Source organism: Cupressus sempervirens, chromosome 5 (assembly GCF_028749045.1).
Source record: "Cupressus sempervirens isolate cs-2001-9-10 chromosome 5, ASM2874904v1, whole genome shotgun sequence".
Taxonomy (NCBI): domain Eukaryota; kingdom Viridiplantae; phylum Streptophyta; class Pinopsida; order Cupressales; family Cupressaceae; genus Cupressus; species Cupressus sempervirens.
The window spans coordinates 225,512,749-225,656,927 of NC_143122.1; the positions used below are offsets into that span (position 1 = coordinate 225,512,749).

General features: G+C 34.2%; 1 protein-coding gene across 1 annotated transcript; it reads left to right on the forward strand.

Moving 5' to 3' along the window:
- Positions 1-73,359: 73,359 nt before the first annotated feature.
- LOC149555252 (uncharacterized) lies at positions 73,360-77,458 on the forward strand. Its single transcript, XM_089829359.1, has 2 exons — positions 73,360-73,823; positions 76,448-77,458. Exons 1-2 carry the CDS (start codon positions 73,813-73,815, stop codon positions 77,001-77,003), a joined length of 567 nt encoding a protein of 188 aa, XP_089685485.1. The 5' UTR covers positions 73,360-73,812; the 3' UTR covers positions 77,004-77,458.
- Positions 77,459-144,179: the final 66,721 nt, after the last annotated feature.

The window sequence follows — 144,179 nt, forward strand, 5'->3', positions numbered from 1 at the left end:
TCATCATCATCATCATCATCTTTTACTTCAACAAAAAATAAACTTGATTTATGAAGAAGATATATATTTTTCCATGTGTTTGTTGCATTCCTTACAACATGATCAATTTCTTTAATGAGAACTAGACAAGTGTTCAATTTGAGAGTTAATTTTTCCTCATTTTTCTTTAGAGATTCCACAATCTCTTTGTCTATTAAGCTTGGTAAAAACTACCTCACAGTTTTCCCATAGATGTCTTTCATAGTTTATATGGAAAACTCCCATCTTGGCTTGATCTTATCCAATAAAATGTTAGGGAGCTAAGAAGTAAGCTGGTCTAGTGAGTATTTCCACTTACCCATTTTTTCCATCACCAAGTCTTCAATCTACTTTTCTTCCTTAATCCTAGCTTCATACTTTAATACCTTAAAATGTGCTATACCTGCTTCTTCTTACAATTATTTCACTCTATCTTGGAAGGTGGGTGGAGGTTTCTTAAATATTATATCTCCTCCTTCCTTATCAACTTTCTTCCTTGATCTCTTGGTAAGCACAATAGTGGATGGCTTGGATGGCTTAGTAATAATTACCTTGCCCTTTTTCTTCAATCATTCCTCTTCCTCTAATTCTTCTTTATCCTCTACCTCTTCATCCTCACCTTTTCCCTCGGTCAACAAAAGGGTAGAACTTGTTTTTAGTTAAGCAATTATTTTCTTTCCTTTGTTAACAACGTAAGGGAGCTTGATCTCTAGTTCTATCCTAGCTTTAGCTTCATCATAGGTGCCAAAATATGCAGCCTTAGGATCAACTGGTTCATTAACAAGTGCCTCAATGATGTCTTTAGTTTCATCAATATTTACCTCATATCTAAGAGGTTTCACCCATGTTATTCTAGGCCTGACTACCTGAATGTATACTCTATCACTATCTACCATGAAACATACACCATCCTTATAATCTTCAACAAGTTTCTTGGGAATTCAGTATCTATTATTCATTTTCTCCTTAAATGTATCAAAATAGTTGTTCTTTTCTCCACACAATAGAGCCTTTCGAAGGGAAAATTTTTTGAACATAAAAGAATAAGAATTTTAATAGGGAGCTAAACTTACACGGGTTGTTCTTTGATATCCTGATGCTTTCCATGTTCTTGTTGAACTGTTTCAACAGTAGCTCAACAAGGTCAAAAGGTAGATTGTTCTTCACTACCTTGTATGCAAGGTCAACTTCTTCACATGAAATGTTGTTTAACCTACTCGAGCTATAAATCTTGTGTGCAATGATATGGATGCCAAACTTCAATTTCACATTAGTGACACTACTTATTTTCATTCCTCTATCATCCCATTCTACTAGGGTTTTCTTTTTTAAGTTTAGCCCGACCTACGGTTTTGATCATCTTAGGTTTGGGCAACATTGGAAGACTAGTAATTTGATGAATCATCTTCTTTGTGATCAATACTGTTTGCTCCAACCACAACTACCCATTATGCACCCAATTAAGGATAAACCTAATCCATGTTACTTGAAATTCACTGGGCATGTAAGAGATGTGAGTTAACCCTTTAGTTTCCAGGTGTTGGTGCTCGAGTTTCAAAACTCCATTTACACATAGTTTTTCTAGAGCATCATCCATTTCTAAAGTGTCAATCTCTTGAATAACACATTTAAAGTGAGTTCAGATATCATTGATCAATAGCACCTTTGGAGGGATTTGTGACTGTGCTCCACTCGGATCTAGGTTTTCCACAATTGCAGGAGTGAGCTTGAAGTTTAGTGTCTTCCATTCAGCACAAACTAGCATGTCTAAACCTCACTTTGCCTTGCTATTTCTAGATGCCATCTTCACTCAGTAGGGTTTGAAAGAATTTGAAAACTTTTGCTGAAAATTTGCTTGGATGCTCTGAAGATTGCACTTTGCAATACCTCTTAAAAATTTTGCAGTAGAAAAAAATGACTTCGATTCCATTCCTTTTATCAAATTTTTCCATGAATGCTCAATACAAAATGTAGATTGATTGACATCACATTGAAAGACTGTCATCCACTTCTTTTTATTGAACACTCAGCAAAGTCTTCATGACTCGGTAACTATATGCATCTTCATTACTCCCAACCTCACTCGATAAAGTCTATGACCTAACCTGACTTGGTAAGGAAAGTAACTCGATAGTATCTAGTACACCTTTTTACTCGGTGATCCCTTTGTATCTTGAATATAGATATGGATCCTTTTGACTTTTCAACTAGAATTGATTTGGATGTCTTCTTTGATAGCCTAGTTCTAGTTCTCCCTTGAGAACTTAAGTAGAAATGGTAGAGTCACTAAATTCTTGAGTGACTTGATCATCATTGCTTGGACTTGTATTCTCAGTAGACTTTGGAACCCATTGTTGTCTCATCTATTTTCAGCCTTTGCCTTCTTTTCATCTTCTATTCTACCAATATTCATACAGTTCTTAATATTCCAATGTGTCCAAATTCTCCACAATAATGACATCTACACCAGGTGTTGTAGTCCCAACCAAATATTGCTTTCACAATTTGCTCTACCATATTCAATATCTTGGTTTTGCATTTTGATGACTTGCGTCCACGTTTCTTACATTTTTGACATGTGCCTCCAAATCTTGGTTTCTCTTTGCATTCATTAGCCTTATGACCATGCTGATTGAAATTATAGCATTTTTCATTGAGTTTTTCTTTTCCATTTCTCCAACATTTTTTTGATATATGACCTATCTTACCACAATGATTGCAAGTAGGTCTTTGATTCTTTTGAGCTCCTTGCTTGGATGATTATCCTTCTCCTATATATCCAATTCCTGATTTTCCTTTTTGTCTATAGAGATTTTGCTTGTTCAATTGATTCATGTATGCTTGGGATTCCATTATTCTTTTATTGATTTTCCTTTCAGAGTTTAGATCATTTTGCAATCTTTCATTTTCAGATCTTAGGCTCATGATTTCATCATTTGCATTGGAGAGCTAATCAATAAGGTCTATTTGATGAAGGGATTGGTGCTGGATTTCATTGTTCTTTCCTTCTATCTCTTCTTTTATCTTTTTCTTTTGCTCAATGACTTTTCATAGCCTTACTGACTGAATTTCTTTTTCTCTTCTTAGTTTTCTTACTTCTTCTTATAGGGAACTATTCTTTTCTAGGAGTTCTTTGATTGCTTCATTGGCTTCATCTTGATTACTTGAATGAAGATCTTCAACCTTTTCTTCAATATAGAGATGATCATTCATTTGAATTGCAAGTTCTTTTCTTCTTTTCAAGGATTGAGAGAGTTGCTCCTTTTCTTTTTTGAGTTGGGCAATAGCTATTTCCAAATCTAGCTTTTCATTGTCTTTGTCAAGTTTGAATATCTCCATGGCTTTGATCTTTGCTCAAGCTATTAAGCTTTCTTCTAAGAACCACAATGCTCTGATACCAATTGTTGGAAATATTCTTAACTAGGCTAAGTTACTAAGAGGGGAGAGGTGAATCAATAACTTCTAAAACTTTTACAATTTTAACGCTTAATCCAACAGTCCAATTAGCATTTAATCCTTTACATATAATCTAATCTAATTGTATGCATAATAAAATAAAAACATTCATAACACTTTGACACGAAGATTTGGTGACCCAAAAACCTTCCAAATAGAAAGTAAAACTAGGGTGGGGATGATGCCCACAAGTCTTTAGTACTGTAGTATAAAGTTGGCTTGTTAAGGCTTACATTGATCAGTTATGATGATCTACCCTATTAGGAGCAATAAGGACTATTAGGTCCACCTTGTGAAAGGATTTATAAACATACAATAAAGTATGCACTTGGTAAAGAAATTTACAAAAGACTATTAGGTCTACCTTGTTAAAGGATTTGACTGATTCACTTGTTAGGGTGTAACAGTAGCTAATCTCTTATCTGCAACATGGTTTGCTCAATGAGATTCCTTTAAGTGTACAAATTGCCTTATTGTCATAGATGAATCTTTTGTTGCTCCTTATACTATTGTAGCCTTTGTAATTCACACTTTTTTCTCTTCTCTTAAGATTACATATGCATTATTACACACATATTGGATGTGATACAATACACTATAAATATACCAATCCAATAATACAAGTTACAAAGTCAGCCACTACACAAGTTTCAAAGATATTACAAAGTAGGAGCAAATGAAGACACTCAGGTTCTGAAGACTGACTTAGTGAGGTTTTGATACTTGACATCCACTATCAATGCTCGACATTGTCATGCACTTTGTAGATGTAGAAGCTCGATCCATACTGATCACTTCCAAATAGTCTTAAACTTGGTCTGCACTGGTGACTTGGTGAATACTGCAAAACTCATCATATAAAATTAGTCTCTTGGTTTACATTGTATGACTTGGTAAACACTATTACCTCAAGCTCGGTATAAACTGAGTCACTTGGTTAACATTGAGTAGCTCGGTTAACACTGGACTTGCATCACATAAACTGCAAACTTGGTAAGTACTGCACAACTCGGTTTGCACTGGTAAACTTGGCATACACTAAGATGCACGGTTTACACTACTGATCATCATAGTAACTATAACTATTTGGTAAATACTGTAATTTGTCCAAAGGACTCAGTAGCAACTATAAAATTTGGCAACAACTAAAATGCTTGGCAAACACTGTTATCTATACAATAAACTTGGTAGCTATTTACAATCTAAATAAGTGTATGTCACTAATAACAAACTTGACTGATATGTCAATAGTGAGAACATACAAGAAATCCCACAAAAGAGACATGCCTATGATATGTGTAAGAGATAAGGTGACTTGGGAACACTACAACATTGGTGTCAAATTGTGATGGTTGTGTAATTTGTGGTCATTTTCATGTTTTTTTTGCAATTGTCTCTAAAGTCGTTGGTGTAGTAATTGTGAGGACCTCACAAGCATGAAACAAAAAAAAGAAAAAATATAATTATTTTCCATTTTTTTTTATTTTGGATGGATCTACACGCGAAAGAGGTGGAGAGCTATGAACGTTATCGTGGCACCCTTGTGATCAGTGCATTTGGTTGTTGTGCCCTCGTGATCTCTACATTTCATTGTCATGTCGTTGCTCTGAGATTTCATAGTCATGTCATGCCCTTGCTTTACAATTTCATTGTTGTGGCATGCCCTTGCTTTATGATTTCATTGTCATGTCGTGCCCTTACTCTACAATTTTATTATCATGGCATGCCCTTGTGATCTATGTGCCCTAGCTTTGCAATTTTCTTCAAGGATGAAAAGGGGTATATATGTACATGTTTTTTCTTTTCCTTGTAAACATGTAAGTCTCTATATTTCCTTCTAAATATGTAACTCTTTATATATTCAAAGAGAGATCTTTTTCAAGGTTCTTATTACATATATGATCCAACTACATACATATTCCAGAATCCAAATAATAAAACAATAAAACTCACTCAACCTGCGCTAAGTGACTTACCTCAAGATTATGCACAAAAATAATGCGGATCGTGAAAAATGGGTCAAGTTCGCAAGAAATTTTACAAAAATGTATCATAGTATATATTTTTAGAAAGAAACAAGCCATAACCAGTTAAATGGGTCTAGTTGCTGATTAGCTGGGTTGATAAATATGTATATTTAACTGGGTTATGGCATCTGCAAGGGAATGAGCCTCGTGATTATGCATATGTGTTTGGTGCATTTCTTTCTTATGATATATCTCTGCATTTCGTTGTTGTGCCCTTGCTTTTCTTTTTGGTTATCATGCCCTTATTATCTATGTGTTTTTTTGTTGTGCCCTTGCTCTATGATTTCAGTGTCATTCCTTTGCTCTATAATTTTGTTGCCATGTTGTGCCCTTGCTCTACAATTTTGTTGTCATGTTGTACCCTTGCTCTATAATTTTTTTGTCATACCCTAGCTTTGCAATTTTCTTCAAAGTTATGTAAATGTTGGTTTCTTTTCCTTCTAAACAAATATCTCTTTATATCTCCTTTTGAACATGTATATTTAGAGATCTTTTTTAAGGTGCTTATTATATATTAACTACACAATAGGAAAATTGATCCAGCTACAAGTGCATACATATTCCAAAATCCAAATAATAAAAAATTAAAACTCACTCAACCTATGCTAAGTGACTTACCTCAAGATCCTCCACAAAAATAATGTAGACTAGGAAAAATGGGCAGAGTTTGCAAGAAATTTTACAAAAACATATCATAACAGATTTTTTAGAAAGAAACTAGCCATAACCAGTTAAATGGATCTAGTTGTTGATTAGTTGGGTTGATTACAAATTCCTTTAGAACTGTCATTAGATTAGGTACAATAAAATGAACAATCATTTTTTCCCACGTAGCAAGATCAAATATAGTTTTCCAAGGTGATAAAGTTGTATATCCAAGGAATTGAAGAATAACTTCAGCGAAGAGTTGAGTGTGAGGAGTTGAAGAAGCTAATTTTTCTTTTGTGCAAATGCCATAATCACAAGACTCATTCCCTTTTAGAAGCCTCTATCATAATGAATTAACTCTAAACCTTGCAATGGATGTTGAAGTGGTTCCCAACCTTGAAACACTCTTATAAGCATTTGATAGTTGGGATCATTGCAGGGAGACTGTGCCAATACTTGAAACACTCTTATAAGCATTTGATATTGTGACTGTAAATTCTCAAAGACACTTGCAAGTGATTCCAATGTCATAGTACCTACCGCAACACTTCCCTAGATTCTATCTAGTGGCTCCCATAATATCCTCTATCTTGTCTAGTTGTTGTTTCTATTGTGTAGTCTCTTTCTAAAGACTCTCCTTCTCATTCTCTTTCGAAAGTTGCTCCTTCTCCTTTTCTCTCTTGGCTTAAATTTTGATTATCAAACTTCTAAATATTTGCCTCTGCCTTATCTAAATCAACTTCACAGTGTGTTGTAACTCTGGCATAGGTGTTTGATCATCGATAGCTTTTATTTCAACATTCAAGTTTTCAAGATTGGTCAGCACCCTCACTTGCTAACCTCTCATGTCAAGCACTTTTTGTATTGTTTCAACACCATGCTCTTGCTTCTTAGCTAATAGTTCTTCATATTCATTTTCTTGTAAAACATTAATTTTGTTGAACAATTGTAAACTCTTAGAAAGTGCATTGTTGTTTTCATGTATGTATGTGTGTGTGTGTGTGTGTGTGTGTGTGTGTGTGTGTAGAGAGAGATCTTGTAGATTGTGGATTATGGATTATAAACAAAAAAAAGAAAAGAAAACATGACATTAATCATTCCCCATTTGTTTTGATTGATTATGGAGAGCTAGACACAAAAGAGGGTGGAAAGCTCTAAATGAGGGTGAAGAGCTCTTAACATTGGTGGAGATTAGTGGAGATCTAGGATTTTTTTGTCATTCCCTTGTGATCTCTATGTGCTTGCTTTGCAATTTTCTTCAAGGGTAGAAGAGGTACCTATGTAAATGTTCTTTTATTTTTTTTCTAAACATGTATCTCTTGTTCATATATAATAACTTTGGTCAAATTCAAGGATAACTTATTACAATGATTGTATGCATATGTGCATGTATGTATGTAAATCAATTCACTATGTGAACTACTTTACATGCATACATACACAATTGTATAGTACTTGTGCTAAATTAAATTAATCATTCATGCATTGGATTCACACAAGCAATTATCCTTGCATTCAATCAAATTTATTCATACCAAACTAAGTACGTAGAAGTCTATACTTATAGATTATATTATCTCTTGGTGATTGAGTAAAATTCTCATGCATAATATCATCTTGGTAATGATCAAATGCATTCACATTAAGTCATAATAGGATTGAGTAGATGATCCATTTATGTTACTTCATACTTGTTTTATTGAACATTTTGTTTAACATAATCAATAATACTAGAATTATACAACTACAACTAGTACTCTTATTTATTTTATTTAGCCATATACATTTAAGACTATTATTTTTCTTAAAATTAGACTGTATATTTTTTATCACTAAAACACAAATATAGATCTTTGATAGTTATCTTTTTTAATTTCAAGATCTTCATATTTAACGTGAAGAATTTCCACTACTGGACAATGGAATAGCCACATAGCTGATGAATTTTTCCACCAAATTATATTTTTATTATATTTTTGTCCTTCAAAAATATTATAGGTGAATTTTCTTCTAATTTTCCATATTTATAATAATTTATCGCTTGTCATTTGAGGTAATTTTCTATTATGAGATAGAGACATTTATCATAAGGATGGACATTCCAATTTTGATCATCTCGCTTCCAAACCTTATTCCCTTATCTAATTAATGAAACTAATTACATTTGAGACCCTGAATTTCTACAACTTGCCCGATCAGCCATTCACACAGAAAAATCATCCCATATCCATAAACATCTAATCTTCTGCAAGTCTCTCTCCTCTAAAGACCCAATACATGGAGCCATTATCATCATGAGTAGACTCACTCTCCTTAGCTGATTCAATTGAAACTATTCATACCAAACTAATTATGAAAAAATTTGTAATTACAAATTATATTATCTCTTGGTGATTGAGTAAAGATCAAATATAGTTTTCCAAGGTGATAAAATTGCATATGTATATGTATGTATGTATGTATGTATCTATGCATCTCGTTGTCGTGCCTTTGTGATCTCTATATATGTATGTTTGTGTGTGTGTGTGTGTATACATATGTATATGTATATGTATATGTATGTATGTATGTATATATGCACATACATATACATAAAAAGAAGCTTCTCTACTCACCTGCTGGGGGAAATATAAAGAGATACATGTTTAGAAGGAAAAGAAAAGAACATTTACATAGTTACCTCTTCTCCCCTTGAAGAAAATCACAGAGAAAGCACTACTAGATTTGGGCCCAAACACCACAAATTACACCATCATTACAAATTGCCATTGCAATTTGACCCCAAATGTTGTATTGCTAAAAAGGGCACAACATGGCAACAAAATCACAGAGCAAGTGCACATAGATCACAAGGGCACGACAATGAAATGTAGAGATCACAAGGACACGGCAACAAAATCCTAGATCTCCATTTATCTCCACCAAGGGCATGGAAATGAAATAAAAAGATCATAAGGTCAGGGAAATGAAATGAAATGACCACAAGTGCACAACAATGAAATCTCCACCAACGTTCAGAGCTCTCCACCCTTGTTCGGAGCTCTCCATCCTCTTTCACACACAACTCTCCACAATCAAAACAAATGGGGAATGATTTATGTCATGTTTTTTTTTTTTTTTAAATATCTAAAATCAACTTCACATTGTGTTGTAACTCTTCCATAGGTGTTTGATCCTCAATACCTTTCATTTCAGCATTTCAACATTCAAGTTTTCAAGTTTCCTCTTCATTATATAGTCCTTTCCACACTAAAAACCTCTATGTTACTTCATTAAAACCAGGACTTGAACAAAGCTGATGATAAAACAAAGCCTATATTCCAAAATCCAAATAATAAACGAATAAAACTCACCCGACCCATGCTAAATAACTTAGATCAAGATCTTACACAAAAATAATGCAGACTAGGACAAATAGGCAAGAAATTTTACTAAAACATATCATAGAAGATATTTTTAGAAAGAACCAAGCCATAACTTAGTTAAATTGGTCTAATTGCTAATTAGTTGGGTTCATTACAAATTCCTGTGGAACTATCATCATATTAGGTACAATAAAATGAACAATCAGTTGCTCCCAGCGAGTAGGATCAAATACAGTTTTCCAGGCTGATAAAATTGCATATGCAGATGTATGTATGTATGTATGTATGTCTATGTATATGTATGTATGTATGTATATTTAGAGAGAGATCTTGTGGATTGTGGAGATCAGTCGAGATCTAGAATTTCATTGTCATGCCCTTGTGATCTTTGCATATGTATGTATGTATATAAACAAAGAGATCTTGGCACAATAGAAAAATAATAAAATTGACTCAATAGGTAGCATGGCCACGGGTATTATCACAAGCTTTCAAACATAACTATATAAGGAGTGAGTTAGAACATATATAGGTTAACCTTACATTAACGATAAACTACAACCCAAAGGTTGCACCAGGGTATTACATTATTTTAATTATAGAAAAATGCCTAATTTTCCTGAGTGGGTGTATGATGGAAAAGAGTTGTATTAGGTGAATAAAGTTTACCAGTGGTTATAGGAATACAGTACATCAAAACAATTAGAAACCAGAACTACATATTTGTTAGAGTGAGTAGTTCAAGGATCTCGATCCTGTGGATATAGGTATGTAGGTAGCCTAGTAGGCAGATTATGCCTCTAGTGTGCAGATGCCTTGGACATAGTTAGGTAGCCTTGGACATAGTTAGGTAGCACTTAACTATGTATGTATGTATGTATGTATTTAACTATTCTCTAGTTAACAATGCCATCCACATGTAGGGGGTGCAATTGAGCTTTCACCTTCAATAATACTTCATCTCCATTATTTGCGCTCTCTGAATCAAATGTATATAACTTTATCACTTGTAACTATAATTTTCAAATAGTACAAACCACAATAGTTTCTTATAATTCTATGGTTCTCTTTGTAAGTTTATAAAATTGAAGTTTAAAAATTAATTGCATTTGTATACATCTTTTTCAAGTTTGATATTTCTCTTATTCCTCACTCACAGTCCAAGAATAATTTTTCAAAACACATACTGACTAGTTGGAGATTGAGCCAAAAAATTGCAAGAATGATTGTGCCAAAAGAGCTAAAAAAATGATTGTGCATGATAATCATCTTTTTATGTTCTCTTTGCATAGTTGTTCTTGCATTTTATGATTTTTGGCGAGAACAAAATTCCAAACTAATTAGGTAGGTGATAAGACCCATGTCTTGTGATAAGACTTACTTCTTTATTCAATAGAAATACTAGAATATATATAATTGAGTTTATTTTTATTACGGTTTTGGCTAATGCAAACTTTTATTTCAAATCTATATTTTTTTTCCAAATGCCATGATTTCTAATGAGAAAATCTAGCTGAAATATCGTATAGAAATCCTAGAATATATCTAATTTTGTTAAGGGAAAATTTGTTCATCTTTTTAAAGAGTATCTTTATTTAATGATTGATTTCTTTTGCAATGGGGTTTGAAATGTGTTTACTTGTCTATGCCTCTTAATTATAACTATGTTTTCTATGTGCTTAAAAAATACGAGTTATTGAAATCCCAATTTGACTTCAATTAGATTTAGAAAAATTAGCTAAGACAGGGTATTAACAATGTAGGAACATGTTGGGAAACTTAGAGGACTATATTATTATTTGTTCTATGTTTGTGAATAAATTTAACTAGAATGTCGAGATCTAGAAGACTTGGTATTTTATATCTATTTTATTAAAGGTTTAAAATAATTGCAAATAAATAACTTGATTTAAATTCTGTGGGTTTTGAATTGTATTTGCATGCTCTCCCTGCAAGGATCCCAACTATCTACTACTTCTATCAATTTGGTCTAGTTGTTGATTGGCTGGGTTGATTAAATTTTTTGTCGAACTATCATCACATTAGGTACAATAAAATGAACAATTAGCTATTCCTAGCTAGTAGGATCAAATACAATTTTCCAAGGTGATAAAATTGCATAAGCAGATGCATCACTTGAATGTCAGGCATGAAGCACATTCCCCAATTTATAATGAATGGTTGGATATAAAGGTTCCATACACTGGCCCAACAATGGAAGCCAAGGATGTAACCATGCATGTATTGGCACACTCTCTCTATGAGGATCCAAAGTATCTAATGTCATTGTTAATTTGGGCATTGTTGTATGATCCAGAATGTAATGAAGTACTAAAGCCAAATGTAACTTCTCTCATATCTACAAAAATTGTAGCATAGGTTCAAGGTTCGTTGGCTCCCAGGAATTTGTAGTAGCTATTCTCACTACTAGAAGAATAACTTCAGTTAAGAGTTGAGTGTAAGGAGTTGAAGAAGCAAGTTCTACTTCTGTGTAAATGTCATAATCACAAGTCTCATTCCCTTGTAGAAACCATAACCCAGTTAAATATATGTATATATACAAGCCATAAACTAGTTAAATGGGTCTAGTTGTTGATTACCTAAGTTGATTACAAATTCTTATAGAAATGTCATCAAATTAGTTACAATAAAAGGAACAATTAACATTATTTTTGTGTAGGATCTCAAGCTAAGTCACTTAGCATGGGTTGAGTGAGTTTTATTGTTCAATTGTTTTGATTTTGGAATATGTATGCAGCTGGATTAATTTTTTTGTTGTGCTCAAATGTAATAAGTACTTTAAAAAAGATCTCTTTGTATACATACATACATACATACATACATGTATATGTATGTATGTATGTATGTATATGTATGCATGTGTATGTATATACATACATACATATAATGCATACATGTATATGTATGCATTATATGTATGTATGTATATACATACACATGCATACATATACATACATACATACATACGTATGTATGCATTTATGTATATATCATGTGGAGATCTATGATTTCATTGGCATGCCCTTGTGATCACTGCATTTAATTGTTGTGCCCTTGTGATCTATGTATCTTGTTGTTGTGCCCTTTTGATCTCTGCATCTCATTCATTTTATTATACCTAATATGATGATAGTTTTATAGGAATTATTTGTTGTGCCCTTGTGATCTTTACATCCCAAGTATCTACTGTTGTTGTTAATTTGGGCATCACTATATGATCCAGAATGTTATGAAGTACTAAAGTCGCTAGTAACTTCTCCCATGTCTCTAGAAAATGTAGCAGAGGTTTAGGGTCCCTTGGCTTCTAGGAATTTGTAGCAGCTATTCTCACTGTTGGAAGAATAACTTTAGTGAAGAGTTGAGCGCAAGGACTTGAAGAAGCAAGTTCTACTTTTATGTAAATGCCATAATCATGAGGCTCATTCCCTTGCGGAAGCCATAACCCAGTTAAATATATGTATATATCAACCCAGCTAATCAGCAACTAGACCCATTTAACTGGGCTACAACTTGTTTCTTTCTAAAAATATTTGCTATGATATATTTTTCTAAAATTTATTGTGAACTCTACTGGATTTTCCTAGTTTGCATTATTTTTGTGGAGGATCTTGAGGTAAGTCACTTAGCAGCTTAAAAAGGATCTCTCTGTATATATATATATATATATATATATATATATATATATATATATATATATATATATATATATATATATATATATATATATATATATATATATGATTCTAAGCTCATAGTTTCCCATCTTTATTGATCAATCCAACCTCTGTGTTATACCAAATCCTTGTCTATCATTAACATAAACACACACACACACACGCACACACATATGTTGACATCAATGACAAACATGTCATCAATACAACACCAATAGCATATCCAAGTGCAACCATCACTACAATCCTAACAATACCCCCCTTTGAAATAGATGGAAACATATGATGAAAACCATCAATCCAAAAAGATTTCCTGAACATATACTTCTTCCCTAATATTCTCCTTAAGAGTTAATAAACTAAATATAATTTTCTCAATATCTTAAACATATAAAAAAAATATCCATGCTCTAATATATCTATTAATTTCCCTTCTTGCATACTCTCCCCCATAGGAATTACTTTCCCCCATTCATATATTCTAACTTTTTCATGTGTAACTCTCCCACGTTGACATTAATGAAAAATGTATCAATATGCCAATCTAAGAATCTAAAGCATTCTCATTATCTTATCAATCTTCAAATGTCAAGTACCAATAGACACTATTATATTAAAATCATTACACAAGAGATCTTAAGTTAACTATGTCCAAAAAAACCACTCCCCCATAGGAGTAGCATCAAGCATCCAGTTTAGATATATGAATAGTGCTCTAATTGTACTAGACTATTGTAATTTTACATCAATTACTCTAAATTAGGTGAGGAAATTACCCCAAACATACCTTTAAGTTACTCAAACGTATCCTAAGCTAATGATTTAGTAAAGATATGTGTTATTTCTTCCTTTATACTAACATATTTCAATCTAATTTCCTATTCAATAACCTTTTCCCTCAAAAAGTGATACTTTATAGCAATGTGTTTCTTTGACATCCTTGGCGTACTTGTGTTATCATTGCGTATGATAATGGGCTCTAAAAACTCAATACCTACATCCTTCAATATTTGTTTTATTATATGATCTGATTATAATTATTTTCCATTGCTACATATCTACTTCTGCTATAGATTGTGAAATATAATATTATTTCTTACTTAGCCAAGAAACCAATCTTCCTCTTAGAAAGAATGCCCCACCACTTGTCCTCTTCCTAGAATCATCATTATCAGCCCAATCAATATCAATGTATGCATATGAAGTGAAATCATTAGACCTATCGTACTATAACCCAAAATATGATGTTCCTCCCAAATATATGAATATCTTTTTAAGCAATATTGCTAAATATGTCTCTTTAGGGTCTGCCTGAAATCTTGCAATATTTCCAACTATATTTTTTACATTTGTCCTTGTATGATTTAGATATTACAATCCTCCTATTTTTATTCTATAACTTGTTTGCATAGCACTGGAAAACTCATCTTTGCTTAAAATTTTGCATCCTATAATAAGTGTTCCCACTACCTTACAGTTCTCCAATCGAAGTCTTGTCAAAAGGTCTTTTAGATACATGGCTTGTGATATGAAAATTACATCCTATTCCATCATTACTTCAATTTATTTGTAATCTCAAAAAGTATTTCATTTCACCAGTCATAGAAACTTGAACTTCATTCTTCATTTCATCAAAAAAATTCTCACTAGCCTTGTCATTGCCTCCAAAGTAATACCATCAACAAATACAATAATAATTAGTAATCCATCTAAATTTTTCATTAAGTACACGTTACTGACTACATTACCTTTCTTCAATCCCAAACTCAATAAATGTTCATCTAACCTCACATACCATGCTCTAGGTGTTGGTTTTGGTCCATATATGCCCTCTTTAGTCTACAAACCATGTCTTTGTATCCAATGAGCAAAAAACCATCAAATTGTTCAATTAGAAATCTTCTCTAAGATCACCATTCAAAAATGATGACTTAACATCCATTTGATATACTTTACAGTTTTTGTTAGATGCATATGCTAAGAACATTCAAATTGCTTCCAATATTGCAACATGAGCAATTATTTCTTCAAAATCAATTCCTTCTTATTGTGAGTATTATTTGCATACCAATATTTCCTTGTTTCTTAAAACCTTACCAAGTTCTCATTTATCTTGTTCCCAAAAATCCATTTAGTACCAAAAATATTCTTATTTCCAGGTCTAAGGACTAATTTCCAAGTCTTGTTCTTTTCTATTTGATCAAGCTCTTCTCTCATAGCCTTTATCTAGTGTTCATATTTGCATGCTTCATCTGCAGTCTTTTTTCAGCCTATGATATTAAACATATTTCCCTTCTTACCTTATTTCTTGTTAATTTTTTTTATTTAAACCTCCAATTATCTGTTCTTCAAGGTGATTTCTTACAACATATTTTGATGTCCTTTGTTCTTCTCCGTGCTCTTGTGTAGGTTCCTCAATTTTTACCTATATATCTTCATCTATCTCAAATAATTGTTAATATTCCACATTCTAATCATTTGGTCTCTAACTTGTTCTTGCTTCATTTTATAAATCATAATCAAGTATTATTTCTTGTATTTTGAACTTCTCATAAACTTTCACATTTTCACTTTCAACTATTGTTCTCAATCTTTGATTATAACATCTATATGTTTTCATCTTTAAGTAAAAACCAATAAATATACCCTCATCACTTCTAATCAAATTTCCCTATGTCATCTTCTCTCTAGACATAACATTTACTTCCAAATATTCTAAAGTATTTCATAGTAGGTCTATGTCCAAACCATAGTTCTTAAGGTGTCTTACAAGTTCTTTATTTGATTTCAACTCTATTCATAATGTATACTACAACAATCACAACTTCTCTCCAATAGATATGCACTATATTTCCTTGTAGCATCATTTCTCTAGATCCTTCACTTACTGATATGTTCCTTCTTTCTAGTTTTCCATTATGTTGTGTTGTTTTAGGAGCTAAAAGATATCTTTTGATTCCATTACCCTCAAAAAAATTATTAAACCGACTTGATGTAAATTCTCCTCCTCTATCAAATCTTAAAGATTTGATTCTTAATCCAAATCCATTTTCAACCTTATCCTTAAATATCATAATTTTTTCAGAAGCTTTTGATTTTTCTCTTAGAAATGTTATCCACGTCATTCTTATAAAGTAATCAATGAAAATAATGAATAACCTTTCACCATAGATTACTCTTGTCTTTTTTGGTCCACACAAATCTATATGAACAATCTCCAACTTTTATGATTTAGTGAAACTTTCTTGAAAATGAGTTCTTCTATTTTTCCATAACACATTCCTTGCATACTTTGTAGGAAGGTTTCATAATCTTTGGTAGATCTCTTAGTACATTACTATTACATATCTTTACAATGTTATCAACCCCTATATAATCAAATATTTCATGCCATAACCAATTTTAGTGGCAGACTTCTCCATTTGCTACACTTAAGAACAATATGGCTAGTGAGTTTGAGGCCTTGAAGAAGAAAATGTCTCATTTATCCAACGAACTAATCAAAATGAAATTGAATTCCTCCCCTGATCAAGGAAACAATTTGATATGACTTGTTGCCCAAAATAATTATCCTCAAAATCAGAACAATAATCATGAATCCTATAGTAACATCAGCAATGAGAATAATGGTATTGTTTGTATAAGACCAAATGAAAACGGATACAAGAACAATGATGTTTCAAATGAACCTCCCCAAATCATGGAGGAACAACCTGTGTAGTTTAGTGCAATGTTTTTTCAATCATATGATAAATATGCAAGAGAACAAAGTGATGAAGATGATCAAGAAGAGTTTTTGTTCCCATTCAATGAAGATAAAGAGCATGGGCACCCTGTAATACATGTATATTGCAGCAATTATAGGAAAACACAAAGTTTGAAAACCATAGAAGAGCCTCTAATGGATAATGTCTCTCTATGGTTACATCCTAATCCTCCAGACATGCAAGTATGTAACACTCCAATGTGTTATGAGGCTCCAACAAAAATTACCCCAATATTTAAAAAGGAATTATATGTAAAAGATGAGGTCTTGAAAGGTTTTATGGATAAGATAACAAGAAATATGGGTATCTTGGAGGTTAGAATCTAAATATCATTTTTATTTCTAGCTACTACCACCTCCATCAAAGGATTTATTCATAGTTGGAATGTTCTAGTTGCCAAGATGCAGTATCTAATGTGTTAGCATAGAAAGATCAACTTGCTAAAATTGTTGGAAATAGTGAAATTTTTCCAAGTCTTGATGTTTCAATGAGTGTGGATATCCCAAGAAAATTTGAGAAGGCAAAAATTTTTGAGGTTCCAAAAATCTATGGAGTTGCAAAAAATCTCAAAGTTGGAAAAAATGATGGAAATGTAGAAGATCCTAAGGTTGCTAAAAATTTTGAATTAGGAAGTCATCAAGAAGAAGATACCAATGCTTCCTACTATGATATAAATCCCCCATTGGATAATGATGAGGTATCTCCCTCTAAACAAGATATGTCATCAAATGAGATCAATAGAGCACTTAATTTGGTCTCAAGTTTGACTAAGGAAATGTCATTTTGTGGGAATTCTACACATATATCAAACTACACAACAAAAAAAATTGTGAAAAATTCACCCATTTGGGTTCCATTCAGAAGTAAGTTGTCCTAATTTCTTTTATCTTAGGAGATTGTGATGGAAGGTAGGTATAATCATGAACATGTCTACTCAAGACTTGAGGAAGAAGATGCTTTGATCAATGATATTGATAAATTTTGCAATTCAAAAGACATGTGTGTAATTGAGGTTGTTAGTCTGAATGATCTTAGGGGTGATTATTTGTTATTTGGGGCTAATGATGATAATAACAAGGAGAATTAATGCATATATTTTCAAGTGTGCATGTAGTGTGCACCATAAGATAAGACCACAACATGGAGAAATCAAGTTGTGTGAGTATACCCCAATGGTGGGGAACTTGCTAAATTAGTGATATTTTTCCATTCTCCCTCTCACTTTGATAATTTTTAGTTTTAATATGATGCTAAAGGTAATAGAACTTATTTGTGGATTAATCATGACCATGGCGAGTTACCCCAACTTCTAATTTTATGTGAGTTATGCTTGGAATTTGAACCAAGATTGCCTAAAATTTATTTATTTTGAGGACAAAGATAAGTCAACCTTTTTTAGAACTATATGTAGTGGGTTATTGCTACTACACACAATGATAAATCTACTAACAACCAACCCAGTTTCTTGTCGTTCATAGTTTATGTATATAATTTTTATTCCTTTTCTTTTGAGTTTACTTAGGTAGGTATTATTTTTCTTTATTTTGAGTTACTTTTGTTTAGGCTTTTTTATCTTTTTCCTTCCTTTGATTTTGAGTCTTTGAGTCTTTGACTCAGGGAGTCATTGTATTTTGTTAAGGTTGTTCATAGCACATGATTCATCCCAATTGGTTCTAATTTCTAGAAGAGGTATTTATTAGTCATAGAACTCAAGGGCTTTATCCTAAAAGAAACTTTACACATGTCTCATGAACGAAGAATGGGGCTTTGGTTATCAAGATCACATCCAACTTGATTGTTCTCATCACTTCACATAATTAAGAGTTACATATAGGTTGTTGTTAATATAGGTGAGAAGTGAATGGTTTCATACAAGTTGATTGGTATGTGTATTGGTGGTTTCACAAGCCTCTTAATGTTGCTTCTTGGCATGTGATTTTCCAAAAATTAAAAAAAGAGGAACACAAACAATAAGAGTTAAAGAAAGTAAAGAGATCAAGATAGTACAAATACATTGGAAATACAGTCTAAGTACTACTCAACCACTTTGAAAACAAAGAATAAGAAGAAGAAGAAGAAAAATAAAATAAAATAAAAGATCATGTATGGTAGCATAGTCTAATCACTACCCTGTATACACAAAAGAGTTCAAGGAATAATGAAATAGAAATGTGAAGGTCTCTCAAATTACAAATATTATTGAAAAGGAAAGCCAAAAGATTACTCATTAAAAGAGCCCTATGAATGGATTCTCATATATGTCCAAGAGCGACAGAAATAGGTTTCTTGAAGATTATCAAAGATCTTGCTGATTGGTGAAGATTGGTGTCGGTTATTTCTCACTTGTGGTTGCCTAAGCCAGAGAATTGAAGGAATTAAGATATTATGCACACACTAAATGTAAAAACTGAAGTTTTAGATTGATGGCTGAAATACTTTATAACCTCTTATGGAATTAGTGTTAAGTTTATTCCTTGATTGAGCATGAGGATGCTTGTTGTTAAAGTAATCTCTTTGTCATTTCTTCCTTATGTTGGGGCTATTTGTGTATATGAGAAATGTTAGTATGCTAATAGAAACCAAATTTAAATAAAGCTTCTACAAACTAAACAAAATTCATAAACTTCAAGATAGACTAAGATGAGCTCTCTTGTTGAGTAGCTTTGTCTAAATAGATAGGTGTAGAACAAGAGTTAGTATGCAAAGAAAATTTACAAATAAAGTAAACATTCACAAACCAAAAACTAAATTCACATATATGCTTAGACAAAGAAAGCAAACAAGAAGTGCAAACCTCACAAGAGAAAACACTCCATGCTTTCTTGATTCTGTAGATGTGTCCTTTTGCTGTGGATGTATGCTCAAGATGCTCAAAAGCTGCTTCAATGGAGATGGGTAATGGAAAATTGGTAGCTTTGTGAGCTCTCAATTTGGCATTATAAGGGTATGGTTGATGGCTTTGGTTCTCAAAATAGCATGGTAACTTTAGCTCAAAGATTGTTGATGAAATGGCTTGGGATGGGATTCAATTTATAGGCTAAGGGGTAGAGGGATGGAGGGCTTAGATGCAAGGATGGATGAAGGCTTAAGGAGGGCTAGGATGCACTCAAAGGAGAGCACATGGATTGTACTTGTTTAGAACCAATGGGAAGGTGACACTTGTCACAAGGAGGATGAGTGTGAGAGGGTAGGGTAAAGGGTTGGTTAAAGGCATGATGAGTGGGGTTGAGTATGTAAGAGGGATGTAAGAGGAATGAGTGTGGAAGAGGGAAGAGTGAGGAAGATGGATGTAAGAGTCATGAGTGGGTTTGTAAGAGTCTTTTATGTTTTGTAAGAGCACTCATGACTTAGTGGTTGGGTTTTTTGAGGGGAGACTTTGGTTTGGATTAGGAAAGTCTTAAACTTGTTTAAGGAATGTGACAACATTAGGTGGTGGATTAGGCTTGGGTTTAGGATTAGATTAGGGATGTTAGAGATGTGCAAGTGGATGGCATTAATGAGGGTGGGTGAGTTAGTCGCTAAGCTTGGTTAGTATGGGTGGATGGGGTGGATTAGGCTAAATGGAGGATTAGAGATAGGTTAGGGGTTTTTGAATTTGAGGATTTCATTTATCAAATAGATCTATTTAATAAATGGGGATTTTTGAAATTAGATAGAAGAATAGGATTTAATTGATAAATAATAGATTATTTGATTTATCAATTAGGACTATAGATGATTAATTAAATTAATCAACTAGGGGATGACAAAGGATTAATTAAATAGAAATTTAATTAATAATGCCTTTTTAGATAACTAAATAGTATTACTAAAATAGTGTAATCAAATTTAGGTGTCTACATTTTGCCCCTCTTTGACATAGTGTTGAGACAACACTGTTTCAAAGAAGTTCGAATGAAGACGACACGAAGAAGATGTTTTAGCAACAAGGTTGCCCCAGTCTCGAATAAGAAGAGGAGAGACTAGACTTAGATGATGCCCCCTCAAGAGGGTGGCGGGAAGAGAAATGAGGCTCGATGACTTCTTGAAAAGTACAAGAAATTGAGATGAGTTAAGACACACATTGGCAAAGAGAAGGGGCTGAATGAGCTCAAACTCTCACTATGGGAGAATGATGAAGGGAAATCAAGGGCACAACAGTAAAGCAAGCTTAAGACTTTCCAGGATTAGGGGGGGGGAGGAGGAGCGGAGCGCTATAAAAGGAATCCATGGTAGGGAGATGGATGATAGAATGATAAAGCTGATGCAACAAGATTTCAAAGAGTCAGATTGGCAGAAGATGGGTTTCGGAGATCCCTAGGACTAGGATTGTGGATCTCGAAAGATGAGGCTTGGTGGATTGATTTAGATTGGTGGATCCCTAAGACTATGATTATGGATCCCTAAAGCTAAAGGTGAGGAGTGATTCAAAGAGATACTGATGCATAAGTTGGGGTAGGAGTGATAGATGTAGGATATGGATGGGGGATAATGGAGATGAAGGGAATCCATTGAAGCTTTTTGAGCGGGGGGATACTTCAAAGAGAAGTACCACCATGTAGTTGAGCACTAGATTTGCTATAGGACTGTTGGTTAATTGCCAAGGTTACCAAGAACATCAAGGCCTTTTCACCAACCGTCCAGAGGACTGACGAACTGACTCGAAACAAACACGCAAGGATTGCCCCAGTATCACACATGAATCCTAGAGGAAGTAGCGTGGAAACGACACTAGGTAACCCACAAGCAGAAAAAGAAAACAAGCAAAAGACCTGATCAAGACCTTACGCTCTAATTGCCCCATTTGCAGCATACCATGATATGGAAGATCGTGGCAACCTTGAGGAGGGAACAAGGAGATTGCTTGGAAAAGATATTTCAAGACCCAAAAGGGAAGATCCCAAATCAAAAGAAAGAAAAAATCCAAAAGAGAACTATTTGCCAACGAGATGGGTAGGACGAGGTACTAACGGACCAAGATCAGACATGAGGAAAGCTATATCCTGCAAGGATCTATCAGAGAGCACCTAAGCTGATGGATCTGGATGAGTGATGCGTCTAGCAAACTGAACTAAGAAGGATAACACTTTGGTGACAGGAGATCTAGCTAAAGGATGCATTGGAATATCTAACCAAGGTCTGCGATGTGTGCAAGATGTTGACCAAGGATGAACTAACACGAAAGCCGGATAGATACAATGATACTAAGCTAAAGAGGATGTACAAGCTGACAGACCAAGATATGTTACAAATGTACAAGTTTGTTCATGTTTTGGTTTTTTGTGAGATGGAAATGTTTGTGAAGGATGGGATGTCTATAATAGTTGATAGGTGGATAGGTAGATGGTTTGTGAAAAGCTTAAGGAAAATGGGATTCTGTGTGTGCATGTGATAGGATACAGGCTAGGATACAAGATTATTTACAAGCTAAAATATGGTACAAGCTTTGGTACAAGATTTACAAGCTGTACAGGAGGTATTGACAAGCTCCATCAGATTTTGGATATTTGATTGGAACACCAAGGGAACAAGCAGGTGTTTTATGGGATGGTGGGTGGATGGATGAGGGATAGGATAGTGATAGATAATGGATTAGTCTTTAGCACACAAGGCACTTGAATTACCAGGTTTTCACCAAGGTACCTATCCATGGTGCTTGAATTGCCAAGTTTTCACCATTGGACGCTTATTTCTCTTTACTATTTTTTTGTATTTTTCAAAAGCTGGGTATACCAAAGATCTTCAAGCATAGAACTTCTTGAGATGAATGATGTTAGTGGGATCATTCAAGAGTTCTCCTTCTGGTGTAGATAATTGATAGGCTCCGAAGCCAAAGGAGGCAGTAACCACATAGGGACCAAGCCATGTAGGTTCAAACTTGCCTTTCTTTTCTCGATCTGCTTGGACTTTCATATTTTCTTTAAGGACCATATCACCTGGCTGAAAGTGTCGTGGGAGCACCTTGTTGTTGAAATTCCTTTTGAGATGAGTTTGGTAGACTGTGAGATAGTCATAGGCTTGTTGTCTCTTCTCGTCTAAGAGATCTAGCTGGGTGAGTCGAGCTACTCTGTATTCTTCATCTGAAATTTGCCCTCGCAAAGATATGCGTAGTGAGGGAAGTTCAACTTCTATAGGTAATACCACTTCGGCACCATAGACTAGGGAGTATAGTTGTGCCTGTGGATGTACAGAAGGAAGTTCGATAGGCCCATAGAGCCAGATTTATTTGAAGGTGCCAATCACGGCCGGAATCATTGACAACTTTCTTTAGGATTTTGAGGAGGGTTTTATTAGTTGCCTCTACCTGGCTGTTACCTTGTGGGAAATATGGGCTAGAAAAGCGATGATGGATGCGGAGGGAAGTGTATAATTCTTCCATGTTGAGATTTTCAAAGTTACCTCTGTGGTCAGTGAAGATGGTGGATGGGATGCCGAAGCGGCAAACAATGTGGTACAAGATGAACTTGGAGACTTGAACTCCTGTAGCTGAGACTAGGGGGACTACTTCCACCCACTTAGTGAAATAGTCTGTAGTTGTTATTATCCATTTATGTCCATCAGATGAGAGAGGTGTGATAGTTCCAACTAGATCAAGGCCCCAACAAGCAAAAGGCCAAGGTGGTGCAATAGGTTGTAGATCCTGTGCTGGAGCGTGCACAAGATTTGCATGCTGCTGACATGGGAGACACTTTCTGACAAAGTCACAAGAGTCTTCTTCAATGGTAGGCCAATAGTAGCCTGCTCAAAGGATTTGTCATGCTAGGACAATACCACTCGTGTGGGCACCAAAAAGTCCAGAATGTACTTCTTTTAATGCCATCGCGGCCTCATTTTCATCTAAACATCGAGAGAGAGTATCGTGATAACCACGACGATATAGGGTATTGGCTATGAGAACATAGCGGGATGATTTTCAGATGAGGTTCTGGTGTTGGGTACGTGTGAGGTGAGGGGATATGATACCATCGTTAAGGTAAGCATGAATTTTATGGTACCAAGGGGATTGGGGACCAACCAAGATACAAACACGGTTTGAATCCTCATTTGCATAGGCAGGTGTGAGGAGCTACTCAACTAAAAACTCATACTGTGTAGCTTCTTAGGGAATTTCCAAGAGTGAGCCGATAGTGGCCATGGCATCTGTTGCCTTGTTCTGCATTCGAGGCACTTGTGTAAACTGAAGCTTTGTAAAATGCTAGGTCAGCTGATCAACTAGCTCTTTGTAGGGTAATAGCTTTTCATCTTTGGTTTGATATTCATTTAAGACTTGTTTGATGATGAGCTGGGAATCACCAAAGACTTGTAACTCAGTGATATTCCATTCTACAGCTATCCTTAATCCTGCTACAAGAGCTTCATATTCTACTATATTGTTGGTGCTAGGGAATTGTAGCTTGAAGGCTTTTGGAATGTAATCTCCTTGAGGTGTAACTAATAATATTCCTGCCCCTGATCCATGAGAGGTGTATGAGCCATCAAAATAAAGCTTCCATGGGGGCTGTTCTTCAATTAGGCAGATATGCTCATTTGGAAATTCTGTGAGCAAAGGATATGCATCTACTAGAGGTGCATCGGCTAGGTGATCTGCTATAGCTTGCCCTTTGATTGCCTTTCTGTCCACATACTGGATGTCAAACTCACTTAGTAGCATAACCCATTTGGCCAAACGGCCTGTAAGTGCTGTTCTGGAGAGCATATACTTGAGAGGGTCAATCTTGGAGACTAGTTGGATGGTATGACTTAGCATGTAGTGGCGAAGCTTTTGAGTTGAGAAAACAACTGCCAAACAAGCTTTTTCCATAGGAGTGTAATTGAGTTCATAACCAACTAGGGTTCTACTGATATAGTAGATGGCTCTCTCTCTGCTATAATCATCATGTTGTGCTAGAAGTGCCCCTAGAGCAGTAGGTGTTGCTGATATATACAAGATCAAGGGACGACCAAGAACTGGTGGAACCAAGATAGGGGGATTGGTGAGATACTGCTTGAGCTGATCGAAGCTGCGCTGACATAAAAGATCCCACTTGAAGTTCTCATTCTTCTTTAGCAAGTGTGAAAATGGTGTACACTTATCTGCAAGTTGGGAGATGAAGCGCCAGACAGATTGAAGTTTTCCCTGAAGAGAGCGAAGCTGTCGCAGTGTCTGGGGAGGAAGCATGTCTAAGATAGCCTTGACCTTTTTGGGGTCAATCTCTATACCTCGTTTAAAAACTATGAAGCCTAGAAGCTTGCCAGATGTGACCCCAAAGACACACTTCTTGGGATTTAGCATGAGATGATATTGGGCCAACCTATCAAAGACTTTTTCTAGGTTAGCAAGATGACCCATGAAGGTGTGATATTTGACCAGGATATCGTCCACATAATCTTCCAAAATGCTATGGATAAGATCATGGAAAATGGTTGTCATAGCTCTTTGATAGGTAGCCCCAGCATTCTTTAGGCCAAAAGGCATCATGGTGTAGCAAAAGGTTCCCCAGGGGGTAGTGAATGTTGTCTTATGCTGATCCTCTTCTACAATCTTGATCTGATTATACCCAGAAAATCCATCCATAAGGGACAGGATTTCATGTCCAGCTGTAAGATCTACAATCATATCTATGTTGGGCAAGGGAAAATCATCCTTTGGACAAGCTTTGTTAAGATCTCTAAAATCAGTATAGATTCTGATGTCACTGGAAGGCTTAGTGACAGGGACCATGTTGGAGATCCATTTTGAGTAGTCGATAGGTCAGATAACCTTAGCAGCTAACATTCTTTCTAGTTCAGCTTTGACTAGTAATGCCACCTTAGGGTGCATTTTTCTAAGCTTTTCTCTAACGGGCTTGATCTTTGGATCGACTGCAAGATGATGAACTACAAGCTTTGGATCAAGTCCTGGCATGTCCTGATATGACCATGCAAATCGGCCAATGTTCTCTCGTAAAACCTCAAAGAGGAGGTTAGCTTGGTCTTGTGATAGGGATGCAGCAATGTGAACAATTCTAGGGATCTCTGAAGAACCAATGTTGACTTCTCTAGTATCCTCTATTAGAATAAAAGACACCTCTGGTTGATTATCTTGAGGAGGCAATACTAAATCCTCATGTTCTTCTTGTGGCTCTAGATTTTCTTGCTAAGGGGTTCTCTTCGCTGCCTTAGCTAGTCCCAGATTTACCTTAGTTCCAGTTTTGGGTGTATCGAAACTAGGTTGGGGATTTTCTCCAAAATACCCCTTGGGATCTAGCTTGTAGATGCAGGCAGAATCTGGCTTTGTCTTCTTATGAGGAGTTTCAACTCCCATGAATCTTAGAAGCGCTTCCTCTGATGTGAACTCATCAATATGTATGACACTTGGTTGGTCCCAATCTATGAGTTGTGGATGAGCAAGTGGTAGGTCAATGAGATGGATGGATAGTTCTCGGAGAATAGAGTCTCCTAAAAAGATTTGGTTTGGGATATTGTCGTAGGCTCTCTTTTCAACTTCCTCAGGAATGTCTTCGATTTCGACAAGGTCGCGGTGGATGTTCAAAAAAGCGTGACCGTTCTCGTTGGTGCCCCTAGTTGTGGGTATGCCAAAGCCAAGACCTGACTTTATTTCCCAATTATGTGCTTCGATGGGACATTGCATGCCCCTTTCTTCTGGTCCTAGTCCACCTCCTTGATAGTTCTATTTTTCAGTGATGAGCTTATGTTGTTGGGGATACTTCTGGCTGAAGTGATCAAGGCGTGCTTGATTTCTTGGAGGTGCATCCTTATGTAGCCAATTGTTGATATCTGGAGTGAGCTCCTCATGAAGAGGGGTTTTTGAGGACACAAAGGTGGTTGGGCCAAACTGTTTGTATCGAGGAGGTGGAATCTCCTTAGCTTTGTGATATGTTGGCCATCTATGGGTATGTGGATCAAGTGGGATTGCTCCGACAGCAAATGCATCTGATAGACTATATTCTCCACAACCTTTGTTGTTGATCTTTACAGTAGATAGGGTGGAGGCAAGGATGGTTTCTGTGTCATTACAAGTGTGGGATGAGCTAGCGATGACTATGCCGATGTCTATTCCAGGGCAATGGTTTGTATATGAAGCTTTAACCGCATTGCAGTAAGCAAAGGGTTCTGGATCGGCATGGATGGTTACCTCAGTGCCCTGATGCTGAAATTTGATGCACTGATGGTAGGTGGATGGAACGGCCTTCATAGCATGAATCCATGGGCGATCGAGGAGGATGTTAAATGGTAGGTTTAGATCAACAACATGGCAAATTTTCTCTTGAATCACTGGCCCAACCTTGATTGGTAGCAAAATAGTCCCTTCTGTGGTCCTTTCCAAGTTGTCATAAGCTTTGATGGTGATAACCTCACTGATCATATCTGCCTCAGTATACCCAGCTTGTTTTATGAATTTTAGGGTGCAAATGTTCAAGGCTGATCCATTATCTATCATTACTCTTTTCATGGCAAAATTGGATACCATGATGGCTATGCAAAGCGGAAGGATGTGATTTGGCTCAACCGTGGGTATGTCGGTGGGTTTGAAAGATAGGGCACATAAGGATGAAAGGTGTCCAACAAGATTACGAAAATCAGTAGCATTTATATCAGAAGGGACACGAGATTCTATGAGAGCACTGTCAAGGATGTCTTTGTACACAGGACTAGTGCGGAGAAGGTCTAAAATGGATATTTGGGCTGGCATGTTCCCAAGGTGTTCCAAGATATTGTACCAGCTTTTTGATGGAGCTGATGGTGTTGATGAAACTGGTGGGCCTGTGATGTTAAATTGCGCTCTTCGAGTGGTGACTGCACACTCATTGTCTGGTCCTCGAATATTGATAACATTGACAGAAGGCTCTTTCTCAGATATACAACCTATAAGGCTACCATAGTCTATATAGGATGAAGTGTGGTCATTGTTCTTCCCATGCTGTTGGTTTGGCTGGTGGTTGTTGGTGTTGTTTTGGATAGGTGATTTTCCAGGATTTTGGTTGTTGTGTGGAGGAAAAGCATTTTGATAAATCTGTAAGCCTGCATTGGGAGAGGTTTGGGCACCAACAATGATTTCCTTTCGATCAATGAGGTCTTGCACATAGTCTTTCAGTTTCATGCATCTGAGGGTGGTGTGACCGTTTACCCTATGGAACTTGCAATACTCATTGTCCTTGTACCATGCAGCTTTGGATTGGCTTGGATCAATTTGCTGGGTAGGAGGAAACTTGATGAGGTTTTCCTTAGCCAATTTCTCAAAAATAATATCCAATGGCTCACCAAGGGGTGTATAGTTTCTAGGTGCAGGTTGGAATCTAGGCTTTTGCCCTGCAGCTACGTTGATGGCATTAGCTTGATTGTTAGACCCTTGAAAGTTGGGTCTTGTATTGTGGTTTTGATAGCTTTGGTTATTTCGTTTTTGGTAATTGATAGCTTGTTGGTTGTTTGTTTGATATGGTGGGTTAGACTGGTTTTGAGAAGGACCAACGATATTCACATGTCTGGTGTTAGTAACCCCATCTGTTGCAACATGCTTGTTTTTGTTCCAATACCTAGACTTGTCATTGGAATGTGATTGATTTTGGTTGGCCTCTTTGTAAATATTTACCACACCATCTTTGATGAGTCCTTGTTCAAGAATCATTCCTTTCTCTTTGATATCCTTATAGGTCTGCAAACAGTTCATGGTCATGTGGTGAGCCAAGCTGGGATGTGCATTATCAATAAACATTTTCACCACATGGCGTTCTGGCAAGGTGCAGGATATGCGGGTGGTAAGGGTTTGCCATCTTTGCAGGTATTCGGCAAGGCTTTCTCCACCTTTTTGCTTGGTGTGGACAAGATCAACTATTGATAGCTCTATTTCAACAAGATGGGCATATTGGGCTACAAATGCCTCAGATAATTCAGCAAAGTTTTTAATTGTGCCATAGGCGATTCTATAAAACCATTCAAGAGCTGGTCCAGCCAAGCTTTTGGGAAAAAGGTGCAAGAGGAAGACATCATTGTATGCCACGTCCTGGCAATGCATGTAAAATTCTTTGATATGTGTGACAGGGTCTCCTTTTCCTCTGAATTTGTCAAATTTAGGTACCTCAAAGTGTTTGGGAAATGGTGTCGTGGTAATGGCTCTGTCAAATGGGTAAGGACACACATTCTCAAACTTGAATGTCTTTGGATCATTCCCTTCTTGGATGGCTTTCAGAGCTGTCTTCATTTGCTCCCACTCTGAATTGATAGGTGATGGTTGGGGTGCCCCCAATGTAGGAGTGCCTTGAGGTAGGTATGTGCTGGATGGGCCCACTGAATATGGATGGTTGTGAGGGATTTGCTGATAGGGATTGTACAATGTTTGGGCAGCTGCATGGTGGATGATGAGTTGTTGAGGGGGAGGTGGCGCATATTGCTGCATGTGCTACGAGGCTTGCTGTTGATATGGGATTTGAGGTTGGGATTGAGGAACATAAGCTAGCTGTGGGATAAATGGATTGCTTTGTGGAGGTAAGGTATAAGATGGTTGTGAGGCTTGGGGAAAGGATCAGAGGGCTTGTGGGGTTTGACCAATATATGTGGGTTGTGCCCCCATTTGGGATGGTATCTGCAAATAATTGGTGGTTGGCTGGGGTGGTGGATTACCTCCTAGAAGTGGCATTGAAAAGTAGTTGGTAATTGGAGGTAATGGATTAGTTGGTGGTGGAGGTGGTGGGAATTGAAAGCTTGGGAATGGAACTGATGGGGTTTGATAGCTTTGTGGCTGGATTTGGAAGCTTGGTAGAGTGGTGGTGGGAGCTGGGGTCACTTGGGAGCTTGGTAGAAGATTGGCAGTAGCTTGTGGTATTGAGCTCCCAAGACTTAATGGAAATGATGGGATTGTACTTTGGGCTGTGATGAACAAGCTGGGGGTGATGAAAGGTTGATTACTTGGCCCCATGGGTGGCATCCCTGTTGTATATTGCTTAGGTTGGCCAAAGATGCTAGCACTAATTTGGGAGATGGGTGGATTTGGAAGGCTAGGTGTGGGAGCAGTAGCAATAGTGAAGGGGGTGAACGGTGAAGTGTTTTGAGTAAAGGGGGTTTGGAGCGGAGAGGTATGAACCAAGGATGGAGTGGTGGTGGCTGGGTTGGCTTGCGGCATGGAGATTTCAACTTGGGTGGATGATGGTATGTTTGGGTCTGTTGGGTCATATGGATTGGCTGGAGGCTCTTCTTTTGGAATATATTGAGGATAATTTGAATCATAAGAGCCTATGGGTGGTGGCAGCTGCCCAAACAACGGGTGAGATGGATCTGATAATGGAGGGGGTCTTCCAAAGTCAAAGGTTCCTACATTGTCCCTTCGAAAATTAGCCATGATTGTCTCTTTGTTTTTGTCTATAATGGCGTTTACCAATACTGCATTTCTTGGTTCGTTCATGAAAGCTTCAATGTCAGTAGGTGATGGCATAGCTTGCTCTGGGCTGAAGGATGGTTGAGTGCTCAAGGGGGGTGAGGCTGTTCGATCCAAATGATAGGGCTCCATTGTTTCTTTCTTCTTGGCTAAGCGAGTGACAAGTGGCATGAAAAATGCTCCTAGGGATGAGATGCAATAATGCTGATGGATGCAAAAGGGGGAAGGCTTTTCTATGAAAATTATTTCCTAGGTTGAGGCAAAGCTATATGACAAAACCTAAGGAGGATTGGGTTGGGGATTCTAACTTCAAAGATATGTTGTCAAAGCACAAAAGGTCTGCTTTCCTATGTGCAAGCTTGGTGGTGATTGTGTCAACTTAAGGATAGACTAATGATCCTTTAGGAAGAACACGAGATTGACCACTTGTGGATCCCAACCTTTAGCTCAAGGTGATGAGGGATAACAAGTGACAAAGCTAGATTATCCTAGACATAGCTCTGTCAAAGGGATAACCTTGGTGAGATTGGTGGATTTGGAAGATTTTAGGAATGGCAAACTTTTAGCAAGGTGACAACAATTTTGAAAGCTTAGATGTGCAGATTTTCGATTACTGGCTAGATGGTATGATTCTAAATGAGATGGATGAGCTAATAATGCTTAAGTGGATAACCTAAGATGGCTGGCTTTTCTACAAAGATGACTCTAGAGTGAAGCTTATCCAAGAAGATGTGGAGAAACAAAGGTGTCTAATCATAGAAATCATGCCTAGTTGGTAAGGCATAAGGAAGATTAACTCCTGGATGTTGGCTAAATTTGATGGTGCGCTCTAACCAGGCCTCTTGAAGTGCTTCGTCGGTAGCTTTGTCCTCTGCTTTGTGGAGTTTGGCAATTCGTGGGCTTGGTGTTATTTCTTTTCTCTTGGCTGAAAGTTCTTGGTATGCTAGAGATGGCTTGAGTTTGACCTTGTGAAACTTCTGTTTGGGTTTGGGTTGTTCCGACATAAATTCCTGAATTTGCTTGGCTTTGGGAAAAATCTTAGTTGTTTTGCTTCAACTTGTTCAATCTTCTAAAATAGGCAGTGACTATGCTAAGTGTGCCCTAAGCTAGGATTGACCAAGTTTGGCAAACATTCATTCAACAAGTAAAATAAAAACAAGCAATAGATAGGAACACCCAGATAGAAGTTTGTGGTTCTTAGAATGTGATACTTGCGCCAAGGAGTGTGTATGTTCTACAAATGTTTTAATCAGTCACTCCAAACACATTAACATCCCTGATGGTTTTCTGTAAGGCAGACAATTGGTTTAGCTAGGGAGTCCTCGATATACGCAAGGTACGTGAGGCCCAAATCCGTAGATGAGACCAAAAGGATGTCACACAGCCGAGAGGAGCGGTAACCCACTTCTCCTCTTTCACTTCTCAAGGGTATAAAGTTCCTTGAGGCTTAGCCCGAATGACAAAATCTTGATCCCAAGAGAGGTGTCTTTCGATTCACCTCTCGATTCTTATACTCCACCGGAGCGCTGGAGTTGAGGTCGTCCAAGGGGTGATGAAATCTCCAAGCAAGCCTCCTAAAAAGAAACAAGGTTTTGGATCCTAATCTTATGCACCCAAGATGGCCTCAAAAGACGACAAGGGGAGAGAAGACTCGGATGACCTTGGGCTAAAAAACACGCTTGTTCTTTTACCAACTGACTCTTATGTGTGCTAATCTAGACTTTGCAAGCACTCATGTTTAAGAGACAATGTTTAATTCCAACTTGAAGCGCCAACAAAAGTAAATCGATCGAAGAATGCAAACAATAAGAAGAGTTAGGGTCAACAAAAGCAAACTCGCGCGCCCGGAGGCCCTCCACGTCAAGTATCGATTAATTTTCTTTAAGGCATTCAAGATTGAGTGTGAGTTTGTTTTAAGCCCAAAACAAAAGTGTGTGAGATTCGATTTCAAGCGCGCGCCCGGAGGCTCTCCACGTTAGTTGTTGTTCAATTTTAGTGCCCAAACTTGAAGTGTGATCGATTTAATCTAGAGTTTTGGCCATTTAATAATTTTGATAAAGTTAAAGCAAACGTTCAAAGACCAAGTGAGTGAGTTAGATTGTGAAACATTTAACACCTTTTTCAAGTAGACCCATCCCCATAAATGGCGCTGAGATTGCAACCAATGGTTAATATTTGATGGGTGATTAGAAAAGAGGTGAGTCCAAGGAACTACTCAAATTGATTTTTGTAAATTTGTATTTTAACTTAACAAATTTTCTTAAATGTCCAAAAATCAAACTTTACCTAGATTGCATGTGAAAAAAGAGATTTGTTTTGTTCAATTTTAGAAGCTCCAAATGAAGTGTTTGATATTGTAATTGTTAATTGATCCTTGGCATTCAAGATTGGATTTTTTGTTTTAAGCATGCATTCCAAGGAAAGTTGATTTTAATCCATGACATTCAAGAGTGTGTTTTGAGCAACATTCATTCAATGGAAAATGTGTTTAACCATTCAAGTTCATTTTTTTAGCAACATGCATTCAAAGACAAATGGTTAAACATTCAAGTTCATTTTTTTAGCAACATGAAAACCTGCAAGAAACATGGTTAGTGGTTCCATATGTGCTCCAACCTGCAATGAGACAAAAAAAAAGCAATTTAGTTAGTTAGCCAAAATCTTCAAAAATGAGAGCTTAACTATGGGAAATTTTTTTTAAACTTTTTTTGTTGTTTTTTCTAAGCGTAAAAATGCTTAAAATGGTCTAAATCCTACGATAGAAATGCAACATAAGCAGGCAGAGACGATAGTCTATCAAGCGGAGATGCCACAATACGAAGACACTAAAATATAGAGACGCTAGTATTCGAAGACGACAGAACAGATTTGCGGCACAGAAAATAGGTGACAAGCAGAGACGCCGATTTGCGCAGATGTGGATTTTCGCAGACGCAGATTTTTGTAGATGTCGATTTGCACAGACGCGGATTTTTACAGACGTCGATTTTTGCAGACGCGGATTTTCGCAAATGTTGATTTGCGTAGATGCGGATTTTCGCAAACGTCAATTTTCGCAGACAGAACAGGTTGCAGACGCCAAAACTGCACCAAAAAAGCTAAAAAACGCGAAATTTTTTTTTTAGATGGTATTTCTTCTTCCTAAGTGCGTTCTTTAACCTGCAAAAACAAGAAAAACACCCTCACAACACACTCAAACAACAATGAACATTAGATGGTTAGAAAAATGACATATAGATGAAAATAGATGATTAAATGACCCATAGTGGGGTCCCACCGGGCGTGCCAAAATGTAGAACAAGAATTAGTATGCAAAGAACATTTACAAATAAAGTAAACATTCACAAATCAAAAACTAAATTCACATATATGCTTAGACAAAGAAAGCAAACAAGAAGTGCAAACCTCACAAGAGAAAACACTCCATGCTTTCTTGATTCTGTAGATGTGTCCTTTTTCTATGGATGTATGCTCAAGATGCTCAAAAGCTACTTCAATGGAGATGGGTAATGGCAAATTGGTAGCTTTGTGAGCTCTCAATTTGGCATTATAAGGGTATGGTTGATGGCTTTGGTTCTCAAAATAGCATGGTAACTTTAGCTCAAAGATTGTTGATGAAATGGCTTGGGATGGGATTCAATTTATAGGCTAAGGGGTAGAGGGATGGAGGGCTTAGATGCAAGGATGGATGAAGGCTTAAGGAGGGCTAGGATGCACTCAAAGGAGAGCACATGGATTGTGCTTGTTTAGCACCAATGAGAAGGTGACACTTGTCACAAGGAGGATGAGTGTGAGAGGGTAGGGTAAAGGGTTGGTTAAAGGCATGATGAGTGGGGTTGAGTATGTAAGAGGGATGTAAGAGGAATGAGTGTGGAAGAGGGAAGAGTGTGGAAGATGGATGTAAGAGTCATGAGTGGGTTTGTAAGAGTCTTTTATGTTTTGTAAGAGCACTCATGACTTAGTGGTTGGGTTTTTTGAGGGGAGACTTTGGTTTGGATTAGAAAAGTCTTAAACTTGTTTAAGGAATGTGACAACATTAGGGGGTGGATTAGGCTTGGGTTTAGGATTAGATTAGGGATGTTAGAGATGTGCAAGTGGATGGCATTAATGAGGGTGGGTGAGTTAGTCGCTAAGCTTGGTTACTATGGGTGGATGGGGTGGATTAGGCTAAATGGAGGATTAGAGATAGGTTAGGGGTTTTTGAATTTGAGGATTTCATTTATCAAATAGATATATTTAATAAATGGGGATTTTTGGAATTAGATAGAAGAATAGGATTTAACTGATAAATAATAGATTATTTGATTTATCAATTAGGACTATAGATGATTAATTAAATTAATCAACTAGGGGATGACAAAGGATTAATTAAATAGAAATTTAATTAATAATGCCTTTTTAGATAACTAAATAGGATTACTAAAATAGTGTAATCAAATTTAGGTGTCTACAATAGGATGTATGCTCAAGCTTTATGCTTCAAAAAGGGCTTCAAATGGAGTTGGAATTTGGGTGTGAGTGTATGGTTTTGATGTAAAATGGCTTCTTAAAATGGCATTATGACTTTACTTCATGTATTGTGTTAAAATGGCTTGGGAGAGGATTCCTTAAATAGGCAAAGGGCTTGAGGGATCAAGGGCTAGGATGCAAGGATGGGAAAAAGCTTATGGAAGGCTCAAATTTTATGAGAGAAGAGCACATGGATTGTGCTTCCTTGCAGCCAATCAGGGAGTGACACATGTCATAAGGTGAGAGGATGGAGGAAAGGGTAAGGATGAGTCAAAAAAGGCGGCTCAAGGGATAAAATCTTCATAAAGACCTTCATAATGGCTTGTAAGAGCAATAAAAGGGCTTAGAAGAGTCATTTATGGCCTAGTGGGCTTCATAAAGTTTTATGGTTGGGATATTTTGAAGGAGATGAGAAGAATTTCGACTTGGGCTTGATTAGGAAGGTTTTAAGCTTTCTTAGGATTGTGCAAATTATTAGAGGATGGATTAGGATGGTTTAGGATTAGCTTAGGGATAGGCAAGTGGATGGCATTTAATGAGGGTGGGTGAAGGAGGAGATATTTGTTAACTTTGGCTTGGGTTAGTAAGTCTTAACCCATGTTTAGAGAATGTGACAAGGTTAGGAGGGGATTAGGATTAGGTTTAAAGACATCTTCTAGAAGAGTCTAGACTTTGGATGAGGATAAAGACTTTCTAGAATAGTCTAGAATTTCCTAGGATGAGGATGAAGACTTTCTAGAAGAGTCTAGAACTTCTTAGGATGAGGATAAATTAGATTTTTAGGAAATAAATAAAGTTTTATTTATTTCAAGGGTTTTGGTTGAGGAGATATTTATTAAAACTTTTTTAATAAACATGAGGATTAATATTTAATCTTAATTAAATATTTTGAGTTGGGATTAGGGTACGAAATGATGGGATTAGCCTTTAATCAAAATTAAAGAAGGATTAGAAGATTTTGGAAGAGGTTAGTGGTCTTAAGGAAATTGGCCAAGTTTTGGGCAAAAAATAAATTTTTTATTTATTTTGGATTTTTTGGTCAATTTATTAATTAAATAATGTTTAAATAAGGAAATAATGTTTAAATAAGATTTAAACATTTTTGGGAGGGATTCCTTAATTAAATATTTTTAATTAAGATAAAGGGATTTAATGGCATAAAAATAAATAAATAAATTAATTAATTAATTAATTAATTAATGATGATGTCATCAGGAATTTTTCAGAAAATAAAAATACTTTATTTTCTAAAGGTTTTTAGGTGTCTACAATTTGTTGTCATTCAACAATATACACCCCATTTATGATCTCACAAATGGGGACCCCTTTCTATTTTGTTTTACTTGCATCATTTATCTCCTTGATCTGTTAGATCATAGTCTCTTTAAAGAGACCTTGTCAGTCAAGAGGCTCTAGGTCATGTTGGATAGGTCTTTTTGTCAATGTTGTTAATTTCATTTTGTGTTGAGTTCCTAGTTTTTGTCTAAGTGTTTTATTTTTCATTTTACATCTCATTCCTAGATCATGATGACCCTTGGGATTCACTAGATCTAACATGGATTCATGATTTAGATTATAACTAGGTTAATTTTCTTTGATTACTTTATTGTTTTCAATAGAACACTGTTGATAATTGTATTACATGTGCTAATTCAACATACCCATCTTCATAAATTGAGGTTAAAGAAGTAGTGGGGTTCAAGCCCATTACTGTTTGACTATAAGGAGGGCATAAATCATCAAAAAGATAAGAAATAAATATGTAGAAGTGTTCTTAGACCTTGTCTAAGCAAACCCAATAAACTATTTCCAAATCTAGAAACTTTAATTTTTTGGGACTTGCGCACCTTGCCAAGATCCCCAAGGTGCACAAGGTGCACAAGTGCACAAATGGGCCTAAATCACCAAAAATATTAGAAATAAATACACAAGAGTTGTCTAAGACCCTATTTGACCAGAACCCATAAATCATTTTCAAATCTGGGAACTTTGATTTTTTGGGACTTAAGCACCTTGCGCAAGTGCATAGATGTGTAATTTTACAAGTTTTGAAGATTCATAAGTGCAAGATTTCGAAGGTACGCATGTGCACAAGTTTGAAATTTTCAAGTTTTGGAGATGCACACACCCAAAGTTGATGTAGGAGCATCCAAGGGTAGTTAAAAATCCTACATGTTGGAGGAATTTTGGCTTGGAGTTAGGGACTCAGTCACCAAAGGAGTGGTGCTCAGTCGTTATTGGGTGTAGTGTTGCCTGAGACACTCATTCACTAAAGGGGCTCAGTCACTAAAGGTGCTTGACATATACTATTTCTTGACAAAGCTTGTCAAAGCTTGACGATGCTTGTGGTTTTGCTAATACTCAGTAGTGTGGCTTGCAGGATGGAGTTCTCATGGATTTGTTCAAATGATTTGGTGCATTTATTAGATAAGGATTGAGACCGTGATTTGGATCAAATTTTGGATTTTTTGTGGACCTATTTTGGTCTTGGTTAATTGTTCTTGATGTATTTAATAAGTGTTGTAAGCCTTTTAAGGTATTTGGTATTTAATATCTGTTGGAGGTTGACTTGTGGCTCAACATGTATTTTTAATGAAAGAGTTTATTTACTTTATAGCTTACTAGGTTGACTTGTGGTTTAGTTGGGTATAAGTAGGGGATCTTGTGGAGTCTTTAGTCATAGTCATCCATCTTGGAGAAGAGAATGTGGCAGAGAAGCAAACTTTGAAGAGCTAGTGGCTACGACTTGGGAAACAAGGAGATTGCTTAGTGGGCTTGCGAGCACATGTTGAGATCTTCCTTGGAGGTTTCTACCAAAGTGTCAATCTAGACTAGCTAGGGTTTGAATTGGATCTTGAGAGAACTTGCAGAACTATTACTTGCTTTGTATTTGGTCATAACCGGGAAGGCCTTATAGCTTGGCACATTGTATGTAATAAGTTATTTTATGAATAAAGAGTTGTGATTTAGTGTCAGATCTTGCATTCTTGTTGTTTTTTATTATGTGGTTATTTTTTGTAGGATAGGACATCTCCTCTAGGGATTCTCCTACCTTTAAATGCATCATATGGTATTAGAATGAAGGTTTTCCTGAGCATGTAGATAGATCGTCGAAGCTAAGGCAGTTTGCACCAGGACTTGGGGTGAGGATTATCTAATTGAAGGTTGGATTAGGTTGATTTTTTGTGGAGTTTTGCAAAAATCTTGGAAGATGCCTTTGAGAAAATTGGACCCTAGGGTGATTGAAGATCTTTGTGATGTTGTGGAAGCGAGGATCTCAGAGAACATTAGAGTAGAATTCAAACTTGAGATGGTGCTAATGAAGAGTGATATGATTGCTAAGATCATAAGTGCTATAGGTGGTGCACCTCGGCATGTAGGTACTAAAGATGGTTATGAGGAAGTTGCTAAAGACTTTGAGGTTGTTGGATTGAGTGGTGAGGACATAACTAATTATGTGGAGAGACCTATGAGAAATAGGGCTAGTCAGTGTGATAAACCTAGATCTCAATTAAAATGAAAGCATAAGATGGAGGTTTTTAATTTCTCAGGTACTTTGAATCCTGAAGACCTGATTGATTGGATTGGTGAATTGGAAGACTACTTTGAGTTAGAGGATATTGTAGATCCGCTCAAAGTGAGGTTGGCATAGACTAAGCTAAAGGGACATATTTCTCTTTGGTGGAAGGAATTGCAAAGAGATAGAGAAGAGGAAGGTGAAATGAAGATCACCAGATCGAGATTGATGGTGACTAAACCAAAGGCTAAGTTCATTGCTACAGATTATGAACTTGAGCTATTTAAAAAGTTGCAAAATATGAAGCAAAAAGATATGACTGTGAAAGATTATACAAAGGAGTTCTACAAGTTGACTATTTAGTCTAGACATAGAGAATTGTCTAAGGAAAAGGTAGCTAGATATATTAATGGTTTGAGATTCACTACTCAAGATAAGGTTGGTATGCTAAATATTTATTTGATTGATGATGCTTATCAGTATGCTTTAAGAGAAGAAGAAAAGTTGAAGAGGAAGTATCAAGGTAGTTCCCGAGGGAAGGAGAAGTAGGACTACTTGGTAAAGGCTAAGTTGGGTGCAGAAGATGAACCAAAACCTTTTGATCATAAGAGGACAGGTAGAGGTAAGTTTAAGGGTACTTGTTTGAGATGTAAGGACATAGAGCTTATGAATGTCCTAAGACTGGTGATAGAAGAGCTATTATTGTGAGTGAGGTTGAAAACCATATTAATGGACTTGAGAAAGGAGATAATTTACTGACTTGATGAGTACTAGTTGGTTAAAGGACACTAGAATCTTGTTAGAGGAGTAATTTGTTCAGGACTCATTGTAAGTCTAGTGGTAAAGTTTGCAATGTGATTGTGGATAGTGGTAGTACTAATAACCTTGTTGTTGAGGAGATGGTTCAAAAACTTGGTTTGAAGAGAGTAAAACATTCTTTTCCTTATAGGACTGATTGGTTGCAAGATGGACATGCTTTGGAAGTGAGGGAGCAGTATCTTGTTGATTTCCAGATTGGGCAGTATAAGGATCAAGTGTTGTGTGATATTGTGGACATGAGTAGTTGTCACATATTATTTGATAGACCTTAGCAGTATGATTGCACGGCTATGCATGATTATATCAAGAATGTGATTACTATTGAGAAAGGTGGTAGGAAGCATTCCCTAATTCCTTTGTAGAATGAAGAACTCAGTAGGAGGAATCTGAGTATTGGTAGCCAAGTTGGGCTAAAAGATTTTGAAAGGCTTAGAGATCAATGTGGACAACAAACCTGTAGCACATCAAGGATGGATGTGAAGAAGCAAAAGTGGAACAAGGGAAAGAGTGTGCAAGTTGAAGACTTGGAGTACATGTATGTGAAGAACCAGTTTGGGATTTATGTGTTGAATCTCAGAAGATTTTCTTCTAGCTACTAAGAAAATATTTTTGCACCTAGGGTGTATGATGTAGGAGCATCCTAGGGTAGTTGGCAATCTTGCATGTTGGATGGATTTTGGCTTGGAGTTGTGGACTCGATCACCAAAGGAGTGGTGCTTGGTTGTTATTGGGTGTAGTGTTGGCTAAGGTGCTTGGTCACTAAAGGGGCTCTGTCACTAAAGGTGCTAGCATATATTGTTTCTCAAAAATGCTTGTCAAAGCTTGGCAATGTTTGTGGTTCTACTGACACTCAGTAGTATGGCTTGCAGGATGGAGTTCTTATGGATTTGTTCGAATGATTTAGTGCATTTATTACATGGGGATTGGGATTGTGATGTAGATCGATCATTGGAGTTTGCGTGGACCTATTTTGGTATTGGTTAATTGTTCTTGATGTATTTAATAAGTGTTGTAAGCCTTTTAAGGCATTTGGTATAATTTAATATCTGTTGCATGCCAACTTATGGCTCAACATGTATTTAATGAAAGGGTTTATTTAATTTGTAGCTTACTAGGTCGACTTGTGGCTTAGTTGGGTATAAGCAGGGGGTATTGTAGAGTCCTTAGTCACAATCACTAATCTTGGAGAAGAGGATGTGGTAGAGGAGCAAACTTTGAAGAGCTAGTAGTTGCAGCTTAGGAAATAAGGAGATTGCTTGTTGGGCTTGAAAACACAAGTTGAGATCTTCCATGGAGGTTTATACTAGATTGTGGATCTAGATTAGCAAGGGTTTGAATTGGATCTTGAGGGATCTTGTAGAACTATTCTTTTCTTTGTATTTGGTCGTAATCGAGAAGGGCTTATAGCCTGACACATTGCATGTAATCAATTATTTTATGAATAAAGAGTTATGATTTTGTGTCAGTGTTGATCTCATATTGCTTTTGAAAAATGAGTCTCTACACACTTAAGTTATTTACTTAGTTCATGTCGAAGAAGTAGTATATGTTGAGCACAACATATATATTATAGAGCATATCGAGTCAACAGTGAGTGTCAAGACACTCATGTGCCGATTTACTCAAGTGTCGAGTAGACTATGTATGCCAAGTGATTTAGGAGTTGAGTAAGAAGTGCATGTCGAGTCATACAAATGTCAAGTCACATCATAGAGATTAGTCTATGTTGAGCATCAAAGACTTCAAATGCCAAGTGACATAGTTTTGACATAATTGTTTGTAATGGCACAAACAACTACGTAAACCATTTTTGAGCTAACTTAAAGATGAATTACGATATTTTGGAGATAAGGATGAATCTTATGTTGGATTCCCAATGCAATTAAATGCAACTAATCATAAAAAGGGAAGGTTTAAGTAGAAAAATAGATGAATCATAGCCATGGAATCATACCTAACCCCAAGTCACCTAAGTCTTCTTAAGGAGGACAAACCCTAAACTCTCTAGTGTATCAAGGAGTAAGAGATAAGTTTGTATGCACAAAAAGAGCATTCATGGTGGCTAAGGAGTTATGAAGTGAGATTACATTGCAGAATTAATTAAAGTAGAACAAAGGAAAGAGAAGAGTATACAATAAAGAGACATTTGATCAAGAAAGATAGAGAAGATAATAGTATAGAGGTGATCTGTCATTAACCAACCAAGTCCTAACTATAGGATCATTGTTGAATCATTGTAGTAGGTGAATTAGTCAAATCTCTTAATAGAGTATTCCTAACAGGCTGTATTGAAATCCTCTAACAAAGTGCTTACTTAATTGTGAGTTGAAGTCCTTTAGTAAGGCACACTTCTAATAGGGTGTTGAAATCCTTTAACAGGGTGAGACCCTACAGTCTTTGTAAGGCTTTAACAGAGCAGATCTTTCATAGGGTAGATCATGGTTCGTAGTCAAAACATTGTAACCTTCATTAGATACACTTTATTACTATAGTAGTGAAGATTTGTGGGTGTCATCCCCACCTTAGTTTTACCTTCACATTGGAGGGTTTCTAGGTAATCATATTTGGTGTTATATGTGTATGAATGTTTATTTGCTTACATGTTTTAGATGTAAATGCTTTACATGATATTTTAATTTACTAAGTAAATGTATGAGATGGATGTTTAGTGAAAGTTTTTATGGGTCCAAGTTTAAACTACTGATTCACTCCCCTCCTCAAAAGTTTACCTTTCCTATTGTAATTCCAATAGTCAAATCTTGCATAGTTGTTGTGTTTTTGCTATGTGGTTATCTTCTGGGGGCTAAGATATCTCCTTTGGGGATTCTCTTGCCTTACACTCATCAAAAGCTCCCCAAGGCTCACACCCAAACCCATGACTTTCAAGTTCTAAAGAGTACGCAAGAAGTCACTCTTCATAGATTTCTACTCGAAAATCATATGTACTAAATGTTGTGGATAAGACCAATAATTGGATCGATAATATAAAAACTAGTAATAAGGTCATGTTATTTATGTATGAAGATATCTAGGATATGTAGGGAAGAGCACACGCCCAACTATTAGAAGCAGATGAGTACTATAGTGTGGCTAGCTTGGAGATTTTTTTATGACAAATGAAGAAGATAACTATGCTCAACGGAAATAATTGTACAAAAATTTTGAGCATTATTTGAAACAATGTCCTCTAAAGAATATGAAACTAAGTAGACACTAACAGAATTGGGCTCTAAGTTTGATGATTTTGTAGAAGGCAAGAAGTTTGTGATTTTCATAGGAAAGTGAGGGAAATGTATGAAGCTTTAGACTTGTCTAATCCTCAAGAAATCACTTTTTTCATCCAAAAGTTCTAAGAAGCATAGTTGAACATCATTTTGGTCAAAGGTCAACAAGACCCAGATGCTAGAAATTGAAAATTGTGGACTTGGAGAAATTTGGCCAATTTTGGTATTGTTGCCTCCAAAGGTGCACAGGTTTGTAGGTGTGCAAGTGCACAAATGTTGAATTCTTAGAGATGCACAAGCTTCTTAAGGTCCTAAGGTGTGCAAGTGCGCTGATAGTTTTGGATCAATTGTAGTGGTGTCGACAGTTTACTGCCAATTCCATTTTTTGAGTGTTTCATGCACTAAAAATGTATTTTAGCGGTAGTTTAACTAATAGAGACACGCGATGGAACTTGATTTTACATCTAAAAAAGTACTAGAGACTCCTAGATCATCCACAGTCTTTTCTCTTCTTATCTCCTCCTTCTTTATGATTTTTTGAGTCATGTAAAGGTCCATGCACCATGTAATAAATAAAAATAAGAGTGCAAGCCTACTTAGCACCTAGTTAGGAGACTTTTTGTACATAATTTTCTTAAAATTAGTGATTTTAGCATTCTTTTTGGTAAGGAAAAGGCCCTAGATCTGAAAATCGCATCGAGGATGGGGTTTCCTATAAACATAGAAATGTAATATGTATTCAAGGGCAGTATTTTAATGCAATAAAATATGTTATTGGTGCTCTCATTCTATGTGTAGTGTTTCTTGCTAGAATGTGTGTTTCTTTTATGAATTTATATTCATGAATAGTGATGGAGCCAATGGTTTTATTGTGTTTTAATGCTTGCGCAATCAATTAGCTTTGGTATTTTCATTTTCTAACAAATTTGTCTATTGTGACAAATTGAATAAAGGATCACCCTCGAGTTCTTGCATAGCAATTTGTCTTGTGTAAGCACAATTCTCATGGCTATATGATTTGATGAATTGTGAAATAGGTTCTCTAATATTTTCACTGTGGTTTTGAGGTAGGGTTTAAAATTTCATTGTAGAATTTTATAGAAAGATCTATCTACTTCATGTCTTCTTGGGTGGTTGCATAATGCTTATTAATTTATTGTATTGATTATGGATAAAGAATTATGTTGTAGATTTTGAAAAGGATAACTTATTGATCAAGAAAACTTGTTTGAGGAAACTTGTAGAAAAATCTAAAAGATTATTATGGTTGTATTCTTGTAAAACCCTTTCTAAATTGAAGAGCTAGAGTTTCAACTTTAAATTTGTCATTAGAACCATGTGATTATCATGAATTTTCTAAATAAAGACAAATATTATTCTTACATCTAAAATAATTCAATTACAAAATTTATCGGTAAAAGAAAAAGATTAATTAAGTGGACAACATGGTGTAGCTAAACTGATGCATGCATGTGAAAACAAATATACTAAAGATAGAAATATAAGTATATTATGGTTGCATGATTTGAGAGATCAAAAGAATGCAAAAATTTTGATTGCATGTTTATTTTCATTTTATAAAAATATAATATAATTTTTCTATTTATTTATTTATTTTTTAAAAAGACATTTTTTGAATGATTAATTATTAATTTTGGAAATTAAAAATATATATTATTTATTTATTTTTAAAATTAAATAAATAAATGTTACTTCTTTTCTTATAAGTGAGTTTTTAATATTGATTCTTTTTAAACTCTTAGTGGGTTATAACTTGTTATATTTTTATTAATGCAAGTAGAGTTACAAATTAATAAATATATAATTGTGATTTAGTTATATTTTAAAAGAAGTTATAGTGGAATTCCTTATATAATAATCTACTTATATATATTTAATATTATGAGACAAACTATAGATAATTTAATTATAATTATAATTTCAACTTTGAGTTATCTCTAGTTGCTTCATGAATTAAAGGCAAAGTAAATATTAATAATGGACTTAAATAGAAGTCAAATTAATATTCTGGAAATGAAATTGATGTTAATATTTAATCTAATAATATATATTTATGTTATTAATTAAATTATTTATGATTTAATATTATTTAAATTAATAAACATGATAATGTTGCATGATATTTTATATGAACAAAGAGATTTAACATTTAAGTACTTATTGATTTAAATAAGTATATTAGCATAACAATTTATATTAACATGTATATTCTTACTTCATTTTTAAACACATCTTTATGACCCAAACTAAACAATAGAAAATGATGAAATTAAATCATATGGTTGAAAACTATGTGTTTTCTTATATTCTATTTATAGTCTTGTAATGTTTATTTTCATGATGGTTTTCCTTATGGGTTGTTTAGTTGGCCAAGTTAGGATGTGCATTAGAGGCATTTTTAAGATTTCTTTTATGATTATTTGACTTGATGTCATGATGTACTTTATGATTTGAATTGAGATTTATGTTTTATGAGCTTTATGCTATTGAGCATTTATGAGAACTTGGATTTTGAGAACCAGTGATTTTTTGGAGTGCCTGTTAAGGAACTGAATTCAACCAGTATTACTTTTTTGTAGTATGAGAAAATTGTGATTTGTGAGTTTTGGGAAGGTAGTCTAGGTGCTTGTCTATGGGAGTAGCTTGCAATGGGGGTCGATGCCCCAAGTTGCTGCCATGGTAACTCATTGTAAGTTGTGTAACAAGTGATAACATAGTAATTTAAAATATTTTGACACACATTAAAAAGATAAGTTAGAGATATTGCCTCACCCATGCCTTGAGTGCTTGTATAGGCTAAGGATGAGAATGAGATGATACCTAGTGAGAGGTATGACTATTTTTCCTCATCTTCATGAGAGTGTATTTTGGTTCTGCATGTGTCATGTTGAGGGTCTAGGGTCTAAAGTGACTAGTCTAAGTTAACTCAATGCTTGAGGGTATGGGGTCTAGTGAGAGACCAGTCCAAGGTAATTCAAGTAGTTTGACCATGTGATACACTCTCTAGTATGTAGCTTGAGTCTCTTTCATATTTTTTTTAATTTGCCTCTAGTGGTGTGTTTGTTGGATATTACTTTTGATAGTGTATTTATTGTGAGTTGTTACTTATTATTAAGATGTCATTTATTGTTGAAAGTTGACTTTTATTGATGAGTGTTAGCTATTTATTGGCAGTGTACTTATTGTTAGATGTTCTTATTTTTGGTGATTTACTTTTATTGATGACATTTGTTATCTATTGGCTATTATTCTTGGACATGTGGCTTTTGACTTAAGGTGGATACCTTTCATTAACTTTATCTTGATTTGATATTGTATTGTACTTGGTATTTGCATGTTACTTGGTATGTGGTGATGGTATTAGATTGAGTGTCTTTTCAATTTGGATTATCTTTCCTTCTTTGGTAGTTTATTACCCTTGAGGTAGATTTAGCTTTCAGGGTTCCTTGTCTAGGATTGTTTTATGATTTGATTATCAGTATGTGGATCATACATTATCTCTCCTACATGGTGGGAGTGGGAACCTAAATAGGTGACCGCAAGGTCGAGAGGTATTGTCTGCTTACCATTTGGGTCCCTCTCAGATTTATGGATGTTGGATGCTTGTTGGTGTAGTTTCACCCTTTATCATTCTTATTCTTATCTTGGAGACTTCTTTTTAGTTGATCTATATGTGTTATCATGTTATATTTTATTTTGATGGACTTGTATCTATTCTCCATACCCTGCAACATGTGCAGTGGATGTTATTGATTGGATGTATTTTCATTGTATCCATTGTACTTATGCATTTTCTTATGAGACAATGTATCTATTATTCCTTATGATTCATGAAATGTACTTAAGATATAAAATATTAATATAACTTCTTAAACGTGACTTAACATGAAGGAAGCCTTCAAGAAAAAAATGTCATGTTTGTGTATATTGCTTCCGCATTGTTCCTTTGATGTTGTTTAAAATTTTAAAAAAGTAGTTAAGTTAACTATGTAACATATTAGGTTTATTTCTCTTGGGTTCCCAAATGGGGCATTATGTAACACCTCGCCATATGACCCAAAAGAAATTAACCTAAAGTTTCACTAAGTTCGACAAACATTTTTTTTTTAAGATAATAACTTAACAACAACATATATAATATAGCGAAAGTAATTAACATACACTCATACATCAACAACACATAAACAAATTACAACTCTTAAGGGTCCCATGATGTTTGCAAAAAGAGGGGTAAAAATTTATTAAGATAGAAAGGAATACAAGGAGAGCTCAACAAGGAGCTCAATCCTGACCAACAAGATCATCAAATTCTTGCACCATCTCAAAGGACAGTTGCCCCCTATCCCTAATATTCCAACCCGGATCATGACTAGAAGCCCATTTGGCTAAACAATCAGCAGTTCTATTCCATTCATGAGGAATATACATGAACCTAATGAACTAAAAAGAGGAAGAGAAGAAAAGAATCTGCTTAACAACAGTGGCCAGCTACCAACTAACATCCTCAAGCTCTTGCGAAGAAAGCATGTTCACCACCACCTGGGAATCAGACTCACAAATAATCTTACTCCATCCCCGCAAGCAACATTGTTCCACAGCATATAAAATAGCCTAAGCTTCCATGAGATTGTTAGTATAATCACCCTTATGAACTGAGAAGAAAAATTTAACATCCCCAGAACTACAATGAGCCACTCTGCCAATACCAATCGGGCCAGGATTCCCACGAGAAGAACCATCAGTGTTAATTTTTAGAACTCCATAGGGAGGAGGAGTCCAGTGCCCATCCCGGTTAACCCAACCCTTCCTCTGATGGTGAAGCTGCCTAGACATAGAAGGAAACCTATGAGCTGCAACCCCATCCTGCAGATGAAAATTGAGGTGATTATAGATAGCAAGATCAACCGGATCCATACCCCCATCAAGCTCACACTTCACAAGAATAGTTTCCTGAAGAGAATGTGATATTTTCCACCAAAGATGCAAAACACCAAGTCGAACATCTTGGAATATGCGACGATTCCTCTCCAACCAGATATGCCAAAGCATGAAAGATGGGCCAGCAATCCAAGCAGCATGGAGAGAAGAAGACTTGGAGGGAGCACTACCCAAGCGGGCCCAGAACTCAGGTAAAGAGGAAGCATGCCGACAAGAGCAACCCCAAGCGCTCCACCAAAGGTGCCATATTTGAGTAGAATAGGAGCAATGGAAGAACAGATGGGAGATAGACTCCTCGCCATTACCACACAAAACACAATAAGAGGGGCCTTGAAATCCATGTTTACAAAGATTATCCCAAGTAAGACAACGGTTGTGAGCCACTAGCCACATGAAAAAATTGCACTTGGACCAAGAAGCTTTATTCCAAACTTGCTTCCACCAAGGGACCTCAGCATCCCCAAATAATTGTCTAGTTATCTCCTGATACCCAACAGAGACATGATATTTACTAGACAAGGTACCGCCCCAAGCCAAAACATCTGGACCAAGCAAAGAAGAACACTCTCTAGAGGCCAGAATTTGAGAAAGCTCCTTACGATACATGTCTGTACCTCTAGGAGGCCAATCAGAGGAATGCTTCCATCTGTAACCAACAACAGGTCCCAATTGATAAGGAGTCTTGTAATGAGCCACTTTATCCCATCCAGCGGCAAGAAAAGAGTCACAGAGAGGCTGAAGATGAGGGTATATGGATAAAATGGAAGGGAATCCATCCCAAGCATCAGATCAAAACAAAGCCTGAGAACCTCCTTTACATATCCAGAATAGACCCCTCTTCACCAACATCGCACTTGTCTTCAAAGTATGCCAAACCATTGAGCCACGACCTTCAAGAGGAAGTGTAGAAACAGAGCAAGGATCAGCACCATGAAAATATTTATGAGTGATAATACGAGCCCAAAGTTGATGTTGTCCAGAGCACCATCGCCAATAAAGTTTAGCAGCCAAAGCTTGACTACTCAATAGAGCAGATCGAAGACCAAGACCACCCTCCTTTTTAGGCCTACAAACAGTTGCCCAATTAACCAAGCTCCATTTAGTACTAAGCAAATTACCACTCCAAAGGAATTGTCGAGAAAGAGCATCAAACTCCTTGAGAAAGTAAATAGGTGCAGCATGAACCATGCTTCTATAAGTAGGAAGAGCTTGGATAACAGCTTGAAGAAGAGTAACCCGGGTAGCAGTAGAAAGCCATCTATGAGTCCAATGATTTACCTTATCCTGAAGCTTGGTAATCAAATTTTGCCAGAAGAGACATGGCTGCCTGGAAACAGCAATAGGAATGCCAAGATAAGTCAAAGGAAGTGAACCTATCTGAAACTGTAGGATACCAACATTCCTGTGCTGAATAAAATCAGGAGTGTTAAAAAAGTAAATGAAAGATTTGTGCTCATTAACTTTCTGGCCTGAAGCTGCCAAATAAACGTCCAAAGCATGTCGAAAGGCTTTGGCTTCCTTGATCCTAGCAAGACCGGTAAGAGAAAAATCATCAACAAATTGAAGATGGGAAAGAGAAGGTAAGCCATTACCCCACCGCCAGCCTTGAATAGAATTCTGGGACACCTGATGCTTAATGAATCTGCCCAAGCCTTCAGCCATGATGATGAATAGATATGGGGAGAGAGGGTCACCCTGGCGGAGGCCTCTAGAAGCACCAAATAGTTGTGAAGGTTGACCATTAATAAGAACAGAAAAAGAGGCAGAAGTAACACAACTCATAATCCAACTCACCCAGTCAGAGCTAAATCCAAAAGAAAGAAGAATACTCCTTAGGAAGCTCCATTTAACTCTATCATAGGCCTTAGCCATATACAGCTTAACAAACATGGCTCTCTCCCTTGAAGTAGCCATAGAGTGAATAGCCTCAGTAGCAATAACCACCCCATCCAAAATTTGTCTGCCAGCAACAAAACCACCTTGTTCTTTTGAGATAACAATGGGAAGCCACCTTTTCAGTCTCTCAACAATCAGCTTAGTAATAACTTTGTAAACCACATTACATAAGGCAATTGGTCTAAAAAACTCCAATTGATTAGCACCCTCTCTCTTAGGAATAAGAGTCAAGAATGTAGAGTTCAAAGCTCGAAGCATCTGCTTGCTAGCATAGGATTCTTTAACCACCTCCAACAAATCATGATTAATGATGTCCCAAAATTCCTAAAAGAATTCAACTAGAAAGCCATCAGGACAAGGAGCCTTCCCCTTAGGCATGCCAAAGACCACCTCCTCCAGCTCTTCCAAAGAGATAGGACGCATGAGATAATCATTGATTTCCTGAGTGATAAGGGAAGGAATACAGGACAAAATAATATTTTCTTCATTATCAGCAGGAGGAGAGTCCTCAGAGAAGAGGGTAGAGAAGTACGAAATAGCCTCCTGGAACAAAGCTGGCAAGGAATTCAGTTGGATACCTTGAGAATTAACCAAAGAAGAGATAGTGGTCTGATTCCGGCGAGATTGCACTGTTTTATGGAAAAAGGTAGTGTTTTGATCACCTTCCTAGAGCCAATCAACTCGAGCCTTTTGCTTCCAAAAAATTTCCTCTCGAAGTTCCCATTCTTCTAGAGCTCTAGAAGCAAGGGATTTAGCCTGGTCAAGATCCTCTGAGAAACCTCGATCTCTAATCTCCCTTGTGATGACATCAAGATTTTCTTGAGCAAGCCTCTTCATAAAGTGAAGGTTCCCAAAGCATTCCCTATTCCATATCTTGAGCTACCTTTTAACATATTGAAGCCTTTTAGAAAATGAGAACATTGCAATACCATATGCAGGAGCACCATCTTTCCACCAACAAAAAACAAAATCATGAAGAGAGGAGTCACGAAGCCACATCAATTGGAACTTAAAAGGAGGATGTTTCAGAACATAAGCCCCTATAGCAGAAAATTTGATTGGCCAATGATCTAAACCCCTCCAATCAAGGATTTTTGAAGAGATAGTAAGGGTGCCACTAAGCCAGAAGCAAGAAATAAGAAATCTATCCAGACGTTCTGAGATAGCAGCAACACCAGTCCTGCGATTATTCTAGGTATAGAGGCCATTAGAAGGCTTAACATCAGAGAGATGCAAAAGAGATATGTGTTGCCGAAGAAGAGCAGAAGAAAGCCCCAATCTAGCCAAACCACCATGCTTCTCTTCCAGACTTAAAATTGAATTGAAGTCCCCTGCTAACACCCAAGGATGATAAGGATGACAATTTCTAACATATTGAATATGTTCCCAAAGCTCCTCCTTTCCCACAAGATCAATAGGTGCATACACATTAGTAACCATGATTACCTCTCATGAGTCTAGAGCAGAAGCTACCATGGAGAGAGCTGAGCGAGAAGACATCCAGCCAAGAGGAGAAATTTTTTGAGGATCCCAAAATATAGCTAAACCACCAGCACTGCCTGTTGCCCCAACACACTGGCATTGGCCACGAGACCAAATACTAGAGGCATGTTGGACCATAGACTCCACAGAGAGCTTAGTCTCTTGGATACAAAAAAACATCAGGACTATGATCAACCACCAAGTTATGAATAGCCTTTTGTCTAGGGATGCTATTCAACCCCCTTACATTCCATGAGAGAATAATCATCATTGGGTAGAATTGGGAAAATGAGAATCCAAAGGTTTCACTGAACCAGACTCAATCAATATATCTCCTGTGAGTTTAATCTTCTCTTGGTCTGTTTTGCGCCCACTCCTTAGAGGGGGAGTAGAAGAAGCCCGCTTAAAGGGTCGAGGCAGCAACCCCAAGGGGAGAGGAGATCCCTTGCCCTTACCTAATGGTAGCACATCCTTAACCAAGTCAGCCAAAACAACATCATTATCTTCTAACACTGCAGGAGTTACCAGAGCCTCTATCACAGGAGCTACAGGAACCTCACAGTTCTGATATACTACAACTTGAGATGCCCCACAAGCATCATTAGGAACAGATCTCTCATTTGGGAAAACTGGATCAAAAGAGATAGGAGGAGGAATACCCTCCTCTAGAACCATACTATCCAGCACCTCAAAGCGGTTAAAACTTGAATCAGATAATCTTTCTTTCAAAGGCCTCTTTTGACCACTTCCCTTAGCTCGAGGGCGAACAGGGGTAAATCCATCCTTATCTTGCATTTGAGCCTTACCCTTACTTGTAGCATCTTGTGGATTCATTCCCTTGGTAGTATTAACCATTTGAGATTGTCCTTTCCTTGTAGTATCTGCCAAACCACCAACATTGCCAGCTGTAGAACGATCCACTCCTTTGAAACTCGAGTTACGGGGGCACTGCCGCAGTAAATGACCATACTCATGAAAAATCCAGCAACGAAAAGGGAGGGATTCATAATCTAACTGTTGCACCCAAGAAGAATCCCCTAGACAAATTTCCAAAGAATCTGGTAATGGGTTATTCAAATTAATTTCAACACAAATTCTAGCATAAGAAATAACCTTCTTATCGAGGGATTGATGTGCGATTGCAGCTGGCTTCCCCAACAAAGCAGCAATTTTTTGAAGGATGTCTTCATGCCAAAATTCCAAGGGAAGACGAGGCAAGCGAACCCAAACTGGCATTGTTGAAGGGAGATCCTCAGCAGAATTAAAACCTGAATGCCAAGGTTTGACAAATAACCCCACATGGTTGTAGAAATAAGGGTCTCCTTCAAAAACACGATCACGATCAGACATGCAAGAGAATACAACAAAAAAAAAACTATTCCCTGCCAACATAATCTCCATATCGCCTTCCACCTGCCAAGAGCGGCGGATCCATGCCTCAAGAGCGGATAGGGAAATTCGGATTCCAAGAAATTTGCATATCAAAGCATGCTTGGTCCAATAATCAATATCCTCCATTACAGCCGTTGGAGGAATAACCAGAACAGGGCGATCATGGCTACGCGAAAAACAACCATTAACTTTTTTCAGCTTGGAGCTCTCCCATGAATAAAACGATTTAGATCGCATTGCATGCATAGTTGGAGAAGAACCATCTGTTCTCACCAACGGAGAAGAAATCCCAGGCCCTGCCATGCAAACAATAAAACCCCAATCCAAAATTGACTGCAGAAGATCTCCAAAAACACCGATGCAAATTATGTCCAGTAGCTAGCAATCCAAACAGAACAGAAAAATAGTAAAGATCAAACACCAAGAACAGGCTAGGGGAAAAACCCTAGCCCAGCTGGCAGCCAACGCTTCTTCACATCCTCCAGCCAACGCTCCTTACAATATTATAAGATGTCTAGTAATTATCACCGTCCCATGATGTTGAATCACATTTAATTTTAACATTAAATCCAATATATAATAAATCCTCATCAAAGAATAATGTACAAGTATGAATCCATTTAAATATATATATATATATATAGTCATCTCGAATGCCACTTGGCAATAATCATAATTCACCATCATCCACTGTACAGGCCACAGGGTATGCAGGACTAAAATAATATACATCATGAAATAAATTACATCACCTTGTAAGATCTATCCAATCAAATACAATGTACTAAGTATAACCATCCATCATAGAAATACAATGATAGATAGAAAGGAACATCTACACAAACACATCCAGTAGTGACATCCAATAGTTGAATCTCAATGGTATAAGAAAAAGCACTACCACCTGATCTCATGGAACTCAAAAAGGTCCACTCCCAATGCACTGAGGAGATAAACTCAAGTCTCAAACGGATAATAAACTTTAAAGTAAAAAACTAACATCTAGGTTCAAGGAATCACCTGAAAGCAATCTAACTCAAAGGTTACCAAGACACAAGTATCAACTAATCCTAGAGGCAACACAGACACGTAGGAAATCTATTATGCATGTGGGCAAGTGTCATCACACGAACCAACTCTAGGGTTATCCAACTAGTATTTTAATCCTCTGGCCCCCTAGTGACCCTATGTGGCACTAGTATCCTTTTGTACTGACAAGGCATACTAACAAGTTAGCTCTAAGGTTACCCAACTAATCTTTTAATCCTTTGACCTCCTAGTGACTTTCTATAGTACCAATATCTTGTTAATTCATTTTAAACCCATTTAATGAAATGTTATCACTTATTAAATAACGTACAATGGGTTACCTGTCAGCCTCTTTAGGGCCTCAGCCTCCATTGCAAGCTACTTCCCAACACAACATATATATAACCTACCCTAAGCTCAGTAAAATAAAAAGATCACAAAAGACCACATACCATACATCAGTTCTTAAACAAGCAACTAACAAGTATTGAAAATCACTGATCATAATCACATATTCCACCAAAACGATCATCCTAACAAGACTAATCCCAAAATCAAGTATACATAAACCAAACCATGTCATAACATGACATGACCAAGAACAAATCATACAAACACCTCAATCCTATACAAGCAACTGGAAAGAAATTTTTAAAAAACTGATCAAAGACTCAGAGGTTATATCAGATAGGTCACATCACTCACCTCAATTTCACACAAGAACATTGGAAAGCAATAACAATCAATAGATTAAAACACCTCATAGAGCATACAAGATACATTACCATGGTTGAGTATAAAAGATCATATACAACACATTATCATGACATTACAAACAAAACTCCCAAGCCTCTGATAAACATTCTGACTAGTTAAAGCTAAGTCAACTCGACACCCAACAGTAAAATCACACGTCATAAAAAAAAGTGCATACAAAAGTGAATTTCATAATTCATTAGGTTTTGAAAACCCTAAAGTTCAATATTTACAAAACATTTTTAGATTAAATCATAGACAATACTATAATGGAAATCAATTTTCTCAAATAAGGGTTTCAACCCAGAGAAATTCTGAAAATAGAAACACAATAGACACAGAGAAGACATGAATTTGAAGAATGAGCAACTACTGCAAAAACCCACAGGATCCTACTTGGATCTGATGCTAAAATAATGAACGCACAAATATGCAAGAATCTTCCTTTTCCTTCGAAATCCCTCTTTTTGAAAATTGGCTCCTCCAAACCTGTGTGTCTAGAAATGAGCTATGATTTCCTTAATAAAGAATTTTTTCCCCCAAATTAGAGCTTTGATTATGCAATCATGCGGAAACTCTTTGTCCTTAATTATTATATTTTAATTTTCATGCACACACTTTATGCAATTTAATTAAAATAAACTTTATTAAATTAAAGCTTTCTCTCCCTTATTAATTTTGAAGTGTTTTTATTAATATATTTATTAATTTAATTAATAATATTATTTAGATTTTATTATTAAAATAAAACTCCTAAATAATTATCATCAAACTAAATAAATATAAATATGTCATAATTAAAATCATAACTTTATCTTTAAATTTTCATTCTTTTATTTAAATAAATTCACAAGACATTATTTTACTAATATATTTATTAATTCAATTAATAACATTATTTTTATTTTTATTTTTTATTTTTTTAGGCAAAAGTGGCAAGCCACTATAATATTTGATTAATTCTGATTCAATGAGGTCAACTGGGAAAGAATTAGTGAAGAAAACCCAACATCGTCCTTAATATATACATAGATTTATATAGTTTAAGCAAATAATTACAAGCACTTATCACTTAACTTATTACAAATCCACCTTCAATTGACCCAAGCCCACCAAGAATAGGTCCCCAGCCAAAACATAACTCTGAAGTTCCATGAATCCAATCCAAATCCGAGTTAACCTCATCAATTAAATCCCAAAAATTATGTTCAATCGACTGCACAAAAGCTACATTCATACCCCTAGAGTTTGAAACATTAGGTTCCTTCTACAAATCAATCATAGCCTGACCCAATATCTTTATTCCTTCCACCAAATGAACACCCATTAATCTGCCAATTCTTTTGACTTAACAAATAATGCAGCAACTCAGCATCATTGGTTTACTAATGCACGACATTAACTGGGTCTAGATTGCTCGACATCCTCTATAGTTTCTGCTTCACTCAACTCTTAAAGCTTTCCTATATTGCTCAACTTCTACTATTTTCTTGAATCACTTGGCTTCTATTTACTCTGTAGTGCTTGGCTCCTGTTAGATCTTGAGTTACTCCGCACATGTTAAATTATGTATAGCACAACATATGAACATCTTTGTTACTCAGCATATATAGTTTTTTGGGTTACTCGGTACCTAAATGATTCTTTATTTGCTTGGCATCCACTACCCTTTTCTGATGCTTGGCACCTAAAGGATTTCTCGGCACTCACTGATGAACTTAGTCAGCCTTCCACTATCTTTATTCCTTCCACCAAATGAACACCCATTAATCTAGCAATTCTTTTGACTTAACAAATAATGCAACAACTCGACATCATTGGTTTACTGATGCTTGGCATTAACTGGGTCTAGATTGCTTGGAATCCTTTGTAGTTTCTGCTTCACTTGGCACCTGAAGCTTTCTTGTATTGCTCGGGTTCTACTATTTTCTTGAATCACTCGACTTCTATTTACTCTATAGTGCTTGGCTCCTGTTGGATCCTGAGTTACTCAGCACATGTTAAACTCTATATAGCTCAACATATGAGCATCTCTATCACTCGACATATACAATTTTCTAGGTCACTCGATACCTGAATGATTCTTGATTTGCTCGGCATCCACTACCTTTTTCTGATGCTCGGCACTCACAAATGAACTTAGTCAGTCTTTTTGATGAAGGATATCAAATATTCTCAGCACCTGTTATTTTTCACTCAACATATATCACATTCAAACTAGAACAAGATCAGCAGACAATTCGACACCTAATACAATTCTGCTTTACTCGGCACTAGAATGTAAGTATTTGATACTTTTCAGCATTACTCCACTACAATTACCATCTTGTTGAACTCGGAAACCACTATGTGTACTGACCAATTTGGCACCTGATACAAATCTGCTTTACTCGGCGCTAAAACATAGCTTACTTGACAGCAAAATATAACTTGCTCAACTCGGCACCTAAAGACTTTCTCGGCATCTGATATTAAGCCGCATTACTTGGCATCAATTACCTTCTTAATGGACTCAGCATCTACTCAGCACTTGAAGAATGAACTTCAGATGCCGAGTAGATAGAAGCTTCCAAGTCATCTTGAATAAGATTTTGTAGAACCTTGTATTTCTCAATAAAAGGTAAAGGATGAAAAGTAGAGGCAATAACCCCATCACAACCCAAATATGATAAAAAATCTGCAACTTTATTCCCTTCTCGATAAATATGCAAAATGTAGATATCCAAACAATCATCAAGAAGTCTCCAAATTTGGTTAAGAACATATTTTAGCTTCCAAGAAATGATGCTCCTATGGATACAAGCATCAATAATAACTAAAGAATCCCCTTCTATATGTAACCTATGGAAACAACCTTGTTTAGCTAAAATAAGCCCAACCAATAGGGCATGAGCCTCCGCTATGTTATTAGTATCAATGGGCAAAGGAGAAACTATGATAGCCACAGCTTGACCAGAGGGATTTCTAATACATGCTCCAAATCTTGATGGACCTAGATTTCCTCTTGAAGCTCCGTCAAAGTTCAACTTCCAAAAACCATATGATGGGGATCTCCAAAAATTCTCTCTAGGTAAGAGATAAGTAGGTGAGTGGCTAATTTTCCACCCATTTGGTATGAATAATTGTTGCCATTGTTGGACAATTTGGGAATCCCAATGGGTCACAATCGAGTTGAATTTAATCACTCTTAGACTGGAATTAGTCACTTCCGAGATTGATTTTTCAATACCAATCAAAACAATGTCTAATGGTAGGGATTCCTTTTTGAAAATACGCTTATTATGTTCCCACCAAATAGCCCAAACTACCAAGGCTGGTATGCATTTCTAGAGATTTACAAATAGTGCTTTTTGATAAAGAAGTGACCAAACTTGAAAGAGGTCCCAAAGATTGTTTGGCAAAGGAGTAAGATAATTAAGTTTATTCAAAATGAAGCACCAACATTGATAAGAAAATGAACATGTAACAAATAGGTGATCCACAGTTTCTTCTTGTTCCTCACAAAGAACACATTTAAAAGGAGGAGCAATATGTAGTCTATTCAATTTGTCACTAGTTAAAATCCTATGTTTAAGTGCTAGCCATGAGAAACAACCTTCTTTAGGAAGAACAACCGGATTCCAACAAAATGAAAAAGCTCTAGAAGTAGGTTTATTCAAACTATTCTGTTGTAAAATTTTATACCCCTCTTTCATTGAATAATTTCCATCCATAGCTGAAGCCCAAAAAATCCGATCTTGGGCTTCAGAAAAAAAGACTTGCCTTGAATTCAAAATATTTTGAAATTGAATGATTTCCTGAGGTGATAGAGGTAATTTAGTGGGATACTTCGAAACTATTTTCTTTGAAAATTCACAAACATATTCCACATAATGATTAAATTGGGATCCCTAATGAAGTTCAACAACTTGGATAACATTCAATGAGATTCCACTCTTAGAAAATGGAATTTGACCATTCCAGGAATCATTCCAAAAATTAATACTTAAGTCATTATTGACTTCCCAAGAGATGTAGTCTACTATGATTTTGCGCGAAGCTATCATGAAATCCCAAATAACTGAGCCTTTTGGAGGATTTGAAATAGTAAGGATTCTAGAAGGATCATTGTTATCTAGATATTTTTGCTACATAATTTTGCACCACGTAGACTGAAACTTACAATACATGTGCCAAATCAATTTCCCACCAAATGCTTCATTTCTAATAGATAGATCATGAATTCCTACCCCTCCAACACTTGGACTCTGTGACATATCTTGTAATGAAATAAGTGGAATCTTATGAGATTCATTCATATTACCCGACCAAAGGAAACCCTTAATCAATTTTTGAATTGTAAGTAGCACTTTAGGTGGGATCTTGAGGACAGCAATGAAATAATTAGGAATTGCAGCTAGAACTGATTTGATCAACAAAATTATGCCCACCAGTGACAGCTATCTAACTTTCCAAGAAGCAATTCTACTCTGAATACGTTGAATAATCGAAGACCAATACAAAGATCTATTTGAACCCATGAAGAAAGGAATACCCAAATCTACTGAGGGAAGAAAGTCTTCTGAAAAATGCAAGATCAGTTTAACTTTGTCAGAAACCAATTTCTTAGTATTGAAGAAATAAATCTTGGATTTTTGAGCATTAATAGCTTGACCAGACACAACTGAGTAGAGATCAAGGGTATAAAGAATATGGCGAGCTTCCTGGACATTTGACAATCCAAACAAAAGAGTGTCATCCACAAAAAGAGAATGTGTAATAGATATGTTTGCACCTGAAATAAGAGCTCCTTTCCATTTGTGCAACACATGTTGGTGTGAAATGGCCCTACTAAACACTTCAGCCATAATAATAAATAAGGTTGGGGATAAAGGATCCCCTTGTCTAATCCCTTGTTTAGAACGAAAAAAACCCACAAGCTTACCATTAATGATTAGTGAAAACCAAGCTCCCGAAATACATGTCTTAATCCATTTGTACCAATTTTTTGAAAAACCCATTTTATCAAGAACTTGAAGCAAAAATTTCCAACAAACTCTATCATAAGCTTTCATCATATCCAATTTAATAACAAAATTTGAGGAATTGCTTGATTTAATAGAGTGGAGAACTTCATGAGCCACAAGAGCCCCTTCCATGGTTTCCCTTCCCAGGACAAATCCACCTTGTTCTGGAGAAATAATACGTGGAATAAGATGTTGAATCCTAAGATATATGGCTTTAGTGATAATCTTATAGGATAAATCGCATAAAGAAATTGGTAAAAAATTCACAAAAGTTTGGGGATCCTTAATTTTTGGAATAATGGAAATATTGGTAGTGTTAAAATATTTCAACATATGTTTAGATCTTCTAGATTCTTCAACAGCCGCCAATAAATCCCATCCAATTATATTCCAGCAACTTTCGTAGAGCAATACAGTAAAACCATCTAGACTTGGGGCTTTGTCAGGCGGAAATGAAAATACAACCTTTCAAATTTCTTGAATAGTGAAGGGAGCCATCAGAATATCATTGTCTTGTTCTGTAATCAATTTTGGAATAGAGTCAAGAAGTTCATCCACTTGTGACACGGAAGGATTAGGCAAAATGTCAGGCACAAGAAGGTTTTTAAAAAAATTGACACCTTCATTTCTGATAAGATTTTCACTGGACAGGAGATCACCAGAGGTAGCATCTTTGATATGGAATATTGTACTATTAATTCTTTTTTGCTTAGTTGAATTATGGAAAAACTTTGTATTTCTATCTCCATCCTGGAGCCATAATTGTCGAGATTTTTGTCTCTAGTACATCTCTTCTTTAGTACACAGGTCCTCCCATTGTGATTGTAGATTCTTTTGAGAAGAATATATTTCTTCATTCATTCCCTGTTGGATGATTTGATTATATACTTCTTCTAATTGTTCCTTGACTTCTACCTTTTGGTGGAACACATTTTTGAAAACCTTTTGATTCCAGATTCTAATTTGGGATTTGACATATTTTAGCTTCATAGAAAACTGACTTCATTCCACCACTATTGGATACTATGTAGAAATTTTGGATGCCTGAGCCACATACTTTCAAATTTGAATGAAGAGTGAAAGTGTTGTTCTAAACATTTGTTATTGCAAATGAGGCTTAAAGATATAGGAAAATGATCAAATCCTGACAATGTAAGGATTTCTAAGGAAATATCTGAGCAACTCAACTTCCAATCATTTGATAATAGAAATCTGTCTAGACGAGTAGCAATATTAGCAAATCCAGATCTCTTATTAGTCCAGGTAAATAAGCCATTATTTGGGCAAACATCCATCAGATTGTTATTATCCAAAAAAGCATTAAAATCTTGTATCGTTTTAGTGGGGGGGATAATACCTCCAGTTTTCTCAGATTGAGATAATAAAGCATTAAAATCACCTCCAATAACCACTTGTAGATGCTCTTGCATTTGAAGAGAACATGTGATAGAATCCCATAAACATGCTTTATCCTTAGATGAAGCAGGTCCATATACATTAATGAGGATAAAAGATATGTCAAATGCAGTTATATGAAGCATCTGCCAATTGTTTTCTTGTTGGAGGAGCTATGAATAAGCTATAAGAGGATTCCAAAGAACTACTAAACCTCCGGAAGCACCTAATCCTTGCATATGATAAGAGTTCCATTTTTTCCAATTAGCAACTATTTTATCAAAGTTATGATGGGACAAATTAGTTTCTTGCAATAAAATAATATCTACCTGCAAAGAATCAATAACTTGTTTGATTCTTTGCCTCTTGTCAGAGGCATTTAAACCACAAACATTCCAAGAAATGATTTTCATTGGAGACAAGGAGAACACCTAGTTCTCCTTGTCGATCTTTTAATAACAGTGAAGCTATTGTCCAAAGTTGTTTGAATACCTGCAGCAATTTCTATTCTTATCTTGGAACCCTTCGGTCTACCTCGCGCCTTGGGTGTTTTAGCAGTAGGAGGTATTGTAGACGGAGATTGCAATATTGATAGAGATTGAATTTAAAAAATATCTTGATTGTGAAGATCTTGAGACTGAGGTTCTTTAGGAAATGATACTGTAGACTTTTGCACTAGCGGATAGAGATTAGCCTCTAGTCCCAAGGGATCTTCTGCCATTAGATCTATGTTTCCTACGCCAAAATCCTGAGGAAATTGGTTAAGAACTGTCTATTTTTCAAATGCCTAACTTGGGATCAATTTATTCCAAAATGGAAATTCTTGAAGTAGGGAATCAATTATAGGTGAATTGCAATCCTCAGCTTGCACACCTTCTTCTTTGGCAATATAAAAAATAATAGAAGTGGTAATTTTAGACAAAATTTGATCACAAATAAAAGTCAATATCATAGGAGAAGGATGAATAGAGAGGCACCAAATAGGCCACCCTAGCAATGAAAGTGAGAATCTTCTATTCTGAAAATTGATCAAATTGAGTGACTTTGGAGATACACAACGTTGAAAGTCTATCAAAGGGAGTAACTTGGATCACACGTCTTTAAACTCCTAAATAATTATCATTGAATTAGATTAATATAAATACGTCAAAAATATAACTTTAATAAATTCTTTTAAATTTAATTCTTTCATACACATTTAAAGAACTTTTTAATTAAAATATTCTTTTATATTTTCTTTTCCTCCACTTTATTAATTAGTGCAAGCACTATTGAAAGCATAGTTTATTATTTAAATTAATAAGCATATTAAAGCTCATTATGAATTGCAACTCTAATTTAAAAATTATTAATTAAATAATCATAAAAAAATAATATTAAATCTTTAATCTTTTAATCTTTTAATTCTATTTTTATCCAACTTATTAAATTAGACTTTTAAAATAAATATTTTAAACTAAGTACATATTTAATAATGTAATTAAATTACATCATATTCTAATTTCTCTTTCACCAATTTCCTAAATTTAGACTTCTACTTTTAGACCTCTAAGTTTAGACTTCTAATTTTAGACCTCTAAATTTAGACTTCTAATTTTAGACTTTTTATTTAAAGCATAAATTTTATTGGTTTTAAATTAATCAAATATTCACATATTTTAATATTTTCTTTTTAATCAAATAATATTTATTACTCAACTGATAATATTATTTAAGGATTATTATTAAAATAAAACTCCTAAATAATAATTATTAAATTAAATAAATATAAATACGTCAAAATTAGAACTTTAATATAATCTTTTAAATTTAATTCTTTTATTTAATTAATTCATGAGATGTTTTAATAATATATTTATTAATTCGAGTAATAATATTATTTAGAGTTTATTATTTAAAATAAAACTCTTAAATAATTATCATTAAATTAAATAAATATAACTATGCCATAATTAGAACTATAACTTTATCTTTAAATTTCTTGCATACGCTTTATGCAATTTAATAAAAATAAACTTTATAAATTTTATGTTTTCTCTCTCAAGTTAATTATGAGACGTTTTAATAATATATTTATTAATTCAACTAATAATATATTTAGAGTTTATTATTAGAATAAAACTGCTAAATAATAATTATTAAATTAAATAAATATAAATACATCAAAAATAGAACTTTAATATAATCTTTTAAATTTAATTCTTTTATTTAATTAATTTCTCAATTAATTAATTATCAAATTTCTTTATAAATCTTTCATTAAGTTGAATCATTAAATTATCCTTTAACTTGATTTAATTATAATAGAAAATCACAATAGACCCACAAAACCAAATATGACAACTCATCATACAGAACATAAAACTAAATTAAACACTAAGGTCAAAATCATGAATTCAATTCACTTGATGAATTTGAAAAGGTGAAACTAACTCGAATACTTGTCCTATTTTCTAGGACAATTGGCTTAGGTTAGGATTTGGACTCAAGAGTTATCTCCCCACTTATACCATTGAATTACTGTGATAGAGTACACTCATCCTAGCAATTCAGGGAAGCCAGTACCTAGTACCTCCAATTTGCATAAAATCTATGCATGTACAAACACATATATTCTAAACTAAACAGGCAATGGCAGGAAGTGGTGCATCATGTAGATCCTAATTAGCAGGTGACTATGACTCCCTTCCTCAACCACATCAGAAACGTTAAACATAAAGAAAACATACACGCACACCATACAGATGCAAATATGGGTTAAGTATCCATAGAAACTGCAAAACAAATCATTCATCTAACTAACATCATTAAATAATTGAAAGTCAATACATGAACATATATATCATCATCAAACAATCATGCAATAACTGAAATAACTAGCACTAAAGTAACTCAAAAAATATATCAACTGAATATGAAATACATTTAATCTATTTCGGTAACTAAGCATCGATAATCATAAACATAATCAGAAAATTGGCCTAAAAGAATCCAACAATACAACAAAAAACTAAAGTAGGAGTAGGCATTGCATGTTACAATCCTATCTTCATTGATCAATTCAACCTCTATGATGTACATAATCCCTATCTATCATGAACATAAATACACATATGTTGACATCAATGACTAACATGTCATTAATACAACATCAACAACATATCCAAGTGCCAACCATCATTAAGATCCTGGCATAATTAACCTAAATCAATCAATTAAGTAGGTATTAATCTGATCTAGTTGTGGAATAAGGTTTAAGCTTAATTAATTAAATATAAATTTAAAAAATTTAAAGGTATATGGTAAAGATAAAGGATGATTTCAATAGATAATAATATTTATTTAATTGGCTAGGATGGGGTAAGTTCATGCATGGACAAATATGAATAAGTTTAGGTATTTACACTAATCACATATTATGCATAATGCAACAAAGGTTACCATTTATAGGTAGAATGATTGCAATCTACAAAGGTGCAATCTACTAAGATGCAATTCGAGTGAACAAGTAATTGTTAACTTTCTAATTGCATAGTGCTAATATCAACTACCAAACAATTGGTGAAGAAAATAATGATCCAAACAACAAGGACAAACTTTAGTGGACCTTGTTAACATTGTGGTACATGTCACTGTCAAAATTAGAATGGTTTCACATGTTGCTTATGCTCAGTTCTTCATATTTGCAATAACATTATGGAAATATTTTCTAATAAGTGAGGGGATCTATAAGTTGAGTATGATCAAACTCTTTGTATTAACTCAATGATGTTTAAATAATATCAAAGCCATTACAAGAAAAATCCAAAATACCTATACATGCATCTTTTATATGTAAATGTTGGTGTAATGGTTGTATAACAATAATACTTATGCTATGTAAGTCTTGCGATGATACTACATGACATACCTTGTTATTTTATGCAATGCCCTAGATTTCCAACTTTGAATATTTTGTATGAAATAATTTGATTAACTTGGGCTAGCTTAAATTCATGATAACATTTGATTTTAGAAAAGAAATTTAAAATGTTCTTAATAATCTTATTCAAATTCAAGAACACATAAACATTCTTGACCTAAAATGAAAAATAAAAAGATTGAAAGTTAAGTCTAAATAGATTTAAAATAAATAAATTAAAAATAGAATCATATTTTTCACCTTGCAACATAAAGAACAAATTTCTATAAGTACTTTGAATTAAAAAATTAGAACTGTCAAAAGGCCCTTGGTTTACTGGCGAAGTTGAAAGACTCACAAAGAGCCCACCAAGGATCAAGTCTTGTTGAGTGCAAGGCCCCCGACATCTGAAAGGGATAGATAGATAAAAATTTAACATCCGCAAGGTTGAAAATAGCCTATGGGATAGCAAGACAACTTAAGAAGACTTAAATAGCTCCGTTTATTTCTTGTGTAGGATGATGATGAGCCCACCCAATTGCTCAATGTACTCTTTGTTGAATAGGTTATGCCAAGAACTGTCACATATAGTATCCGCAAATTTATCTCTGATGTCCTTGTAGGCCTCACATTCTAAAATAAAGTGTTGTTCAGTTTCCACTTTCCCAAAATTGTAGAATCTACAAATTCTCTCTTCCCAAGCCTCCTCTGGCCTCTTCTAATGCTCGATCGCACAACAAAGTTGGTAAGAGTTGGTTCTCAGCTAAGCAATAAGAATTTTAGCCCTCCAAGAAATGTTGGCTCCTATGTACACCTTTTGGAGTTGATCACAAGTGGGGTTGAACTCATTTATATTTTATATATATATATATATTTCCTTCCGATCTCACTTCCCCAATTTCTCTTATAGAATTTCTCCATAACAAAGACCTTTATTTCTTTATTATTTGTGGGGCACATATTGAATTGAATATTCCATTTACTCATCCATTTGATGTTTTGTTGCATCTATGTCCTTTTTCACTTACATAGTGTATCACTAAAGATAACTTTAGGCCATCTATCTCTTCCATTTTTTTGATTCTTTTTACATAGCTTAAAAGGTGAACCATAGCAAGTGCCTCGATAGGAGCAGCCCCCATTTCACTTAGCATTATATCATATGGAATAGTGCTTTTGATTTTAAACTTGCTTGTGATCAAACTCCTTTGGATTGCTTCGATTTGTTTCCATTGTGCTATAGTAGTGTTGCTAGCCCATAATTCACACTCGTAAAGAACAACCGACAGCACAAGAAGACCAAACAAGGTTTGGATAGTTTTCCAATCCCACAACTCCACTTCACGGCACCTATTTTGAAGAGCATAAAAAACCTTCCACCCACCTAATGTCCTTTTATGCTTGCAACTAGACCAGCTTAGTTTTTTGTTGAAATCGATGCCAAAGTATTTATACTTCGCAACTTCTTCAAGAACACTTATGTTGTAATAAAACTCATGATGATGCTATTTTTTATTATTAGAGAAAATCATAACCTTAGTCTTGTTGATATTGACCTGCATCCCCACCATTCTGCAAAAGCTCTCAAGAGAAGATAGATGATCTTGCAAACCACAGGCAGATTTGGCAATCAAAATGAGATCGTCCACATATAGCAGCAACTTTATAACAAATTCACCTAGCTGAATGCCTTCACCCTTTTGCATGTTTAGCCACTCTTCCAATTTGTCAATATATAAACCAAACAAAGTAAGAGATAAAGGGAAACCCTATTTGACCCGGTATCGCTCCTAAAACATTCTGAAATGCCATCTGAATTTCTAATTTTGACTTTCACCTCTTTGTACATCCTATGAACAATAGCTCTGAGATGCATAGGAATCCCCAATTCTTCCATCTTGAGCCAAAGCTTGTCTCTAGGGACAGTGTCAAAAGCCTTTTTAAAGTCAACAGAGCAACAAAAAACCTCTTCCTTTTTCTCCCACTCTTTTTCAATAATGTGTCTCAGAGTGACACAGTGATCCATTGTCGAGTGCTTTGGCCTAAAACCAACTTTCCCTTTAGCACGTTTATGGTTTTCTTCTACCCATTTTCTGATCCTAGTTTCTATCATGCTGCCAAAAAGTTTAGCAAAGAGGGGATTGATCATTATAGTCCTATAGTTGGAGGGGTTGTTAACATCACCACTCTTAAAAAGTGGTACTGCAAGGCTAATTGTCCAATCTTTTGGAAACCCTTCTTGGTAGATTTTGTTGAAGATTTCAGTGATGTGCAGTGCAAGAGTTTTCATACCCCACTTCAAATATTCTACTTGAAGCTCAACAAGGTCTTTTGTTTTACCTCCACCCAACTTCTTAATCCCTATCTCTATCTCTTGAACAATGAAAAGATTTGTAGTATCGTTGACCAAAGGTGGTCCTCCCACTCCATCCTCTTGTTCATAAACTTTCTTAGCATATTCAAACCATTGGGTGGTTGTAATATTATTTTTAGTTTGCTTTTTCCTTGGTTGGAGTTCTTTCCAAAAAAGTTTGGAGTTGTTTCTGCCCAAAAAAATTAGCTCTTCTCTCCTTGTGAACATAAAATTAGTTTTTTTCTTCTTTAGGATCTATTTGTAGGCCTTAATGTCAAGGTTAGTTTTATTTGACTCCCTTAGATTTCTCCTAGCCCTCTTGCATTCCTTTTCAAACCATGCATTGGTTGGAAAATAATTAGTTTCAGATTTTCTATTTTTTTCTCTCTTGCATTTTGAAAGAGCCTCATGAATCAGATTTAATAAATCATGACTATTACCAACATGCTTATACATAGGGTGTCTCATACAAAGTTTCTCAAGAGTAGCTCTGAAAGTGTTACTATTTTTTGAAGTCAACAAAATTCTGCCCTGAGAAGGGGAGTGTTGAGGGCCTTGGTTTTTTGCCCCAATCTACCTATCCTTTGCCCAATACAAATTTATGTATAGCGGTCTATGATATGATTTGAGATCCCAAATGTGCTCTCCAATTTCAACTTATTTAATATTCTCATACAAATTTTGTGAACAAATTACATAATCTACCACACTTGCCCCGTTGTATGTGTTGTAAGTGAAATTGCTCGATTTAGCCCATCTAGTCAAACCATTACAGATTGTTAGATCAAATGTGCCACATAGAGTGATCAATTCTTCCCTAAAATGATTGCAGCCTTTAGCATCCTTGGATATTCTTTCCCATTGATGATTTCTCTCTTTTGTGAGCCAAATAGGGTTATCATTTACTTTGGAGCTAAAAATACTTGCTTGTCGATTTGTTGTCCTAGCAAAGAAATCTCCAACAAGAAGAACATTCCCACGCTGCGAAAAAACAACAACATCTTTTTTTAACACAGCATAGGGGTCATTGTGATCTAAGCCATACTTTTTATAAGTTTTAGATACTTGTGGAGCAAACTAGTAGGCTGTGATCCTGAGAAGAGTGTTATTTTTCATGATTTTGAGCCATATAAATTGTTTATTAGAATCAGTCTTTTCCAACTGAATGGCACAACCTTCTCTTTCTTCGACTAGAACCATTATACCTCCATGACCTTTACCATTTCCCACTACCTCATTCCACACTGCCAACTTCCAATAGCCTTCAAACAATGGGATCTTACATCCCTCATGCTCATGTGTCTCTATGAGACAAATTATGTCTTTGTCTTCCACGATAGGCCCTAACCTAGGCCCACGTCTCCACGGATAACCTTTGCAATTCCAACAAACTAAACTTAAGGACACCTGGGTTGAGCTTGATTGCTATTTGTTTTGATGTGGAAGACTCAGAGTTGAGTTATTATCACTAAGCGTGATTGTTGATCTTGTTGTATCGCTGCATGCTAAAGTGTCTGTTGTCGCACCTGTCACCCCTTTGTTGCCTTCTTGCTACCCTTCATTGGGGCAGTGCCAAAATAAGCAATAATTGCTTTTCCCTTGAACATCCAAGCTCTTTTGCCTTCATTTTTAGCTGCTTTAATTTTTTCCATTTCCACCCTTCTTTCTTCTTGTTGTCTCATAGTTAGATCCTCCTCTAAAAAGAAGCAAGAACCCCTCAAGAGCTATTTTTTGTTAAGTAGATTTTGTTTGTCACTAATATTGGGAATGACTACCTTGATTGGCCTATTTCTCTCAACGTGTGGTTTGCCAACCCTCCAAGCTTGGTAGATTTGACCTTGCCACAACAACACTTCTTGTAGGGAATCCCTCGTTAAGTCGAGGGTATGTTCACCTTCCCCATAATATTTTATTCCTTTAATAATTATATTGGATGCCCTAAGCTGCCTTTCCTTGACCTCTCTGTCTTGTGTGTTCACACAAATATTTGCCTCTTCCTTTGCTAGATCAAGGTGTTTGCTATTTTTGTCCCAAGTTTTGGTGATTTCTGAAAAACTTCTCTTCTCCTCTTCAACCTCTGCCTTTCCCAGTGAACTAGTGTGAAGAATCGTTCTCTCCTTATTGTGAGATGGCTCGGTATTTGCTGTGACCTTGTTTGCTTCCAATGTATCATTCAAGTTTTTCCATCATCCTTCATATTTTTCCATTCTGTGAGGCCTCGCCCCAACCCATCGTAGCATAGTTGATACATTACTATTTTGATACTCATGACTCAATATGTCGAGACATTACTTGATGCATTGAACATTATTATACTATTTTATGATGTGTGATGCTTTACTTTTAGATATTTGATTTCATCATTTAATGTTTTATGAACATATATAATGATGAAGTAAATGAATGCAGAACTAACACTTTGATTATGCAATTTTAATGATCGAAAATATGAGTAGAATGAGATAAACAATTGATTATTAGAAAGATGGATGTTTTAAATTTACATAATTTTTTTGATACGTAATTTACATATATGCATGCGATTTCTTGAACTACTTATGTGTGCAATTAGTGTGCAGGATATTTAACGAGAAAATCTAATGGAAAGACGAGACTGAACCCCTTGTTATTTGTGCTAATTTGCATTGTCTTTCTTTGAAGGTTGTCATATAGTCTTAAAATTCTCCTAGCTTTTTTTGGTTTCTATTAAGTCTTTAAGGCCTAAAAACATTAAATTTAAGTACCCTAGGGGTAAGGGTAGGGGTTGGGAGTACTTTCCACCCCCTTAGCCTCTTTGGTTGACTTTTAGGGTCACTCAAAAACCTTACTTCTGGTTGATTGCGAAAATTGATTTGTCTCCTTCATGAGTTGGTGACTTAACTCCACCTTGGGGTTACCTAAAGTCTAGTTGAGTCAGGATCATATTTAGAAGCATTTTGGAGAAGTTTTGGGGTTGTTACCCAATCTCTAGTTTTTACAGAGAAGTTTGAAGATTGAAGGAAAGAAAGGAAAAGCTCTTCTCAACTTGTCATTTTACTATAACTTTTTTGTGAAGGTAGGGTTCTTCACTCTTTTGATCATGTTTCTTCTTATTGTTCTTGCTTGATTCGTGCATAAAGCATTGTGATGGTCTTTGTATTGCTTGTATGTGTGTTGGGGGTGTTTGGGAGGGATCTTAACTTGTTCTTGGATGTCATTCTTATGCTTTTCTTTGAAATTTTGAGAGGATTTCATGGGGATTGTTTTGGCATTACTCACCCTTGGATAGGGAAGAAGTGACCAAGTACGGGGGAAGGGCCTTAGTTGAACTTCAATAGTGTAGAGTCTCCTCTCATGGTGAGAAGAGGGAAAGAGGGAAGGGTGTATAGGCCCCTACTTGTCATCACATACCTTGTATCAAAATTTGAATTCTTGAAGAGAGGAAGGAATGAAAATCCTTGTTGTATTGGCCTTGAAAGGGCATTTGTAGAAGAATAGAAGTTCTTGAATTTTAGCCCTGAAAGGACTATGTTATGGTATGGTGATTGACGTCTCCTATTGAGAAAATCCACCTCCCCTCCTATTTTGGTTCAATGTTGAACCATTTGTGCAAAATCGGGTTGGGAATGTATGCTTGAATTGTTTATCATAATATGTTATTTTACCTCCGAGTCAGTTCTTGTTTTTTGATGGTTCCCTTGGTGCATTGTAGATATTGGAAAAGACCTCTTGTGAAAGACTTATAAGAGAATTCAATTGAATTGTAACACTATGTAAAAATGAATTTAAATTTGGATGTATTTGGCAAAGATGTCGGGTTTTCTTACTAGTTCTTTCTCGATGGAGCCTTGAACCAGGTTGATTAATAGAGAGAAAAAGATTGAGAAAACCTCCTTGCATTGTATCTTATGTTGTTCAATTGATGCATATGAGTGTGAAAGAAAAAAAAAAAAAAGATTCAACAATGGTGTTTTCAAATTTCAAGTTTCAAATATGTGTGTAAAAAGGAATTAGTTATGTTGAAATTTTCAATCCAATTTCATATGTTCTAGGGGAAAACAAACAATCTTACATTTTGGATAAACAAATCGATCACCTTCCTTGTTAAACTATGTATGTGGCAAAAATCAAATTAGATTCAAACAAAAAAATGATACAAAAAAATATAGTTGCAAGAGAGAGAATTGAAAAATATATGCACACCCTTCTTCCTTGTATTGAAATGTATGAAAAAAAAAAAAGTGTATCTCTAGGTGCAAAATGTCTCTCTGGAATTTGTATGGGGAGGGGAGATTTAATCCATTTGACAATAGAGTATATTCCCATTCTCGATTCCCTTTTTAAAATCTATTATCAAATTTCATATATATCAGAATAATTAAAGTCGGATTTAAAAAGGATATTTATACTTATGAAATATCCCTTTCTTTCTATAGTTCACCTAATAAACTTTAAATCATTAAGACCCCCTCTCCGTCCTAAGTCAACCTATTTTCCCTCCACTCATCAATTTCTTGGCGTCGAATTTTGACGGGGGGTAGACTCGGGCTCATTTATCAAGTCAACAAAATAAATGTGACATAACCTTATATCTCCCTAAGGGTCCCCAAGCACATAGACCCCGCAATGGTAAACAAGGTGGTTGAAGTGGGCATTAAATCCCATACTGATCACAAACCACACGTTTAAAAGAAAACCAAAAAAAAAACAACATTAAAATCCCTCTTGTGCGCTCGCATCTTGGAGGCTTACTGCATGCTAGGGAGTCGTGCGAATGATGGGCGTACTTCCCACCCGCCCTCGGTACATGCAGTACATGGCTAATGATAGTTTATATTAAACTTAGTTAAGTTAATGATAGTTTATAAACTTAGTTTGGGTTAGTGTTAAGGTAGTTTATTATGTTAGTATTAGGTTTAGTTAATGTTAGATGTTAGTGTTATAGTTTATTGGTATTTTAATGAATGTATTAGACTAATTGTGTTAGCATGTTTTTAGTTTAGGTTATAAGGTTAGATGTTAGTAAGGGTTTAAAATTGTCTATGTTTTAAATTAAGTTCTTAAGTTAATTAGTTAGTTTTTCTTTTATCTAAGTTAGTTGTCCTTGGGTTAATGTTTTGTTTTAACTTATGTTAGTTTGTAATAAGTTAGTTTAAATCTTGAGTTAGTATAAATGAAATTTAGTATGTGAATTTTATTAGTGCTTGTTAATATTGAAAATTGTGGTAAGTATAGCCGTAACGTCTCCTTCATTTAAATATTATTAGATGTTAGTTCTAATAAATTTAGATTTAAAATTAAATGGTTAGTAAAAGTTTAATTAGTGTAACTCTAGTTTCATTGATAAAGAAAGTTAATGGTTATGTTGCAAATATAAATTATCTTAGTAAATTTTAGTTTAGATTCTAGTTAATTCAATTTTTTGCTATATTATTATTATCATTTTTTTTTTTTTTAATAGATCATAAATTCAATTATATTTAGTTTTAGAATTGAGTTTGATTGTAGTTAGGCAATTATTTCATGTTATCATAGTAATTAGTTCTTTGATGTCTATGCTATGCAATAGTTGGACTTATACTCCACCGATCGATATTAGAATAATTTTAATACATTGTTGTAATATTAATGTAATAACGAACCAAATGTTGATACTAATTTAATAACAAGAGTCTAACTTTAACAATGTATTCCTTCTTACGATTATAAACTCAAGATGAAATGTAGTAAACCTATTCTTTCTCTTATGAATGAACTCTTAAACCTTTGTGAACCTCCTTATTATTAAAAAAAATAAAATTGTGTGTATTTTGCCCTTAGATTTTGGGCATGACACATTCAAGCTTCCCTACTAAAAGTGTTTCTTGCAGCGTTGAGATTTGAGCTTTTTAAAACGTTGTTATTGTCTGCAAGAGCTTTATTTGCTACAATTAGCACATGTATATTGTGGTAACTTTCTTGTTCCTTAGCCTCTAGGAGCTCCAACCTCCTCTTGGCCCTCAAAAGTTCTTGTACATAAAGATCTGAGCACCAAGCGAGAGGTGTGAAGGTAGGGTTGTAAATGACAGGGTTAATAAAGTTGCTGCTACCACACAAATGACTGTCACCACCTAAGTGTGGAGGAGGGCACATTTTGACAGCATCTTTTTGTTTCTTCTCTTGTTTATGCAATCTTTGCCCGTGTTTCTGCTTTTCATGTGAACATTTCAAGCGAGCAAGTCTACATTTTAAAATGCCTTTGAATTGTTTAACGCTGACCCAAACATATTTCCTTATCTTGACCCAAATGGTTAGTTTCAAAGTGCAACAAAATTTATGTACTATTTTTGACCAATGAGATGGTTTGTTTTCCCATATTTTGCATATCCACAGTTTGTTTTCTCATTGTTTGTGTATCCACAATTTGTTTTTCCATTGATCAAAGGAATGAAAGACAAAACAAAAGGTAGCAAGAGCAAATATATAAAAAGAAAAAAACCGGAAACGTGCACCTTGAAAATTGCCCTACAGCCCCTGGTCTAAAGGCCTGCCACTATCTTGCTATGGGTTGGGCCCAATCTTCGTTTTGCCCTTGGTATCGAGCCTGTCTGGAATCTGAACTCTGTCTGGTATCGTGTTTGCTGCCCGATGTGATGCCTTGGTCCCACTGTGTCTCCGTTACCTACCTCCGTTGATATAATGAGTTTGATTGGCATGGATACCCACCAATCCTTGGTTCTCAACCAAAAAGAGTAGAGGAAAAAGCTAAATCTCCATAAAAAAACAAAATTTTGAACCAAACAAACAAAAATGTGCTGTACCATCGAACCTGATATGCCCCTGATATGCTTTGATAAGGTGTGGTTTTTTCCAAAAAAATATGCCTTTCATTTTCAACTTTGGTTTTGGGAGCACTAATTTTGAAAGGGCAGCAAATGGCCATTTTCGATGCAAAAGAAAATTCCCTGCAGCTTCCCGTTGCTTTTTTCTCCAACCCCGGCACTTTTTGAACCTTTATTCCTACAAATATTTCCACTGAAATAAGGTAACCAACGACTCTACCTAACATATCGATGACAGCTCTCATCCCTTTGAAATGCGACAGAAAACAATCTGGATTCACAGTTCAGACCAACAGAGCAAGTAAATAGATCTTTCGGAGGGTATTTGGGTGTTTCTGACATCAGTCAATTAGTCTTGGCCAGACACGGTTACCATCTGATCTGAACTCAGGACTTAAGTCTCTGAAGGCCCCCGTCTTCTTTCCTCTTTGATTGGTGAAGCACTTCGATAGTATATTACGGCTAATTATTATGGATTCCAGGTATGGAAGTTGAGAGCCCTTTTGAATGTTTGAATGTTTTTGTTGATTTGGCTACAACTGTGCAAGTTACTTTTGATTTTAAAGTAGGGTATGAAATTAGAGCAGGTTAGAGATTGTAACCCTGCATAGGATTATTTTGGTAATTTTTGGGGTGAACTGATTAGCTGCCTTCTTGAACGGTTTGGTTTATGCTTGTTTGGCGCGGTTGAGATTGAACTTGGATGAATATACATTCTTAAGATTCAAACTTAGGTCACGTTGCATTTCATCCGGCTTTCCTTTGGGTCGTTAGACTGTTTTGCTCTGGTGGACTTCATTAAAATCATTCATTCGTCCTCATTAAACCAGTCCATGTCAAAACATATACTCTAACCATGGTTGCACCCTGTTCATGTCGAGCGGTGTCCAAATTTTTTAAATCATAACCTTGCCACTTGTCTACTGGGGTTATAGACTAAACTAGGGTTATAGACTAAAGTAGTCGAGTGAAGAGTGTTCTAGATCTGTAGTATTACATGTCTCCTGCAATGCCATTACAGTTCGAACTCTTGGAGACTACTCAAATGGTTTTACAAGTTATGTTAGTGGTTTTAACTTTCAAGGAATAGTTCAGAAAAGTTAAGCAGCAAATGATTTTCAGCTATACGCACCAAAACTTTGGATGAATGGGCACTGATATGCTTTTGGATAATTTGGTCCTTCGTATGCATGAGCCTTGGTTTGTAAAGTATAGATAGTTATAGATTCCCCCCGGAGTTCATAATTTTAGAGTGGGGAAATTTGAAAAGATCTTCGCAATCAACAAGTCCCTCAATAAGCAGGCTGGGTAGGAGAAAAGAAAGATACAAGCTGCGCCTTTCATGCTCCCGTTTGAAGACGGAATTGAAAACCTCAGAAATGTGGAAGCCAATTTAAATCTGGAGAAAACTGTCTTAATGCATAATCACTTTTACTGAACTGGAATTTTGGTCCATAAGGCATATTGATGAAGCCGTTGCTTTGTTAACGAAACAACATTTAAACTTTTTTTCCATGCTTAATATTAAATAATAATAACACACTTGTGGAATTAAGGATCGGAGACAAGGTGTGCTACAGATTCGTACGCTCACAAGGTTTCCATCATTTTGACCTTGTTGTAACGCGTGAAAAACTGATGAAGAGAACTAAGAAACTGCGGAGCAAATATTCTAGAAAAACAAGGCAAACTCTGAAATATACCAGAATATCTGAAGATAGATAATGGGATAGGAGCTAAAGCAAATCTGAACATTTCACATCATATAGCCACAATAATGATTGTAAAAGCATAAAGAGTGGACTGTAGAGTGGTATCTTTATGCATCCTCCTGCCATTGAACTGGAGAGAAGAGATCATAAGAAGCAAACAGGTAGAGCATCTCTATGCATCCTCCGGCCCTGTTTTTAAACCGGACTGATACTGAGGTCATTACCAGCACAAGCTTGGAAAATAGGGGACGGATGCTAAACCTGACTGCTGATTCAATACGATAAAGTGATAACATTCCGACTTTGCTGATGCCATGAGAAAGCTTCCAAAATTTTGAAAATAGCTCCAAATTTGAGAAATAAACATAACTATAGACAAAGATTTACAACTGAGATGAAAATTACTTCTGTTGGAAGAACTAGAGACATAGTTTCATAACCAAAAGGATCCTCAGAAATGCAATAACCCACTTCCAAACTTTCTCGCAAATTTCAAACTATTGCAATATTGCTAAGCATCAAAACAGCAATCCAGAGCAATTGATCTCCAGAATTTATATTATCTAGAGGGTAATTTTCAGTTGACAACAATTTTACATTGTGGTCCTCCACAAAGCGATCAATAGTCAGAGGAGCCAAGGATATGCCAATAGATTAGGCTGTCCACTCCTGTTTTTGTTCTAATGGATTCAGATTTCTAACGAATTCCATAAATAAATTCTTTACTTGTCTTGGGAATAAACCTCTTTCTACAACCAGGTTATAAAATCTTCAACTGTAAGAGCTATACCACTATCATAAGACAAACTTGTGATGATATGTCTGTTGCAATGTTTTGGAGCTTACCCCTTGTTCTTGTCAATGATAAATGGTTCAATGGAGTTGTGTATTTGAAGTTCAATGGTTACGATCTCTAGCAACCAGTTATGAAAGGTCAGGTTTGTGAATCAGCACGTCGAATTAGCTCGAATCATGTCATTGAGGATATCTTCAGTTCTACACCTAAACTTCACCATCTAAAGAGCCATGAAGAAGTCAGGCTCCATTCCAATTGATTCCTTCTCTCATTAATTGGCAACATCTGCTTCCTTTCAGTCTGAGCTGGCGTCATGTATATACTTTTTTTGTATTTATGAGTTGGAATTTAATTATAGATGAGTGGTTGCGACTGGTAAATTCTAGAGATGCATTATACACTGCAAGATTCCCAATTTATGCTTTTTAAATTCTTTTGTAGAGCTACAGTGTACATGAAATTGGATGCATGTTTGTGACAGAAGAGCTATCCGATACATATTAGAATCGATTGATTTTATGTGTGACATTCTTGTAGCTTGCATGTTTTTCATAAACAAATGTTTTTTCAATTTTGTGATGATTCTTTTTTGGCGTAGATATGAGGAGGAGGAGATTGCGGATGGACCGAGTTATAGTTTAGGCAAAGGAACAACAAGCATTCATGTCACAGCCCTTGATGGCCTTGTCAATGTCAATTCCTTATTCACATTAGCTGTATTTGTTGGTTTGACTGCAACGTCTCCTAGTGACGGAGCATTAGTGGAAAATTCAAATTGCTACGCAGGTGAAGACATTAGAAGAAATCTTCTGACATTCCAAGTAGTGTCATTCGGTTCATTTCTGTTCTCCAGCTTGGTTGCACAGGGATTGAAGCAAGCCATAGTTCTGATCAATAGTAATGATGTTAAGATGGTCTTCAAGGCTCACATCAACAACACCTTTTTAAGAGTTGGGATGCTTTTATCTGCTTCGGGTTCAGTTTGTGGGTCCATTTTTCTGATGCTGGCTTTGATGGATTTGATTCAAATAAAGCTTGGAACCCTTTCCTGTGGAAGTGGTCGGTCTATAGGAGCAGTTGTGCCTCTTTTCATGTTAGTACCAACAGCCTTGGTAATCTACATTTGCATTGTTACGTATGCTTTCTTGCACTAGATCGCTTATTTTTTTTACAAAGGAAAAAGTTAAGATTAGGAGGCCACAGCTATCATTAGTATGTTTGCTTTTACTTAGTTTTGGCCTAAGTAGTCTGTTGGGACCTTGATTTGGAGGAAGAACATTGAAGGCTGTTATATTCTGCACATACTCTATTATTTCCATGTAATATGTATTCTTTCAGTTGGAGAAGAAGGGATCCCAGATTTTAGTATGGTAGACCTCCTACGATATTTATTTTGAGTAGCATATAGACATCACTGAAAGGAAAAGCACCATCTTTAATCTGTTGTGTGTTCGGGTGGAGTGGTAAAGTTGATGCCTTTACTGTGGAGAACCTATTATTTACACATTCGCATAAAAATGGGACTACTGTAATTACTATGATACACGTGCTTGTTCCAAGTTTTTAAGGTGGAATTGTTTTAAAATAATTTGAGTTGGATTTTCTAAAACAGTATTAAATTTTATGCTTTAATAGAATAATTTTGAATTTGTGAGATTGTATAAATCAAGAGTGATTTTATATGATTACAGTCAAGAAAATTAAGGAAAGTTTTTTATTTTTTTTGCAAGCTAAGTAAAGCAGGTGGGTTTCTATAGATGTAAGATTGTTGTAGCAAATTCAATTATATTTTTGAAAGAAAGTTTGTTGTTAAGCTGAATAGAAGATCTAACATTTGCATGTTTTTCCTCAAACTGAGGTTTCTTGAGTATATCTGTGTTATTGTTTATGTATGTTTGGCTTGTGTTATTTTTGCTCCTGCTTATTAGTTTCGGTTAATTAACCATGAGTATTAATTATTGTAAATTAGATAGAAATTCTCTCTGTTAATTAATTAACCGATAGGCTTTCCTACTGGACTTGCGTCCTGTCGGAAATTGACTCACGCCGGCAATTAGTTGTCAGTAAACAAATACCGATTGTCATCGGCAAATTTAGCAGTGGGCAACGGCAGTCAACATTTTGTCATTTTGGGATAATTTAGTTGTCCACCCATTGTGGTGTTGCCACAACTTTTTAGGTGGGATGAACCAAATTTTAATGGAGGCTCCGATTTCTACAGTCTCGAAGGCCAACAGCAGTGGGTTTTCTTGTCATATGAGAAGAAGCTTTGGAAAAATTACAGTGGTCATAGTCATTCAATAGTTTAACTATGGATTTGATTTATTGTCTTTATTGGGTATTCAGGAATTATGAATTAAAATTATTATCGTCTATTGGATATTCAAGAGCAAGAATGGGAAAATTTATAGTGGTCATAATCATTCAATAGTTGATTATGGATTTAATTTATTGTTCATTACTGGTTCTTAAGGAAGTATGAATTGGATTTATTATTCTTTATTCTTTATTGGCTATGAAGGAATTATGGTTAAGTTTATTGTTTTTTATTGGGTATTCAGGAAACGATTTGTATAAAGTGTCTTGTGTTTCACTTTATATCGAAAGGCAATCTAACTTTAGCAGCTCTATTTGTTATTGGCTGTATTTTTTTAATCTATTGGAATCCAACTAACAAATTAATCTATATGTTATTGTGATATTGCCATTAGGATTTAACTCATGAGTTCTTAAGTCAAATTCATTGACTCATGTTTCACGAGTAGTGATTCACACAAACCCATCTCTCATGAGAATAAATGTAACACTTAGCAATCATTGGATCTAGGTGATGCTCACGGAGGTGAAGCACCTAGACTTCTCGAAATATCACCCATCTTAGTACTATGCTAGCTTGAGTGTGCTTAACTATAGAGTTTCCTCCATGGTTAAACACATTCTCCTTGCAACCCCATTTGCAAAACCTTCACGAAGTGTTTTGCTTATAAAGCATTTATTAGAAAGCCCCTTAATCTCATCAGATGTTCTGTTTTACACAATATCTCCTATTTCATGTACTTATATAACTTGAGTTCTTATAAAAACTAAGCACTCTTGTCCTCTGAATGGAGAGGCATGGAATAATAATTTTTAATCCTTCTTTTAAAAAATGCATTTTTGTATCTTGATTTTATAAAGATATAAAAAAATTCTTTTTTTACATGTATTTTGCCATTTTGGGAGGCTTGCAAATATAATTTTTTTCTCTTGATTTGTTCAAACATATGAAATTGTATTATTGTTATTAATTCAAAAGATTGGATTTGTTACAACACTTCTAACATTTGCAATAGTTGTTTTCTTCTTTGTGGAGCTACATAATGCAAACCCAGAGTTTAGATGAGTCATGAAAGGGATGTGTGTTCCTTTGTTAAAAAGGAATGACACAACTGAACTTGCAATTTTTATTTAGGATAACTAACAATCTTTTTCTATTATACTCTAGCAATACTTTGCATACAAACTGGCACATTGAAACTTCCTTTTACTAATGCTAGCAAATTTATAATTAACAAGGGAGAGAAAGCCTCAAAGTTTCCACCAATAACATAATGTATTTACACTTAGGTGAAATTAGTAGATGAATACGTTAACAATTTATAGATTTTTAAGTAATTTTAACCATCATGTGGAATAAGATATTGATGGATTTCACAAAGATGTAAATATCTAAAAATTTCAATTATTAAAAATAGATAGTGTTGTATACTTTTAAAGCCAAATAATATAATATAACAGTTACAAGGCTTATCAAGATCTTTCTTGATAGAAAAAGCCTAAAAAGCTTTATAGATAGGTAAGCTTTCTAGTTAAGGCTTCTAACTTTGTCCAATATATTTTTCTACAACCCCTTGAATTGAAACCCTTATAGAAGAAAATGCAACACTTCTCCAAACATGTTGATTAATGCTTTTCGATATTGAAATTTGAAATAATAATATCATTACCCCTATGACTAAAGTTGTCTCACTTAAAATAACATTATTCTATACAAAAGAACAACTATAGGAAAGAAGGTTGTGTTAGATGAAACATAAGATTTTTTAATAACTAAATACAACTATAATTTATAAAATGAAATAGTTTGTCTATTAAGTGGTGACACAAACAAATATAATGAAAGTGTAATGACAACATACATTTCTTACTCTTTTTATTAGAGGTAAGTTGTGTGACTATAGAACTATGGTAAGAAAATTTACAATTATTGAATGAAAACATTAAATATAGAATGAAAACATACCCCTCAACATAAATTTATATTTTCATCAATGAAAAATTCTATGACTACATATAATTGTACGAGATCAAGCAATTGTTCAATGAGAGATGTATGGTGGGAGAAACTATAATCGCGTGAGTATATGTCAATTGAGAATATATAGTTGTAAGAAACTTATGGCATTGTTCAAATCATTTTATTTAGTATCATTTGAACCTTTGTTCGTAATGAAACCATTGAACAATGAAATTAAAATTTTGAATTTCTATTGTTACACTTAAATTTCAATGTGTTGCATTGATTATCAAATTTTAGACATCATATGAATGTCTAGACTCTAAACTTGGAATTTTGATGTCATGTCCAGTTGAACTAAAAGGCCTAATAAGTTTTATAGACCAAGCTTTTGAATTTGCCTAGTGCATATGTCTACAACCCATTAAATCAAAACCCTAATAAAAGAAAATGCAAATACTTTGTTAAACATGGTAGTTATTATTTATTTCAATTGGATTTTGAAACAATAATATTATCGCCCCTATGACCAAAGTCATTGCACCACAAAAATAATAATTTATTATACAAAGAACAAATTATGCATGATTGCATACAACTCTAAGAAATAAGGTGTAATATTTTTTAATTACTAAATAAAACTATAATATATAAAATAAAATTGTACAACTATTAAATGATGACATAAAATAATATAATAAACATGTAATGAAACCATAGACATCTTTTCTCTTATGTGACTTAAACTCAATGTACATGTGTGTAGGCGAGTGGCCAAAATATGGTCTTAAGTGACAATTAAAAATGAGCAAATGAAAAATATGCCTTTGCTCTTTTTTTTTTTTGATGAATAGTCCTTTTCAATTAATAAAATCTACTAAAATTACAATTCACAAAAAAGGGGCCGGGGGATACAGGATCACCCCGCGAATGAGTTCAAACGGTCGAAGCCGGGATGAACAACATGGCCTCAGCCAGAAACTATAAACTATTCATTAAAAAAAAACACTTTTAACAACCTCAAGCTGCCAAGGCAGTACCAACAGAGGGAGGAGGATCATCTTTATCAGGAAATCCCCACGCATCAGTAGGATTGTGAGGCGGACTGGGAACAGTCCAGCTGTCAGCAGCATCAGCAGGGTCTGGGGTAGTCGCAGTCTCCACATCCTTCTTGTCTGGCCGCACAGGAGAAATTGCCAAGGCCAGCTGAGGAAACTTGCCAGAGTGCGCTCGTCCAGGGGGAGGAGTCGGAGACCGGCCAGAAGCCTGCCCAAGGGGGGGAGCTGAGGACCAGCCAGAACCACCACATGGTGGGGAAGCGAAGCGGCGCCTCCAACCACCATGATCACCGTTGGGAGAGCGGTGGCGGGGACCCTGGGAGCACGTCATATGTGAATGGCGGCCAGAGGACTTGCGTCGGGAACAATGACCACGAGACAAGGAGGCATCGGCCGAGGCATCCGGAGGCACTCTGGCAATGGTGCAAGGAGCATTGCCCCAATGATTTAACAATTCTTGTAAGTGTGCAATCTCTAGGGCAACTTTATTAGCTTGCACATGTATCTGCATAATGACATTGTTACAAATGCATGCCTTAGTGTACATTGCAACGTTAACATCCAAAAAACTATGAGTGAATAAAATTGCATTCCTATCTTTCCATAGAGAAAACAAAATTTCCATCCTGAAAGTATGCCAAATCTGGGAGAACTTCCGAGGAAATTTGGGGGAATCACCCAGCAGGATCATGTGCTATGAAAAAAGTTCAGGCCTAAAAGGCTTGAAAAAATCATGAATCCAGTGCCAATAATTCTGAGCACGCTTGCAAAACCAAAAAATATGCAAAAAGGAATCAGGTTGGCCACAAAAGGGGCATCTGGGATCAGGAACCCCAATGTGCTTGAGCCGAGGCCCCAGGGGAAGACCTTGGAAGGCAAGGCACCAAGCAAAGTATGCAATCTTAGGTTCTGTAATGGCACTCCAAATGGTGTCAAACCATTTTCTCCATTAAGAAAGCGAAGAATGCAAATGCCACCATTGATTAAGCATGTCCACCATCGGAAGGTGGGGCGAAAACCATTTGTAACCCATATTGGGCTTATAATTGGTAAATGGAGTGGCAGGAAACCACTTCCAATCATACCACCAAGGACAAACATACTGAATCCCCACTTTATGAAGTAAGTGCACAGGGATGGAAGACAATAGAAGGTCATAAGTCTGGTGATCGGCACGAACAAGGCGGTATTGAACTTGCATATCCTCCCATGACCTGAAATTCATGGTGACTCTTGAAAAAATGTCCTTGGTAGTGCGAATGCCACATTTAAAGAAACGCAGAGCACTGGCACCTTAAGTCTTAGCAAGAGGAGTACCCTGGACGACAAACAGGGGAGACCACCAAATGTTTTGTTGATTTAAGAACAGCCCATTGTGAAACTCATCACCAGCCTAATGCAGCCAAGGTTTAACAGCTTCCCAGGCTTTCCAGATGCTCTTAATAACAAAAGAGCCCTGTATGACCACTGGTTCACGCATAGTGAGAAGGGTCTGAAAACCAATCCCCTTCCACGCCAATCTGTTAGCAGGGAAGCCTGGAGAGATGCAATACCTAACAAGAATTTTCTAGGCTTCATCTCCAGAATGTAAGAATATAATTTGTAGAAAATTGGATCTAGTTTCTAAACAACTAACTTTTTCCTAAGAAATAAATATTTCTTAAGTTGATTTGTCAAATTTTAGATTTCAATGCAGAAGACGAAATAATTTCAAAAGTAAGTCTATGTTTGACCAAATCATTTCTCTTAGATTTTGACTAATGTGTGGTACAGTAAAACATATACCTCTTTTATCCCATAATTATAAGTAAAATTGTCTCATAAACCTACACATTCTTTATTAACCTATATATACATACTTATTAATTTTAAATCAAAATTTTGTACTCAAAATAATTTTAAATATTCATAAAATTAATTTAAAACTATACATTAAATCTAATTTATCAAATATTTTTAAAATACACATCTTTAAATAAAATGATGATTATATAAATATTTTTACACATTAAACTAGTTTTTTTCTTTTTAATTATCTAGATTATTTGAATCTTTTCATTTGTGAATCTCTCCTAGATATAAACATTGTTGTAAACTCATTGAACTCTTATTCTTTAGTTAAATTGTAATAAACTCTTTGAATTCTTATATTCTTTAGTCTTCAATGACAATAAATGAATGTTTGAATTTTTAAATATTTTTTCATATTTAAAGCTAATATATTTGTTTAAGAAAATAATAAGAATCTTCCGTACCATCAATTTATAAAATGGCTTATTGCCCCATTGTGTAGTTAGCAACTATAAAAGTGAGCTATACACAAATAAAAAATATTCTAACTCAAAGGCAAGGCCCCACCTTTACAAGAGTCTTAAGAATCAAATCCCTAAATTTCTCCATATAGAAAATGCCTTCTCTTTGGATCACTATTCTCAAAGAAAATTAGACTCCATGCAACATTATTTGATAGAAAAAATACGCTCACTTACAATTAATCTTGTAATTATTATAGGTATGTGAATTTACTAGTACGCCCACTTTCAAAGTACTATAAATTAAATTATCCTCTTTCTTTAAAGTCATGAAATTTTTTTGTTGCTTATCAATTATCGCATTTTATTGACTTATACATTGATACATGTTTGAATATCGACCTTTTTTTGTTATGTAAATCTTTATTTATGCTTTTAATCAAACAACTATTGGCATATTCTTGCACCTCCTTTAGGTGTAAGTGCTAGTTGTACAATTAATTTATAGCCGAGTTATAAGAAATTGACATAGTATAAGAATTATGAGAATTTAACATGGTAATAGAGCTATCAAAAATTAGCACAGTATTAGAACTATGAGAAATTTAACATAAGAATTTAACGATGACCTCATTAAAAACAACCATTACAATCAATGACAGGTCTCTCTGATCCTGTAGTGATATAGATTAAAATTTCTGCAAATTGCAAAAAGATTTGATGACTATTGGTGTACCTTGTGACTAGTTACGGATTTGTTTGTCATAAAAAGAAATTGTGATACTTATATTAAGAACCCTTATATAAACACTTGTATTGCAGTTATATTGGGAATACTTATATTGGAAAGCCTTTTCAACACATCATCTTTCCGGTTTGTTGCAACATAATATGACTGGAAATCTTTAAAATGTGGGTTTCATTTCTGTGTCTGCAATTACACGTATATGAATCTTCACCATACCGTGATTATCTGTTGAAATTATATTTTTGGTTGGCTTTCACTTATATTTTGATTTATCTTCTGTACTTGGTCTACAATAGTTCTTACTGGTCAGAGCAATAGTTTTTTAGATGCATTGATTTTTTGTTCCTCTACCAATAATCCTGTAGGTGTCTCTAATAAAACAACACTTCAGTTGTAAGAAAAGTTGGAGTAGTCTGCTTTTGTTTCTATGTGGTAAGAGACGTGTTGTCTTTCCCTTTCTCGGTTATTCGATGGTGGGAAGACAAATATTTGAATTTCAAAATGCTAGATCCTACAAGTTTTATTCTTTAATCTTAATTGTAGCTTTTAATCATACTTGATTTTGGTAAGTGTTGGGAAGACATAGTACTATTGTAATGAATTTTGAATTCGATTATTTAGCCAGTATTAAAAATAAAATTTCCCACTTTTAATTTTTATATCTATTTTATGCAAGTTTTAAAATTTTAAAATGTTTTTTTACATTATGATTGGTTAGTAGATTTGAGGTACTTAGGAATGATTGTAAAATATTATTTTTTTGTCCTTAATAAAGATTTATTTAATTAGATAAGTTTGGAGGAACTTGCCCCAAAACAAGAAACCTCAACAAATCTCCCATTTTTTATGAGACCTCGGAACCATATCTAATTTCTTTGGAAGTTTCTTCTTCCTTTTAACTTGCCACCCATCTTCCATTCTCAATTCCGTCTCGTCGCAAGCCTAAAAGCTCATCCGGCTCAATCCCATAATCCCTAGCATCAGATCCCAACTCTTCCATAATTTAATCCACCTGAGCTATATCCTTTTGTGCACCTAGGTTTAAATTTATATAATATTTTTCTAGATAATTTTCTTTTTAAAATCTATAACACAATTCTTCATCCATAATTAATACAATAAATTAATAAGCATAATACAAGCACCCATGAAGACATGAAGTAGACATATCTTTTAATAAAAATTTACAATGAGTTTTCAAACCCTACCTCAAAATCACAGTTAAAATCTTAGACAATCTATGAATGCATGCAATTCCAAACCCCTCAAAACTTTCAACAATTCTTTTGATCCAATTCTGAATTTTGCTCCCCAAAACCTATGTAATTGCAAAATGAGCTCTAGATCTCTGGTAAAGAGTTCTCTCCTAAATTGGGGTTCTAATTATGCAATCAAGAGAGGGAACTCATTGATCAATTACTTTTATTACTTTATTACCTTTTAGCTTTTCATGCACAACTCTTTTAGATATTTAATTACAAAATATCTTAATTTAAATAAATAGCTTTCTCTCTTTAATTAATTTTTGAAGCATTTTTAATAATATATTTATTAATTTAATTAATAACATTATTTAAAGTTTATTATTAAAATAAAACTCTTAAATAATTATCATTAAATTAAATAAATCTAACTACACCACAATTAGAACTTTAAATTTCATTCTTTTATATTTTATTTTCCTCCAGTTTATTAATTAGTACAAGGACTAATTAAAGCATAGTTTATTATTTAAATTAATTATAATAATCAAAGCTCATTGTTTAAATGCAACTCTAATTTAATTATTATTAAATAAATAATTATAATAAAGTAATATTAAATCTATAATATTTTAATATTTTAATTATCTCTTTGTCCAACTTCTCAAATTAGAATTTTAAATTAAATCTTTTAAATTGAAGTACATATTTAATTAATTAAATATCATCATATTCTAATTTCTCTTTAACCAATTTTTAAATTTAAACTTCTAAATTAAGACTTTTAAATTTAGATTAATACTTTAGATTAAAGCACATATTTAATTATTTTTTAATCAATTAAATATTCTCATACTTTAATATTTTCTTTTTAATCAAATAATATTAAATAATTCTTAATATTATATGATTAACTAAAATATTATAGTCAAATCATTTACTAAATAAATCACATAGCGAAATCCACATAAAAACAACATTACCAAAACATACCAAAGCTCAAAATCAAATAACACATACAAAGATAAACTCACGGGTTTTAAAAAGGGTCGAAAGTTAGTTATGAGTCCTCCTTGCAAGACAAGTATTTAGGCTATGGTTGGTATTGAACCTGAACATTATCTCCCCATTCTTACCATTGAGTTATTGTGATAGGGCACGCTCATCCTGGCAATTCAGGGAAGTCGATGTCTGGTACCTACATTTTGCATAAAGACAAGCATGTACATGAATATAAATATATTTAAACTAAACAAGCAATGACAACAAGTGGTACGTTGTGTAAATCTTGACTAGCACATGACTACGACTCCCTCCCTTAACCACATTAAACATGGCAATAGAAAGATAAAATAGATACACGCACCATACACATGCAAGTATAGGGTAAGTACCATAATAATTATAAGGTAAACATCAAATGCTCTGATAAAATAATGCATTTTTATGAATATGAAGTAATCATCATTAAAGCATCATCTGACATTGCTATGAAAGAAATCACATTTATTAACTATGAATCATTAAAGCATCATTAATGCACCAGTAGCCATAATCATTAAAGAACACATGAAATATAGTAAACTAAGTAATCATCGTTGATATATCTCTAGTCCAAGTTATGAAATAATATCCTTGACACTAACACATTTATGAAATAGGCATAAAAGAGTTTAACAAATATAACAAAAAAATAAACTATGGGTGGACACTACATTGTCTTTGTAGAATTTGGTTGCTCCTCCTATTTATTAATATTTTGATCATTTCCTTTGATTAGTTTAGCTCCAATCTTGGAAAACATCCCTACCCTTTTCCTCTGTCCTTCATTCATCTCTCTATTTCTCAACTTATAGTTGCTTCTTACTTGCTCCATTATTGCAGTAGTATAAGCTTCTTTTTCTTCCTTAGACATTTTTTTGATTCATGGGAGTTCTTCATCGTCTGAAAACACCTCTTGATTCATTTGATGTGTTCCATCTGTATAATTTGTTGTGTAGTCATCCTCTAATGATTCCTCACCCCAACATGGTCCACTTGATACTGCATTACATCTAGGTTTTTCATCATTGTCATTATTTTGCTCATCCCAAATATTTTGAGTGATTATACAATGGTCTGCCATATGAAGCGGTTGGCAAACATCACACCAAGGCTTAATATCAACAAAATGATTAGTTCTTTTGAGAGGGCATGGAGTCTCCTTGGTGTTTACTTATTTGTCATCTTTCCAAGTAGTATTATAGGGCATTTCTTGTGACCTATATCTATCATTCTTGATAAATGGGTGGTTAATTCTTTTTGGGGGGAAATTGTTTCTTCCACTTCCCATATTCATCATGTTCATAATTTTTTCAATCTTTTCTTCTTCTTTCTTCTTAGGAGCCTTTGGATTAAACAACTTAGGATCATCCCTTTTCAATCCTTTGTCTATCACCTTTCTAATGTTCTCCAAAGATAAGGCAATTTTGAAAGCTTGTTGAAGGGTGGCAAGCTTTTATGTCCTAATCTCATAGTTCATCTTATGATCCAAAGCATCTATGTAGAAGTCCATAAGGAACATGTTGAGTGGCCTAATATCTCTTGGTACCTTATTGAATCTCTTGTTAAATTTGAGTATGGTTTCATTCTAATTTTTCTTGATACTAGTTCATTCATGTGAAGCAAAAGAAGGATCATTGCGATCACCAAAATACTCAATGAATTGATCAACACATTCCTGCCAACTTCCCAAAGATCCATCAGGTAAAATTCTATACCATTATGCTGCATCTTCAACTAAGGATTGAACAAATAAATTCATTAGGATATCCTCATGGGCTTCACTAATTTCCTCAATTACTACTTTCAAATATATATACAATGAGTCTCTGCTGATATAGCTCCACTCCAAAAGTATTTTGGGATTGCAGTTCTTAAATCATTTGATATAAGATTTGGAAATCCATATATACCATACAAGTCCAATTGTCTATATCTCTCTAATGGCATATGAGCCCTAACATTCTGATTGAACCTATTATTTTGTTGTCTATTATTTATTTGCATATTCTGATCATTGTTCACATTCCTTCCTCTAGGTTGTCTATTATTTTGTGCATTATTGTTATTACCCACAAATGCATTGTTATTTCTAGCATTGTTATGATTGTATGCATTATTATTATGACATGCATTGTTGTTGTTCTGATTATTAATAGGTTGTCTTAAGTCTCTATCAATATCTCTTCTTCTTTCAGCCATATGTGGATGTTGTGTAGGGTTATCTACTCTATTATTTGTGTCATTTTATGTTCTTTGTCTAGGCTGATTGTTAGGAAATCTATGAACACCACTCCTACCTATTCCAAGTCTTCCTTCTTCTCTCTCTGGTCTAGTTCTCTTTGGTGATAGTGTAACACATTGATCCCTAATTATTCCAATCAATTCTAGGACCTCACTAGGCTACCTTTTCAAAGCCCTTGCAACTCTCTTACTTCTCATAAACTTTGCAAATTCTTTAGTCATTTCACCTATTCTAACATCTTCTTCTTCATCATCTTCAAATTCATCAATTGAAAAGTGATTATCTTGGGAGTTTTTAGGATTTTGTTGAAGGAAGTTGGTTTCTCTCCGAAAAGGGATTTCCTCTTGAAATTGAGTTTCATTCTCAAGATTGTTTTCATCTTGGATCTGAGTCTCATTGACTCTATCATCAAGAGAAACGTCTCTCAAAATTTTAGGAACTTTTCCACAACTTCCAAATATCATGTCAACCACATTTGCTATTCTTTTATTATGTTTTTTAAGAGTATACTCTTGGTGTTCACTAGTGTATATAGATCAAGAGTATACACTTGGTGCTCACTAGTATATGTAGATCTCCTTCCCCACATAAACTTCAATGATAGGCTTCTAAAACTATCATTCTTTCTTACTGCTATCAATTGATTGTTCATACAAATTTTAACTTTAGAGTCAGCACCTCTATTATAGAGGGAAATTTTTATTTTTTTTTCTTGTAGGTTCTGCCTCTAGCAGAGTGCATAGACTCTTTTCTCTATATTTCATATCTTATAACACCAATAACTTTTGGGTTACTTCACAATCCCTAATTGTGCAAACAACTCCCTAGTAGAGTCACAAATTTGTTGGTGCCCAAATTAGTAGATTAGGTTTCCTATAGAATGATGATCCAATTGTCCGAACTCCTAATAGAAATTTTCCAATTGACAGGTTCCACTCCAAAATGAATGCAAACCTCTTCAATTATGGCTCTGTAGAACCAAGGCTGGTAGGCCTATACCTCACAGCCTAGAGGCTTTTTAGAGAAGATAATTTGTGAGACTTGGGTGTTTAGGAATTTAAAAAGTTGATAAATATTTGTTGCTATGATATATAAATGTATAATGAATTTAGTGACCTTTTTCACTTGGATGTATGTCCTTTCTGCAATTAGCATGAAGATTCAAAACAACAATCAAAGACCAGTGCCTTAACCAATAGAGTCTTTATCATTATTTATCAATCACTCAAAGTATTTAAAGTAACCCTCAAAGAAAAATAATAAATACCTTCAAGATAGATTGTTATCACTTTAATTATGTATGAATTGTTGAATACTTAAGTAAATTTCAATATTAAGTCTTATTGAATTTAACTCTCCTAAAGAGCCTAATAAGACAACAATACAGATCAACCGATCAATACAATATTACTGTTTTACAGATATTGAAACAACTTATTGCATTCAATAAATTGAACATTCAATTAAAGAAAACTTAAGGTTCTTAAGATTTGATCTGAGTAAACAAAATGTATGAGATAGAAATGATATCACCAAAAGATCAATCGAGCACATGAAACCCTTGTATTTAATTTGAAATCTTTCACCACAAATGCATATGTTGCTAGTACACACAAATAACACAACCCAAAGTAGACAAAAAGATCAACTTTCTCTAAAAAATATATATATATGGAATATATGTTGATGCCTCATCTCCAAATTTGATCCTTATAATTATAGATAGTGAACTAGTTACAAAATGAAAATAGTATGACCCTTTGTTTACAAAATTGATCTTAACTGGCCAACTAGTAACCAACTATCATATGTTGATTAATCAAAACAAATTTACAAGAGAAAATATATTTATTGAGATGAATGTGAAGTTGATTTCTTAATAAAATTATTGCATTGTTCAATCAACGATCACCTCATGAGCCTTGATCTCCATCTTGATCATCCGTTCAACCTGCTCACTGGTCCTTGTCATATCTAGATCATCATTCTTTACTAATCCCAGGGCTTGTTCCTACATCGCATAGAAAATTCCTATCCATATCTCTCGATAGATTTTTTGTCTTTACTTTTCACACTTATCACTATAGCAATAGCGATAACCCAATCGCTCATCGTTATATAGGAAATCCCCTTTCTACAACCTTCGATACATGTTTTCTCTATAGAGTATAGTGAGCACAAGTTTCAGTCTTCGTTGTTATTTTTCATCTTATTGCTATAATACATAGCGATATGTAAATGCCCATCACTCATCATTATGTCCATTATTCTCCAAATTTGATTCGTGATCAACTTCGATCCATCGCTATAGACAATAGCGATACACCTTTCTTTATCGCTCATCACCATATTGACAACATGTCTTCTCTACATAGCGATAAACTTGATCACTATATGTTATAGTGATATCTCCCCTAACTTTGAAGATGAACCTATTGCTATCGCCACAGTATACACCAATACTTGAAGCTTCATTACTGTAGCTATAGCAATATATGAAAAAATCATATATCTCAAAGAGTTTCAAGAAAATCAAAACTAGGATCCGTAGATAGGAGCTGCCATGTGATGAGTAAGACCTGGGAGTGTATTTTGAGAAAGATACCTTTGATTTAGATGGCAAATCACGATTCCTGTAAACAAAAAGAAATGCAATAAGTAATTCTTTTTTTTTATCACAACCATATAATCACCCTAGGCTATGAATAATATCCTTGAAATGATAAATAATCTGCAACATGAAAGCAAGTCAATAAGATCAATTATAATCAAAGCAATAATAAGTGGAGAGTATTTAAAATATTAAGTTCCACCAAAACCATCACACACCAACAATTATAGATGATACCATGTTGTTTGGGAAGAGTTCTATTATTGAGGCTAATAAGTTCAAATAAATCCTTCATGCCCACTATGTAGCATTAGGACAAGAGATAAACCAATCTAAATCATAAATCTTTTTTATTAGCACTAAATAGGCATTTGAACTCAATATTTACAACATCCTTAATTTCAAGAAAGATGTACTTCCATGTAAATACTTGGGCCTAACTATGGAGAAAGGAATAGAGTCCATAAGCTCGTGAGACCCCACTATTGAAAAAAATTAAAAAGAAAACAATGTCATGGAAAGAAAATTGATTATTATGTGTCGGTACAATGGTAATGTTAAAATCAATTCTATCCTCATTGCCTATCTACCGAATCTCTTATTATTACCTCCCTACAAACAAACGGGATGAGATTAATAAATTAATCAAGAGTTTCTTCTAGCAAGGAACGGGTGAGAAGAAAAAATTACACCTTATAGCTTGGGACACACTATGTGATCCCTTTGAACTTTAAGGTTTGGGATTTAGAGACATATAAGATTAAAGAAAAGTATTTGGATCCAAGATTATATGAAACCTATACACTAAACCAAATGTGAAGTAGGAAAAAATTATGCGCTAAAAGTATCTTTATGGTAGTAATCCAATATCCTTCTTCAAATTAAGGAATTTAACTATGGGGTCTAGAATTTGAAATTCATGACTAAATATAGGAACATAATATCCAAAAAACCATCTTGGAAATTTGGCAATGGGGAAGATGCTCTCTTTTGGGACAACTCATGGGAGGGTCCACCCCCTATTTTAAATTTAGGAAATTAGAGTAACACTAAACAAATTCTCCAAGATCGATGAGGAAAGTATGCTAAAGACTATCTTATTCCCCCTTCAGATCCCCTTCTTGAAAAACCTAGATAGAAACCCTTGGATGATATAAGCATCCCATATCATCATAAACTTATTCTAACCAACATCCTTAAAGATAGAAAACTCCACATAAGCAATAAGCTTGATCACTTAATATGGAGTTTCTCTAACTCTGGAAACTATAATACTAAGGATGATTACAATCAGATTATTTATAATCAACCATGAAAAAATATAGATCTCCCCCTCCACTTATGACTTGACAAATCATGTTTACTCAAATTAAGTCTATTCACTTGGTTTTCTCTTCAAAGGGAAATCCTCACAACAGACTGCATTACGATAATTGGTTATGAAGGCCCCAACAGATGTTCTTTATGTTAGAAAGATATTGAAACCACATATCATTTACTCCTCAACTACCCCTTCTCCAAATAGTGTTGGAACTGGCTATGCTCAAAACTTGATCTCATTTCAACTACATCTTACAACATCTTAGACACATTCAAGGCTTGTCCAAATTATAAGAAGGATATAATTTACAACATCCTATGGAAGATATGCTCATAAATTTTAATATGGGAGATCTAGAAGGAGAGGAATCAAAGAATCTTCAAGGAAAAACTTATGGTAGCAACCTAATTAATTAATAAAATAAACACAATCATAATAGTAGTATTAAATAAAAGACTCCTAAATCACCTGTAAATTAATAAACAAATGGCATTATGAGATGGGTGGATGAGACATCAATGGTTGGGACTCAAACTACCCACCTTTGCAAATAATTCCTCTATAGATAAATCCAAAGCTAGAAGCAAATGTGTTTGGTCCCACCCTCCCCCACAAGGTTTGAATTTAATTTGACAGAGCTTCTAGGGGAATCCCAAGCCAAGAAGGGATCCAATGAAACTGAGGTTGCAGCCTTGGAAAAACCTTTGGGCTCAACCATAAAAAAACATGGTTGAAATGGAGGCCCTATTTAAAAGGCCTCAAACTTTGCCTAAAATTGAATATTTAAAATCTTGATGTTGAAGGGGACTCGACTAACATTATCAATGCATTAATAAAGGAATCAACCCCTAACTAGAAACATAATACATTACTTGAACAAACTCTCACTATCACACACAAATTTCCTTATGTCACTTTCAATCATATTTATAGAGAAGGAAATCATAGAGCTGATGATCTAGAAAATTTAGGAGCTAACATGATAGTCATAGGCTTTTAAACCATTTTTCACTCTCCCAAAAATCATAACATGTGTCCTTTACAACTTAATAACTTAAATAGTTATGGAAAAGAAAGAAAATTTGAGCTCATATAGACTCTACCTATAATATCATCTAATGTAAATTTATCTTGACATAAGGAATGCACTTCCAAAGCAAAGTCCCTTGAAAAGAGTCATTAGGAAAAATGATGGCATCCTTATTCGATGTAGAGTCTCTATTTTATGGTGTCTATAGGAACTATATAGTAGGATATAATAGTAAGAAATATAGATTTTAAAAAAATTAAGGATAATTTATAGGATACCCAGTAAAGGGCTTATCTATGTACAATCAAGGACAAGGGAAATAAGATAATCAGATACTATACCAGTAAGTACTATGAACTAACAATCTTAAAATACATATTAAAATTATGTTTATATAGATAGGTAATTATTTCTTTATGAGTTAGTAATATAAATTAACTAAAGTTTGTATTGTTAAATGAGTTGGCATAAAGTTTTACTGCATCGTGGACAATAGGCCATCAACCTTAATATTGATGATGCATGAAACTTTATTTTGTGGCAAATGATTATGTTTTTAGTCAGAAAATGCTTTTCATTCTTAAATTTTAATGACATAGGTGCTAGTAAAAACTAGGATAACTAGTATAGGAGACAAATGCCATTTCTTAAGGATTTTTCTTGAAGTCTACATAGGTCTAGTCATTTAACCTGCAAGAACCAATTTTTTGCTAAAAGCGTGGGTTTGGAATCATTATTAATGCTATAAATAATGGTTATCATTTCTCTTATAATCCATAGCAAGTAGTTTTGACTAAAGATGCTATCAATTGATTTGGAAAATTCTTTCTAGAAGGTTTTATACTCCAAAATTTAGTCTTGACCTTATTTATTTTTGTAATAAAAATATATGGAAATAAAAGCTTTAATTTACTTCATGGACTCTTCTTTTAAAACCAATTTTAGTCTTATCATTATACTAATAAGAAAGTTATGAACTCTAACACTGGTGGATGCATTTTTCAGTAGATTTACATGAAGCTAACATGTTAAGAAAGGATTTAAAGGAGAAGATTGGTAGAACCAATTAAGCCCTACCTAAGGACATGCCATCTCCAAATAGGAATTTAGTCATTTCTTTAATAGCCTAGAGATAAGTTTTAATAAGTATCTGTGTTAGTTTTCATATATTAACATATTCGTATCATATAGTCTAACCCCAATATTAGCTAAAGTGAAGTTGCAAGAACAAAGATCTAACCTATAAATTACTTATGCAAAGATAAGGGATAAGAATAATACATTAACAAACAAACACCATCATATTGGCAATCATGTAGATTAGCATCCGGGCTCACTTCTAATTCGGGAAAGACCAATAGAACTTGTATAATTGTATAAATATAAAATTGTAAATTTTGAAGTTTAAGGAAAAGTATCATGTCCTAGTTTTTTAATATGTAGAGGAAATGCCCCTATCTATCTTATTTGTAATTCTTTATGAGTGGACCTTGGTCCCTAGGAAAGATTGGAGGTTTTCTTCTTTGTTCTTCCTCGCGGTGCCCATTTTGAAGGGAGCCTTGTAACCTTTATAATTAGCTAATAAAAATAATACAAGGCCTAGGCCTATTATTGAGAAAAAAAAATTACTTGAAATTTTAAATTTTATTTTCAAACCTTCATAAATTGAGCACTAATGTTTATGGTGTCATTAGACATGTTGGGTATTCGATATATATTGAATATTGGATTTGTTTTACTATCTATTTTTACCAAAATATTATCTGGGTCCCTAGACCCGATAGTCATGTTTTCCAAAATATTTTTTATAGGTTTGAACAATGTTGGAGATAAAAGAAAAGGTTTGGGGTCCATTATTTTAAGAGGTGGTTAAATTAGTTGATCTGGTGTTCTAGAATTGTTGTTTGCATGGGGAGCAATAGTCGTCGAAAGCCTACATGCAAGAGGAAGTTGAAAAATGAAAAAATCAATGCATACAGGTATAAACATAAGGAAAATCATGAAAAGAAGATACAAGGTATAATATGATTGAAGTTGAGCCTATAATTGTGGTTTGCAGCAAAGAGGATGTTGAGTTTGAAAATAATATTGAGATTAATTTTATGGATGACAATGTATTGATTGAAGATGAAAATTCAAAGTTGGAAATTAAATATGTTTAGTTGGAGAATGAATATGTAGCAATTGGGAATGGCATTGCATGCAATGAAATTTAAAATGTGGAGTTAGGAATTATATATGTAGAATTAAGGAAATAATAATGAAGGGATTAACAATGATAATGATGTTTACACCTTGTTATAGAATGAAATGTCAAGTTGTTGAAGCATCAAGAAATATCAAAGGAAAAATAATATTTTACTATTAGTAGTGTTGATCATGAAGCCCTATTGGGGGCTCTCAAGAAGAGAGATGACCCTTCAGGAACACTTCACTGGGTAATAATAACTCACAACAAGTTTTCCTATGTTCATTATGCTTAAATTAAATTCATCCTTTGTACTTTTTTTTCTTCATTTTTTAAAGATTTGCATATATAGGGATTGTTATTGAAATTGGATATAGAAATGATAGATCTAGAAGATTCAAACACACTTGATTAGCACAAACAAATTGATGGTAAAGTCCATTATGTATTGTCCCCTTATGTTCTTTGGTTTGTTTAGATTTTTATGTTCATAGCGACTAGGGGAACCAATAATTTTTTTTGTTTTTTCAATTAGCTTGTCTTATTCTTGTGTCTTCCAAATGAAGGGATTACAAATATGATAGATGTATGAAACTCATGTACCATACATCTTACTTTTTTATGTATCACTATTTACTTATTATAATACCTATGATACTGACATTGTGTACGCTATTGGAATACATGTGTAATCAACAGTAGCATTGCATGCAACTAGATATATTTTAAGGATTTGAATGGAGATACTTATACTAGTTTTGACTCTAGTTTTTTTGATAGTTGTGTATCTAGGATTATTGGTAGCATTAATATATTTGTACATAACATGGTTGTATCAATGGTTCTGAAATGCATTTTTTATGCAAGGACTTGAGTATACATAGGGATGTACATGTAGTACCTTTGGTTTTATCTACATATTTATACCTTGTGAAGATGTATTCATAATTTATTTATTTAAGCTCAAATAATGAAACACGAGAAAAAATTATAAATGTGTCCCTTGATTTAATAATTTTTTCTATAAGGCTAAGTATATCATTTTCACATTTCTCTAGTGTATTTTTGTAAAATTATTTCAATTGTAATTTCCTACGATCATCTATCTAACCAATTATCCTATTAGTCCCTATTGACCAAAGTGGTAAAAGTCTTCAAATAATGTGTAGGGAGTGTAAAAATGATGTTTTTAGTACATCTAATTAATATTTGTCATGTTTACAAACTTAAAAGTGTCATTGATGTAATAGTGTCACAAATTGCAATTATTGTAAAAGGTTTTCAATTGACTCTAAACCATTCATCTTGGCATTAATTTGTCTTTTTTGGTAGATTGGAGTGGGTGGGTGAGCCCTAGTGACAACCCTATTTTGGCCACCAAGTCACTAGAACATCCATGACCACCCTAGACATAAGTGTCCCCATGGTGCTCTAAGTAATAGTGGGAATTGATCTTCAATGAGCATAATTAGAATATTGTGAGAGGTATCAGTGAAATATTATATGATAAAATATTGTGTTATTGATGTCTATAGTAATATCTCTCAGTTCTAGGAGATTTGAATTTATTCAAATTTGGCACTACAATCAAGTGCTTAATGCTAAAACTTGTAGTGAAGCTTTATTCATTGGTGCACCATTGTGCATCATTTCAATCATTCATCATGGCATCAATTTGTATATACGATTACAATTGATGGGTAGGTGAACACTATTTTGGCCACAAAGTTGTTAGAACATTCAAGACCACCCTAGATCAAAGTATCCTCAACCTACCTTAAGCACTATTGAGTACTAATATTCAAAGGGTCATAACTTGAAGCTCATAAGGGGTATCAACAAACTATTAGATGCTATGGGATGATTTTGTTGATTTCTACAATAACATCTCTCAAATTTGGAAGATTTGAATTCATTTGAATTTGGCACAATAATCTTTCTTAATTCCAAAGCTTACAATGAAACTTAGTTCATTGATGCATCATTATGCATCTTTTTAACTATTCATCGCTGCATCAATTTGTTTGCATGCTTAGGTCCATATGGATGTGTGAACCATAGTGATAATCACATTTTTTCCATAGAGTTGCTATAACATTCATGACCATCCTAGGCCAAAGTGTCTCCAATGTTCCCTGTGCAATATTCAAAGGGCCATAACTTAGAGCTCATGAGGCATATCAACAAACTATTAGATAATATATGACCATGTTGTTGAAGTCTACAATAATCTCTCATATTTATAGGAGATTAAAATTCAGCATATCAATCTTACTTGATGTCAAAACTTGTAGTGAAGCTCACTTTATTGGTGCACCACTACGTATCTTTCAAACCGGTCATCATTGCATCAATTTTTCTATGCCTTCGTATCAACACAACCCTTATAACAACCCTATTTCATCCATGGAGCTGCTAGAATGTTTGTGACCACCCCAGACTAAAGTATCCCCAAGATGCACTATGCACTATTAAGGAATGATCTTCAGAGGACCATAACTTAGAGCTTGTAAGGGGTATCCATGAACTGTCAAATGCTACTATTCTATATTATTAAAATTTATTATAACCTCTCTTAATTCTATGATATTCAAAACCATTTCATTTATCTCACTTGATGTCAAAACCTATAGTGAAGCTCAGTTTATTGGCACACCGCTATGTATCTTTTTAAGCATTCATTGTGGCATCGGTTCGTCTACAATACTAGATCCAAATGGGTGGGTGAACCTTCATGAAAAAAAATTTTTGACCATGGATTCACTAGAACATTCATGGCCATCTTGATTCAAAGTGTCCCAACGTGATCTAATAAGAACTATCGATCAATGATCTTCAAAGGACCGTAACTCAAAGATTATTATAGGTATTCAAAAATTATTTATTCATGGCCATCTCGATTCAAAGTGTCCCAACGTGATCTAATAAGAACTATCGATCAATGATCTTCAAAGGACCGTAACTCAAAGATTATTATAGGTATTCACAAATTGTTAAACACTACATGACCATTTTATTGAATTCTACAATTATTGTTTCAATTTTGGGATATTTGAGGTTAGTTGAATTTGGAACAATAATCTTGCATTGTGCCAAAACTTGCAATGAGTTCATTTATGCATCACAACATATATTTCCGACCATTTATTGTGGCATCAATTTGTCTACACAGTTAGCTTGGAATGAGTATGTAAAAACTAGTGATAACCCTATTTTGGCCATGGATTCACTAGAAGTTTCATGACCACCATGTACTAAAGTGTCTCCAAGGTGCACTATGGAGCCTTTTGTGCACAAGGATGGAGATAGTTGGAATAAATTTATAAATTGAATTAGAGGTATTGAACACAAGTTAAATAGGGCGAGAATAAGCCCTAAGAAGACCTCTTTAACTTGCTTTGAATTATTTCACAAATAAATTCTAGTGGGTTGATTTAGTACATTTGAGACACTATTGGCCTTGTATCCAAGTTCAATATGAACATATTAAATTACTTGAATTGAAAATATTAAACATGATTAAAATGGACAAGATTTTGTAAACATGAATAATACACATGCACAAAAAATGAAAATAATTTAATATATAACAATGAATATTTCTACATATATATGCAATTTTTTATAAAAAATATATCCATATACAATATGGCACAAAGGTCATCTCGAACAGAGTGTTATAATATGTGACACATGTCATCAGAATATGTCTACAAAAACAAATTTCTAGATGCAATGTGGCATATGCCATCTCAAAATGTTCCATGAGGCATCTTAAAATAGATACAAATTTAAATGTTTATACAACATTTTATACTATTGGTTGGATCATCAAAATGCAACCTCTTTGATGTGATCTTTGGGTTGGATAGGTCACACATGAACAAAAAAGGCAAACCCCAAGTTAAACTAGTTAATTTGTGTGATTTTTACATATCAAACATAAATTTACTCAAATGCATATTCATCAATAATTTAATAAAAAAATAAATTTCAAACTCTCATGTATCTCTCTCCACGACTTCTTGGGGAACTCAGGAGTCCTTGCATATGTCCTCGACAATGAAAGGCCACCGCTAGCTTTGACCTATATATATTTGTGAGGTTGTGATATTGATCTTTGACTTATCTTATAATGTTATTATTGATATCATAATAAATTTATAACATAATATAGAGTTCAAATTAAAACTTACCATTGGTGATCTTTCCTATGGAAGTATATGTTGGGTCAGTAGAGATACAAAACTTTGTCATTATCCCTCCATTATAGTGGGTTTTGTTAGAGTAATAAGATATTGCCTTATTAATTAAATCATTTTGATTTAATTATTAATTTACTTATTATCTCTAGTTTACTTAAGCTAAACTTTAAGCATATAATAACTAATTCTTTTATTAATTATTATCATGCAACCTAGCTTTTACTCTATTAGGGTTTTGATCTCCTTTTATAAGGATTGATCTATTTGTAATTTATTCATTCACTTTTGATAATAGCAATCTCTTTTTTGCTCATCAAGAATGTCTCATCTATGGATCTGGCAATTCCTGTCTCCATAACTTTTTCTTCTCTCTTTCTATGACAGGTGTTTGCATGCAAGTGATTCATGGGAGCTATGGGTTGATCTTTCATCAACTTCAACATGGTATCAGAGCTCCAGATCTTCATGCCCCTATTTAGTTTATGAGAAATTTTTCTTGGCTTTCAAATCTATGTTTTATTTTTTTAGAGGGTTTTAGTTTTCAAAGTTATTTTGTATTGGATCTGGGGGGGTCATTTTTTTGGGTGCATTTTGATCCCAAACAGACCTCACCGTTGGATTTGTAGCACCCAAAAACCCCTATTTCTATATAAAATTAGTCCAATTTGGACACAGTTGATAGATAAGGCAAAAAACACTACTACCAGATTTGGACACGCTTTCCAAGGAGACAATTTTTTTTTTTATTTAAAAAAAAATCACAAAAAATAAAGACTTTATTGAAAAAAAACTCATGATTTTTTTTTAAAAAGTGTTTGCTTTTCTAAAACAAAAAGTTTACTTCAAAGAGTTTTGCTTTTTTAAAACCGTTTTAAATCTTCTCAAAAAGGAAGCCTGCATCAGCAAAGTACTAACACAGCAAGGATGTCAGAAAAGTACTAACATTGCAGGCCTACTGCAAGTGCTGATGTCATCTTTTTGGGCCAAAATTTGATGGCTTTCAAACCATCACTTCTATGATTTGTTTTGTCTAAAAAAGCTATCTATGGTTTTTTGGTCCTATCTTTGTCATACAGAGGTATTTTTTGATGAATCTTATATTGTCGGAAAGCTCTTTTTGAGCCTGTCATGATGGTGTAGGTTATTTTGACTTTTGATGCTATTTGGTTTCCTATTTATGCAGTCAAAGCCAAAAGTTCTATTTTACACTTCAGGAGACATATCTTGAGCATCCGATCTCTGATTTGGGAATTATTTATATTTTTGGAAAGATCTTTCCAAGATATTTCTAGTGATGCTGGTTGTTTTTCCAAATTCTTCACTAGGCACATTCTTTTTAGTCTTTCGTATTTTTGCATTTTGGTCTAGATATTTGGGTTGTTTCAGGTCAAAGGATCAATTTTGTTGCTTCAGATGATTCATCATAGGTTGTACTATTTGTTGTATCAGCCTTATGTCTATTTTGATCTTTGTTGACATCCATTTATAGTATTCTTGTAAACACACTAAGATAAAGTGTCACTCTATTGCATTTTGGGATCTTGGACATCTTTGTGTTTTGTTGTACTCACACTACATTATAAAGTGCCTTGGGGGGTTTTATGTTGGCCATATTTTCCATCTTCCTTTGTCAAGTGAGTGTTCCTTCCACAACATTAGCCTCATGATGTGTCGATGACACGTGCCAAAAAAGGTGTTTATACTTCTTTTGCACTCTTGATGTTCCTAGTTCTTCTTTTCGCATGAGATATTGCATTTAGTTTCAATGTTCATGTCTTACCTCTCAGCATTAGAGGGGGATTATGTTGGTTCTATTGCTTTCTTGGTTCGACGGAGTGAGCTATTTATTCAGTATTTGATCCTATGTACTAGGCAATTGCAGTGGTTGGATACCTATGCATTTTGGTGAGATGGATCATTTACCATATAGGCATTTTTTCATTCCTATTTTTGGAGGCCATGAAGATACCTTCCATCTTCAATTGATCAGCTCTTCAAACTTAATCTTCTCTACCTAATCATGTTCTCTATAGTGGAGGTACTTCAGATCAGCAATTTGGCAGTGTTTGTAGTTTCATGCTTCAGTGGTGTTTTTCATGATCATCTTTTGTTCCTATCTTTTGAAACATTCTTTCCATCTCTTTTTGGAGTAGGGTTTTTCTCATGTGGTTTTCTCTATTACTCCTCTTTACAAAGATTTGGTTGTTCTTGGGTACCTCATCAAGCCTTGTTGTCGGGACCCAATTTTCTTTTAGTAGTAGTTTCTAGGTTTTTAGCTACTCCTTAAGTTTATCTTGGGGGGGGGGGAGGGAGGTTTTAGAGTAATAAAATATTTCCTAATTAATTAAATTATTTTTATTTAATTATTAATTCACTTATTATATCTAGTTTACTTAAGCTAAACTTTAGGCATATAATAATTAATTCTTTTATTAATTATTATCATGCAACCTAGCTTTTACCCTGTTAGGGTTTTGATCTCCTTTTATAAGGATTGATCTCTTTGAAATTTATTCATTCACTTTTGATAATGGAAATCTCTTTTTTTCTCATCAAGAATGTCTCATCTATGGATCTGGCAATTCCTACCTCCATAGCTTTTTCTTCTCTCTTTCTATGATAGGTGTTTGCATGCAGGTGATTCTTGGGAGCTGTGGGTTGATCTTTCATCAACTTCAACAGGTGTTGTCTACAAGAACCAAAAATATTGTTGTTACAATCATGATGATAAGTTTTATATAATTTTAGTAAAAAAAGGAAAATGAAAAATAAATGATAAAGATACATACAATAGGGCTCTTACTACGAAATGAAACACCTAAGGGTCTAAGCTCATGAATATGTGTTGTATCATCAATAAATGCCACCCTCTGCATAATAAATAATGTAATAACATATCATTTGTACACACAAGTCACAAGTATACATATGCATTCAATCACTTTAAAATACCTAATTACCTTCCCCTTAACAATGCACAGTGGCTCAACCCCCTCACATTGCCCCTCATGGATAGGTGAAACCTACATGAGAAAAATAAGATAAGAAACCATGTGTAATTCAATTTTAAATAGGAAAGTAATGAGTACACAAAAGAATATACCATGGAGGTCTCAAGGCCAAATGAAATGGCCAAGAGTGTGCAACCTCCCACCTATCTCATATCCTCCTCAATTATCAACTGAACATAAAGGAATCACATACATGTATATAAGCATTCATTTGTTAAAATTGTTCTAATATGAGTATTCATTTTAAATTAACTACATTGTAACAAATAAAATGTATAAACTTACCATAACATAAGGATTATATGGCTCTGCTCACCTCTTCTCATCTCTCGCATGAGATGTTATAATCTTCATAGCCATGTTTGTTGTATCCTCATCCCCAAATATGTATTGATATGCATTAGAATCACTCAAGGGAACCAAACATGAATTATTCCACATAATGCAAGTGTAGGGAATATAGACATGTGGATTATTGGTTGATGTACTTGAGATTAGCACCATCAACACGAGGAGGCAACACTAACCTAGTTTGGGTGATGAGTATACCATTTCATGTATGGATGACTCTAATAGCCTGCAAGCTAGCCTTTTTTATGACAACAAGATGTTGCATTGGAGGAGGTGGGGAGACATTAATGGGGGGCACATAGGTGAAGATTTTCTTCTTCCATGCAAATGGTCTATCCTAGAGAGCTCATCCTCCTCCTATGCCCATGTTGGGCCTTATGCTCCTACAATTCACTTTAGGACATTTTAAAAACTCAACATATAATTTTTCAAGAACTAAAAGGGGACCTCAAAATAACTATTTTCTAGTTTATCAAAAACCTACCACCAACGATCCCAAAATTTTGAGTGCATTGCCTCATTCGTATACCATGTTATTGACAATTTCAATTTGTTATAGTCAACTTTGAGTCTCATTTTGGGGCTCATGAATAGGGATGGTATGTCTTATTTACTTATCTTAAGGGTTTCAATCCCATCATAATCCAGTAGATTATCATATTGGGCATGCATATCCTCACATCAATGAAGAGCAATATTATTCTACTCAGAAAGTGTCTCAATATTTTGGATGATGTAGTTTAGGGTGGACAAAATGGGAGTCGATGTAGGAATATTTTGATATGTGTTTTGGAAGCCCCATAGTTCATCTAGATTGTTGTGTATCAAGTCTTCTTTACGACAAGGGTTTTGAGGGGGTTTTGGATCATTTGAAGATGGTCGTGGATTATTTTTAGGATTATTTTTATGCAAGGAAGAGTTCTAAGGTTCATTGGTGTCAACCATGATTGATTAGATTGCAAATAGATTTACAATTACAAAATGATTTGATAAATTATAATAAAAACACACAAAAAAATCCATATTTTCATATAAAAATACATTTGAATTAAAAAATTAATAAAAGAAGGAAAAATATGAAGAATTCAACTTACCTTTGAGGAATTTAACAAATTTGATAAAAATATAGATCTAGTGTCTAAAAATGTTTGTTTACTCAACAACAAAATAATGAAATGAATTTTGGTTTGGAAGAAATAAGGGAGAAATACTTTCATTTTTTTTAAAACACATAGGTATTAGGTGTCTGATACATATCAGATACTCGATACCTATCAGGTATTCGATATGTCTCCATATTCATTTTTTGGTTTGGTATTAGGACTGGTGGGAAAAAAAAAAGTCAACATGAAAATTTTAGTTCTTTTGAATGATTCAAAAGTGTTATTTTCTCATACTGCCACTTTTTGGCCCCTTGTAATCTTGCACATACCCCTTGATAAGAGTGATGCTTATCCTACTAAGTTTCCTAAGCCTAAAAACTATACTTTTAGATCAATAAATCATCCAATAAAGTAGATGATCAAGTGGCATGGCATGTCTCCATTTTAAGATAGCCCATGTGAAGTCAGTCATGTCCCAATCAAAATCTTTGCTTCCTCCACAAACAAAGAAGGGTGGTTTTAAATCAATAAACTCTAGCTTTGACTGGTTCATCACAACACATAAAAGAAGGCTAAAAATAATAATTAGGTCAAAGGATCATCTCCATCATAGAGGCACTCTAAATTATGAATCTCTAACTATATATTTGGAAGTCAAGTGACCTTCAAAGAAACTAAAATAGAGGGCCATGTTGATTGATGTTCCATTGCTAACAAAACCAAATGGCTCTCTTATTAGAACTTCACTAAATAAAGCTTGAGCCAAAACAAGAGAGATTGGATTAATGCTAATCCTGGAGAACTCGAGATTGATATAAATTTATTCAGAAGTCTAAAACTATGAAAAATATGGGCAAATCGATTGAAACTTTAATCATCCACAATAATCATTCCAATCACCTATAAAGTTGTTGTAAAGAATTGGACATTTTCGCAAGTTGGAGTGGTCAAGGTTAACTTTTCAAATTGGTTAAGGGCTTCTTATCAAAACCAAGTAAGTATAACTAAATTAGAAATTTATTTTGTGTTTATAAGTTGTCAAAATAAAACATTAAAATGGAAAAAAATTGTGGTCCTAAAATTATCTGTAAAGTTTTCCATGCCAATTTTTCCAATTAGTCCCTTGATTTTAACCCATCAAAAATTAAGATGTCTTCTCTGTATAAATGGATCACTATCAAACAACTCCCTGATGAATACTACATGAATATATATTAAAAAGGAATTGTTGATTTGTTAGGGAAATTCATGGGATTAGAAGAAAATTTTACAAGATCAAATAATGTGAAAATTTTAATTAATTACTCCATAGACAAAGAATTGAAACATTTCAAGAAAATTACAAATGACTCAACATACAACCTCAAACCAAAAAAAAATTCAGGAAAAAAATTGAACAAAATTAAATTCAGAGAGCCTAAAATTACAAATGTGTTTTATGAGAACAAGCATCTGAATATACGTTGTTAGTTATCTAAGATGGAAACTAAATTAGAAACCTCACAAAGAGGCATCATAAGTTTTTAAAGGAATAGTATAGATCCTTCTTCTAACCCTTTTAAATTTGAAAAAGGAATTTTTTTGGAAGGTCAAATCAATAATTATAAGAACTTTCATTCATTCACTACATCTTCTATTAGCTACTATGACCCCAAACCAAGATTTGAGAATTATAAGAAATATCTTAACCTTCTAAATCCTCTATTCATAACCAGAATTAGGTTTGGTCAAAAGAAATGGAACACATAAATAATTGAAAGGCTTAACAATTCTATGTTGATCTTAGATTGGTTTTGACAAGTGAGTGTCTATACACTGAAGTCATTTATTTAGTTCATGTTGAACAAGTAGTACATGTCGAGCACAACATGTATAAGATAGAGCATGTCGAGTCCACAATGAGTGTCAAGCCACTCATGTGCCAAATCAATCAAGAGCCAAGTAGATAGTATATGTTGAGTGATTCAGGAGCCAAGCAATCAGTGCATGCTGAGTCATTCAGATGTTGAGTCACGGTATAGAAATTAGTATATGTCGAGCATCATAGACTTCAAGAGCCGAGTAAGATAGCTTTGTCATAGTTGTTTGTAATGGAACAAACTACTATGTAACCCATTTTTGAGCTGACATACGGATTGAATAATGATATTTTGAAGATAAGGATGAATCTTAATTTGGAATCCCTATGAATTGCATGCATCCAATCAGAAAAAGGAAAGGTTTAAGCAGAAAAATGGATGAATCATAATCATTGATTCATACCTAACCCTAAGTCACCTAAGTCTTCTTAAGGAGGAAAAACTCTAAACTTTCTAGTGTAATGTGAAAGGATCAAAGAGAGAAGTTTGCATACGCAAATAGAGCATTCATGGTGGCTAAGGAATTGTGAATTGTAATTTTATTATAGAATCAGTTAAAGGAGAATAGAGGAAAGGAATAGTATATAGTAGCGAGACATCTAATCAAGAAGGATCAAGAATACATCAGTTTAGAGGTGATCTGTCATCAAGAAACCAAGTGCTAATTGTAGGATCAATGATGAGGCATTCTAATAGGTGAATCAATTAAATCTGTTAATCGAGTAGTCCTAATAGGATGTATTGAAATCCTCTAACAAGTGCTTACTTAATTGTGAGTTAAAGTCCCTTAACAAGGCACACTTCTAATAGGGTGTTTAAATCCTTTAACAAGGTGAGACCTAACAGTCTTTGTAAGCCTTTAGCAGGCTAGACTTTTCAGAGGGTAGATCATGTTTCATGATCAAACATTGTAACCTTCATTGGATACATTTTATTACTATAGTAGTGAAGATTTGTGGGTGTCATCCCCACCCTAGTTTTACCTTCTCATTGGAGGGTTTCTATGTAATCATAACTAATGTCATATATATGTGTGAATGCTTACTTGTTTACATGATTTAGATGTACATACTTTACATGGTATTTTCAATTTACTTATTGAATGTATGAGATGGATGTGTGGTGAATGTTTTATGGGTCAAAGTTTAAACTACTTATTCACTCGCCACCCCCAGGAGTTTACCTTTCTTATTGTAATTCCAAAAATTGGTATCAAAGCCTAGTTCTCTGAAAGAGAAGCTTTGCAAATTTAAAGAAAGATCTTGAAATGGAAGTCTAAAAGTTGGGAAAGATCATTGAGAATCAGGGAATTGAAATACAACTCATTCTACATCAACTGAATGGAGCAAGAGAAGACCTAAAGAAATCTTTGAAGAGAAGGAAGGAAATTTCCATTGAGGAGAATGACACACAATACAAAGAGATGGACACCACTAAGCTATTTGCCAATGGAGACTCAAATGAATTTGATGTAGTAGTTGCAGATCTAATGGAAAGGAACAGAGCTCAAGATGAGGAAATTAGAAATCTCAAGTTAGAGCTTGAGAATCACAAACCATACTACTATGCAAGGTGACTGAACATAAAAAGAAAGCTATGGAAGACAAAGCCATGATTGAAGAAGACAAAAGATTTTTGACTAAAAGATTGGAAGAGAAATCATCAGAGCTAACCAAGATTGCTAACGTGCAATTGTACACTTTGAGTCAAATGATGAATGCCAACTATAAATTGAATGTCAAAGACATTGAGATAACAACATTGAACCTATAGAATGAGAAATTGCATAATGACCTAAAAAGGGAAAAGGAATTTTCTGAAAGTTTCAACAAACCAAATGAAGCCAAATACTTTGAGCAATTATGGAGATCCCCTAGATCCAATAATGATACATTTGGACTGGGATACACAAGCATTGAAGAAGAAGAATCATCCAAAAGTGCTAAAGAAAGGAGAAACAAAGGTAAGAACTTCAACCCACTTGTCATAATTGTGGTAAGAAAGAACATACTACTAATGTGTGCAGGAGCAAGACTGTAAATCAAAATGTCAAATATAAGATCACGATTCACTGCCATAAGTGCAACAAACAAGGTCATCAAGCACGTGAATGCAAAATTAAGACCATGCACACACAAAGATTTGAAGGATATTGTTACAATTGTCATAAGTATGGACATAGAGCTTTTGAGTGCAGATCCAAACCCATGTGGTCATCAAACATGAAAGCAAAGGTAAAGAACAATGACAACTCTTACAACTAGGATTATAATACAAGATATAGTTGTCACTATTGTCGAGAGTATGGACATATTCCTTAGAATTGTATTAGAACACACTTCATAAGTGACTACAAGAGGTGGTTGAGTCAAACCACATATTTTAGCCATTTGAAGATTGGTCACATTAGTCAATATTGTCCAACAAGGTCAAAGGCACCAAGTTGTGAGTTCAATAAAGGAAAAGGAAAGACAGATGTTGAAAATGCCAGAAATAAAATGAACAAGACATGGAAGAAAAAGGAGGATTGCAACACATCCAGTGGAGAAGGGATCACTTCACCTAATGGGTTAGGTGATCACACGTCATCAAACTAAGCAATCAAGAGGTATGTGGGATTGATATTCACAAGTTATATCATACATCTGTTCCAAAAGAATTTACTACTGAAAAGTCTACATACGCATGAATAAAGATGTAAGATAATATTAGGAATCAAAGAAAAATCTCTAAGTTTTTATGTTATTCCCAAGCATGAAAGATTTCCTATGATTTCTAAGTGATATGCTAGAGGATGCCAAGTTAACAAACTAGCAATTTGATGCCAAGCTTGTAATGGTTGCCGAATGAATGAAATGGTAGTGGATGCCAAGTGAGCCTGAAATTAGTTGATGTCAAGCTTATTGTTGTGTAAGCACTCAACATTAATTGCAGTACTCCAAAAGGGTATTTGATTGATTTCAACTCATTTTACATCATTTCAAAATTGAGAAAGATCAAGAAGAGCAAGAGGTGATTAGGAAATTCATTAGAAGTGATTGTAGAAGATCTAAATAGCTATTCAACACCATTTTGTTAGATTTAGCAAGGCATTTATCATGTGCCAAGCTACGTTTTTTCTACTTTCATAAACCCTAGTCTTGTATAATGGCGTCTAGTTCAAAGGGTGTAGAGGGTAAGGAGGTTTTGAATGTTCAACTGGTTAGTAATTAAGTCAAAAAACCAATTTTCAAAGCCATGCCAGATATTACATATAAACAACATCCCTCTAGTGTGTTATCCATGATAGCACTGAAAGTTTTAATGGTTCAAGATGTCAGAAAATGTTACAACTATAAGATTGGAAGTATTGGAGACATGGAGATCAGACAAGCATATGATATACTATGTGAAAGCAAGGTGTTAAGGGAAGAATTTAAGATTGTAGAGAAGAAAGGGTTAACTTGTGCCCTAGACTTCTCGAATATTTTCAAAACCAAATGGATTAGGATTGTATTGAGTAGAATTCATGATAGTTCACTTTGGTTAGACAATGGATCAATTAAAATCACCAAAAGAATAATCCATAGGGTAATAGCGTATCCAACCCTAGATCAGCCTAAGACTTTGAGGAGTGATTCAAAAGAGGTTATTGAGAAGAAAATAGGGGTTTTGTGGAATAAGAGAGGAATGACTATTGACACCATCACAGATCCTCTAATAGATTTTGCAATAAGGGTAATTGCATACAAGTTTTACCAATCAAGCAGATTGAACAATGTGCCATGTATTGCAATGGATGGGGGTTACAAAATTGTCAAGAAGGATCATACATATGATCTTGTTGAGGTACAACCACTTAAAAACCTAGGAGCAATAAGGAAAACAAAGAGTGCTCAGTGTAAATTTGGTTCTATTTTGATTTGTATTTTCTTTTATGTTCACAACACATTTTCTACTTTTGGCACTGTGGCATGAAAAAAAATAGGTCAATGGTTGTACAATAGGAGAGTTCATTGAATAGTTAGGTGAAAATTTTAAATCTATAATGATCAGTTATTTTGAGGACTTTAAGAAATCTATTAAGAAAAGATTGAGAATTCCAGTATCATTAGTGGAAAAATATTATGATGATGTTTGTTTCCTAATTGATGTTGATTATACATTTGTTCAAGCAATAACTCCAAGGGTAAGATGGCTAATCCCATTAGGCTATGAAATCAATGTAAATGAGGCCTCTAAAGTAATAACTACATTATTTGCAAAAGCAATAGATAAAAATGCCAAAGCATTTGGTAATTATGAGATGGTTAAATCTAAAATTACCATGAAACTAAAGACTACCTCTATCATAAAGAAGAAAGAGAAGTTGGTAAAGAAATTGAAAGATAAATTTTTTGAAGGTGTCGAGCAGGAAGAGGATGAAGAGGAAGAAGAGACCCAGACCCAAGCACCACTTGCACTAACACAAGGAATGGGAGAAGATTAACAAGAGGAAGATACAAAAATTGTAGAAGGTGTCATGGAAGAAGAAGCCAAGGAAGAACCTACTTTGACTGATCAAAAGAAGAGAAAGGCTAAGGCTCAACCAGTGACAAGGTCCAAGAAGTATGCTAAACCAAGTTAGCCCAAACCTACAACACCTACTACAAGGGCTAGTGCATGTTTCACTACAGAAAAGACAAAATAAAAGATTCAATCTATAGAGGAGGAAGAAGGAGCAAAGAAAACACCAAGGAGAAAATACATTGCTCAAGTTGAATCTGATAAGGAAAGAACATAATTAGATGAAAATAGTTAATTCAAAGTGGTGAGTCACAATCCAGCTTCAGATTTAGATAATCTATGTGAGAATGTTAGAAATAATGCAGATTTGTAAAGATTTTCTCTCATTGATTTTGATTACCTTGGAAAAGTTGAGAAGAATCAAGCGGAGGCAATATATGCCATGATGGAAAATTTTAAGAAAGCCCCACTAGAAATTGCTAACTCTATGCCTAAAAGCTTATATGATTTGAATTTAGAAAGGAAAATAAGGGAGTCATCACTTGCTTAGGTTATGCCTAAACTCAGTAAGGCACAAATTGCTAAGGCCATGAAGAAATATGCAGTTAGATTTGTAACCAAATATAGAGCATTCAACATATTGCAAAACAATATTGAAGATGTTGTGAAGAAGTCCACACAGATGTGGAATGTCACATATGGATTAGCTATAGTGAAAGCAGGTGAACAAGAACCTATAGAGGCTAAATATGATGAAGAAGATGACAACAATGAAGACACAGTTGAGGGAGGAACTGAAATGCATATCAATGACCAGGCAACAATTGAAGTAGAGCAGCAACAAGAATAGAGTGTGCAAGATGCACAATTGCCAAATGTCAGCCCTCAACAAATAACAAGTGTAAATACTGAAATAGTAATAGTAAAGGGTGTTTCTGATCTCACTACTCAGAGAATCAGCCCCCTAATAGAGAAAGATATGAAAAAGATACTTTATCAGTCTACATTGCAGGCAAAATTGTGTGATAATCCTGTATTAGTGAGTGTAGATGAAATCCAAAAAATAGTGATTGACACTACAAGGGAAGAGTTGAAAACACAAGAACCACCTACCATCACCCCTTAAGTCACTAATGTACAACTTTTAGACAAAATACTAGAAATTATACCAACAAAGGTTGATACAATTGAAGGAGATAAAGTGGAAACTCAAGCCACTACTAATACACAAAGTCAAATAGGTTAGATATATTTATCTGCACCTCCATCACAAGTGCAAGGTGTAATTCAAGGAATTGTGGTAGAAAAGGACAAGCTTGAAGATATGAAGTCAACACCAAAGCTAAAGGAGCAAGAAGCCATTCGAGCCCTAGTAACTTTACCAGAATATGGCACTCCTTCCAATCACACTCTTCAGAGGCCAAGCACAAATGAAACACCTTTACAATTTTTAGTGCTCAGTCCAAGTTCATCAAAGGCAGAAGAGGTAGTAACACCTGCAAATCTAAGCTTGGATGAAGACATTATTTTACCAAAGTACGATTATGACACAATGAAAATAGAGTAGATGGGTATACTACAAGAAGCCCTAGGTATAAAGAAACATCAAGAATTGCTTAGAAGGGAGCATAGGTAAAAGAAAGCTTTGTTGGATATTAAAGACATCTTCTTAGATGCATTCAATCTACCCACTCCAGATGAAACCAAGCCACTGATTGAATAATTGACAAATATAGTGGAAAAGGTAGGTGATGCAGACCTTGATACCAATACTAAATTATTAAAATGGTCTGAAAAGAAATTTCAAAGTAAAGTGAATGAGAAAATATCAAGTGACATCATACTTACACAAGTTACATTGGCAACTAAAGTAGAGACTGTTGAGAAGGTACTTGAGAATATTTTCTCACTGTACACAAAATTGTGCAACCCCACACTCTTCACACAAGAAACAAGGAATCACATCCTAAGCTTGGAGAGCAACATACAGTCATTAGGAGCTGAATTGCCTATGACTCCAACTCAAAGTGAAAAGCATTTTAGAACTTTATTGAAAACCTAGAGTCAATTAGCAGCATTATGTACAAAAGAAGCCAATATAAGGGCCAAACTGACCAGCATCCAAACCACATTGACTCCTCGTATGGAGATTTTGCACAAAGAATTAGGCTATGCAAAAACTCTTATGAAGAAAGACCCCAATCTTTCTACATTAGATGGCCTAGTTCACCTTGCTGCCAAGTTGGTTATCCAAATTAAATCTTTGGATGTAGCATGTGAAAATTGGCATGCAACTCTTAAGATTGTACTAGAGGTCCATAAATCTTTCTTGGACAAACACACTATCAGTGTATAGCCCATTGACATCAATGTCAAAAAGGGGGAGAAAAGAGAAAGAGGGAGAGTAATCAAATCAAAGGGAGAAAAGTGAGCTTAAGAAAAGAGGGAAAAAGTAAACAGAAAGAGAGTTAAGCTGGAATAGAGTGCAAAGAATGGGGGAGCAAGAAAAGAATAGTACAGTCATATATACTCAATAGGAGTACCATTTTTTAGTATAGAATCAGATCAAACAACTTAGGCGTAGTTATGGAGTTATCAAATTTTGAGGTATAAGTTGTTGCAAAATTATGATATTTTGAAATTTCGTATAGTAGCCAAATAAGAGATATGTTATGCTCATAAGATTAAGGATATCAATGCATGATCAAGTGTTTTTGACACTCATGTCAAAGGGGGAGATTGTTGATCTTAGATTGGTTTTGACAAGTGAGTGTTTACACACTTAAGTCATTTACTTAGTTCATGCCAAACAAGCAGTACATGTTGAGCACCACATGTATAAGATAGAGCATATTGAGTCCATAGTGAGTGTTGAGCCACTCATATGCGAAGTCACTCAAGTGTTGAGCATACAGTGTATGCCGAGTGATTCAGGAGCCGAGCAAGCAGTGCATGTTGAGTCATTTAGATGCTGAGTCATAGTATAGAAATCAGTGTATGTTGAGCATCGAGACTTCAAGAGCCAAGTAAGATAGTTTTGTCATAGTTGTTTGTAATGGCACAAACTACTATGTAAACTATTTTTGAGCTGACTTACAGATTGAATTATGATATTTTGAAGTTAAGGACGAATTTTAATTTGGAATCCCTATGAATTTCATGCATCCAATTAGAAAAAGGGAAGGTTTAGGTGGAAAAATCGATGAATCCCAATCATTGATTCATACTTAACCCTAAGCCACCTAAGTCTTCTTAAGGAGGACAAACCCTAAAATTTCTAGTGAAATGTGAAAGGAAAAAAGAGAGAAGTTTGCATGCACAAACAAAACATTCATGGTGGCTAAGGAATTGTGAATTGTAATTGCATTGTAGAATCAGTTAAAAGAGAACAAAGGAAAGGAATAGTACACATTAGCAAAACATCAGATCAAGAAGGATCAAGAAAACATCAATTTAGAGGTGATATGTCATCAAGTAACCAAGTGTTAACTGCAAGATCAATGTTGAGACATCCTAACATGTGAATCAGTTAAATCTCTTGATAGAGTATTCTTAATAGGAAATCCTCTAACAAGGTGGTTACTTAATTTTGAGTTAAAGTCCTTTAACAAGGCACACTTCAAATAAGCTGTTGAAATCTTTTAACAAGGTGAGACCTAACAGTCCTTGTAAGTCTTTAACATGACAAACTTTTCATAGGGTAGATCATGTTGCATGATCAAACATTGTAACCTTCATTGGATACACTTTATTATTGTAGTAGTGAAGATTTGTGGGTGTCATCCCCACCCCAATTTTACCTTCTCATTGGAGGGTTTCTGGGTAATCATATTTGGTGTCATATATATATGTGTGAATGCTTACTTGTTTACATGATTTAGATGTACATGCTTTACATGGTATTTTCAATTTACTTATTGAATGTATGATATGGATGTGTGGTTAATATTTTATGGGTCAAAGTTTAAACTACTAATTCACACACCCTCCACTAGAAGTTTACCTTTCCTATTGTAATTCCAACATTCTAATATGGGTCCAAATCCAAAAAGGTGTTCATCCCATCTAGTTTGTTTTTTAGAGAGGATCGATAATTTATTGAAGGTTTAAATGAAGTTATTCATGTGCATGATGAATTAGATGAGTTAAATTACCACAACTTGGAGAATCCAACTTTGAATTTGGTATCTCCATCCTCCAATCACACCAATTCAATGGGAAGACCACTGATAAATTCAGTCTCACCTTTTGATAGCCCCTTAGAACCATTTCCATCTCTTCAAAGTTCTATATTAACTTTAAAAAATAAAAATGATCAATCTACATCAAATATTGAAATATGCCAACCCCCAAATAAAGGTTTAATGTAGAACTTGTCATCGGATTCCAAGACTAAAAATATTTAGATGGATCCTAAACAAATCATACTAATTAATCTCACCAAACAAAAATATTGTCATATTGAGGATAACTTAAACAATAAATATGGTAGTTTTTAACCATCTTTAGAGGTACATGTTCATCAAGTAACAGAAGGAAAATAATTGCTCAGAAAAGACAAGGGAGGTAGTTTAGATGAAATCAAATATTATAATGACTAGGTCTTAGACTCAAATTCAATAGATGAAGACAACAAATCTACAAAAATTGATAATTGAATAAATACTAGAAATGGATAATGAAGAAGATGATTTTTATGTCAAAGCAATAGAAACTTGATTTGTCTCAATTTTCTTAACTCCTTAAGGCAAAATAAAATTTTAATAGTCATAATTTTACATTAAATATGATTTTATACTACACATTTATTAAGACTTTTTGTTTAGAGTGTATATTAGAAACGACATGTGAGTAAAAAGAGATGAACTTTGTAAAACATAAACAAAAATTTAAGCATCCTCTTATCATATAATACTAACAATGGTTTTAGTCAATAAGAGAGTTTGGCAAGATACAAGTTGGTAGATGCAACATATGTGACTAACATATTATTAATGTAGCTCATTTAAAATGTATTTGTTATTTTTCCTAATTTGAGGAAGTTCCCTCAAGATTTGAACTTTGTAAACTGGTGTATGCCCCTTTTAATTTTTTTTGTAAATTTTAGAGTGGACAAACGTCCCTAGGAAAGATTGGAGGTTGTTCTTTCTTACTAGTGCATGTAGGAAATGTTTTGAATATTAAAGGTTAATAAAATAATTATGGCCTCAAAGTTTTAACTATAAAAAAAGCACAAAATAAATAATAATATAGAATATAATACAAATTAACTAAATATAATGAAAATTCAAGAAAGAAAGAGATGTGACTCCTTGAAATTAAGATGTAAAAGAAAGGAAAATTGATTTTAAAGGAGGAAAAAGAAGGGAATACATGAGCTAAATAAGGATTAATGAAAGAGGAAAGGAATGAGAGGTAAACAAGGAAGTTACCTTTTCAAATGGTTGCAATTATAAAAGGATGTGACTCTTTAAAAAGATTGTAATTAGTCAATAGGATTCTCCTTTGAGGTTGTGTGCAACCATAAATTGACTAACACCTAAAAATAGCCATCTGAAGTTGATGCACACTGAAAAATTGATGCCTAGAAAATATAGCTTTCATGTCATAATTCCATATGACATGATAGCTATTCAAATGACATGATGGTTATTTAAAACTCGTCCTCTATTGTATAAATTATGAAACATCAAATAGCTTTAGCATGTATCTCTACTTCACTATGCATTGATTTCCTTACCTGCATTGAGGAAGCGTCAACCAAAAGAAAAATATGCAAGTTTGAACTATATGGGTTTTCCCAACTATAAGCCTTAGTTTATTCTAATAATAATGTTTGGACTTGGATAGAGGTTACTAATTTCTTTTTTGGTGCAGGGATCTACGTATTGTCAATGCTTTGAGGGTAGATAAGGAAGCACATTTCAAAATTCTAAAACTTGGGAAACAAGTACTTTAGATAGTATAAACCCATTTTCATTGCATATGGTGCATCTTGTGAAATCAAAGAGTACAATGATCACAACCTAACTAGACTGACAAGTAGATGAATTCATTTTTTACATAAGAAAACTATATGTACACTATGTAGAGTTAGTTTTGTAATGTACTCATTGACAATAATGTGAATACATTAGATAACTATTAACATGAACTATGCAAAGTTAGAACTAGGTACATTTCATCAATGAATACACTACCTAACTAATTCTACAGAATGCATAGTTAGTTTTGTAATGTACTCATTGAAAAAATTATATACATCAACAAGGAATAGTAAGGTATTCGCTGAAAATATTAAAAAAGTAAGACAAAAATGTGAAATATGAGAGTACAATGAAAACATCACAAGCAGATAGACAAGTTTAATTCTAGAATACATCATAAAACTAATTGTGCAACATGCAAAGCTATATTTTGATAGGGAGGCTCCTACAACTAAGTTTCCTTGAACTATATACTAGGCCAACTCTTATACCTTATAGGGTTTTCTCTCTCCAACCCCTTGCCCCTTGGGAAAATCCAACCAATCTTCCCTTGCTTACTAGAGCCTCTCTATCAATTCAAACTATCCTTGCTCCTTTGGACTCACTAATGCAAGTTCATTCACCAATCACCTTGGTATTTCTCCATCACCATGTAGGAGTGTTTAGCTTCTAAACCAAGTGATTCAATCATTGAATGCCTCATTTGGCTTGATCTTGCAAGTATTTCTTACCAATCTCAAGGATTCTTAGCTTTTAGGACTTTTAGGCCTATTAGGCCAAATTAGGCTCCTTAATTAGGTTTTAGGCTAATAACTTCAAAAATATCCAAATTATCCTTTGAACTCATCATCAATATAGACACCCTTTTTGGAAATTTTAAATATTTTTAGGCTTTCATGTTTCCACCATGTTTGTACAACACTGTACCCAAACTAAATCAAAATACAGAGGAAAGGAGTTATTTTCAATATTTCAATGATAAAACTCCACAAATGGATTCAAAAAACCCTAATTATTTGTCCAAAACTCTTTCAATACTCCCTTAACACCTCCAAGTCATTATGTTGACTTCTCCAATCCACTCCTACAAGTTACCATCTTCAACACCTCTTGCTCCTAGTCAATTTACAACCAAACTCGCCTAGGGAAATGCCTTAAAAATAGTAGAACACATTTTATAACCTCCTATTAAAGGATTTAGAATTTACATATACCCTACTAAAGGACCTCAAGTGGTCATGAAAATCCCACAATACAGTTTCAAGCTAGGGCCATTTTATTGGCTCCAACTTTGTTTAGTCTAGTGAACTGCCTACTAGAGTTAGAATTTTATTTATATACTCTAAACTATAAAAAAAAACTCTACTAAAATACCAAAATTAAGAAAATAAGTTACCCTAACTATTTGTGGTGAAAAGATTAAATTTTTAATTAATTAAGCACAATTTTCTCCACTTGCAAAGTGACTGTGATGGATTTGTTAGAAAATGAGCACTGATTACTATTTCTTCAACTCCAAAACATTAACCAACCCCCTTACAATCATTTTTGAAGCCTTCATTATATACTCTTAATGTGTCCCAACAATTGGTTTTGGAATGTAACTTTTTTTTTCCTGAGATGCAACATTTTGGCAAATGATGGCATGCAACTTTGAAAAATTATAAATGTTGTCATGACAACTTTGCCAATTTTACATTTCCTAATACCAAATTGCCTCCAATTGTTTTAGAATTTCCTAAAATCATGCCTAAAACATGTCTAAAACCATTTTGAGCCATTGTAATCATTTTGGGGTTATTACGCCTATTCTACCAAATTTGGCTTATCTAACAACTTTTTGCTCAAGTTGTCCTTGGCTCACACATTGACTACCAAACTTCCTAAAACACACCTAGTGGACCCTCCTATAATCCTTATTTCATTCATGACCTGACTAAGGTCATTACAAGCCAAATTTTCAAGGGTTTATTAAGAAAACCTTAAATGCCCCTGCACCAATATTTTTTTATGTGCTTATTGACAACAATAGAAAAATATTTCGATAATGTGATACATGAGAGTAGGAAGCTTGCATGAATACCAAAAAAAAATTCAATATGAATGCATCAAATAACTTAACTAGATTAAATATGAATTGCATAACTGAAAACATGACATTATAAATATTGCAAAATATTGAGTTTTATTTGTAATGTATTGAATGACAATTGCATTATATAAAAGAGCATAAAATTATTGGGTATTCATTGAGAGCATTAGAAAAGCAAGACAACAATGTAAATTTTGGAAGTGCAACAAATACAACATTACTAGAATGACCAGTACATTTCATCAATGAATACATCACATAAATAATTGTGCACTATGCATAGTTAGTTTCCTATTGTACTCATTGACAACATTATATAAATGAAGAAGGATTAGTTGGGTATAAACTGACAACATTAATAAATTAAGACATAAATATGAAATCTTTGAGTATAATGAGAAAAATAGAAGTAGAATGGAAAGTGCATTTAATTCTTGAACGTATAAGAAAACTAATTGTGTAAAATACATACCTAGTTTTTCAGTGTACTCATTGATATCATTACAAAACTATTTTAGTAATGTGAGACATGAGAGTAGGAAGCTCGCATGAATCGATAATTAAATTTTAATATAAATGTATCAAATAGCTTATGTGGATTGACATGTATATTTCATATGTAAAATCATCACATGAATAATTGTGAAAAATTCTAAGAGTACAATGAATTTAACTATAGTAGATTGACAAGAACATTTCATTAATGAATACATAACATAATTAATCATGCATGATGTAGAGCTAGTTTTGTAACGTTTTGATTAACATTACAAAACTAATTGTGCAAAATACAAACCTAGTTTTGTAATGTATTCATTGACAACATTACTAAACTATTTCAATAATGTGAGACATGAGAGTAGTAAGCTTGGATGGATACAAAATATCTTTCAATATGAAGACAACAAATAACTTCAGTAGATTGGCAATTACATGTCATCAATGAATACATCACATAACTAATTGTGTGCTATGTAGAGTTAGTTTTCAAATGTAGTCATTCATAACATTACAAAACTAATATACCCAATGAAACCCCAATGGTGTAATGTACTCATTGGAAACATTAGTTTTGTATATACTAATTGAGAATATTAGAAAACTATTGTAAGCTATAAAAATAAGTATACTATTAAATATATGTTAAGCATCACCATAAAGCATTTAATAAGCACTGACTATAAGCAGTCAAAGCAATATAATTTTTTTTTTTTTTTAAATGCATTACAAGTAGTAAAATTGGGGAAAAATATAGATTAAACATAATTAAGCATATGCTAAGCATACAATAAAAAGGAATATCCAAACAAAATTGTGATTTTTCTACCAACGTGAACAAGTGCAGAGAATTCACAGATTGTAGAGAATAATCTGGGAGCATTTAGATAAGGAATTCTCAAATAATTAAATGTGGCATCATATCCTTCTTATAAGAATTTTATCATAGAGTAAATGACTAGTTGATTTGAATTTTGAATTGTGGTAGAAACTGATATGTCATTTTATACAATGAATTACATTTAATATTTTTTTAATGCAATGGCTTCCTGATTTCAAATTTGTATTATTTGTTCCTTTTTTTCCTACTTCCATCTATTTTATTTTATTCTATTTATAAGCATTTCACCATTACATGAATTGATAGTGTGTACTTTTTCTTATCAATTTGGTAGAATCAAAATATTTCTAGACATTACCTTAATTGATTTGAAGCATAATAAGTGAAACATACAAGTAACTATAGACAAAATTCAACTAAAACACTTATTAAATGACAAGAAAATGAAGGTTATCACTTAACCATGAACAATAATGCTTGTCACTATACATACATTCATGGGCATATCAAGTTAATGTATCTTGTTATGGAAAGAATGTTAGGTGAATAATGGAAAGTAGCAAATTGAAAATTAGAGTAATGCATATATTTCATGTCAGTCAAAGAATGTATACATTCTAATACATATGCATACACTCAATGTGAACTAAAAAATGCACACAACTAATGGTAGCTCAAAGAATGCATACACTCAATGTCAACTTAACAATTTATATGGTTAATGTTAACTCAACAATTCATACATTAAATGTCAACTTAACAATGCATACAGTCAATGTCAACTAAATAAGGCATATATTGGTGACAACCTAAGAATATATTGAGGTACTTGAATGAGACAATGCATTCTAATAGATGTATGCAATTGAGTATATTCAAGGTGTTAAACAAATCAATGACAAATTAACAAAGCACACAAATAATATAAGTCTTGTAAAAGAGGGTGGCAGGAAGCATTTGTGGGTATTGAAGTTTTCAAAAAAAACACTATGTGGAAGACAATAATAAACACAGACAAAGACCCATATTTAAAATGAAAAATGGAAGAAATTGTGCAGATTTAGAAATAGTACAAAATAAAAGTAATGATTAAATCAACAATGTACATTAAATGAGGAAAAACCCTTGATTAAAAAATAAACAAAAGAAAAAAAGTGGACAGGTTATACAATTACAACAACACCAAGTTAAATGATTAAATGGACAATGTAAACTATTTCTTAATGTAAGACCCCTCCTTGTTTGTAACTATTTGCATATTGAATTCTCTGTTAAATCCTTTATATGAGATTTGAATGGATATTTGAGTACGACAAGGCAATGATATGGGGAAATGTTGTTGTTCTTGCTAGAAACCATGTAGAGGACACTTGATAAATTTTGGCTATCTTACATATAATGGTTTGATGATTGTTGTAATTATATAATATAATACTTACCCTCTAATGAATCATTGGAAATTCGAAGACTAAGATTATCAGCTCACTAGAAGTGCCCTTAAGAAGATTAATTTTAATATTAAAAGTACATTATGATGTGTCAAGGTTGTAAGGGTATCATGTACAAGAGGTTATACTTCTATATTGGGATGAGGTATTCGGTTATTCAAAATTATGGCTTAAATCATAAACATTGTGTGTGTCCTCTAAGATACATCTGCATAACTAGGTGATAGAAAGTTATGGACTTAGATAATTATGATCGTGGATATGAATTAAGGTGTATGGTTTAGGTGTCCTAATGGAAATGGAGATTACTTGATACATTCATGTTTTGATACCCTATGATTCGAGACTTGCTACATTGTTTGACTATTTAAACATTAATTTGTACTAGCGATGCCATATGGTGTTTTACCTTATGATGGTGATGTTATTTATGGTACCTTGATGATTATGTTATATGCATTCAAATAGTTAATTTTGACAAGATTAAATTGATCAGAATAAAATTTAGGATAATTGATGAATTATGTTTAAAAGTTTGAAGACTAAAACCCATGGACTACATCACGATGTTGAATTACATAAAGTGTTTATACACATACTCTTTGGAAATGATAAGTTCAATGAAATAATATTATAGATGTTAAATGGTTAATTTAATTATGCAAATTATTTATAATTAATAATTATGTAAAGATGGGAAAAGTTTATTAAAATAAGAAGGTAGAATATTCAGCCAATTGATTATGCAATTTGGTTTATATATACATGTGATTTTATCGAACTATTGATATTCAAATTGAGTGTACAAGAAAGTTACAATGGAATTTTTTGAAGAAACAATAAAAAACCATATGTGCAAACTGTAAGTCCAAGGTTGAATCTAATGAAGAGATTCAAACCTTGTTAAATGATATTATTCGTGATCATAATATTTATGTATGTATCAAGTGATTTTACTATGAAATTAGTGCCATGCCAAATATTGTGTAATGTGAGTTTATAGTGTCACTTGACACTTGTCATGTGCATGTGTAATGACATGTCTACTAAGGTTGGAAATGTAATCCTAAGCCAAACTCCCCTTTTATTTGGAGATACTTGTAAAGTCCCACTAATTAGGTTATTTGTATTAAAAAAATCTAGTCACTTCTAGAGGCCAAAAAGTGGTCCTAGGGGCCAATTTTAGTAAAATATAAGTACCTAAGTGTTAGGGGTATGAGTTAGGGACATTTCTGACACTACCAAAACCTCCTAGTGGCCTTGGTAACCCTTTTAATATCCCATTTACCACATGTTGCTAAAATTGAATGAACTCTTGACTTTCCCCAAACCCGCACTCCTTTCCAATCTTGCATTTATGATAGGATCAATGATGATGCCAAGTATTTAGGGTCAATTCTAAATTTATTTCTAGTTGGTGGGTGGATTATGGAAGCCTTTTTAGAGTCCCTTTGGGGAATTAGAGGGTGTTCACCCACTCTCTAATTTTAGAGTCATTAGGGTTTTGGATGGAAGAAATCAAAAGGGATTGGGCTCTTCCAAAACACCATTTTACCATAACAACTATGAAGGTTGGTCACCTCCATTGCAATGGAATTCTTATTATTGTTTGATAGATTAGTATGTTATTTAATTCTCTTATATATTTGATTAATTTATTTTGTGTTGTGGTAATGTAAGGGGATCATTCTTATTGTGTTCATCTTTTGATTTTGAATGAGAGAGTTTTGTGAAGGTTGTAATAACATTACTCACCCTTGGATAGGGAAGAAATGACCAAGTATGGGGGAAGGGGTTAGTTGAACTCAATGGAAGTGTAGAGTCTCTTCTCATGGTGAGAAGAGGGAAGAAATGAAAGGTGTATGAGACCTTTCATGTCATTTTTATTGATCTTTCTTTGGGGGAGATAAGGAGAAGAAAATATGGAAACTGTATGACAATTCTAGTTTTGGAAGATGCATGTTTATTTGTATGTTTTCACATTCATAAATTTCCTACATGGTAGTCCACCTTCACCCCTTTGTTATTGGTTCAAGGTGAATCCCATTGTGTAAGCCTTGGATGGGTTTTAATTACGGTATTGTGTTATTGTATATTGGAATTGAATCTCACCTAGTTGGTTATGGTTTCTCCTAGCTCAGTGAGCAGTCTCCTTAAGGCTTAGGATGGGAGGTCATCTCTCCATGGTTAGTTTTATGTGTAATTGAAGATTTTGGATAGGTCCCTATGATGGAGAAAACTTGGATTTGGAGCATTGATAGTGTTATTGACTCATTGTGTTGGAGGCTTCTCTATTGAATTCCTCCTATTGTATTTTGCATTAATGTTTGAAGATGGAGTTATAACTCGATGAAGGTCTATGAAATAGGTTATATGTTTTTAATTTCATAAATTGATAATATAAATTAAGTTTTATTATGAAAATAATGTATCTTATGTGATAATGTTTCATTTGATTTCAACTAAATTCTTATCTTCAAATGCATTAAGATAGCATAGTTAGCAAAGGTTAATTCTTCCATAAAGCATCTCTTGAAATATTGAATTCCAATAATGAAAGTAATAGGGATTGACATTAATAGGATCATGGAATTTCATGACAGAATTTTAAACCTAGTTTGAATAATTTTCTAATATGTTCTTATTAAAGGTTCAATGTTCAAATTTATATATTCATCCTATAATGCACTTTAAACTTGCCTAACTAATCCAATGGTTACCTATAGATTTTAAGTCCTAATTGAAATGTATGGAAAATTACATTCAATCACCTCTTAAACCCTCAAGTAAAGTATAAATAACCATGTGATTAAGCCCCATGAACAAATCCAAAAAGTGAGAAAAAAAAAAAGAATGTTGATAAAAAATCCCAAATGTGCATCTATAAGATGGTGGAAAATGTATGGGGAAAATTGCTAAATCTTTCCACAATAAAAGGCATATAATATTCTATTAAGATACTTTCCTATATATTTGAAACATAAAAATCTATCTTTTTTTGAAATTATAAACTAAAACTTTATTATTACAAGGGTTCTTTAATAGTAAAAATGAAATACCCATCATCACTTATTCAAGTTGAGGGGGGAGTGTGTGTGTGTGTGTGTGTGTGTGTGTGTGTGTGTGTGTGTGTGTGTGTAATGATAATGGTTCTTGTTTAACAAACAAAAAAAACCTTGTGTTGGGCAGCCTATCTTGGGTAGGATCCACCTACCCATTCCCTACTCCTTTATCTCTTTCTTTTCCAAATGCAGCCCTTGTTGGAAATATAAGAGGAGTAACTAAGAGGGGACAGGTGAATCAATTACCACTCAAACAATTCCAAATCCCTTAGATGTCAACAATAACTTCCTTGAAACACATAGCTCGATTAGAACTGGAAATCTACTGTAACTCAATTAACAAAGCAATATGATATATTAATCTATATTAACCTTTAGTAACTTAGTTGCTAAAAGATAAAGTGATAAGAAAATAACATGAACACATGAGACACCAAGATTTAATGTGGAAACCCAATTTGAGAAAACCACCAATGCAACTAGTTACAACTTTTCACTCTTCTGAAGTGAGCCCTATTAGGAGCCAACCCTATTAAAGGTTAAAAAACACACTATTAGGTGTGACCCTATTAAAATATTTAAATCACCCTATTAGGAGTGGCCTTGTTAGAGGTCTCAAGACACTTCAATCTAGAAATGACACCTGGTTAGATGATTTACAAAATGACTATTAAGTCAACTCTATTAAGAGATTTCTTAATTGCTACAATTGTTAGAGAGTAACAATGATTGACCTAATTTATGAAGCAAATAGATTTCAAATTTAGATAACTATTTTGGTTTATCCTCTAGATCCTTCTTGATCAAAATATTCTTTGCAGCTCCTTGGATATTCTGTCATTAATTAGATATCCTTCTCTATTTGTATCTTATCTTCTTCAAATTACTCTCTATTCGATCCACATCTTGACCTTTCATATATATGAAATACATTGTCAAGTCAGCTTAAATATCCTTACAAATAAACAATTTACATCCATTGAGTCAGCTTGCATAAACAAAATAGAAAAAGAAAATGATTCTGATGCAGGTCGGCTTGAATTGAAACTGAGTCACTCGATTACCATTGAGTTCCTTGGTAATCAACCTGACTTAGTTTACACTGAACCTTTAACTTGATCATAACTAAACTCCTTCAGTGACTAGCCTAGCTTGGCTTCAACTAGATTACTAAACTTGTCTTATACTCTGATGATATAGGAGTCTCCTAAGCTCAGTTTCAACTGGCAGTGCTTACTTAGAGTACAACATTTGTGTAACATCAATGAAAATATACAATTGAATAATTGGTGTCAACAACCCCAACCTCTTCATGTGCTAGAAATTCCATCATGGCCTCTACACTCATCCCCACGTTGACTTGAAGGAAGGGTGAGTTGGCACTAAGATGTGCCTTGGTTGCTTTGTTGAGGACTTTGGAGGTTAGGTGGGTTCTGATCTCCCATCACACATCACCTTCCCCACCCCAAACATACTCCTAATGGTACTATGTCCTACTATTAAGGAGTGTGTAGGTCCCCCTTGGTGAGTACTCAGACTTAGGAAGCACAACATGCAAGTAGGTTGGGCCACTTGTCAAGTGGCTTAAGGATTAAGGTGGTTTAGTTTGGTAAATTAGGTTTAGTATATCTAAATCAAGTTTAGTTTAGTATTAATTAAGTTTAGTTATTATTAAATAAAGTTTAGTGTATTTGGTAAGTAGCTAAGAATGATGAGTTAGATTTAGTAAATATAAGTATGGATTAGTGATTTCATAATCATGATTAGACGTTTTTATTAAAAGGTAGGTGTGTGCAAATTTTTTATATTGATATAATAGTAATGATTAGTATTGTTTTATGATTAAATTATGGTTTATGTTTTTAGTAAGAGGGATTAGTGTCATGTAGGATATTATGATGTGTAATTTGGGTTATCAAAATTATGTTTAGAATTTATTAGTGTTAATAAAGTGCATATAGTTAGTAACTAGTTATGATTACTAGTGAATGACTATCTGTTTAGAAATTCATTTTGTGATAGAGTAATTATGGAATTCTATTATTTTATTAAGGAAGTATTTTAGTATTTTCTTATAATAATATTATGTATTTAATTAATTCAAAATTACTAATATTAAGAGTTTTTGAAAGGGTCTTGTATAGACATCTTGATACTTGTTTAGGTTGTGTTCAAGATTTGTTATATGTTGTAATTATATCTATATGGAAAATATTTAATGTTTTTAATTAGTTCTAATGGGTTATGTTGATAATCGGAATCAACTATTAAGGTATTGATAGGTTAACCTACAAGTGCAGATTAGTACACCTAGGGGATTGAACTAGTTTAATGAATTAAGTTTAAAGGTATCAAATCAAACCTAACGTAACTTATGTTACTAATCTAATGTTCCTCAAACATGATGTCACAACTTATTAAACATGAAACTATGGTTTAATCAATCAACTTAATCAACCTGAATTAAGTATTCCTATAGAACTAGAAATTAGGGATTCTATCTCATGTAGTATATTTGAACATTGAATCTACATCCTCATGCAATGTAATCAAAACTTAATTGTTACCTAAACCTTGTGACTCCAACTCACTTTATCATGTTGTCATCTTTCAAGTATGATTTCAATGTTAGTATGTGTTTAACATAGTTTTTTTTGCCTTTTCTTTTCTTTTCTTTTTTAAAAATTGTTGGTGTGTTTTGCCCCTAATTTTTGGGCATGACATTCTGGTATCAGCGCCCAGCTTCGTAACACTTGGGAAACAATGGGTCCATGCTATGTGTGGAAGTTTAAATGTTACTATAAAAAGTAGGGATTTCTCATTGTAGAATTTCAAGTTAATATATTCTTTCAAAACTATGACACTGATGAGTAAACCTAAGTAAAACTTGACAATGGTATTAATGATTGTAAATGGTCTATCATATTAGATAAACCAATCTTAATGTCTTAAAACAAATTATTAAATTATTAAATGTTGTATTTTTCTTAAGGTAGATTATAATCTCATAAAATATTCAAAATTATATTGAACACTACCATCTTGGTGGAAACTAAGTTAAGAACCCTAAAACATCATTCAATCATGTGACTAGAAACTTGTAAATAACCTAGTAATCAGAGAGAAAGTGTTTAGCATCATCTCTGTTAGAAGTTGAATTATGCTTAGCCTTATCACTCGTGAAAGTATTGTAGTTATGATCAAGTATGGAAGTGATCAAGCTGACTAGTATTGAATTAGACACGACAACATAATTAAATAGAAACCTATCATCTTCATAATTTAGTTTTGTTCCTTAGGATTAAGATACTGTATAGATAAATTAAAATGGTGAGTGAATAGGAAGGTAACACTTTAAAATTATACAATGTTATAAGCTATTGGGAAACCTCCAACCTATTATGGGTTAAAATGTGTTGTTTTGGAAACCCTTGGAAAGAAAACAAGAGCTCAATTGAAATCAACATGTAACCATTGAGAACCTCGAATGATATGATAATAATCCAAGAAGCTAATTCAACAAGTAAGTTAGTTAGGAAGGCATAAGGAATAAGAGTATCTCAATCTACTATAAGGAATAGAACCCTAATCAGGTAATATATTTATTTGAATATGATGGTAAGAATGTAACTAAATGGTGAGAAGTATGTAAGATATAGTATTAAACTAGTAAGATAGAAAATGAAAACTTCTATGTTAGGGTTATGTGTGTTTATTTATATTAGTAGGATTATTGTATAAGCATGAGTGATACTAAATTTTAACTATCAAGTGTATACTCTTAGACCTTAGTATTGAAATTTTTGGATCAATTATAACCCTATAATATAGAAAAAGTAAAGTCGCAATGAGATTATCAACCTAATTTGAAATAAAGGTTCAAGTTTCAGAGTTAATTGATAGGAGGATTACAAGCCAGAGGCATGAAAGGAAAAGTGATAATGACCGATACCTTGGTAAGGAGATAGTTGTAAAAGTGGATAAGTAATCATTGATAGCATCCTTATAATGATTTTATACCTAACTAATTGCAAACCTACAACCTAAGGATGAATTATAAGTCATTTATGACTAAGGGACTTGAAATGTGGATTATTGATAAAAGCACAAACATTTAGTGTATTATCTGATGATGATTGGAATTTGTGTAACCAATGAAGTTATATATATAGGATCATACCAAATCTGGTGAATTGGATAGCACAACTTTGACATGTATATTGTGGTGAATTTGACCTAAGAAAGATTGTGGGTAGATGCCCTAATATGTAATTATAGTGAATTAAGGATAAGGGATTTGGTATTATAACTACAACTCAGAGTACAACTCTATTGTCACTAATGTCCCCACATTTTTAGATTCTTTAAAAGGAGACCCTTGTAGCAATAAGAGGATGGAAGGAAACTCATTTTGGTTATCCTCACAATCACACTATCAGGTGGGTTCTAGTCTAGACATACCCTTAATACTGTAAACCCTAATTGTTGGGTGACATCAATGAAGATAGGTATGTTGTTTTGATTACGTAAAAATAGTTTTTAAAGGACCTGAAACCTTTAACAAAGTATCAAAGAGGAACTAACTAAAGAGTTCAGAAAATAAAAAAGGCCTCAGTGAATAAATAAACTAACAAAGAAACATGAGGCCAAGTATAGCTATGCATAAAAAACAACAAAAAGAAAGCAAAAGGACAGCTACAGAGTTTTCAACAGGTTCGTTGGTTGATTTGCTAGAATGTTCATATTTTCTGTAGTGGCTTTCATTTCCTCCAGATTTTTCACTCCCCCACCTACATTCTTCTTGGAGTTGGCCTGTGTATGCTTGCTCGGCCCCTGATCTTCATTTACAATAGAGGAGTTAAGTCCTCTAGCCCGATCCATCTTATTCAGCAATGAATTGAAGTTATCAGCCATAGTCTTTAGAATGTTACAATTTTTGTCAACCAAATTCTTGATCATTTTTTTCATATTGCTCATTCTAGCTTCCAGGCTCTCCATCCTTTTTTGGATATCTTTATTAGCTTGTTCCAAATTCATGTTTTTGGTTTCAATTGGAGGCACCCTTTTCATTAAGTATTTAACCTCCTTTGCATTGCCAATGACTTCTGAAAGCCTATTAATATGCTAGCCCAGCATCCGTCTTATTGAGTTGCTCAAAATCCTTTGAAATCACTTGCATTTATTGTTTAAGGGTCCCAATCTCCTTTGAAATAAACCCTAGGTTACCCATGATTTCCTTTAGGGATCCCTTCTCAACCTCCTCCCTATTATGGTCAAAATGGTGTTCCTACTCCCCTTGTTTGCTTTTGCCTAAATTCACCTTGTTTGGGATATTGTCATCACCCTCATTCTGAGCCAACATCCATTTTCTTTTTCTTTCCATCCTTTGAATTAATGGTTCATCATCAAAGGGAACTAAGACCCTATCCTCATTCAAACCCTTATCACTTGAGCCCTTCCCTACAATTCCTCTCTTCTGAGAACCCTTTCTCATTTCCTCCTCGTAGTCACTGTCCTAATCTGACTCACTCCCCTTTCCTTTCTTTTTCTTCTTAGAACAGCTACCAAAATCTCCTTTCATACTCTGCTTAACATCTACTTCATCCCCTTCATCCTCAGTGTCCTTATCCAAGTCCTCCTCCGAATCACTACCCTTCGTCTCATAATCAGTCACTTTCTTACTCTATTTGGGCCTATCCACCTTTTTAGACTTTAGAAGGTTCATAATGAGAACCATTAACCCCTCATGGCAGACATGTTCACCATCTGGGTCATTTTGGAAGGCCAGAATGGAATTACCCAGAGATTTTCTAAGATAAAAAAGGTGGATTTATCCCAATCCCATGCCTAAAATAATTTACTAACATGAAATGGTGACCATAAATTTTTGTGAACCGACCATCCAAAGTGAGATTGTGATGTCCCCAATTATAGAATAGATTTTAATAGAAAATAAGAGTTAAATAATAATAATATGAGATTAATATAGATAGATAAATATATGATATGAAATCATTTAATACATATATTTTGATATATTTAAATATAATATATATAATAATTATAACAAATAAAGATTTTGATTATAAATAATATCAAATAACAATAATAATTGTATAATGTACCTACATGGGTTATATTATGAAATGGACATATTCAAGTAATATTATAATATAATTGATAATTAAATATTATTATAAATAATATATAAAGTAGATATACTATGTAATAGTATTAAGAATAATGATATTACTAATATTATTATTAATATAATATATGTTGTTATTAATATAATTACATAATCAATATAATATAATTATTATATTATGAAAAGACATGTCTCTATGTAATACCATATATATGTGTATATACATATATATATTGAATATCAACTTTTGAGAAAGATATCATATGAATTATTATCAACACTTATACAAATAAGAAGTGAATAAGAAAATGTCCTAAATGGAACATTACAAGTTGTATCAGAGCATCTTTCTTGTCATCCTGTGGAAAGTATTGAGTGGAAAGTCAAGGAAATAGAGAGGAAGAAAATTATACACAGCGATCAAGTTGATATGTTTGCAGTCAGCAAATAAGGAAATAACTTTGACTAATTCTACAAAGCAAATTGCCTTACATCAATGGAAGATAGAGATGAGCTTTTGGCTTAACTAAACAATTATTAAATACTACATAGTAGCCCACCAAAAGAAATCAAACAAGGTAAGTTTTTTAGGAGAGAGGAAGTAAAGAAGTAATTAAATGCAAGGCACAAGACACAAAGGAATTTACATGTTTGGACAACAATAAACAAACAAGAATTATCTCCAAAAGAGCATGAAAAGAGACATATCAGACTTAGAATCACCCGAGAAGTATATTTGTGAAGGAGGAAAAAAAATGGGAATCACACAAAAACCTTCTGCCATCAGCAAGACTAGTGAAGGAAAAGGATGGACTAGTCAACAACATATCCACCCAAATTTACTGTTAATCATCGCTCAACACATCATACAGTTTCTCCATTTCTCATCCTTAGTCAACCCACCTATTCCAGATTCAAACATGACCGGTGAGATTATATTAAGAACAAAAGATCAGATATTACAGTAAATCAAACCAAGTCACGATAAGAGATCCTCTCTATTTTTGACTAGTGATATTTGAGTATCATAATTTAATGGTTATGGGTCAGAAGTTCTGCATATGGTCATTGTAGAATAATTAATACAATTACATACTACATGATATCATCTGTTAAAGGGGGAAAAAAGTACAAGTGTCTATACAAAAAACTTAAGACATTAAACTGAGAGAATGTGATTAGAATTGACAAATAATTATTAGAGTATAAAAGGATGCAAAGAGTTAAGCAAGACAAATAGTAAAACGTAGAAACACCAAACAAGAGAATATATATATAGAGAATTCTATTGTTGATACACACAAATTCTAATCTGCACATTTAGCATGGGGTTTGTGGTAACTTCAATCTATCAAGAATAGGAGCATTCCAATCCAAGAAATCTAAATAAGTCCAACACGATAATATTAAAAGCAGGTATGAACATTCAGACCTGACTAATATCAATTTTAACAAAGAAGAAGAAAAACCAACGATAAGGGAACAACGTTGAGTTTGCCAATACAAAGCATGGACTAAGGAAAATCTAGCAGCGGCATCAAGGAAGGACATACACCATCAAATACATCATTCACAATCAACAACGTGAATCATCATCGAATCAAGAGATCCACCAATTCATGAACAACAAGGAGTCACATTAGAGGAATAGAAGGAGATAGTATTATCTACGACAACACTGAATCCCATTCAAAAAATATATGCGTGGGAATATTTGGCTCACAATAAAAGATAGGGAATCATCATATTGCATTAAAGCAAAGCATGGAGCAAAGGATCAACATAATAACATGCAGGAGTATCTCCGTCGAAGTTTCACACCAGTACAATAGGGTATCATCCATGGTGCACAAATGACATTGGACGTCAGAGCTTATATGCATAAAGGTTGATACGTATGTTATATAATACCTTCATTAAGTTTATATATATCCATATTTAAGGGATGAATAAAGTTAGGAAGGGGTCAAGATTATCAATTGGAAGGAGATATTAAAGTTGATTTATTAAAGGGACATAAAATTACTAATAAGAGAGGAATACAATTGGGAGAGTTTCCTAATTATAAATATAATTCTATCTTACATACAAGTTATCAATATATTTATATTTCAAGACTTTGGAAACCTTTAAAAATTAATAGACAAATTCAATATATTTCCAACTATAGAACAATACTTGAAGTTATTCATAGGGTCTTAAACTAAAACTAAGAGCAATTGGAGGTATAATCTAAAATGGGACATTACAAAACTCATAAAGTGATTTGATCAAATAGACGTAGAATGGTACTTCAAAAGATTAACCCAACTTGGACAAGAGGTTACAATAGAGGGATGTATAAAATATAGTGGATACTCTTTATAAAGAGAAGAGGAGATAAAGAGGAGATGAGAAAGAAAAATGACATAAATTATTGGAAAAAACTTGTGAGTTGGATATTCATTAAGAATGGCATAGTTGAACTTTGTTAAGACTAATTATTATGGAGTCATGAAAATGATAATATTGTAGAACATTAAAAAAAAAAGTTTTATAAAAATACACACACACACACACACACACACACACACACACACACACACATATATGTATATGTGTGTATATATATACATGTGTGTGTGTGTGTGTGTATTCTTCTTCCTTTCACATTCAATATGACTATTGACCTTATGTGTATACACTTGGCATTGACACATAGGATATATATATATATATATATATATATATATATATATATATATATATGAATCAGATTACCTCCTAAGTAGACCACCTCGATGGAATGGTATAATATTTCCATCATGACCAAGAGGGCCAAAGTTTCATTCTTGGGCCTAGGTAGGGTATTTAAGAAGAAAAGATTACCTCCTAAGTAAATCACCTTGACGGATGCCAAAGTGCTGCCATCAAGGCCAAGAGGGCGAAAGTTTCGCTCTTGGGCTTAGGTAGGATATTTAAGAAGAAAAGATAAACATCTGAGTAGATCACCTTGATGAATGCCAAAGTGCTGCCATCAAGGCCAAGAGGGCCAAATTTTTTCTCTTGGACTTAGATTGGGGAAAATGTTTAGATGTACATCTAAGTAGACCACCTTGATGGAATAGTAGAATATTTTCATCAGGGCCAAGAGGGCCAAAGTTTTGCTCTTGGGCTTAGGTTGGTCAAGTTAAATTGACATCATGTCAAGTTAATTCAACTAAGAATCTTCTGAGTAGACCACCTCATATTGATGACTAATATCTCCCATTGGGGCCAAGGGGGCCAAATTTTCACTCTTGGGCTTGGTAGGATATTGGTTTAGAACTAATTTATCATGACTCAACTTTTCTTTGGATTGATTATATACATGTACATGCTAATAATTATTTGTGCTTCCAGGATCCATGATCAAAAAGCATACTGGGGAAGTATATTTTATAAATCATTCACTTTACTCTACTTCATTGTGAAAAATAAATTATAGAGAATCAATAAAGAATGTATGATGTGTATGCATCATGTATGCTTTGTGCCTTCATGCATCATCTATCTACATCGTGTATGCTTTTTGTTTTCATGCATTCATGTGTCTACTTTGTGCTTGCTCCATGTATTTATGCATCAATATTTATATTCAATATATGCTTATATTTTCTTACATCATATTTTTATGGATATTAACATTACATGTAGATAGTTTTATAAGTTGTCCTTGCTTGAGGACAAGCAAATTTTGAGAGGGGAGGACTGTGATGTCCTCAATTATAGAATAGATTTTAATAGAAAATAAGAGTTGAATAATAATAATACGAGATTAATATAGATAGATAAATATATGATATAAAATCATTTAATACATATATTTTGATATATTTAAATATAATATATATAATGATAATATATATAATAATCTATGAGATATATAATAATTATAACAAATAAAGATTTTAATTATAAATAATATCAAATAACAATAATAATTATATAATGTACCATATTATTAAATCGACATATTCAAGGATAATATTATAATATAATTGAAAATTAAATATTATTATAAATAATATATAAAGCAAATATACTATGTAATAGTATTAAGAATAATGATATTACTAATATTATTATTAATATAATATATGTTGTTATTAACATAATTACATAATCAATACAATATAATTATTATATTATGAAAGGACATGTCTCTATGTAATACCACATATATATATATATATATATATATATATATATATATATATATATATATATATATATATTAAATATCAACTTTTGAGAAAGATATCATATGAATTATTATCAAGACTTATACAAATAAGAAGCAAATAAGAAAATGCTCTAAACAGGACATTATAGAGATATTCAATAATCACAAACACCACAAATTGCCATGGGCGCGAAATGGAAGCTGGGTTAAAGTAGGAATTACCTATTTTAACCAGTCTATTGCATTCTTTGGCTAAATCTGCAAACTTGTCGACCACCCTATCAGAAAGCTTTCTATCCCAATAAAAATTAATGCCCTCCATCTCCAAACCCATAGCTTCGGCTATGATTTCTTTAGTCACACCCATTCTGTGGTTTCCCACTAGAACCGTCTCATCTCTCTAAGTCTTAATGAACTGTCAAGTAATAGCAAGATTGTTTCCTTTTAACTTTTCCATATAACTAGTAAAGTTTACTTGCTCAAGAATTTTTTATATTTCCTTCTTATTCCTCCATTCTTTATAGCTAGCTGGTTCAATTATTTTTCATTTTCCTCCCATCTTCCTATCTCGAAAATGAATATCTTGTCTTCTCCAAAAAGCCTTCTATAAATGAATGCGGTAATTGATATTGTAGCCAAGGCACAAAGTGGCAAATAAGACCCACAATCCGTGTGGAATTAAGTGGAAAAACTCTGTCCTTCTCATAAAAGCCCACCACATCCCAAATCTATCAATAAAGTAATTAAATCTTTCTGACATGGTAATCATTAATAAAGCACTTTTTCTTACTTCAAAATTTGCCATGTTTGATCAATAAGCACTCCTCTATAGGTATTATATCATTATTATTCCATATTACCTTTTCCTCACTCGTACAAGCCACATTGGTAGCCTAGTCAGCAACTTGATTTATTTCTCTAAAATTATGAGTAACAATATAGTTTTAAAAGGAATTTATAAGATCTATGGCTTGACAAATAATATTATTAATAGTCTAGGAAGACTTGGTAACTCCATTAAGGCAATTGATAATATTAAGGGAATCCCCCTCAAGCCATATATTATTCAAATTCAAACTCTTTGCATAGATAAGACCAAAAAGGATAGCATTAGCCTCAACCACATGGCTAGTTTGACTACCAATAGGGATGGCCATACCCCCCATTCTATCTCCATTCTCATTCCTAATAATGACTCTGTAACCCACAATTCTTGGGTTACCCTTTGAGGCCCCATCAAAATTTATCTTATACCAGTCTATTGAGGGACAATCTCATCTAGCAATCTCCCTAAGGTTAGGACCAATTTGAATCAGGCTGATATCCTTAAGATTCCAATTCTAGATCACCAAATCTTCCCATTCATTCTGAGGTTGTTGACCTTTTGTAGTAGATCTAATATTCTCAACAACAAAATTCTTAATCTTATAGAAAACTTGATCAAGATTTGATTCAATCCCCTAAACACCCTATCATTTTGTTCCTTCCAAACACCCCAGCAAAGGAATGTGAGAATAAAATCCCACAATTGCAAAACTAAGGCATTATTAGAAGGTGGCTTCCAACCATTGAAAATGTTTTGAATGGTATCAAGGAAAACCCAAACAATATTCAACATATCACAAACCCTATCCCACACATTTTTAGTATAGGAGCAGTGCAAGGTCATATGGTTGACCGATTCAGCATCATTCTTACAAAGGTAACATTTGTTAACAATGTTGAACCCTCTCTTCAATAAGTTATCCAAAGTCAAAAAAAATTCCTACAAAAGAATCCAAAAAAATATGTTAACTTTGGTAGTCATACCTTTAAACCATGCTTTAGCCCAACAAGACTCTGGATGCTCTTCAAAATCATTACCATACACCAAAGACACAGAGAAGAGCCCATTAGGATTGAATTTCTAGATCAGTGAATCCTCCTCTTGGCTTAAGAAGACCACATTCAGAATCTTGTTAAGATCATTCAAGTTTCTATCCACCCTTTTGAGGTCCAGCCACTTATTCCCCTCCCAATAATCCTCAACAAAAATCCTAAAGAGATTCTTACATTGCTCCATAGAAGCATTCCATGTTTGATCAACACTGAGAGGATGATCAAGAATCCAAATATCATCCCAAAAAAGAACATTCCTCCCATTTCCCACCTTCCATCTAACCCCTTTCTTAATAATATGTTTCTGCTTTTGGGCATTTTTCCAAATCATAGAACCTCCTTGCACCAACTCATTATTAAGAAAGTATTTAAGATCTTGGTTCTCCCTATTATACTTATTAGTTTATATTTCACACCATTCACCTTCTTCTTTGTGCCATCTCCATAACAATTTGGCAAGCAAAGCATCATTCATAGTGGTAACTCTTCTCAGACCACGGTCACCTTTATTATAAGGCATGCAAAATTTCTCCCAAGCAATCAGTAGTAGTCCTCTTTTTTTTCCATACCCATCCATGAGAAAAGCTTCTAATTTTTTTCAATAGCCAACGCAAACTTTCTAGGGATCTTAAAAACACTTAAAGTAGTGAAACATTCTGTAAAATGGATTTGAGAACAATAACCTTACTAGCCTAACTAAGGAGGGTGTCTTTCCAACCAGCTAACTTTGAGTGAATTTTGTCAATCAGGGAACTCCAAAAGGTCTCAAGCGGGTTCACACAAAGAGGTAATCCTAGATAAGAACCCGATAAGGAACCAATCTTGAAGCCAATAATCTTTTTAATTTTGTTATGTCTCTTCTCATTCACATTGACAAAATAAATCACACTTTTTCTCCAATTAATAATTTGACCTCAAGCTTGCCCATAATCCTCCAACACTCTCTTTATGTTTCTAGCATTTCTAACTAAAGCTTCTCCCATAACTATAGAATCATCCATAAATTGCTGATATGAACAAATCAACTCTTTGGAAGAGGGTTTAAGACCAACAAAATCCCCCATATTCATTAGTTTATCCACAAATCTTCATAGACATTCAACCATCAAAACAAAGAGAATAGGTGAAAGCGGATCCCCCTGCCTTAAACCATGTAAAGCCCCCAAAAGGGGGTAGGTGAACCATTCACAAGAACTAAGAAAGTAGTCGAAGAGACCAGCATAAAGACCAAATCCCTAAATCTCTTCTTAAAACCAAAAGCTTCGAGTCCTCTTTGAAGAAAAGCCCAATCCACTCTATCATAAGCTTTGGATAGATCTAACTTAAGAAGAAACCCCTCTTTCTTAGTAGCATTAAGGGAGTGAATATTTTCATGCATCTAAATAATTTAATCCAAAATTTTCCTTCCCTGAACAAAACCATTCTATTTCCTGGAAATCAAGCTAGGGAGAAGGGACAAAATTCTGAGTGTAAGCACTTTAGAAATAAATTTATAAAAAGAATTACAAAGACTAATTGGTCAAAACTAATCCAAAATATCAGCACCTAGCTTCTTGGGAATAAGTGCAAGGAAAGTACCATTCAACTCTTTGAGCATTTTCCTAGAGCCAAAGAACTCCTTAACCCCATTACAAACATAATCACTGATGATACTATAGTACTTATGAAAAAATAGGAAAGGAAACCCATCTGGCCCTAGAGCCTTATCTCCATCAAGGGAGAAAATAACCTTTGATATTTCTTTGTAAGATAGAATAGAAGTTAGGAATTTATTCTGCTCCTCTGAGATACAATTTGGAATACAGTCAAGAAACATATTCTACTGATCCTTGTCCAAATTGGGGTCACCTTGAAGTAGATTTTTGAAAAAATCCATGGCTTCCCTTTTGATAATCTCCTTATCCTCCATAGACCCTCCATTAGTATTGAGTCTAGAAATTCTATTAACTATCCTATGCTTCAAAGTGATCATGTGAAAGTACTTAGTATTCTGGTCTCCTTCATTCAAAAAAACTTTTCTAGGTCGTTGCCTCCAAAACATCTCCTCCTTAGTAATAATGTCATGAATCTTAGTTAGTTTCTCACCTTCTTCCTCCCTAGAAATATTCTCATAATGATCAATCTGAATACTATCCTGAATATCTTTATGCTCCTCTAAGACCTTTTTATTCTCAAAAATGTTCCCAAAAGTATCCTTATTCCAAATTTTGATTTTTTAAAAATATTTTTCAACTTAGTAGCAACTTTCAACATAGCAGTACCCCTCACACAAATGTTCCACCATTCCTTGATAAAATTTTCCAATCCCAGATGGAGAGTCCACATTTTTTCAAATCCAAATGGATAATTCTTCTGAAAGGTTAATAGATCCACCCCAAAAAAAATGGGATAGTGATCCAAACCAATACGAACTTGAGTAGCAAGAGAGCATTTATATTTTAAAAACCAGTCACTACTAATGAGAGTTGTATCTACTCTAACTTGAATGAGATCCTTACCAATTCTTCTATTCGTCCAAGTATAATCAATCTCATTCAGATCCATATCATGTAGAAGATGATAATCAATGAAGTCCATTTAATCCAATCTATTATCCAAGTTGGTTTGATTTCCTCCCATCTTTTCAGATTCCTTTGAACAGTGAGATATTAAAATCCCCCATAATGATCCAATTCTCTTCCACAAAGTTTCTTTCTTTGATTGGTAATATTTTCCCAAAGAATCTTCCCACCCCATTTAGAATTGGGAGCATAGACATTAGTAAGCACCCAAGTAGAGCCATCCTTGAATTGGTAAATCTGATGTTCATCATATTTCTATTTTGAGAAATAAGTTCCCCAAAAATACATTTATCATTCTAGTAAATCGTCATACCACCTGAGGCCCCATCTAAATCATTCCCAATAATCTTGCCTATCTTGAAAACCAAGAGACCTTCAACTTTATCCTTCAACATTTTAGTTTCTTGAATAGGAACAATATCTGGTTTATTATCGCTAATCATGTTTTTAATAATATCTTGTTTATGAGGATTGTTTAACCCTCTTATATTCCATGAGATAAACTTCATTTCTTATGGAATTTTTTTGTTTCTAAGATAGTCCTCTGACTACCATCTGCAATACTTCTATTAGTCTCAACCATTCTTCTCTGCATGTTAGATGGTCTACCCACTAAAGAGGGAGATACACCAACGTCACCAACCTTACAGCCTTTCCCCAAAGGTGTTGCATGTGGATAGCATTCCCTAGCCTTGTTATTCTTTATTTCCCCTTTTTTATTTCCTTTTCCCAAAGGTGTGCTAGGGATATCATCTTTCTTATTGATCCTAGTTTTAACCACAACATTCTCTTTATTCTTTTTGGAGGAAACACCCTCATTTTTCTTTTTAGATTTAGAGGTTCTAATACCCCCAACATAACTCCATTTTGCACCAGAGTTCACCTCTGTCCCCTATAGCACTTTATAGATTTCCTCAACTTCCCCCCTATTGTGATAACTTTCTACAGCTATAGAATCTACCAGAGGTTCAGTTAGACCATGATCTACCTTACTTATGGGGAGATAAGCACATTCCTCAAAAGCCACAAAAACTTCATGAGTGCAATCATTCTTGATTTCTCCACCATCATCTCCATCCCCATAAATGGGACTCATCACACCTCCTTCAAGAGCCAGACCAATATCTACACTGCTGAGATCTAATGGGATGTCCTAATCATTTGCTTTAGAATTTCTCCTTGGTTGAGAAGCATCTTCAACAGCCACCAATGATTCCTTTGCCAAACCACTGACCACAAGGGAATTGTGATGTGAATATCAAGATTTAACTGTGTGATTTTGAGTCAAACTCGATGACCCATGTTTCATGAGTAGTGATTCAACATGAATCCATCTCTCATGAGAATAAATGGAACACTTAGCACTCATTGGATCTAGGTGATGCTCACAGGGGTGAAGCACCGGGACTTCCCGGGAGGTCACCCATCCCAGTACTACTCCAGCCTAAGCGCGCTTAACTACGGAGTTTCCTCCACAGTTAAACCCAAAGCTTTCAACCCCATTTGCAAAACCTTCACCAAGTGTTGTGCCTTATGAACCATTCATTAGAAAGCCCCTTAAGCTCATCAATTGATAAGTAGGAGATGATTTCCACAGCTAGTCAAATTATGATGTGAATATCAGGATTTAACTGTGTGATTTTGAGTCAAACTGGATGACCCATGTTTCATGAGTAGTGATTCAACATGAATCCATCTCTCATGAGAATAAATGGAACATTTAGCACTCATTGGATCTAGGTGATGCTCACAGGGGTTAAGCACCGGGACTTCCCGGGAGGTCACCCATCCCAGTACTACTCCAGCCTGAGCGCGCTTAACTACGGAGTTTCCTCCACAGTTAAACCCAAAGCTTGCAACCCCATTTGCAAAACCTTCACCAAGTGTTGTGCCTTATGAACCATTCATTAGAAAGCCCCTTAAGCTCATCAATTGATAAGTAGGAGATGATTTCCACAGCTAGTCAAATTGTGATGTGAATATCAGGATTTAACTGTGTGATTTTGAGTCAAACTCGATGACCCATTCAAATGGGGAATTCCTAACCTCCTCACTGTAAATCTCACCTCCATTCTAAACTTCTTTTTGAACCCAGATTTTGTTAAACATTAGGTACATTATTCAAAGATGGACTTTTTTAGCCCAATTTCTAGATTTTTTACAGTGGAAACAAGCAAAGGGGATGGTCTTATACTCAATATATTGCTTCCATATACCAAGTTTAGATTTAAGCAAAATAAATTCTAACATATTCGTACCTTGAAAAACACCCACACAAATTCTAGCATAGGTCATTCTTCTCCTCGAAATAGTGACTAGATCCATAGAGAGGAGTTCACCAAAGGTACCAGCAATACCTTGAAACACATCATTCACCCAAAACTCCAATGTTAACCCTGTCAATCTAATCCAAACAAGAGCTTGGATTCTATATTCATCCATAGAATACAAGTTTGGAGCCCATTTCTGTAGGACCAGAGTATGTTTACCCACAACCTAGGGGCTATTGCAGAGGATCTCACATTTATCTTCTTTGCAGGAAAAACCAAATGAAAGGCATCCTTTAGCCATCACTGCAATATCCACTTGGCCTTTAAGAGCCCACTTCCTTCTAACAAAGGTGTTGACCACCTCAATGTTGGGGCTAGCCCCTAAAAACTTTCCTACCAAGGTCAAATCCATCCTAGAGATATTTTTGTCAATGATTTGATCTAGGATTTCAAGTGTAAACATACCTTTATCCTTATCTAAAATATTCTTGACCAATGGTAAACCAGACTTGCCAACCGATTTGATACCAAACAGACTTGCCCATTTTTTTTGCGAAAAAATAGTCTGCCTGGGAACCCCCCTCCCCCATGGGTCCTCCATAGTCCCACCATCATCAAGATCATTCACTTTTGCATTGTTTTCTAACTTTGATCGCACTCCCATTCCAGTCGAATCTTTCTCATTCCCCCACAAAATTTTGAAACCAATTTTCCTGCCCACCAGTCTTGCACTGTTCCTGCTCACCATTAATCCTCCTAATTCAACTTATGTTCAAGATCCTTCCAATGTATCTAGAAGACCTAAGATTCCTCCTTTCTCTTAGTGACCCTGGTCTGACTGCATTATGCTAGTAATGTAAATTATTTTAAGTAGTTGGATTTAGTTCCTTATTAGTTAGTTTCAATTTTTTGTATTTTATTATTCTTTCCTTCTTGCTAGCAATGTGATTTTGGGATACTTAGCCAATTTTATTGTTGATGGTTCTATTTTGTCTCTAGGACATGCATTTATTTCTTGATTAAATTTTCACTACTATGGTCATTCTTGATTTCTTTTGTTTCATAGTTTTGTGTTGAATTTTCATCTTTGATTTTGAATTTAAATTTTGAGGCACCTTCTTGAGAATTGTGTTGGCAAAGTGACATATGATAGGCCTACCAAAGAGATTCCTAGCAATCAAGTGGAGGTATATCATTAGGGTATAGGGTTCTTAGTAAAGGTATTTGTTCCCCACCCTCTCCCAAAACTTCAATACCAGGACTAGCAAATATTTTCTGACTATTGTGAATAATAGATTACACTCGAACATAAAACTAGTTAAGGTTACGAGTTAACCTAATGGACTTTTAGATGCAAAACTTGCATGTGTATCGATGCACTTTTTTAGTTTCCTATCAAGGAATTAGTACACAATGGAAAATCTAAAGTAAAAGTGATTCATCTTTGAAAAAGATCCAAGTTACATTTTAAGGAAACCCTATTTGAGGGAGTCTCATACAACTGTTACCTCGATGAGTGAGTATATGGAAATTTAGAACACCTTGCGACATTATTATTATGAGAGACTCTATAAGTATATTCATACTAGTTTAGAATGTTATTTATATGTGACTTACATTTTTAAAGAAGTGCTCGACCCTGGGAAGCATACCAATGCCAGAGTTATGGGTTGAACTTCTCTTTTAGTAAAGGTAATTAGGTCAATATGTTATTTTCTTTGAAAGCATAAGCAAATTATAAATCATCCTTTTTGTATCGGAGTAGATTTTGAAATAAATCTAGACAAGGTCTAGCATGGGATGAACATCTTAGTTTATGTGACTTCCAAGGGGAAGTCAAAGGCAAGCGGGTAAGGATGTAAGACCCCTCCTCATATGTATCTATTTACATATGGTTTTCTCTATTAAATCCTTTATAGGAGAATTGAATGGATATTTGAGTACGATAAGGCAATGGTATGGGGAAATATTGTTGTTCTTTCTAGAAACCATGTAGAGGACATTATGATAAGTTCTGGCTATCTTACATATAATGATTTGATGATTGTTGCAATTATACAATTTAATACGTTCCCTATTATGAATCATTGGAAATTCAAAGACTAAGATTATCAACTCACTAAAAGTGCCCTTAAGTAGCTTAATTTTAATATTAAAAGTACATTATGATGTGTTAAGGTTGTAAAGGTATTGTGTATAAGAGGTTATACTTATGTTTTGGGATGAGTTATTTGGTTACTTGAAATTATGGTTTAAATTATAAACATTGTGTGTGTCCTCTAGGATACATCTGCATAACTTGGTGATAGAAAGTTATCAAGTTAGATGATTATGATGATGGATATTAATTAAAGT